The 119,866-nt window shown below is 46.9% G+C and overlaps 1 protein-coding gene across 3 annotated transcripts; it reads left to right on the forward strand.

Annotated features, from left to right (window-relative positions):
* Window positions 1–43,411: 43,411 nt before the first annotated feature.
* Window positions 43,412–109,087, forward strand: LOC143981591 (uncharacterized). 3 transcript variants are annotated; one of them, XM_077479570.1, is made up of 8 exons: window positions 43,431–43,579; window positions 65,156–65,244; window positions 67,141–67,473; window positions 72,502–72,738; window positions 77,640–77,741; window positions 93,165–93,311; window positions 99,697–99,857; window positions 107,898–109,087. In XM_077479570.1, exons 3-7 carry the CDS (start codon window positions 67,263–67,265, stop codon window positions 99,852–99,854), a joined length of 855 nt encoding a protein of 284 aa, XP_077335696.1. In that variant the 5' UTR covers window positions 43,431–43,579; window positions 65,156–65,244; window positions 67,141–67,262; the 3' UTR covers window positions 99,855–99,857; window positions 107,898–109,087. The 3 variants fall into 3 exon arrangements, with proteins under 3 accessions (XP_077335695.1, XP_077335694.1, XP_077335696.1); XM_077479568.1 differs by lacking the exon at window positions 65,156–65,244 and having other exon boundaries at window positions 43,414–43,579; XM_077479569.1 differs by lacking the exons at window positions 65,156–65,244; window positions 77,640–77,741 and having other exon boundaries at window positions 43,412–43,579.
* Window positions 109,088–119,866: the final 10,779 nt, after the last annotated feature.

Consider the following 119,866-nt stretch of genomic DNA (forward strand, 5'->3'; position numbering starts at 1 on the left):
GTGTTAACTACCTCACATTTCTAAAAATGAATGAGGCATGGATCTCGGAGGAATTCAACACATGTGATCAGTAGACCATGTATATGTCTATAAACAATTTTTGGAATCAAGCACACAGACCTTCTTAATTCATTTGGCTCACTTCCCTGACCCAAAAAAGCACACCGTACTATATGCCCCTACCCTCCTCTTTGAAGAGGTTGAGCGGTGTCATATTTCTACTGGGGCTGCTTATTATGAGGGGTTCCCACCATCCCTGTGCTGTGCTGACTTCCTCCTGGGTGTTCTTATTATGAGGGGCTCCCACCATCCCTGTGCTGTGCTGACTTCCTCCTGGGGGTTCTTATTATGAGGGGATCACACCATCCCTGTGCTGTGCTGACTTCCTCCTGGGGCTGCTTACGGTGCTGCTGTCAGCGCTGTATGTCACGGAGCTGCTGTCAGCGCTGTATGTCACGGAGCTGCTGTCAGCGCTGTATGTCACGGAGCTGCTGTCAGCGCTGTATGTCACGGAGCTGCTGTCAGCGCTGTATGTCACGGAGCTGCTGTCAGCGCTGTATGTCACGGAGCTGCTGTCAGCGCTGTATGTCACGGAGCTGCTGTCAGCGCTGTATGTCACGGAGCTGCTGTCAGCGCTGTATGTCACGGAGCTGCTGTCAGCGCTGTATGTCACGGAGCTGCTGTCAGCGCTGTATGTCACGGTGCTGCTGTCAGCGCTGTATGTCACGGAGCTGCTGTCAGCGCTGTATGTCACGGAGCTGCTGTCAGTGCTGTATGTCACGGAGCTGCTGTCAGCGCTGTATGTCACGGAGCTGCTGTCAGCGCTGTATGTCACGGAGCTGCTGTCAGCGCTGTATGTCACGGTGCTGCTGTCAGCGCTGTATGTCACGGAGCTGCTGTCAGCGCTGTATGTCACGGAGCTGCTGTCAGCGCTGTATGTCACGGAGCTGCTGTCAGCGCTGTATGTCACGGAGCTGCTGTCAGCGCTGTATGTCACGGAGCTGCTGTCAGCGCTGTATGTCACGGTGCTGATGTCAGTGCTCTGTATTACGGTGCTGCTGTCAGTGCTCTGTATCTCCTGCACCCTCTTGTTTGCCTACCCTGGTCCCTGACCTTCCCTCTCCTCCATTGCCTTCATTAGCTCCATAGTCCTGAATTGTCAGAACAATTTCCCAAATAAAAAAAAAATGCTTGTAGTTATCGATCCCAAATTCACCTCATACATGTATTATGCTATTGTCCAGGTGGTGGGACTACGTGCTACCCCCTAATAATTACCCCGTGGCCGCAAATTCGACCTAAAGGTTTGCGAAATTCGCCTCCCATTGAAGTCAATGGAGCCCGCGGCGAACGGTCGTTTTCGCGAACGTTTGTGTCCGTTCGCGTTTCGCGTTCGCGAAACGTCCCGTCGGAAGTTCGTCCATCACTACATAGGAGGGCTCCACAGTTACTAATTACGGTGATAGCAAATCACAGGCTAGCACAGAGATCATGTGATTGGGAGACGATCCTCCTGGTTCCCAAATGTCAGTTTGAGACCTGGACCTGTTGGTGACAGCTCAGTCTCTGTGATTGGGGGGGGGTGAACAATCGATTGCAGCTCCGACACAAACAGGTAAACTCTTATGGGGCCCCATGGAAGAAGGCCCTTCGCCATGAGACCACATATTATGGGAATAGTTTAACATTGAATATTAAGTAGGATTTTAGCGCACGTAAACCTAGCCTTCTAGCCTTGCTTCCAGCTGTCCTGGCTCCCTCAACTCACCCGAGCACCCCACTGTCCTCCCCATTCAGAGAGCGGTGGTTGGGGCTTAGCCACCTGCTGGTCAGATCAGATTCCATCTTGCCCTGGGAGGTTCCTCCCTTACCCTACTTCTAGGGGGTGGGCACTCCCCTGTAGATGCAGCAACATCCAATCACAGTCCTGGGTTGCATTGGCAGCCAATTAGAGTTTGCACCCCTCTCCCTGAGCTGTCCCTCCTCTGCGGGGAGCAATGAAACATTCTACAGCCATTCTGCACCCTGGTTTATAGCCCAGATACAACCCTAATGTGTCCTCCACACACATTTGTGTCTGATCAGCTATCCCCGGTCAGGACAAGCTGAGCAATATTCAATCGATGTGCAGTGAGAGAAAATGACAAAAATGGCTATTCTGTTTTTGTGTCACTTGTTAAGCAATGTGGTCTGAAGCTAAAGTTGATATTTCCTTTTACTAGAACGAGAACTACAGGTAATATTTATCAGAACACCACGAATGGAATATGTGGTCAGCACGGAGGGAGGAGTCCAGGGGTTAGGCAATAAGCGTCACTCATGTTGTCACTCATGTTGGAGCTGTGATAGCCGCAAAAGATGACTCTACAAAGTATTGACTTTAGGGGGGTGAATAGTTATGCACATTGACTTTGTTGTTTGCTTCACAATAAAAAATAAATAAAAAATCTTTAAAGTTACGGGCATGTTCTGTAAATTAAATGAAGCAAATCCTCAAACAATCCATGTTAATTCCAGGTTGTGAGGCAACAAAACACGAAAAATACCAAGGGGGGAGGGGGAATACTTTTGCAAAGCACTGTGTATCTGAATCCATCAATCCTGATGTACTGACGGTCTCTATCATTTCTGGAGGCCTTTATAATGTCAGGACAGTACAGATATACCCCCCCCCCACATGACCCTCTTTTGGAAAGTAGACAGTCCAAGGTATTTAGTAAGAGACATGGCAAGTTTTTTGAAGCTGTCATTTTTTATCATAAGTTTTTGTAAAATAAAGGAAAAGAGAAGCACTGAATATAGCCTGAAGGGGTTAATGGAGTGCTGGCATGACAGGGGTGGCTGAGGATCTATAAGGGTAAATAGGGGCGGAGCAGAGGATGGAGGAGGGGATATGGAGTTGACCGAGGAGGAAGGGGAGGAGCATTTTAAAGGGAGTGGGCGGAGCTGGGGAGGCATTCGGCGGAGGAAGTGAACAGAGGAGGCAGCTTTTCATCGCTGCTCCTCTCAAGATGGCCACCGTGGACGATATATTGGCACAGCTGCGGCGGACGGCCGCTATTAAAGGGACGGAATGGCTGCGGGAGCGTGTGAGGGGGGACCTGGCGGAGGATGAGGCGGCCGGCTCGAGAGCAGGTGAGGCGCCGCAGCGCGCGCGGAGGTCTCGGCGGGCACAGCATGACGGGCTGGTTCCCGGGCGCTCAGGACGCCGCTGACCGGCCTCGGTGGGCGGGGCCACGGGTCATCATGGCGCCGGATCCCCGACCCCCGGCCGGAGACACATGGAGGACACGAGGACGTCGCCTGTGGGCTGCGCAGCATCAGGAAAGGGGGCTGACTTGGGCAGACGGGGCAGGGGTGGGCCTGAGCAAGTGGATGGACGGGCTGTTGATCCGGCGGGGGGCTGGGCCAGTCCAGGGGACTTTCGGGGTACAGAGATGGAGGGAAGGCACGACGGCAAACAGCTAAGGTGCCCAGCAGGTCCGGTTTGCGACGCCAGTCTGTTGGGGGCGGTTTGGCTGCCGCAGGACTAACAGAATCGCAGCAGGATGCCGCCCTCTGGCATGATGGAGGACCGATCCGAAGGAGAGATATCGGAGGAGGAGTATCTACAGGCTCCAACGGGGGAGAGCAGCGAAGCGGCTGACGCAAGAACTCTGGGGCGGCCGGGTGAGTCACTTGATAGTTTGTCCTTATCTAATGCTTTGCGGGACTTGCTTGGGGGGGGTGCGGACGGGCACCGGGGGGGATGGGATGTTCAGGGGGGTACGGCGCAAGGGGCAGTGCCTGTGCAGTCTGTGATAGGGGTAGGGCCTGCCAGCACGGAGACCGGGGGCCGCTGAGGGACCTCCTGGAGGGCCTGCAGGCCCTGGTGGGTAAGTTTGAAAGGGGTCGGGGTCTGTCCCCACAGGTGGGGCCTTGGACAACCCCAGGGCCTCTGGCCGCAGGCGGGGGGACCGGGGGGGCCGATGCGGGCAGCCTCCAGGGTACCCCGGTCGCGGAAGGGTTGGCGGCGGCGGGGCCCGTGAGTGCGGCGGGTTAAGTAGCGGCTAAGGAAGCGGTGGTATGGTCCAACGTGGTCAGGATTGCAGACGCAGCACGGTGTGAAGTTTATGTGTGCTTCGAGGGCCCGCTAGGTGCGCACTTGAAACAAGAGGTACGGGACAAGATTGCTAAGGGTGAGTATGTGGAGATCTTTTCATTGCTCCCCTTGGAAAAATTTAATCTGGACAGGGTAAAACCAGACAGCACCAAGAAAGAGGATGAGGAAAAGCGGCGGTACCTGCTGATTCCACGCACTTTCCCTAACTGGCTACAGGCATTCGCCATACTGGCCAGTGTGATAGGAGAAAAGAACCCTGAGCATTGCTCTGCATTATTTTGCTATATGGATGCCATAGGGGAAGCGTATAGGGTTTATGGGGGGGGTGTCCAGGCTTCGTTACGACGAACAATTCCGGCAATGGAAAGCGGTCCGGCCGGAGTTGCGTTGGGACCACAAGGACATCAGCCTCTGGATGAGGCTTATGTCAGCGCCGTGGGCCCCGCCTCAGTTTTTTCAGGGGGGGGCCGGGAGTGCACTATCCTCAGGGCTGCCGGCCGGAAAAAAAGTGGGGAGTGTGCTGGCAGTTCAATGAGGGTGCTTTCAAGTTTGGGGGAGCGTGCCGGTTCAAGCACGAGTGCGCAGGGTGTGGTGGGGCCCACATGCTGGCCAGGTGCTTCAAGAGGGGAAAGCGCGCCTGCGACCCTGCTCACAAAAGGGACGACGCCGGTGAAGGTGGAAATGATGCTTCCTTTTCTAAGTAAGTATCCGGGCGGGGTGGCGGCACGGGTTTTACTTTTAGGTTTCCGGGACGGTTTCCGTATTCCTTGTGCACTGGCGGTGACACCGCCGGTGGCGAAGAACCTGCGTTCGTCATTGATGCACCTGGGGGTGGTGGATGAGAAGTTGGGAAAGGAGGTGGCGTTGGGGCGTATGGGGGGCCGTTCGAGACTAAGCCTTGGGAGAACTTGGTGGTGTCCCCGTTAGGGGTCGTTCCTAAGAAGGATCCCAGGAAATTTCACCTGATTCCTCACTTGTCCTTTCCGAAAGGAGGCTCGGTCAATGATTTCATTGACCCGGATGCATGCACGGTCTCTTACATGTCCTTTGACGCAGCGGTCAGATGGGTGAGGCGCTACGGGCAAGGATCGCTCATGGCGAAGGCGAATATTGAGTCGGCTTTTCGCCTGTTGCCGGTGCACCCGGACAGCTTTCAGCTGCTGGGGTGTCACTGGCGGGATAAGTTCTACGTGGACAAGTGTCTCCCGATGGGCTGTTCGATTTCGTGTGCGTATTTTGAAGACTTTAGCTCCTTTTTGGAGTGGGTGGTGCGGGACGTTTCGGGCCTGGAGTCGGTCATCCATTATTTGGATGACTTCCTGTGTGTGGGCCCACCTGCCTCCGCTGTGTGTGCAATTCTGCTATCTACGTTGCAGCACATCGCAGGCAGGTTCGGGGTCCCCTTGGCGGCGGACAAAACTGGAGTGCGGAACCCTGGCCGCAGTCGTGGAGGGAGGCGGGGTTCCTGGGGAATTTGGTGTTGCTTGAACTATTCCCGGTGGTGCTGGCGTTGGAGCTGTGGGATGAGGAATTTGGCAACCTGAAGTTGCGCATTAATTGCGACAACATGGGGGTCATGCAGGTGGTTAACCGCATGGCGGCTCCTTCTCCCCCGGTTATTCGACTCCTGCGGCAGATGGTGTTCCGGTGCTTACAGCTCAATGTTTTTGTGTATGCCGTTCACATTCCTGGGGTCGAGAACTCATTGGCTGATTCGCTCTCTTGTTTTCAGTGGGCCAAGTTCAGGGAACTGGGGCCTGGCGCAGAGGAATCGGGGGTTTGGTGCCCGGAATGGCTGTGGAAGCTGCCTTTGGACTCGCCGCGGGATGGACCCGGCGGTCCTTGAGTGAGGCTACGTGGTCGGCTTACACGAGGGTGTGGACGGAGTGGTTTGAGTTGGTTCGTGAGGTAGGGGTAAGTGATCGGGGCTTCGATCAGCGGTGGTTGGTGTTGTATATGGTGACCAGGGACATGGAACTAGGTTTGTCGGCCATGTCCATTGATTGTAAGTTGGCAGGGCTGGCCTTTTTATTCAGGTTATTAGGGGGAGTGGATTGGAACAAGGATTTTTGGGTCTGGCAAAAGTTGATGGGATATAGGAGACAGCAGATTCAAAAATATACCAGGAGGCCGGTCACGTTCGCTAACTTAATGGCGATTTGTGGCCGCCTTCGCTCAGTTTGTACATCACGTTACGAGGCGCTGCTGTTTACGGCTGCGTTTTTGTTAGCATTTTATGGGGCGTTTCGGGTTGGGGAGTTGGTGAGTCCGTCCAAGCGGCTGGGCGGGGGCCTGTTGGATCAGGACATACAGGTGAGCACCGGTAGGGTGAGTATCCATTTGAGGAGGTCAAAAACTGATCAGCAGGGCAGGGGGATGTTGCTGTCCCTATTTGCCTTGCCGTGTTCTCCGGTATGTCCGGTGATGGTGGTGCGGGAATTCCGTACAGTGAGAGGGGGTGGGGCGGGTCAGTTCTTGCTACACGAGGACGGTTTGTTTTTGTCCCAGATTCCAATTCGTGTCGGTGTTCAGACATTGTCTGAGGGACGTGGGTTTGGATTGCAAGGCATATACGTCCCTCTCCTTCTGCATTGGGGCGGCCACTGAAGCCGTCAGATGTGGGTTGGACGAGGCGACAGTACGTAAGATTGGGCGCTGGGGATCCAGGCGCTTCCGGTCGTATATTCGGTCACAGTTGGCCAGGGAATAGTTGAGTCGGAGGGGTGTGTCTGGGCAGATGTCGGGGTTGTGTTGGTTGTTGACGCACTATACATGCTGGTGGGGTTTTGTGTTTGTTAAACTTGTGATGTGTTATGGTTCTTTCGTTCCAGATGGAGGTTAGGCACGCCTCGTTTGGATCCTGGGGCACTCCTACATCTGTTGGGGGGCCAGAAGAGGTGATGCAAGGCCGGATGGAAGGCAATTGGGGATTTCCAGGAGGGTGGCTTGTTTAAAATGGCTGGGCTTCCCAGGGATGCAGTGGGAGAGAGTGTTGTGGGAGGTGGAAAGGTTTGCATGGAGGGAGAGGCCACCGGATGTGCTCGTGATCCATGCTGGGGGGGAATGATCTGGGGGTGCGGAAGGTGAAGGACATACTCGCAGATATGAAGGCTGACATTCTGCGTTTGCGGGCATGTTTCCCTGACACCATTCTGGTTTGGTCCGACATCGTGGCCAGAACAGTTTGGCAGTGGGCTCGGTCCATCGACAGTATTAACAAGACCAGGATCAGGGTTAATAAGGTGATGGGCAGGTTTATGGTGCAGAATGGCGGGATCGTTGTTCGGCACCGGGAACTGGAAGTCAATGTGGGGCTCTACTTGCGGAAAGATGGTGTTCATCTTTCGGATGCGGGCATAGACTTATGGTCGTTGGGTCTGCAGGAGGGTATTCAGATGGCTCTGCGGGTGTGGGGTTGCCCTCAAGGTTGAGGTAGTCCCCCTTTTGGGCTGAGGCGGTGTTTCCGGTGGTTTCTGACGGTAGACGGTTAATCAGAAAATGGTCTGAAGGTGTGGGGGGCTCATCGAAAGATCGGCCCCTCTGGTGTATTCCTGAACGGTGAATGGAATACTGTTATGTTCACTGCCGGAAGTTGTCCCCGACTGGTTACAGGTGGAGGCCTTGGTAAAAGTTATATAGGTGTACCACAGTGCATTGGTGTTTGGTATAAGTATGGGTCACCGTCAGAGATCACCAGACTGGGCATGTTATGTTATTTATATTTTTTTTTACAAATTATGTTTGCATAGTAGAGCAATGGATTTCATTGCTATAATAAAACATTTTGCTGAATGAAATCGATTTATTCAGTCTGTTTTGTAGACATGTGCAGAGTAAAATATTTCGTTTCGGAATTTCGTTTTCGTCCGAAAGCTTAATTTATTTAGTTACTCCCGAAATTCGTTTTTATTTATTTCGTTTTTCGTTCAAAAATTGCATTCGTCCGAAAATCCACATGAATTACGGTCGAATCTGTCTTGGAAGGCTTATGGTGTCTGTCGAATGTATAAAGAAGATTCGACGGAGCTAACTATATAGCATACTTTAGAACCCTATTAAAGTCTATGGGACTCCAACGTTCAAAATCTAAAGTGCTAATTTTAAAGGCTAATTTGCAAGTTAATGTCCTAAAAAGTGTTTGGGGACCCGGGTCCTGCCCCAGGGGACATGTATCAATGCAAAAAAAAGTTTTAAAAACGGCCATTTTTTCGGGAGCAGTGATTTTAATAATGATTAAAGTGAAACAATAAAAGTGTAATATTCCTTTAAATTTCGTAGGGGGGGGGTTGTCTCGCAGCTATTATGAATTGTCGGCTCCGTAATACAGAGAACACTCATTGAAAGTCATTGATAAAAAAAAAAATAAATAAATAAATAAAAAAGCGTGGGGGTCCCCCAAATTCAATTAACAGGCCCTTCAGGTCTGGTATGGATATTAAGGGGAATCCCACGTCAAATTAAAAAAAAAATTGACGTGGGGTTCCCCCTAAAAATCCATACCAGACCCTTTATCCGAGCACGCAACCTGGCAGGCCGCAGGAAAAGAGGGGGGGACGAGAGAGCGGCCCCCCCTCCCTCCTGAACCGTACCAGGCCACATGCCCTCAACATTGGGAGGATGCTTTGGGGGTCCGTGACCCCTCAAAGCACCTTGTCCCCATGTTGATGAGGACAAGGGCCTCATCCCCACAACCCTGGCCGGTGGTTGTGGAGGTCTGCGGGCGGGGGGCTTATCAGAATCTGGAAGCCCCCTTTAACAAGGGGACCCCCAGATCCCGGCCCCCCCCTGTTTGAAATGGTAAGGGGGTACAAAAGTACCCCTACCATTTCACAAAGAAAGTGTAAAAAATGGTTAAATAAAACAAACACACTTTTGAAAAATTCCTTTATTAAAAAAAAAAAAATAAAAAAAAAAAACCAGCGGCGGTAATCCACTCTTGCTATCCAGCGACGGACGATCATCTCTCCAGCGATGTCTCATGTCTTCCAGCGCAGCGATCCTCCGTCCTTCTTCTGTCTCCTCCACGGAGACACTGCAAGGATTCCGACGGCTGACGTTTCTTAAATACGGAGGGCGGGGCCACCCGTCACCTGACCCCGCCCCCCTCTGACGCAAGGGGAAACCCGGGGTTCCTCCTGACGTATGGGTGACCCCACCCCCCTCTGATGTAACGGAAACCTGCCTGTGTTACATCAGAGGGGTGCGGGTCACCCCTACGTCACAGGGAACCCCGGGTTTCCCCTTGCGTCAGAGGGGGGCGGGGTCAGGTGATGGGTGGCCCCGCCCTCCGTATTTAAGAAACGTCAGCCGCCGGAATCCTTGCAGTGTCTCCTCCACGGAGACAGAAGAAGGACGGAGGATTCGCTGCGCTGGATGAGATGAGACATCGCTGGAGAGATGACCGTCCGTCGCTGGATAGCAAGAGTGGATTACCGCCGCTGGAATCTTTTTTTTATCTCTTTATTTTTAATAAAGGAATTTTTCAAAAGTGTGTTTGTTTTATTTAACCATTTTTTACACTTTCTTTGTGAAATGGTAGGGGTACTTTTGTACCCCCTTACCATTTCAAACAGGGGGGGGCCGGGATCTGGGGGTCCCCTTGTTAAAGGGGGCTTCCAGATTCTGATAAGCCCCCCGCCCGCAGACCTCCACAACCACCGGCCAGGGTTGTGGGGATGAGGCCCTTGTCCTCATCAACATGGGGACAAGGTGCTTTGAGGGGTCACGGACCCCCAAAGCATCCTCCCAATGTTGAGGGCATGTGGCCTGGTACGGTTCAGGAGGGAGGGGGGGCCGCTCTCTCGTCCCCCCCTCTTTTCCTGCGGCCTGCCAGGTTGCGTGCTCGGATAAAGGGTCTGGTATGGATTTTTAGGGGGAACCCCACGTCAATTTTTTTTTTAATTTGATGCGGGGTTCCCCTTAATATCCATACCAGACCTGAAGGGTCTGGTTATGGATATTTAGGGGGAACCCCACGTCAATTTTTTTCTTAAATTTGAGGCAGGGTTCCCCTTAATATCCATACCAGACCTGAAGGGCCTGGTAATTGAATTTGGGGGACCCCCACGCTTTTTTTTTTATTTATTTGTTTATTTTTTTATCAATGACTTTCAATGAGTGTTCTCTGTATTACGGGAGCCGACAATTCATAATAGCTGCGAGTGATTTCAAAGGACTTTTTTTCCTGCATAAATGACACTTTGTGCAGGGACAATTCTTAGCACGGGAAACATGCGCCCCCTTCACAGGCATACTATAGACAACCCCCCCCGCCCTACAAAATTTAAAGGAATATTACACTTTTATTGTTTCACTTTAATCATTATTAAAATAACTGCTCCCGAAAAAACGGCCGTTTTTAAAACTTTTTTTTGCATTGATACATGTCCCCTGGGGCAGGACCCGGGTCCCCAAACACTTTTTAGGACAGTAACTTGCAGAATCTTTTCTCTCTGTCAAATCTTTTTTCTCTGTCGAATATTTTCTCGATATAATCTTCGACCACAGGTTCTATAGACAGATTGTTGTCAGAGTCATGTCGAATCTCCTATTCTATATCGAACTGTTGTAACAATGAAAACGAAAATAAAGCATTTATTTATGTCGGATCTTTCGTTTTTCGGATTTTGTGCTTTCGTTATCGTTTGTCAAAACGAAAACGAAAATAGCTGAAATTCGGACGAAAATGCATTCGGACGAAAACAAATGCACATGTCTACTGTTTTGTTGTCATTAGCTTTGATTGGCCAGAGCTAATCACATGGTACAGATGGACTGTGATTGGCCCAGGTCTGTACCATGTGATTACTCTGACCAATCACCGCTAGAAACACAATTGTACACAATGGATGGCTTGAAATGAAGCCTTCAATTGTGAATATCTGTCATGCAACCTGCTGTGATTAGTTACAGCAGTCACATGGTACCGGCAGCGAGCTGGTACAGTGACCAGTCATGACAGATCACGCCGTGGTGCGGCCAAGTGGCCACACACAGGGCGCTATCTGGGAGGACATCATACGATGACCACCCGAATCAACAACAAGGCATTTTCCACCAGCGTCATTCTGCTATAGGCCCCCCAGGAACCGTTTTACCAATTCCCGCCCGCTGTATGATGGCCGTGGCTCTATTATCCTGACTGGGCGTCATATGACATCCAGCAGGACAAGCCACTCGCACGTGCCCATGAAGGCCCACAACACGTTGCTTTGACACACCGCATCACCGATCCTGGTAAAGAGCCTATGTGTCCTCTATTCATGCTGACAAGGTGCGGGTAGAGGAGAGCCGATCAGCAGCTCTCCTGACGGGGGGGGGGATGTCTGTGCTGATAATCAGTGCATTCATTATCAGTGCAGACCCATCAAGGATGCCCACAAGTGCTCACCAGGGATGCCCAACCATGCCCACCAGGGATGCTAAACCTGTGTTTATCAAGGATGCCAATCAGTGACCATCAGTAATGCCCGTCAATGCCTCCTCATCAGTGCTGCCTATCAGTGCCCATCAGTGCCGCCTATAAGTGTCCATCAGTGCGGCCTATAAATGCAACCTATCACTGCCATCTATCATTGCTCATCAGTGCTGCATATCAGTGCCTCATCAACAGTGCCCATCAGTGCCACCTCATCAGTGTCCATCAGTGCCACCTATAAGTGTCCATCAGTACGGCCTATCAGTGCCATCTATCAGTGCTCATCAGTGCTGCATATTAGTGCCTCATTAACAGTGCCTATCAGTGCCACCTCATCAGTGCAGTAGAAAAAAAATTACTTATTTACAGATTTTTATAAACAAACATTTTCAAAATTTTCGGTTTTTTTTTGTTTAGCAAAAAAAAACCCCAGAGGTGATCAAATACCACCAAAAGAAATCTCTGTCTTTGGGGGTGGGGGAATGCTAAAAACTTAGTTTTGATACAGTGTTACATGACTGCGCAATTGTCATTCAAAGTGTGAGAGCTGAAAGCTGAAAATTGTCCTGGGCAGGAAGGGGGGAAAGTGCCGATATTGAAGGGGTTATGCTATGCTATGTGAAGGGGAACCTGTAACAAATATAAAGTACGCTTTATTGCAATTTGGCAGCAAAAATGGAAACCTTTGAGCTCCTGAAACGCGTTGGCTGTTCCGTGTTGTCTTGTTTGGAATTGATATTAAAAGTTTCTGGATTCTTGGACCAGTCATTTGGCTCTCTCATTATACTTTGTAGACTGTGAACCTGTCTGATCTCAGTGGTGTGAAATGCTCTGTGTGGTCATACAGGAAGCAGGAGGTCTCTGAACTCACACAAGGTCCTGCGTCTACCGTCATTCTCGGAAGTTTTGTTTTTTTTCTTCTATGAGAGTTTTCAGAGGATTCTATTTCACGGGAGTTTCGGTTTCGGTATGACTGACACACACAGGTCATGAAAAATGCAACCAACAAATAGAATTCTCCACATATACAGTATGAGGGGCGAGGTAAGGTTCTGTTATGTGTAAATGTCCTGTGTAGACATGTGCACAACAGAAAATTTTTAGTTTTGTTTCTGTTCGTTTCCATTGATTCGTAAAGATTTGTAATTTCGTAAGACGGGGGTTTTCGTATTCTGACTCGTTCGTATTTTCGTAAGATTTGAAATGATTCGTATTTCCGTGAGTCTAATTTCCATTGATTAGAAAATCGTACTTTCGTAGATTTAATTTGTGGGACTGCTTCAGCAGTCCCACTATTGTTATTCGTTTTTTTTATTTATTAATCATCTTTTTAATTATTTTTTTTTGGCTCTGCGTAACTTCTGCATACTTTCAGATATTAAAACCATTCAACTTTTAAAATGTTCAGCTCTTTCAGCTGACGATGGGACTTCTTTAACTTTTTTTTCTACTATTTATACTTTTTAAAATATTAAGCTTTTTAATACTTTTTTTTAACATTGAAGTCAATGAGATCATGCTTAAAATCCTTAAAATCTTCTTCCGCTACCAAAAGTTTCAGCTCCTTCATACTTTCACCTACAGACGCCAAACAAAACTTTAAAATGTTCACAAAATATTCAGCTATCTGGCTATATATTTTTCAGTTTATATCTTTTACAGTTTTTGTGAAAAAACTGTTTAAGTTTAGTGATCATTTCAGAAAATGTCATTAAATTTAGGGCATCCTGGCTTTTGTTGCCATGGTTACCAAAGCTTCTTATACACATTGATGGGCAGTGGGGGAGAGCACAGACACACTATGTACTGATTTATAATATGATGGGGCAGTTTTGATGGGGGCAACATGATGGGGCAGTTTTGATGGGGCAATTCTGATGGGGCAGTTTTGATGCTATTCAGCATTCCCACACATTTTCTCCAGGAAATGCATTTTCTAGTTACATTTGTACTTTCGTGAGATTGACTGCCTCATTTATTCGTACTTTCGTAACATTTTTTTCGTAGATTCCTAATCGGAGCATAATTCGTAATTTTTACGTAATGTGTATGCTATCATATGTTTAAGAAACCAAGAATTTCTCTTTCACAAGTCACAACTTAACTCACAAATCCACCAAAACCGTGCCACCGACCCAACCACACCCTATCTGGACTCTGGATGGAATGCACTGCGGTCTAACACAGAAAAACACACAAGGGAATAAGAAACAAGCTCATTGGGGGAAGGGACAACCTCTTCGGAGGAAAGGGACAAGCTCTTCGGGGGGGAAGGGACAAGCTCTTCGGGGGAAGGGACAACCTCTTCGGAGGAAAGGGACAACCTCTTCGGAGGAAAGGGACAAGCTCTTAGGGGGGGAAGGGACAAGCTCTTCGGGGGGAAGGGACAAGCTCTTCGGGGGGAAGGGACAAGCTTATTGGCCAATGTCTAGAAATATTTCAGAACTCACGAATTCGTTCTTTTGAATTCTCGATCAGCAGAATTTTCGTTATTTTGATTTCCGTTTTCCGAATATTCGTAACTTCCATTTTTCGTTCATTTTGATTTTCGTTATTTTGAATCTTTCTTCCGTATTTTCGTTCTTTCTATGTTTTCGTTTTTTTTTTCGGATTTTCATTCTTTCGTATTTTCGCTGTTTTTAATTTTAATTAATTTTGTATTTTCGTTGTTTTCCATATTCGTTCTTTTCGATAATTCGTTGTTCGAATTTTTTGTAAAACGTTCGTTCATTTGTATGTTTAAGATTTAACGAATATTACAAATTTTGACGAATGACGAATTTGAAACTAAACTAATTGCACATGCCGAGTTGTGCGCAGATCCCCTCTATTGACCCTCTGAAGACTACCAAAAATTACAAATCAGGATGACAATCAGGTCAAGCATTGTTAGACACACTTAAAAAAAAAATGGGATTCCGAACCACTTTGAAATCAATGGGAACTAAATTGTATAGACATGTGCAATTCGTTTAGTTCCAAATTCATTTAACGAATTTTGACAAATTAGTCAATTCTGAATTTTTCAATTTCAGAAATTTCAGAATTTCAAAATTTCTGAAATTCCGAAATTTCCAAATTTTTGAATTTTCGATTTTCCAAATTTCAAATTTTCGAATTTCAGATTTTCGGAAATTCGAAAAAAAAGAAAGAAAATCTGTTTAATTCTAAATAATAACTAACTAATAAATTATAGGTATTGGAATTCCCTTTCAAATTTGTCTGTTAGTGAACATAACGAGTACGAATGTATCTGAAGTAACGAATGCCACATCTAACCAAATGGAATGTAGTGATCTAATAATAATAATAAAACCTTTTTATTATTAATTATTAATTTGTTCTGTTCCATTTGTTAAGGTGCGGCATTTGTTATTTCAGATAATTTGTAACTTTGGATAAATTCGTACTCGTTAATTTAATAGTTATTAAACTGATTGATTGATTTTTTTTTTTAGATTTTCAAATTTTTGGACTTTCAAATCTTTGAATTGCCGAACTTCGAAAATTCGGAAATTTGGAGTTCTGAAAATCCGAAAAATTCGGAATTCCGAAAATCCGAAATTCGCAAATCCGAAATTCGGAAATCTACGATTTTCGGATTTCCAAATTTTTGGATTTCCAAATTTTTGGATTTTCGGATTTCCAAATTTTTGGATTTTCGGATTTCCAAATTTTTGGATTTTCGGAATTCGGGAATTTAAAGATTTAAAAAAAAAATCAGTTTAATAATTATTAAATTAACGAGTATGAATTTATCCGAAGTTACGAATTATCTGAAATAACAAATGCCGCATCTTAACAAATGGAACAGAACAAAGTAATAATAAATAATTAACAATAAAGAATAATAATAAAAAGGTTTTATTATTATTATTATTATTAGATCGCTACGTTCCATTTTGTTAGATGTGGCATTCGTTACTTCAGATAATTAACCACTTTCAGACCGGACCAATTTGCTGGTCAAAGACCAGACCACTTTTTGCGATTCGGCACTGCGTCGCTTTAACTGACAATTGCGCGGTCGTGCGACGTGGCTCCCAAACAAAATTGACGTCCTTTTTTTCCCACAAATAGAGCTTTCTTTTGGTGGTATTTTATCACCCCTGCGGTTTTTATTTTTTGCGCTATAAACAAAAATAGAGCGACAATTTTGAAAAAAACGCATTATTTTTTACTTTTTGTTATAATAAATATCCCCCAAAAATATATAAAAAAACATTTTTTTCCCTCAATTTAGGCCGATACGTATTCTTCTACATATTTTTGGTAAAAAAAATCGCAATAAGCGATTATTGATTGGTTTGCGCAAAAGTTATAGCGTTTACAAAATAGGGATAGTTTTATAGCATTTTTATTAATAATTTTTTATTAGTAATGGCGGCGATCAGCGATTTTTTTATTGTGACTGCGACATTGCGGTGGACACATCGGACATTTTTGACACATTTTTGGGACCATTGTCATTTATACAGTAATCACTGCTATATAAATGCAGTGATTCCTGTGTAAATGACACTGGCAGTGAAAGGGTTAACCAGTGGGTGGCAGTGTAGGGGTTAAGTGTTCCTAGGGGTGTGTTACTAACTGTGGGGGGGTCGGGCTTTCATTTAGTGTACACTGATCTCTGCTCCAATCACATGGAGCAGAGATCAGCGTCACTAGTTTCTAGGCAGAATGGAAAAATGTTGTTTATACAGCTTTTCCTCCATTCGGCCGCTCCGTGAGACGATCGCGGGGATGCCCGCGGCGATCGAGTCCGCGGGTCCCGCGACCGGAGTCACGGGGGTCCCGACCAGCGCGGGAGTATTCTTTATGTATTTTATTTATTTTTTTTATACCAAAAATATGTAATTTGTATATGTAATATGTAATCTGGTATAAAAAAAAAAAATAAATAAATAAATCACAATAAGCGTATATTGATTGGCTTGTGCAAAAGTAATAATTACGTCTACAAAATAGGGGATAGTTTTATGGCAATTTTTATCGTGACTGCGACATTGTGGCGGACACATCGGACACATTTGACACTATTTTGGGGTCGTTTATACAGCGATCGGTGCTATAAAGATGCACTGATTACTGTTTACTGATTACGCCCCCCCCCCCGCCGGCAGTGTTTGTGTGCGCCCACAATGTAGCTTCTTGAAGGGGGGATATACCTGTACGCCCATTTGTGCAGACACGCCATTGTGCCGACGTATATCGTTGTGCGCTGGTGGGCAACCGGTTAATTCAGGTTTTCAGACGAATGCATTTAATTAATGAAATAAAGTAAATAAAAACCAATTTCGGGAGTAACTAAATCAATTTAATTTTCGTCCCGAAACCGAAAATTTCCGAAAAACGAAAAATTTCAGTGTGCACGTGTCTAGAAATAAATACACTCAAAAGGTTTGACAAGTCCTTTTATTAGTAAGAGGAAAATCTCGAAAAAATGCCCCTTGTTGTTAATCCATCACCAACTATGATGCCTGCTGCCGACGCCGCCACCCTGGCGAAAATAAAATAAAAAAAAAAAATGTAAAAAAAACCTGACCATATGGTGCAACGGATACGCATAGCCAAAGCATAGCTGTCATCATATATATAAGGGCAGACGTGGGGAGAGTGGTGGAGGAACTTGGGAGTCCTGACTTCAACCCGATAGAACACCTTTGGGATGAATTAGAGCGGAGACTGCGAGCCAGGCCTTCTCATCCAACATCAGTGCCCTGACCTCGCCAATGCCCTTCTGGAGGAATGGTTAAACATCCCCGTAGACACCCTCCTAAACCTTGTGGACAGCCTTCCCAGAAGAGTTGAAGCTCTTATGGCTGCAAGGGGTGGGGCGGGGCGGGGCAGGGCGTAGGCACTGCGCTACTTTAACTGGTAATTACACAGTCATACAACACTGTACCCAAACTGCATTTATATTTTTTTTTTTTTTTTTTTTTTTTTTACACAAATAGAGCCTTTTTTTGGTGGTGTTTGATCACCGCTTCTTTTTTTTTTGTGATATAAAATGAAAGACTGGAATTAAAATTTAAAAAAAAATGAAAAAGATAGGACATATCCAATAAAATCAAATGTCTTAAAAAATTTATTCCGCTACATGTCTCTGGATAAAAAAAAAAAAAAATAATGAATAAAAAAAAATCCCAATAAGTGTATATTAACCACTTTCAGACCGGACCATTTTGCTGGTAAATGACCAGAGGTCTTTTTACAATTTGGCACTGCGCTGCTTTAACTGGTAATTGCGCGGTCATGCAATGTTGTACCCAAACGAAATTTGCGTCCTTTTCTTCCCACAAATAGAGCTTTCTTTTGATGGTATTTGATTGCCTCTGCAATTTTTATTTTTTGCGATATAAATGGAAAAAGACCGCAAATTTTGAAAAAAAAATGATATTTTCTACTTTTTGTTATTAGAAAAATCCAATAAATTCAATTTTAGTCATACATTTAGGCCAAAATGTATTCAGCCACATGTCTTTGGTAAAAAAAAAGTCAATAATTGTATATTTATTGGTTTGCGCAAAAGTTGTCACATCTACAAACTAAGGTACGTTTTCTGGAATTTACGCAGCTTTTAGTTTACGACTGCCTATCTCAGTTCTTGAGGTGCTAAAATGGCAGGGCAGTACAAAACCCCCCCAAATGACCCCATTTTGGAAAGTAGACCCCCTAAGGAAATTGATAAGTGGCATGTTGAGCCCATTGAATATTTTATTTTTTTTCCTCAAGCGATTGAATAATGACAAAAAAATAATTTTTTTTTTTTTTTTACACAAAGTTGTCACTAAATGATATATTGCTCACACATGCTATGGGCATATGTGAAATGACACCCCAAAATAAATTCTGCTGCTTCTCCTGAGTACGGGGATACCACATATGTGGGACTTTTTGGGAGCCTAGCCGCGTACAGGGCCCCAAAAACCAAGCACCGCCTTCAGGCTTTCTAAGGGCGTAAATTTTTGACTTCACTCCTCACTACCTATTACAGTTTTGAAGGCCATAAAATGCCAAGATGGCACAAAACCCCCACAAATGACCCCATTTTAGAAAGTAGACACCCCAAGCTATTTGCTGAGAGGCATGTTGAGTCCATGGAATATTTTATATTTTGCCACAAGTTGCGGGAAAATTACAAACTTTTTTTTTTTTTTTCACAAAGTTGTCACTAAATGATATATTGCTCACGCATGCCATGGGCATATGTGAAATGACACCCCAAAATAAATTCTGCTGCTTCTCCTGAGTACGGGGATACCACATATGTGGGACTTTTTGGGAGCCTAGCCGCGTACGGGGCCCCGAAAACCAAGAACCGCCTTCAGGTTTTCTAAGGGCGTAAATTTTTGACTTCACTCCTCACTACCTATTACAGTTTTGAAGGCCATAAAATGCCAAGATGGCACAAAACCCCCACAAATGACCCCATTTTAGAAAGTAGACACCCCAAGCTATTTGCTGAGAGGCATGTTGAGTCCATGGAATATTTTATATTTTGCCACAAGTTGCGGGAAAATTACAAACTTTTTTTTTTTTTTTTCACAAAGTTGTCACTAAATGATATATTGCTCACGCATGCCATGGGCATATGTGAAATGACACCCCAAAATACATTCTACTGCTTCTCCTGAGTACGGGGATACCACATATGTGGGACTTTTTGGGAGCCTAGCCGCGTACGGGGCCCCCGAAAACCAAGCACCGCCTTCAGGCTTTCTAAGGGCGTTACAGTTTTGAAGGCCATAAAATGCCAAGATGGCACAAACCCCCCCCAAATGACCCCATTTTGGAAAGTAGACACCCCTAAATTTAGGGGTACACTAGTGAGACTAGGTAATAAATGGCGGGTGCCCTGAAACTATAAAAAAAATAACTAACCAACCAGCGTCACCTGTAACAGTTATATGGTGATCACTGGTGAAAGGGTTAACTAGGGGGCAATCAGAGGGCTTTATGCGGTAGTATATGGGGGTCCCTGGCGCTATAAAAAGCTGCGGCAAACCTAAATACCTACCTGCCTAACTAGCGTCACCTGTGACACTAATACGGCGATCAGAAAAATGATCGCTTATTAGGCTGGGTTCACACTGGAGCGATGCGGGAACGCCACGAATCCGCGGCGGGTTCCCGCATCGCATGCCTCCCGGCGGCAGTTCACACTGCCCTATGCGGACTGCTGGGAGTGTCAGTGAAATGTTAATGACACCCCCAGATCAGTTCGCATATCGCAGTGCGATCTGCAAACTCGGATCGCATGGTGTGAACACCCATGCGATCCGATTCTGCTGCGGACCAAAAAAAGGGTCCCGTGCGAGTTTGCGGCGGGTGCGGCGGGTGCGACACGAATTCAGCCATACTATCTGTATGGCTGAACTCGAATCGCACAGAGATCGGATGTGATTTGCACTGCAGTGCGGTGCGAATCACATCCGTTCTCAAACCGCTGCAATGTGAACCCAGCCTTAGTGACACTGGCGACGGGGGGTGATCACGGGGTTAAACCTTTATTGGGGGGGTTAGGGGGGTACCTTAGAACTAAAGGGGGCTAACCCTAACTGCCCTAACAGTTATTACAGTCACAAATGACACCAATGCAAAAAAAAAAAAAAAAAAAGCAATTGGTGTCACTGTGACTGGGGGGGCAGGGGTAATTGGGGGGGTGATCGGGGGGTAAAGGGGGGGTGTGAGTGTGCCTGGCATGTTCTACTGTATGTGGGGTGTGTTGGTGCAACTCACCGATCCGCTCTCCTCCGTGTCGGAACGAAAAATACCGACACGGAGGAGAGAATACATCACTTCCTCTCCTGTGTTTACATTACAGGAGAGGAAGTGATGTCACGGAGGATTTTCATTCGTCGAGAGCAATCGCGAGGGGGTGGCCATGAATGAATGGCCGCCCCCTCATCCCGGATCGCTCTCGAAGGAATGCCGACCGCCGCAGGCACCGGGGGGGGCCCGATTGGGCCCCCCACCCGCAGGCAGGCAGGGACTTATATATACGCCCATATGCCTGCCCGTGCCATTCTGCCGACGTATATCGTCGTGCGGCGGTCGGCAAGTGGTTAACCACTTGCCGCCCGCCCTATTACAAATAGACAGCGGCAAAGTGGTTTGATAATCCTGATCGGCTGTCATATGACGTCCTCAGGATTATGAGCCGCTGCGCGCCCCCGGGGGCGCGCATCGCGGCGATCGTTGTTGCGGGGTGTCAGTCTGACACCCGGCAACTACGATCTCGGTAAAGAGTCTCCAACGGAGACTCTTTACCACGTGATCAGCCTTGTCCAATCACGGCTGATCACAGTGTAAATGGGAAGAGTCGGTGATCGGCTTTCCCTCACTCGCGTCTGTCAGATGCAAGTAGAGGAGAGCCGATCGGCTGCTCCTCTGACAGGGGGGGGGTCTGTGCTGATCGATTATCAGCACACCCCCCCCGAGGATGCCCACACTGGACCACCAGGGACGCCACCAATCCACCAGGGAAAAGGTAATCCTCCCTAGACCACCAGGGATGCCAGTCAGCACAATGGATGCCAATCAGTGCCCATAATGGATGCCAATCAGTGCCCACAGTGGGCATCACTGATTGGCATGCATTATTGTTTGGCACTGATTGGCATCCATTAGTACAGTATAACACCAATGCCGCCTATGAGTGCCCACCTGTGCCGCCTATGAGTGCCCACCTGTTGAGTGCCCACCTGTGCCGCCTATGAGCGCCCATCTGTGCCGCCTATGAGCGCCCACCTGTGCCGCCTATGAGTGCCCACCCGTGCCGCCTATGAGTGCCCACCCGTGCCCATCTGTGCCGCCTATCCATGCCCATCTGTGCCACCTATCCATGCCCATCTGTACCGCCTATCCATGCCCATCTCTGCCGCCCATCCATGCCAATCCGTGCCAGCTATCAGTGCCCATCCGTGTCGCCCATCCGTGTCGCCCATCCGTGTCGCCCATCAGTGTCCATCAATGCCACCTCATCAGTGCCACTTCATTGGTGCCCATCAGTGCTGCCTTATCAGTGCCCATCAGTGTAGCCCCATCAGTGCCCATCAGTGAAGGAGAAAACGTACTTATTTACAAAGTTTTGAAACTGAAACAAAAAAAAACATTTTTTTTTTCAAAATTTTCGGTATTTTTTTATTTGTAGGGAAAAAAATAAAAACCGCAGAGGTGATCAAATACCACCAAAAGAAAGCTCTATTTGTGGGAAAAAAATGATAAAAATTTCATTTGTGTACAGTGTAGCATGACCGCGCAATTGTCATTCAAAGTGCGACAGCGCTGAAAGACATGTACGTAGCTGTAGTGCAACGTAAGCGTAGGACATACATGACAGGGTGCAAGGCTTACGCAGGGGAATGGTACGAGGGGTTAAGAATGTTACAAGGCTTACCTGATTGGAGGATGGTGTAAGAGGGGGTGGAGTAGAGTTGATGTGAAGGCACGTGAGTCTAGGAGGGTCAGCAGTCTGGAGCAGCAGGTCAGGAGGAACGTTCAGGATCAGCTACCTGGAAAAGATGAGTGGGTTAGAGCAGCTTTGGGCCCAGCTTAGATCAGCCGCAGAACAGCATGGCGCAGACTGGTTACAAAGCCAAATTGCGGCCACCCTTCAAGGGGTAGGGCAGGGACATTCCGCAGATGGGGTACCCTCGACACGGGCAAGGAGGTCTCGGCCCCCTGTGCGCCTTAGCCCTGATATTGCCCCCCGTACTCAGCGCCGGCTTGGGAGCCCCAGTTGGGCCCCTTCAGGCCCCCCTGCTAAGCAGACACCCCGGTCGTCTAGTGGGGGGCCTGGGAGGAATCCCCGTCCCCGGCTGAGTCCCAGAGGGAGGGGGGTCGCTCACCGGATCCTGCCTCAGGCCACCTCCAGGACCGCGCGATCGTTGGTGGTTCCAGTGGTTCCCCCTGGCGATGCTCCGGTCGGGGGGGCCGCTCGACGGGGGAGAGTGGGGTCCTCGGGCGCCGGCCTTGTCCCGGAGGCGGCCGTCGGCCTGCCACGTGTGGGCGCCATCTTAGCTTTGGGGGGGGGCCCATTAGAGGATGCAGAGCGGCAGTCGGGTGGCCACGCCTCCGGGCATGTTTCTGTGCCTGGGAGGGAGGGCCAGCGGAGGAACAGCGCGCGCGCGCTCGGCGCGGCGCACGCTGATGACGTCGGCGGAAGTGAGGTCGGCGCGACCGGAAGTGATGTCCTAGTAAACAAAAAACATGGCGGCCGCCATGTACAACGACAGGAAACCGGTCGGGAGCGGCCTGGGCCGTCTGGCATGCCAGCGCAGAGGCCCCCGAGGGTCAGGACACTGACGGAGGACAGCAGCATGGAAGAGGGAGAGCTGCAGGAGGACGAGTGCGATCCGGCGGCGGCAGTAGGGGCAGCGGCTGGAGGGCCTTCCAGGCAACAGCAGCCCGGTAAGTCCTTGGGGTCTGTGGGGGGGTTTCTTGCGGGGGTGAGTGGGGGGGATGCAGGGGTGGGGGGGGTGCAGGGGGGGGGGGAGTTGTTGGTGGTGTTGAAAGAGCTGCTGCGCAGCCTGCAGGGCGACTCGGGGCCGGTGCACGCCCCGAGTACTCCATGGGTAGGGCCGCCCGCCGCGGCTCGGTTAGAGCTGGGGACGGCTGTCCCCTCCGGTTTGGGGTTGTCGGTGGGTGGGGTGGCAGCGGAGACGCAGACAGAGAGGGAGGTGCTGGCGCGGAAGGACGGCGAGGGACCAAGTGGGGCTACGGTGGACAAAGACAAGGATGCTGAAAAGATTCGCTTGGCAGATGCGGCGAGGAGCGAAGTTTATGTGTGCTTCGAGGGACCGTTAGGGGCGCATTTGAAGAAGGAGGTGAGGGAGAAGATTTGGAAGGACGAGTTTGTGGAGATCTTCTCGTTGTTGCCGTTGGAGAAATTTAATTTAGACAGGGTCAAGCCGGATGAGAGCAAGAAAGAAGAGGAGGAGAAGAGGAGATATAGGCTTATTCCGCGCACGTTTGCGAATTGGCTGCAAGCGTTTGCGATTTTAGCTAGCGTGATTGGGGAAAAGGCGCCGGAGAATTGTTCGGCATTGTTCTGTTACCTGGAGGCCATTAGTGAGGCGCACAGGGTTTATGGGGGCTTGGCCTGGTTACGTTATGACGAACAGTTTCGTCAACGCAAAGCGGTACGGACGTCCATTAGGTGGGACCACAAGGACATCAGCCTGTGGATGAAGTTGATGACTTCGGCCCGGGCCCCGGGACAGTTTTTTCCAGGGGGGGCCGGCGCCGCCGCCTCAGCGGGATCGCTGGCCCCAAAAAAGAAGGGGGTCTGCTGGCAATTTAACGACGGGACGTGCAAGTTTGGTACCGCCTGTCGTTACAAGCACGAGTGTTCGGGATGCAGTGGAGGGCACCCCTTCGCACGTTGTTTCAGACAGGGCAAAGGTCGTACTGGAGATTTCGCTGGAAAAAGGGATGACGCCGGTGAGGCTGGAAAGGATGCTTCCTTTCCTAAGTAGGTATCCTGATCGTGCGGCGGCGGGGTTGTTGGAGGCTGGTTTTCGGGATGGGTTTAGGATTCCGAGTGCGTTGAGGGAGGTTCCCCCGCTGGCCAAGAATTTAAGGTCGGCTTTGCTGCATGAACACGTGGTGTCGGCAAAATTGGCTAAGGAGGTGGCGTTGGGCCGGATGGCCGGCCCATTTCTTGCCCCTCCGATGGCGGATCTGGTGGTCTCGCCTTTGGGGGTTGTTCCGAAGAAGGAACCGGGGCAATTCAGGATGATTCACCACCTGTCTTACCCCAGGGGCGGATCGGTAAATGATGGTATTGACCCGCAAGCTTGTGCGGTTACTTATACATCATTTGATGCAGCGATAGCGTGGGTGAGAAAGTATGGCAGGGGGGCTCTTTTGGCTAAAACGGATGTAGAGGCGGCATTTCGTTTGTTGCCGGTTCATCCGGGGAGTATGCGCTTGTTGGGTTGTTGCTGGCAGGGGTCGTATTTTGTCGATCGCTGCTTGCCCATGGGATGTTCTATCTCGTGTGCACTTTTTGAGCTGTTCAGTTCGTTTTTTGAATGGGCTGTTCGGGAGACGGCGGGAGTCAACTCGGTCATACATTACCTGGATGACTTCCTGTGTGTAGGGCCGCCAGGATCCCGCGGCTGCGGGATACTGCTGGGGACGTTGCAACATTTGGCCGAACGGTTTGGGGTTCCCTTGGCGAGGGAGAAGACGGAGGGTCCCAGGTCGGAGATAGTGTTTTTGGGAATCACGATTGATTCCATGGCCATGGAATGTAGGTTGCCTGAGGAGAAGGTGGTGGCGCTGCGGCAGGAGGTGGTCGCAGCGCGGGGAAAACGAAAACTCAGGTTGAAGGAATTGCAATCGCTCCTGGGCAAATTGAATTTTGCTTGCAGGATTATGCCTATGGGGAGAATTTTTTGCAGGAGACTGGCGGCAGCCACAGCAGGGGTGAAGGTGCCCACTCATTTTGTGCGGTTGTCCAGAGACTTACGGGATGATCTGGGTGTATGGGGGGTGTTCCTGGTGGAGTTTAATGGGAGAGCGATTGTGCAGGAGGGACCGGTCAGCAACGCTGATTTAGTTTTGTTTACTGACGCAGCGGGTTCGGCAGGTTATGGCAATGGAGTGCCGAACCATGGCCGGACTCTTGGAGGGAGGCGGGGTTTTTAACTAACCTGGCGTTACTGGAGCTTTTTCCCATAGTTCTGGCGGTGGAATTGTGGGGGGACAAGCTCCGGGATAAAAAAGTGCGCTTCCATTGTGATAACATGGGAGTGGTGGTGGCCATAAATAATGTTTCGGCCTCCTCCCCCCCGGTGGTTAGGTTGTTAAGGAGGTTGGTACTCAGTTGTTTACGGATTAATGCGTTTGTTTATGCGGTGCATATCCCTGGGATTGAGAATAAGTTGGCGGATGCTCTGTCTCGTTTCCAGTGGGAGGACTTTCGCGGAACGGCTCCGGACGCGAACAGACGCGGGGACCCGTGCCCTCCAGAGATGTGGGGGATTGCGTTGGAATCATCGGAGGACTGATTCAGCAGTCGTTGAGTGCAGGTACTCGAGCGGCTTATAATGCAGTGTGGAGGGAATGGTCGAACTGGTTGGGTGAGGTTGGGGGGTCGGAGGGCCCGGCTGAGCTGCTGCGGTGGGTATTGGGTTTTATCTGTTACAATTATGTGTCTGGGGTGTCGGGCTCGGCAGTCAGCAAAAAAATGTCGGCTTTGGCCTTTTTGTTTCAATGTAAGGGGTTGGCGGATGTGACTAAGAATTTTTTAGTTAAAAAGGCGTTGAGGGGTTTTAGAAAAGGGGCGGCAAAACGGGATTTGCGGCGCCCGATTTCTTTTGAAGTTTTGGGTGTTTTGTTGAGCCACGTCCGGGAAGTGTGTTCTCTGGTTTTTGAACAACTACTTTTCCGAGCTGCTTTCCTGGTGGCATTTTTTGGGGCGTTTCGGATAGGAGAATTGGTGTCGCCATCTAAAACAGCTCCGGGGGTTTGGGGAGGGGTGACGTTTCATGGGCCCCTTCTTCGGTGGTGATTTTGGTCAGGAAGTCCAAAACGGACCAGTTGGGTAGAGGGGTGCGGGTAACATTGTTTCGGGGGACGGACCCTAGTTTTTGTCCGGTGGAGGCTTTAAGGGTTTATTTGGAGGTTCGCCCGGACCGGGACGGGGTGTTATTCATGCATGCGGATGGTTCGTGCCTTTCGCGGTTTCAATTTACGGCAGTGTTGAGGAAGTGTTTGCGGAGCGGGGGGTTTGTCTCCGGGAGAGTATGCTGCTCATTCCTTCCGGATAGGGGCGGCCACGGAGGCAGCTAGATGGGGATTGCCGGAAGAGGTTATTAAGCAAATTGGGAGGTGGGAGTCTCGGAGGTATCGGCTTTATGTGCGACCGCACCTCGTGTAAAAGGGGTGGGAGTATGGTCATTGGAGTGGTCGACTATATGTTTTTGGTTGTTTTGGGTTGGGTTGGTTAATTTTTGGTTATGTCATTTCAGAGCCGGGATGTCTCATTTGGATTTTGGGACATTCTTTTGTGTTCTGGGGGGCTAGACGGGCGGATGTAAGGCCGGACGGCAGGCAACTCAGACTGTCCAGGGATGAAGGCCGGGTTCGATGGATTGGCATCCCGGGACTGATGTGGCACAGGGTGGTGTCAGAGGTTCATCGCTATGCGGGCCTGGATCGGGCACCGGACGTACTGGTCCTACATGTGGGAGGTAATGACTTGGTTGTCAGGCCGATGCGCAACATCATTAAAGACATACGGTGGGACTTCCTCAGGCTTCGTACTGCCTTCCCGGACATGATTATTGTGTGGTCCGATATTGTGGCCCGCATGTCTTGGAGGGGGGCCCGGTCTTGTGAGAAGATTAATAGGGCCCGGATTAAGGTGAACAAAGAGGTGGGGAGGTTTGTTGCCCGGAATGGTGGTATTGTGGTGAGGCATTGGGAGTTGGAAGTGGAGACGTGGAGGTATTTACGGGGGGATGGTGTCCACCTTAACCCAATCGGGATTGACCTGTGGGCTTTGGGTTTGGAAGATGGCATTGGCAGGGCTCTGCAGGTGTGGCGGCAGGCACAAGGGTGAGGTGTCACTCTTGTGCTGCTGTGGCGGTAGGGTCCTTGACGGCTGGTATGCAATCTATCTGTTCCAAATTAGGTTTTGGTAAAGTTAGGACCCATCATGGGTATGGAGTCCTCCCGGGTGGTCTGGCGGCTGGCCAGACTGACGGGCTAATAAGTTGGGGGTCTGTGGTCAATTGGTAAGTCCCCGAGGCAAGTTGGCGGCTGGGGACGAATGCCATAAAAAGTTGGGATTACAGGCTCAAGTTGAAATGGGGTCGTCAGGGATCAACAACTGTTTATCTGATGAGCTGGTTTTGGTTACAAGAAAATATATGGTAAAATAAAATGGTTACAGAAGTTTTAAAGAAAAAGTTTTAGTTTGGTTTATTGTTTAAATAAAGGCCTGGAAAGGCCATTTACATCCAGCAGGTGTCTGTGTCATTTTTTATAAGAAAAGGTATGAAAGGGGTGTACATGTATGGATTGGCGTAGTAAGGTATCTGGCTACCTTGTCAAGCTCAAAATTGGTCTGGGCAGGAAGGTGTTTAACCACTTAAAGTGGTTGTAAACCCTTACAAACCACTTTGACCTACAGGTGAGCCTAGATTAAGGCTTATCTGTAGGTCCAAGCAATATCTCCTAAACCTGTATGGTTTAGGAGATATTTGCCCGAAAACGGGCACCGCTGTCTATGGCGCATGCGCCGTAGACAGCGGCGCGCAGGCGCACTGAACGCGGCAGTTCCAAAAATGGAGCTGCCGCATTTATCGACTCCCGTGCGCATGCGCGGGAGTGACGTCATCGCGCCTCCGCCGAATGACAGCGGCGGAGCTGCGAGACGCCACAAGCAAGATGGATGCGGCGGACTACAGGGGACAGCGCGACTTCGCTGGCTCCTGTGTCAGGTAAGTGACACATAATGGGCTACTATGCGATGCGATGCGATGCGATGCATAGTAGTCTATTATGCTTTACCTTTGCAGGGAAAAAAAGAGGAAGTAAACTCATCAGGGTTTACTTCCTCTTTAAGGACCGCCGTATTGCCATTGTACGTCATCAGAATGGCACAGGCAGGCACAAGCACGTAGATGTACGTGCCTGCCTTCCAGCGGGTGGGGGGTCCGATCGGAGCGATCCGTGATGAGGGGATGGCCGTTGGTTTCTGGCCACCCCCTCTCGATCGCTCCTGGCCAATGACGAACTTCCTCCCACTGTGTATTGTTTACACAGGAAGGAGGAAGTGATGTCATTCTCCTCGGGGCGGTCTTTTTGACCGGACTACAAGGAGAAGACTAACAGTAAGTGCACCAAAACACTACACTGACACATAGGTACACATAGGTACACAAACCCCCCCCCCCCCCGATCGCCCCCCGCCCCCCCTCCCCCCCCCAGTCACAGTGTCACTGATTGCATTGATCATTTCTTTACTGATCAACGCATTCAGTGTCAGTTGTAAAAGTAAAAACTGTCAGGGCAGTTAGTGTTAGGTCCAGGGTAGCCCCCTATCACCCCCCAATAAAGATTTAACCCCCTGATTGCCCCTAGAGTTAACCCTTTCACCCCCTTTTGCCAGTGTCACTAAGCGATAATTTTTCTGATCGCTGCACAGTGTCGCTAGTGTCGCTAGGTAGCTAGTTATTAGGTTCACCGCCAGGTTTTTATATCGCTAGGTACCCCCATATACTACCCAATAATGGTTTTAACATCCTGATTGCCCCTAGTTAACCCTTTCACCCCCTTTTGCCACTGTCACTAAGCGATAATTTTTCTGATCGCTGCATCAGTGTCGCTACTGTCGCTAGGTAGCTAGTTATTTTTTTAGGTTCACCGCCAGGTTTTTATATCGCTAGGTACCCCGATATACTACCCAATAATGGTTTTAACCCCCTGATTGCCCCTAGTTAACCCTTTCACCAGCGATCACAGTATAAGTGTCACTGGTGATGCTGGTTAGCCAGTTAGTTATTTAGGTTCCCCGTCAGGTTTTTATATAGCGCCAGGGACCCCCATATACTACCTAATAAAAATTTGAACCCCCTGATTGCCCCTAGTTAACCCTTTCACCACTGATCACTGTATAAGTGTTACGGGTGACTCTGGTTAGTTTGCTTTTTATAGCATCAGGGCACCCACCATTTATTACCCAATAAAGGTTTAACCCCCTGATCACCCGGCGGGTGATATCAATTAGGTTTTAGGGTCAGGGTCTGCGTCGCCCCAGGCAGCGCTAGGTTAGTGCCAGTACCGCTAACACCCACACGCAAAGCATAAACCTCCCGTAGTGGTATAGAATCTGAACAGATCAATATCTGATCTGATCAGATCTATACTAGCGTCCCCAGCAGTTCAGGGTTCCAAAAAAACGCATTGTTAGCGGGATCAGCCCAGATACCTGCTAGCACCTGCGTTTTGCCCCTCTGCCCAGCCCACCCAAGTGCAGTATCGATCGATCACTGTCACTTACAAAACACTAAACACATAACTGCAGCGATCGCAGAGTCAGGCCTGATCCCTGCCATCGCTAACAGTTTTTTTGGTAGCATTTTATATTTAAATCCGGAAGGCAGTGCTTGGTTTTCGGGGTCCCGTACGTGGCTAGGCTCCCAAAAAGTCCCCCACATGTGGTATCCCCGTACTCGGGAGAAGCAGCAGAATTTATTTTGGGGTGTAATTTGACTTATGCCCATAGCATGTGTGAGCAATATATCATTTAGTGACAACTTTGTGCAAAAAAAAAAAAAAGTTTGTAATATTCCCGCAACTTTTGGCAAAATATAAAATATTCCATGGACTCAACATGCCTCTCAGTAAATAGCTTGGGGTGTCTACTTTCCAAAATGGGGTCATTTGGGGGGATTTGTGCTATTTTGGCATTTTATGGCCTTCGAAACTGTGATAGGTAGTGAGGAGTTAAATCAAAAATTTGCACCCTTAGAAATCCTGAAGGTGGTGATTGGTTTTCGGGGGGCCGTGCGCGACTAGACTCCCAAAAAGTCCCACACATGTGGTATCCCCATACTCGGGAGAAGTAGCGGAATATATTTTGGGGTGCAATTCCACATATAACCATGGCATGTGTGAGCAATATATCATTTAGTGACAACTTTTTGTAAAAAGAAAAAATTTATTTTTTATTTTTTGTCATTATTCAATCCCTTGGGACAAAAAAAAAAAAAATATTCAATGGTCTCAACATGGCCCTCAGCAAATAGCTTGGGGTGTCTACTTTCCAAAATGGGGTCATTTGGGGGGGGTTTTGTGCCATCTTGGCATTTTATGGCCTTCAAAACTGTGATAGGTAGTGATAGGTAGTGAGGAGTAAAATAAAAAATGTATGCCCTTAGAAATCCTGAAGGCGATGCTTGGATTTCGGGGCCCCGTACGTGGCTAGGCTCCCAAAAAGTCCCCCACATGTGGTATCCCCGTACTCGGGAGAAGCAGTAGAATGTATTTTGGGGTGTCATTTCACTTATGCCCATAGCATGTGTGAGCAATATATCATTTAGTGACAACTTTGTGCAAAAAAAAAAAGTTTGTAATATTCCCGCAACTTGTGGCAAAATATAAAATATTCCATGGACTCAACATGCCTCTCAGTAAATAGCTTGGGGTGTCTTCTTTCCAAAATGGGGTCATTTTGGGGGGTTTTGTGCTATTTTGGCATTTTATGGCCTTCGAAACTGTGATAGGTAGTGAGGAGTTAAATCCAAAATTTGCACTCTTAGAAATCTTGAAGGTGGTGATTGGTTTTCGGGGTGCCGTGCGCGACTAGACTCCCAAAAAGTCCCACACATGTGGTATCCCCATACTCGGGAGAAGTAGCGGAATATATTTTGGGGTGCAATTCCACATATAACCATGGCAAGTGTGAGTAATATATCATTTAGTGACAACTTTTAGTAAAATTTTTTTTTTTTTTTTTGTCATTATTCAATCCCTTAGGACAAAAAAAAAAAATATTCAATGGGCTCAACATACCCATCAGCAGTTTCCTTGGGGTGTCTACTTTCCAAAATGGGGTCATTTGGGGGGGATTTGTACTGCCCTGCCATTTTAGCACCTCAAGAAATGAGATAGGCAGTCATAAATTAAAAGCTGTGTAAATTCCAGAAAATGTACTCTAGTTTGTAGATGCTATAACTTTTGCGCAAACCAAAAAATATACGCTTATTGACATTTTTTTTTACTAAAGACATGTGGCTGAATAAATTTTGCCCTCAATGTATGACTAAAATTTAGTTTATTCGATTTTTCTTATAACAAAAAGAAGAAAATATCTTTTTTTTTCAAAATTTTTGCTCTTTTTCCATTTATATCGCAAAAAAAAAAAATCGCAGAGGCAATCAAATACCATCAAAAGAAAGCTCTATTTGTGGGAAGAAAAGGACGCAAATTTCGTTTGGGTGCAATATTGCATGACCGCGCAATTACCAGTTAAAGCAGCGCAGTGCGAAATTGGAAAAAGACCTCTGGTCCTTAAGGTGTTTATTGGTCCGGGGCTGAAGTGGTTAAGTGCCCTGTATTGAAGTGGTTAATGGGTTTGATGATTGATTGATATATATATATATATATATATATATATATATCAATCAATCTATATATTTGAAAATTGATCAGTCATGATGTACCGATGGCTCATTTCTGGCCCTAAAATGCCAGGACAGTACAAATACCCCCTAAATGACACCTTTTTGGAAAGTAGACAGACCAGTCTGGGTATTTCTGGGATTTTCACACACAACCATCTTTTGGGATTACAGAGAATGGTGGGAAAAATGGAAAATATCCAGTGAGCGGCGGTTGTGTGGAGGAAAATGCCTCGTTGAGGTCAGAGGAGAATGGGCAGACTGGTTCCAGGTAATAGAAAGGCAACAGTAACTCCAATAACCTCTCGTTACACCCAAGGTATGCAGAATACTATCTACTGAACACACAACACATCCAACCTTGAAGCAGATGGGCTACAGCAGCAGAAGACCACACCAGGAGCCACCCCTGCCAGAGAACAGGAAACTGAGGCTACAATTGGCACAGGATCACCAAAATTGGACAATAGAAGATTGGAAAACCGTTGCCTGGTCTGATGAGTCTGGATTTCAGCTCCGACATTCAGATGGTGGGGTCAGCATGTGTAATGGTGTGGGGGGTGAGGTATCATCGGTTCAGGCTGGTGGTGGGGGTGTAATGGTGTGGGGGATGGGGTATCACCGGTTCAGGCTGGTGGTGGGGGTGTAATGGTGTGGGGGATGGATGATCACCGGTTCAGGCTGGTGGTGGGGGTGTAATGGTGTGGGGGATGGGGTATCACCGGTTCAGGCTGGTGGTGGGGGTGTAATGGTGTGGGGGATGGGATATCACCGGTTCAGGCTGGTGGTGGGGGTGTAATGGTGTGGGGGTTGGGGTATTACCGGTTCAGGCTGGTGGTGGGGGTGTAATGGTGTGGGGGTTGGGCTATCACTGGTTCAGGCTGGTGGTGGGGGTGTAATGGTGTGGGGGATGGGGTATCACCGGTTCAGGCTGGTGGTGGGGGTGTAATGGTGTATCACCGGTTCAGGCTGGTGGTGGGGGTGTAATGGTGTGGGGGATGGGGTATCACCGGTTCAGGCTGGTGGTGGGGGTGTAATGGTGTGGGGGATGGGATATCACCGGTTCAGGGTGGTGGTGGGGGTGTAATGTTGTGGGGGTTGGGGTATCACCGGTTCAGGCTGGTGGTGGGGGTGTAATGGTGTGGGGGATGGGATATCACCGGTTCAGGGTGGTGGTGGGGGTGTAATGGTGTGGGGGTTGGGGTATCGCCGGTTCAGGCTGGTGGTGGGGGTGTAATGGTGTGGGGGATGGGATATTACCGGTTCAGGCTGGTGGTGGGGGTGTAATGGTGCGGGGGATGGGGTATCACCGGTTCAGGCTGGTGGTGGGGGTGTAATGGTGCGGGGGATGGGGTATCACCGGTTCAGGCTGGTGGTGGGGGTGTAATGGTGTGGGGGTTGGGATATCACCGGTTCAGGGTGGTGGTGGGGGTGTAATGGTGTGGGGGATGAGCTATCACTGGTTCCGGCTGGTGGTGGGGGTGTAATGGTGTGGGGGATGGGGTGTCCCCATCTTCTGATGGCTCCTTCCAGCAGGATAATGCCCCATGTCACAAAGCTCCAATCATCTCACCACTGGACAATGAGGTCCCTGTCCTCCACACTCACCACATCTCATCCAATGGAGCACCTTTAGGATGTGGTGGAAAGGGAGATTCGGCATCATGGATGTGAAGCCAACAAATCTGCAGCAACTGCGTGATGCGATCATGTCACAATGGACCAAAAGCTCTAATAAAGGGGGTCCAACCTGCTACTAGCAAGGGGAACCTAATAAAGGGGGTCCAACCCGGGACTAGCAAGGGGGACCTAATAGAGGGGGTCCAACCTGGGACTAGCGAGGACCTAATAAAGGGGGTGGTGAGTGTGTGTACATATAACGTCCATCCCCCAACTCTTATATTTGATATCTCTTTATTTTTAGTATGCTCAGCTTTTATTTTTTGATATTTTCAGCGGTCATGTGACACTTCCTTTTTCCATCAGTCACTCAACAAAGCCAAGGCTGGCACTATTATATTATTACACTGTGAATACAAGCGACGTGGTGACGCCCCCTGCAGGGCTCAGGCTGATTGCTGCAGAGTGTCGTTTAGCTAGATGCTGACCGCCGGCCGTCAAATGACGGCCAGGCGGCGCACCTATTGTGGCGGGAGGCCGTCATATGATGGCCTCCCATTTAAACAGGGAATGCGCGCGATCGTGCGCGCGCATCCCTGTTTCTTCGGTGGCAGCGTGTCACGGAGACACCGCTCGCCACCGAAGGGGGTGAACAGCAATTGGTTATGGCTGTTTACCACGTGATCGGCCGTGATGAAGTCACGGCCGATCACAGATGGTCACACCCCGGCTATGCACGGCGCATGCGCACGATCGCGAGCTCGCTGCGCGTGCACGTCGGTGGCGGCGTGTTCCCCGGGAACACTGCTCGTCACCGACGTTGGTAAACAGCCAGTGGCCGGCTGTTTACCCACGTGATCGGCTGTGATCCTTTCACAGCCGATCACTAAAATGTAAACAAAACGCAGTAACGAGATGTTACCGGGTTGTTTTCCTCCTCACACACTGATCGTGTGTGAGGAGGAGATTGCGGTAACATCTCGTTACCGCCTAGTGAACACCAATCATATTGATTGCGCCCCCCCCCCAATAAAGAGGACCTGTCCCCACCCCTCATAGTACCTGTCAATAGTTGTGACCCTGTGGCACTGTTATGTCATAGTACCTGTCAATCACAGTCCATCAGAGTATTTGAGTACCTGTCACAGTCCATCAGAGTACAGTCCATCAGAGTACCTGTCCCGGCCCATCAGAGTACCCGAGTACCTGTCCCGGCCCATCAGAGTACCAGAGTACCTGTCCCGGCCCATCAGAGTACCCGAGTACCTGTTCCGGCCCATCAGAGTACCCGAGTACCTGTCCCGGCCCATCAGAGTACCCGAGTACCTGTCCCGGCCCATCAGAGTACCCGAGTACCTGTCAAGGCACATCAGAGTACCCGAGTACCTGTCACGGCCCACCAGAGTACCTGTCACAGCCCATCAGAGTACCCGAGTACCTGTCACGGCCCACCAGAGTACCTGTCACAGCCAGAGTACCTGAGTACCTGTCCCAGTCCATCAGAGTACCCGAGTACCTGTCCTGGCCCGGCCCATCAGAGTACCCGAGTACCTGTCCCGGCCCATCAGAGTACCCGAGTACCTGTCCCGGCCCATCAGAGTACCCGAGTACCTGTCCCGGCCCATCAGAGTACCCGAGTACCTGTCCCGGCCCATCAGAGTACCCGAGTACCTGTCCCGGCACATCAGGGTATCCGAGTACCTGTCACGGCCCATCAGAGTACCTGTCACGGCCCATCAGAGTACCTGTCACGGCCCATCAGAGTACCTGTCACGGCCCATCAGAGTACCTGTCACGGCCCATCAGAGTACCTGTCACGGCTCATCAGGGTACCCGAGTACCTGTCACGGCACATCAGGGTACCTGAGTACCTGTCACGGCACATCAGGGTACCCGAGTACCTGTCACAACCCATCAAAGTACCCGAGTACCTGTCACAGTCCATATGAGTACCTGTCACTGCCCTTCAGAGTACCCAAATACCAGTCACCAAGCCACCAGAGTACCTGTCACCAGCCCATCAGAGTACCCGAGTACCTATTTGCAGCCCATGCCTCATAGAATATACGTTGGGGTGTTTGCTTTCCAAAATGGGGTCATTTTGTGGGTAATTTCACTGTCCTGGTGCTCCAGGACCTTCAAAAGTGTGATGGGTAGGAATGAAATGAGATGTGTCATTTATGCTCCTAGAACGCCTGAAGGTACTACTTCAATGTTCGGCCTCTCTATGTGGCCAGGCTGTGTAAAAGTCTCACACATGTGGTATCGCCATACTCGGGAGGAGTAGCAGAATGTATTTTGGGGTGTAATTTTTGCTATATACATGCTATGTGTTAGAAATATCTTATAAATTGACAATTTTGTGTAAAAAAAAAAAAAATGAGTTTTAATTTTTTTTCCACATATTCCAAAAACTTCTGGAAAAAAAATAACCATTCAAAAGACTCATTATGCCTCACAGATTATACGTTGGGGTGTTTGGGGGGGTATTTGTACTTTCCTGACTTGTTAGTGTCTCAAGGAATGAGATACACCCGATGTACTGAAGGCCTGATCAGAAGTGATCAATCTTCAGCAATTGGCACCATAGTTTGTAGACTCTATAACTTTCACAAAAACCAAATAATATATACTAATGTGGGTTATTTTTACCAAAGATATGTAGCAGTATAAATTTTGGCCAAAATGTATGAAGAAAAATTACTAATTAGCAAAAATGTATGACAAAAACAAAGAAATAGGCATTTTTTTCACAAAATTTAAGTTTTATTTTATTTATAGCACAAAAAATAAAAAACTCACTAGTGATTAAATACCACTAAAAGAAAGCTCTATTTGTGTGGAAGAAAGGATGCAAGTTTCATATGGGTACAGTGTTGCATGACTGAGTAATTGTCATTCAAACTGTGAGAGCGCTGAAAGCTGAAAATTGGTCTGGTCAGGAAGGGGGTGTAAGTGCACTGTATTGAGGTGGTTAACTAAGAAGACTAAGGACATCTAGTGACGAGAAGCGGTACTGCAGGCCACAGTTTTGTTTTAAACCCGTGCTGGGGGGGGGGGGGGGGTGGAGGGGCTGTTTAAAATAAATTGCAGAGAGCTCGGCTTCAATATACAATGTATACATTTAAACGCATTGCAAAAGTCATTAACTGCAAGTGCTGGGGTAAGAATTGTAACAAATCTATTACTGAGGATTGTTCATTTTATTGTGCTCAATGCGATATGAAAAAATAAATAAATAAATAAAACACACAAAGGGATTATTCCTTTATTAGGACTGCGTAGAAAACAAAAAATACCTGGGCTGTCCCAGCACTGCAAGGGTTAAGGTACAACTTTTGAATCTTTTTTTTTTTTTTTCTGACGCCAACATGGCCGCACACCTGTGAGCTCTATCATGGCTTGGCATCAGGGATAGAAAATGACGGGACGTATTTGATACAGTTTTTTTTTTTTTTTTGCAATCTGTGTCCCCTAGGGCAGATTTCCCTTTATTTCCTGTCCCCACAGTCACAACAGGAAGTGAGAGGGGACATTCCTGCGAAGTGAGGGAATCCCTGGTGGAAGATTCGCCCTCTATTATATTACTGTTCTAGGGACTTTTCTTTAGGATTTTCTTTCATTTTCACATTTATTAATAACAGTAAACATGAAAAAAATAGGGCAAATTTCCGTAACGGGGACACAGACAGCAATAAAAAATAAAATAAAAAAACCCAACAGGGGTTCTAATCCTTCTCCACTCCATCCAACACTAAATAAAGTTTTGCCTTTATGTTGCGATCTTTATGTTGCGATCTTCTCTAAAATATTAGACTGTTACTTTGTATCTCTTTCATGTCGGTGAGGAAGCAGCACACGGCTCCCCCTGCTGGTCATTGCTGATCATTTCCACATTCATCCGTAGTAACCATTTTATCAATACGGGATTATCCGTTCTGTATTCAGTTTTATAAGAGTTGCTCCGTTTTAAAGTTACCCCGAGCCTTGTTGTCTCCCCCCCCCCCCCCCGAGGCATCAGATTTAACTCCTTCATGACCAGGGGGTCAAAACAAGCCCAAAGGTCCGAACCCAACTTTGACACATGTTAGTAAATCTGTACATATCACCCCAACCAATCAGTGTATCCGGGTGAATTATACCGCATTTTATTAGGACAGATTTTGCTTTTATTTGGTGGTTAATGGTAATGGATATCTACTGACTTTGTTTTATTATGAAAGGAAATGGTCCCAAAATAGTAAAAAAAAAATAAAAAAAAATGAATAATAATAATAATAATATTTATTTTAAATGTAGTTGTAGATTTTTATGCCTTTATCATGACCAAACCCCCCACCACCACCACCAAAACACCCACCACCAGGCCCGATGCTACCATGTGGATTACATGGGCAGGGGAAAGTGGGTGGAGACTGGGGTGGAGCCAATGGGGGGCAGCAAAATGAGGTTTCACCTAGGGCAGTGATGGCGAACCTCGGCACCCCAGATGTTTTGGAACTACATTTCCCATGATGCTCATGCACTCTGCAGTGTAGGTGAGCATCATGGGAAATGTAGTTCCAAAACATCTGGGGTGCCAAAGTTCACCTTCACTGACCTAGGGTGTCAAAAATCCTTGCACCAGCCCTTCCCGCCACATACATTCTCCTGCTAGTGGCAGTATTAGACCCCTATACACACTATTAGATTTTTGTCTTCACATTTACCAAAACCATGTAGTGCACACAATTGGAAATTCGGCCAGCAAAAGACCGATGAGAGCTTTTTGGTCGGAAAACGCGACCGTGTGCAGGCTCCATCGGACTTTTGCTGTCCGAATTCCCGCCAGCAAAAAGATTGAGAGCAGGTTCTCCTATTTTTCGGTCTGAAAAAGTTTTGATCGTAAATTTCCGATCGTCTGTACCAATTCCGACGCGCAAAATTCCTATGCATGCTCGGAAACAATTAGACGCATGATTGGAAGCATTGAACTTCATTTTCTCGGCTCGCCGTAGTGTTGTACGTCACCGCGTTCTTGACAGTCGAAAACTCTGAGAACTTTTGTGTAGCCGCGTGTATGCAAGCCGAGCGTGAGCGGAATTCGCCAAAAACGCAGTAAAATCGCCTAAAAATGCTACGCTCAGGTGTGAATGGGGCACACACAAGCGGATTTTACGTCGGAAAAATCTTGGATGGTTTTTCCGACGGAAAATCCACTTGTGTGTGCCCCATTCACACTTGAGCGTAGCATTTTTAGGGGATTTTACCGCATTTTTGGCCGCGGTTCTGTACAGGTCAAGAGGTCACCAATGTAAAAAGCAGAAAAGCGCCTGTAATCTGCCAAAAAAAAAAAAAAGGATCCAGAACTTTGAGCTTCAGGCGTTTTGGAGCGGCGATGTGAACCATCTCCATAGAGAATAGTTGACTTTCTTACCCTCCAGTGTTTTGTAGCTTCAGGCTTCAAGCTACAAAAAGCTCAGGTGTGAATGGGGCCTTAAGGTATGACCTCATATTCTATGGTTTTGGTAAATCTCAAGACAAAAATCTGCAGAAAATTGAATAGTGTGTATGGGGGTCTTAGTGTGAGTGTTCACTCCCACTAAGGCCTCGTTCACACCATGTGCAGAGACATTAGTTTTTTTTCTGCACGCGCTCTGTGCATGCATTTTTTTTTTTTTTGCTTAGAATAAAGATTACGATTCTCGCAGTGTAACATCATCTTTCACATTCTAGAAAAAAATTGGGCTATTTTTTTTTTCGTTTTTTTTTATTAATTAAAGTGTATTTTTTCCAAAAAAATGGCGTATGAAAGACCGCTGCGCAAATACTGTGTGACATAAAATATGGCAACAACCGTTATTTTATTCTCTAGAGTCTCTGCTGAAAAGATTATATGATTATATATATATATAAAATTTTCTAGCAAAAAATACTGATTTTAACTTGCAAGCAACAAGTGTCAGAAAAAGATTTAGTCTTCAATGCGAAGTTTCACCCAAAAGTGGAACTTCCGCTCATTTGTCTCCTCTCATCCTCAGCTTGGTGAGAGGTGACAACAGTTGGTGCGATTATTCGCAAATGGAAGAAACACAAAATAACGGTCGGTCTCCCTCGGTCTGGGGCTGCATGGAAGGTCTCACCTCGTGGAGGTTCAGTGATGAGGAGAACGGTGAGGAATCGGCCCAGAACTACACGGGAGAATCTTGTCAATGATCTCAGCTGGGACCATAGGCACCAAGAAAACAATCGGTACAATACTACACCGTGAAGTACTGAAATCCTGCAGCCCCCGCAAGGTCCCCCCTACTCAGGAAATCACATGTACAGGTCCATCTGAAGTTCGCTAATGAACATCTGAATGATTCCAAGGACAACTGGGGGAAAGTGTTGTGGTCGGATGAGACCAAAATCAAGCTCATTGGCATCAACTCTACTTGCCGTGTTTGGAGGAGGAGGAGGAGGAATGCTGCCTATGACCCCAAGAACACCGTTCCCCGCCTTCATACATGGAGGTGGAAACATTATTCTTTGGGGGTGTTTTTCTGTTAAGGGGACAGGACAACTTCACTGCATCAAAGGGACGATGGACGGGGCCATGTACCATCAAATCTTGGGTGAGAACCTCCTTCCCTCAGCCAGGGCATTGAAAATTGGTCGTAGATGAGTATTTCAGCATGACAATGACACAAAACACACCGCCAAGGCAACAAAGGAGTGGCTCAAGAAGAAGCACATTAAGGTCCAGGAGTGGTCCTAGCCAGTCTCCAGACCTTAATCCCATAGAAAATATGTGGAGGGAGCTGAAGGGTCGAGTTACCAAACGTCAGCCTGGAAACCTTAATGACTCGGAGAGGATCTGCAATGAGGACAAAATCCCTCCTGAGATGTGTGCAAACCTGGAGGCCAAACTACAAGAAACGTCTGACCTCTGTGATGGCCAACAAGGGTTTTGCCACCAAGTACTAAGTCATGTTTTGTGAAGGGGATCAAGTACTTATTTCACTCATTAACGTCTTAAAGCGGAGGTCCACCCTAAAATGGACCTTCCGCTCATCGGATTCCTCCCCCCCTCCGGCGCCACAATCGGCACCTTTCAGTGGGGAGGGGGGTGCAGTTACCTGGATGATCCAGGTAACTGCACCCACTTCCGGGCTAGCTCTCTGCGGAAAGGGGCGTACGTTACGCCCCTTTCCGCAAGCGCCCGCCCCCTTCAGCAAGTGCCCCGCTGCCTGCTGGGAAACACACAGCTCCCAGAGGCAGCGGGGACCGTCCTCATTGCGCAGCGCGGCTCGCGCATGCGCAGTAGGGAACCGGGAAATGAAGCCGAAAGGCTCCATTTCCTGATTCCCATAACCAAGATGGCGGCGGCAGGACCCGACAGACGACCTAGCGATCGGCTTAGGGTGCCGACATCGCGGGCGCGCTGGGCGGGTAAGTGTCACTATTTTAAAAGCCAGCAGCTGCAGTATTTGTAGCTGCTGGCTTTAAATAAAAAAAAAAAAACGCGGAGTCCCGGCGGACTCCCGCTTTAAGGACCGAGCCTCTTTTTTAGATTTGTTGTTTACACGTTAAAAACATTTTCTTTGCTAGAAAATTACTTAGAACCCCCAAACATTATACATTTTTTTTCCTAACACCCTAGAGAATAAAATGGCGGTCGTTGCAATACTTTCTGTTACATCGTATTTGCGCAGCGGTCTTACAAGCGCACTTTTTTTTTTTAAACTTTCTGAATTAAAAAATAAGACAACAGTAAAGTTAGCCCAATTTTTTTTTTTATATTGTGAAAGATAATGTTCCACCGAGTAAACTGATACCCAACACGTCATGCTTCAAAATTGCGCCCCGCTCGTGGAATGGTGACAAACTTTTACCCTTAAAAATCTCAATAGGCAACGTTTAAAAAAAATTCTACAGGTTGCATTTTTAGATTTACAGTGGAGATCTAGGGTTAGAACTATTGCTCTCGCTCTACCGATCGCGGCGATATCTCACATGTGTGGTTTGAACACCGTTTTCATATGCGGGGCGCTACTCACGTATGCTTTTGATTCTGCATGCCAGCTCGGCGGGACGGGGCGAGTTTAAAAAAAAAATTTTTTTTTTGTTTTCTTATTTATTTTACCTTTTTATTTTTACACTGTTAAAAAAAAAAAATGGTGTCACTTTTATTCCTATTACAAGGAATGTAAACATCCCTTGTAATAGAAAAAAAAAAGCATGAGAGGGCCTCTTAAATATGAGATCTAGGGGGGGTTCAAAAAGACCTCAGATCTCATATTTACACTAAAATGCAATAAAAAATAAAATAAATAAATAAAAATTGTCATTTAACCACTCCAATACCTGGGGGGGGGGGGGGCACTTAGACACCTTCCCGCCCAGGCCAATTTTCAGCAATTTTGACAATTGCGCGGTCATGCTACACTGTACCCAAACTAATGTTTTATCATTTTGTTCCCACAAATAGAGCTTTCTTTTGGTGGTATTTGATCACCACTGCGATTTTTTTTTTTTTTTTTTTTTTTTTGCGCAACAAATAAAAAAAAAAAGACCGATATTTTTTTTTTTTTTTTTTAAAAGACAAGTTTTTATTTTTTCTGTTAACATTTTTTGTACATAAGTAAGTTTTCTTCTTCAGTGATGGCCACTGATATGGCTGCACTGACAAGGCGGCACTGATAGGTACTTATGGGTGGCACTGATGGCATTGATTGGTGGCACTGATGACATTGATTGGTGGCACTGATGGGTGGCATTGCTTGGCATCATATGTTATATAATGGTGGCACTGAGTGCCCATTTGTGGGCACTGATTGGCACAGATTGGGCATAATTTGCACAAGTGGATGGCCATGGGGTTACATACCTATCCATCAACATGTTGCCCCTCTTCCTGGTGGTTCACCTGGTGCTCTGGGCATCTGAGGGGGGGGGGGGGTCTGCTCTGATAAATAATCAGCGCAGACCCCCCCCCCCCCTCCCGTCAGGAGAGACGCCGATCGGCTCTCCTCTACTCGTGTCTGTCAGGGGGTGTGTCAGACTGCTCCACGATTGCCGCGATGTGCGCCCCCACGGGTGTGCGGCGACTGTTATCCTGAAGGACGTCATATGACGCCCAGTCAGGATAACTGAACCACTTATTTTTTAACCACTTTTTTTCGCATAAAAAAAAATAAAAAAAAATAAAAAAAATAAAATTGCATCCCATGAGTGATATGGGGAAAACACAAGGGTTGCATTAAAAAAAAAAAAAAAAAAAAAAATGAATGCTGATAGCACTTCTGTGAGAAATTACAATGAAGTTGCACTAAATAGTTGAGCTGGAAATCGCATAAAAAATAAATAAACAAACACACAAGGGTTGCATGAATTAAAAAAAAAAAAAAAAAAAAAAATTAAAAATGAAAAAAAAAAAAAACGCATCAGAAATTCATTTGCTTTTAATATAACGCACTGTTGGTTTTAATAGTTTTTTTTGTTATTATTATTTTTCTGTATTCTGTAACCACGCCCCCCTACTGTATATACACGCCCATCACTGCGTAAAATCCAATAACTAATGTACACGCCCCTATCACTGCAATGTACACGCCCCTATCACTGTAATGTAATAATATAAACAGAGTGACGCTTCCAATGAGATTGCACACGCCCACCACTGAGTATATCCAATCACTATAATGTACACGTCCATCACTGAGGATTATATCCAATCACTATAATGTACACGCCCATCACTGAGGATTATATCCAATCACTATAATGTACACGTCCATCACTGAGGATTATATCCAATCACTATAATGTACACGCCCATCACTGAGGATTATATCCAATCACTATAATGTACACGCCCATCACTGAGGATTATATCCAATCACTATACACGCCCCCATAACCGTAATGTACACGCCCTTATCGCTAGGCAGACTCCAATACTATATAGACGTTTCGAAGGAGATTACACACGCCCATCACTGAGGATTATATCCAATCACCATAATGTACACGCCCCCATAACTGTAATATACACGCCCACAGCCTCCCAAGGCGTTGACAGCTGTTAGAAATAAACAAGATTAAGATGTTTTGATTGGCTGAGGTGGGCAGGAGGAGCTGCACTCTGTGACGGGAGTGGCCAGCTGTCACCGCGGGAACCAATCAGGGCAGAGTAATGGTTACCAGCGTTGGACTCGGGCCGTACGGGGCTCCGCTCTCACCGATCTGCGATGTTTTGGTGGAATAGGAACCGGACGTACCCGGCCGGAGTTCCCCTTACCCCCCTCCTCCTGCTGGGCGCCGTGTGCTGGGGTGAGTGGATCGCCCGCTGCTCTCTACACTGCCTGTTATATCCGCCTCCTGCGGCCCCGCCCCAAATACCCCCCCCCCCTGTAAGGTGCCCCGCCCCCTAGACCCCCTTGTCCGATCTCCAAGTGAGAGGCGCCCGGTGTTCTGCCGCATGCGCAGTACGGAGCAGACGAAGCTTCGGAAAATCTCCGAAGCTGAACGGCGCCTGCGCCGCCCCACCATCCAAGCGGACATAGGGTTGTGAATATTAGAGGGCCCCTCGCCACGCTTCGGGCTCGGCCTCGCTGCGCTCGGCTCTTTTATATTCCTACTCTATGTCCACTTGGATAGTGGGGATGGAACCTGGAGTCACGGCGCAGGCGCCGTTCATCCTCGGCAATTTTCGGAATCTGTGTTGCTGTGTACTGCGCATGCGCAGTACGCAGGTGGACACTATCGGATGGAGGACGTTATTTGACAAGACACCGGGATGTTCTATTAAAAAAGGTGCGTACGATGATCTGCGCTTGCGTATTACCGGTGATTTCTTTGATGCTGGCACTGCGCATGCGCAGATCATTGGAGGCGTTATCCGACGATCCGCCCTGTGTGCGGAGGTTGAATGTGATTGTCAGATTGTGCCTCGTTCTCCGAGCTGCAGACGCTGACACCAGTTTACCGAAATTAGTGCCTGTCTTCCACCCAGCTTGTGTCTATTAGCGACGGGTGGACTGAGCTGCTGATGGGGGGGGGGGCCCCTGAACCCGGGCCCTCGGGCAGTGCCCCCGAATGGTCAGTCTGCCCCTGATTAGCGCATATCTTGCACCCAGTTTGTGTCTATTAGTGGCAGGGGTGGACTGAGCCGCTCATAGGGGGGCCCCCCCTTGACCCCGGGGCCCTCGGGCAGTGCCCCCGAAGGGTCAGTCCACCCCTGATTAGTGCCTTTTTTGCATCCAGTTTGTGTCTATTAGCGGCAGGGGTGGACTGAGCCGCTCATGGGGGCTCCCCTTGACCTCGGGCAGTGCCCCCGAATGGTCAGTCCGCCCCTGATTATTGCCTTTTTTGCACCCAGTTTGTGTCTATTAGCGGCAGGGGTGGACTGAGCCACTCATGGGGGGCCCCCCCTTGACCCCGGGCCCTCGGGCAGTGCCCCCGAATGGTCAGTCTGTCCCTGCTTAGCGCATATCTTGCACCCAGTTTGTGTCTATTAGTGGCAGGGGTGGACTGAGCCGCTCATGGGGACCCTCGGGCAGTGTCCCGAATGGTCAGTCTGCCCCTAATTAGCGCCTATCTTGCACCCAGTTTGTGTCTATTAGCGGCAGGTGCAGACTGAGCTGCTCATAAGGGGGGCCCCCCTGACCCCGGGCCCTCGGGCAGTGCCCCCGAAGGGTCAGTCCACCCCTGATTAGTGCCTTTTTTTGCACCCAGTTTGTGTCTATTAGCAGCAGGGTGGACTAAGCCACTCATGGGGGGGCCCCCCCTTGACCCCGGGCCCTCGGGCAGTGCCACCGAATGGTCAGTCCGCCCCTGATTATTGCCTTTTTTGCACCCAGTTTGTGTCTATTAGCGGCAGGGGTGGACTGAGCCACTCATGGGGGGGCCCCCCTTGACCCCGGGCCCTCGGGCAATGCCCCTGAATGGTCAGTCTGTCCCTGATTAGCGCATATCTTGCACCCAGTTTGTGTCTATTAGTGGCAGGGGTGGACTGAGCCGCTCATGGGGACCCTCGGGCAGTGCCCCCGAATGGTCAGTCTGCCCCTGATTAGCGCCTATCTTGCACCCAGTTTGTCTATTAGCAGCAGGGGTGGACTGAGCTGCTCATGGGGGCTAGTAGACATCTGATCCCCACAGGCAGGAGTGCAGATGCAGCAGAAAGGATGGTGGCACTCTCAAGGCTGAAGAGAAGGCAAGTACAGGCAGGCCGGGTCATACACAACGGGCACGTCATGAACAGGGGCTGAAGCAGAATCAGATTACAGGCCGGGTCGTCAACAGGCTGGCAGCGGAGTAGCAGAAGGAGCAGGCAGGTGCGGAGTGGGGGACAAGCCGGGGTCGGATGCAGGCAGGAAACAGGATCGTCAGGAAGCAAGCCGGGTCACAACAGGAACAGAAGTCAGGTAGCTAATTGCAGGTTACACAGGGAACGCTGTAGAGCAGACAGCACTGAGCCTGGAAACTGGCTGAGTTTAAATAGCCTGTTTGGGCGGACAAAGCTGTCGCATGGTGCGTGCACACCAATGGCATCCTGACAGGGGCAGAGGTAATAGGTCATCTTCTTCTGCAGCCATCTTGGGTGCTGGCATGCCCTTCCTGACATGAAGAGGTAACAGGTCGTCTTCTTTGGCAGCCATCTTGGGTGCTGGCATGCCCTTCCTGACACTGCCCATCCCCAAAGGGCAGCCTCCGGATGACCAACTTGGCCCACTTGTCAGGATGGGAGTTCTTGAAAGCCTGAACCAAATATTGGGCATGGATATTACCTTCGGGTTCCCAGGAGTTGTCCTCTGGCCCATACCCTTTCCATTTTATCAGGAACTGGATCTGATTTCTTCTCTTCCTGCAGTCTAAGATTGTTTCTACCTCAAACTCTTCCTCCCCGTCAATAATTACAGGTTCAGGCGGGCCGGAACTTCGTCCTGGAAAGGGGTCAGGAATGGCAGGTTTCAACAAGGTTATGTGGAACACAGGGTGGATTCTAAATGACTCAGGCAACTCTAATTCATACGCAACCTCATTGATCCGTCTCTTCACCGGAAAGGGTCCTATAAATTTAGGGCCCAGTTTCTTCGAGGGACAGGCCAGTTTCAAATTAGTAGTTGCTAGCCACACTTGGTCACCAGGGTTCAAGATCAATTCTCCCCTTCTTTTCCTATCAAAAACTTCCTTATTGTATGCCTGTGTCTTGGCCATTGTTTCCTGTAGCAGTTTGTTATTGGCGTTGAAGAAATTTATAGTTTCGGAAAACAGCTGGTAGAGGGGAATCTGGAATTGTATTAGACAAAAAAAGAAGGGTGGAAACTGTAGTTTGCAAAAGATGGAGATTGCTTTGTAGCAGAGTGTACTGAATTGTTATAAGAAAACTCGGCCAGGGGAAGCAGAGAAGCCCAATCATCTTGAAAAAAATGAGGAGAAACATCGCATGTACTGTTCGAGGGTCTGATTAGTCCAGGGGTTGACAAATTTGCTTGGAATCTAGGAGCCAGCTTAAAAAGTTAGGAGCCAGGTCCGTGACGGCGATCCGGACCTGTCCCTGGCCTGACATGGAGACGAGTGAGGGGAAGATAGCAGCCCTGTCCTGCCCGTATATAAAATCGGTGTTCGAACCACACATAGGAGGTAGCGCCGTGATCGGTAGAGCGAGAGCAATAATTCTAGCCCCAGATCTCCTCTGTAACTCAAAACGTGCAACCTGTAGAATTTTTTTAAACGTCGCCTATGGAGATTTTAAAGGGTAAAAGTTTGTCGCCATTCCATGAGCGGGTGCAATTTTGAAGCGTGACATGTTGGGTATCAATTTACTCGGCGTAACATTATCTTTCACAATATAAAAAATAATTGGGCTAACTTTACTGTTGTCTTATTTTTTTATTAACTAAATTATTTTTCCCAACAAAAGTGCGCTTGTAAGTCCGCTGCACAAATACGGTGTGACAGACAGTATTGCAACAACCACCATTTTATTCTCTAGGGTGTTAGAATAAAAAATATATATAATGTTTAGGGGGTTCTAAATAAAGGGAAGAAGAGGCAGGTAATAATAAATAATAAAACAGGCAGAGGAAGCTTCATTAGCATTGCTGGTTTGTCATACCAACGGCGACCACAAGAGGGCGCCAGATTCCATAAGGAATCATAGGACCGCAGAAGGCCTCAAAGCCGCGGCCTAAATTTTTTCGGCCGCCGGCGGAACGGGCCGACGCGATCACGCAGGATACCCCCAGCTGTGCTGCCCCAGGCGCGAGGTCGCTATTTCTAGTCGCAAATGTGACCTGGCGCCCGGGTTTTGTCGAGCCCTGGATTAGTCCTCCCTGTTTGCCCATTCGTTTGTGGCTGATATGCAGAAGAAAATGAAAGTTCAATCCCGAGCGAATCACATAAGGCTCTCCAGAATCTGGACGTAAACTGCACCCCACGGTCGGACACAATATTGGCCGGAATCCTCTGAAGCCTTACGATCTCCTTGATAAAGGTTTGAGCTGTTTCTCGAGCAGATGGTGTGCCCTTCATGGGCAGGAAGTGTGCCGTCTTAGACAGCCTATCGACAACTACAAAAATGGTGTTGTGGCCCTCAGATGGGGGGAGTTCTACAATAAAATCTATTGAGATCATCTTCCAAGGTCTACTGGGAACTGGTAAGGGTTTTAGAAGACCCCATGCTCTTGATCTGCTGGTTTTATTGCAGATGCAAGTGGTACAAGATTTTACATATTTCCTACAATCTTTCTCCACCCCCGGCCACCAAAATGTCCGTTGTACTAATTCAGTTGTCTTGCCAATGCCAAAGTGACCTGCCAGCACATGATCATGGCATCGCCCCAGAATGGCCATTTGGAGTTCTTCAGCACAAAGACCTTGTCTTCGTGCCAAAGTAGCCCATCCTTTGCCAGTAGAGAGACCCCAGATGGCGAAGGGTTCCTTACTAGAGTTTGTTTAATTTGTTTTATTAACTCTCCTTGAAGCAACATGAAGTTCCCAGGGGATAGAATGGTATCGGGAGATGAGATTTCTTCAGGTTTGCTGAACATGCGTGATAGCGCATCGGGTTTTGCATTCTTCGATCCGGGCCTGAATGTTAAGTGGAAACTGAATCTAGAAAAGAATAGTGCTCACCTGGCTTGTCGGGGGTTTCAATCTTTTTGCTGTTCTTAAATACTCGAGGTTCTTATGATCTGTATAGATCAAGATTGGGTGTGCAGCCCCTTCTAGCAGGTACCTCCATTCCTCCAGAGCGGCTTTGATGGCCAAAAGTTCACGGTCCCCAACGTCGTAGTTCCTTTCAGCATTTGACAGCTTGCGGGGAAAAAAAAGCAACTGGATGCAGTAGAGCCTTAGCTCCCTGCCTCTGAGATAATATTGCTCCGACTGCTGTTTCTGAGGCATCTACTTCCAAGACATAGGGCAGGCCTGGATCAGGGTGTTTCAGGACAGATGCAGATGTGAAAAGTCTTTTTAGGGTGTCAAAAGCTTTCTGAGCTCCTGGAGACCAAGAGAATCTTGTACCTTGCTTGGTTAAACTTGTAATGGGGGATATGATTGCAGAAAAATTTCTGATGAATTTTCGATAAAAATTTGCAAACCCCACGAAACGTTGGACACCCTTCCTATCAATGGGAGCAGGCCAATCCAGGGTGGCTGTAACCTTCTGGGGATCCATCTGGATGCCTTCAGTGGAAATGATTAAACCCAGGAATTGGATGCTTTGGCGTTCAAATACGCATTTCTCTGGTTTTGCATAAAGTCCGTGTTGTAGAAGGCGACTCAATACATTTTTGACGTGACTACGGCGGTGATCTAGAGAGGGAGAGAAGATTAGTATATCATCAAGATAAACGACAACAAAAAGATCCAGGAAATCTCGGAAGACATCGTTGATGAAGCGCTGAAAAGTAGCCGGAGCATTGCAAAGTCCAAAGGGCATTACGAGGTATTCGAAATGCCCAAACCGTGTGCGGAACGCCGTCTTCCAGTCACCCCCCTCTCGTATGCGAACCAGGTTATAAGCACCCCGAAGATCCAATTTTGTGAAAATAGTGGCCGTACCGAGTCGCTGGAATAGTTCAAGCACAAGTGGAAGAGGGTAACGTTTTTTTACAGTAATCTTGTTAAGTTCACGGTAGTCCACACAGGGGCGTAATGAGTGGTCCTTTTTTTTCTACAAAGAAGATCCCCGCACCGGCAGGAGATGTGGAAGGGCGAATGAACCCCTTTTTAAGGTTCTCATCAATGTAGTCTTTCAAAGCAGCAAGTTCAGATTCAGATAGAGGAAAGATCCTGCCAAAAGGAACTTCAACCCCAGGGAGGAGCTCAATTGGACAGTCATAGGCCCTGTGAGGAGGAAGCGTTTCTGCCCCCTTTTTGCTGAAAACGTCCAAAAAGTTGTGGTATGCCACTGGAACAACTTGGCGAGCTTCGGACTCCACATCGATGCACAGCAGGTTCTGATGATTCTCTTGCCAGCAATGTTGAAGGCAATAGGGGGAAAGAAACTTGATTTCTCCCGTAATCCAGTTAATGTGAGGGTTATGAGCTTTTAACCAAGGTATACCCAGAATGATTGGGAACAGAGGGGAGGCAATGGCATCTAGGCGTAGAAGCTCTTGATGGTTCTTGGTGGTGGATAACGGGATGGTTTCATGAGTAACCAATCCATATTTAATGGTGGATCCGTCTGCCAGATTTACAGAAAGTCTCTGAGCCTTGGGTAGTAGAGGAATGTGATGTTTGGCAGCAAAAGCTAAATCTATGAAACAGCTGCAAGCTCCAGAGTCAATTATAGCGGGAGTCTGGATAACTCCTCCCGGGAGCTGCAACAAAATGGAAAGAGCAAGATGAGCAGAGTTATTGGGTAGAGATGGAGGAGAAGCGGATGTAACTGAGAGGCACTTATGGATTTTGACTGGGCAAGACCTCACATAATGTCCTGATCCTCCACAGTACAGGCAAAGATTTAGCTGGCGTCTGCGCTGGCGTTTTTCCATAGTCAAAGAAGGGCGGAGGAGACCAAGCTACATGGGTTCAGATGCATCTGAAGCGGATGCGGAAGGAGCAGGTGAAGCGGGACTGAAAGAACCAGGCACTCGAGGAAGCATCCATACTGGGCGTGACTGGTCGGTGTCTCATTCCGACCTACGTTCTCGACGGTCAATCTGGATTGACAAATTTATAAGTGTCTCCAAGGTGGAAGGGACACCTGTTCGTGCTAGCTCGTCCTTTAGCTGATCAGAAAGGCCCATGCGAAACCGGTAACGCAGGGCAGCATCGTTCCAGCTGGTATCGTAACTCCATCGCCTAAATTCAGAAACATAGTCCTCCACGGTCCTGCGACCCTGCCGAAGCATGTGAAGAGCAGCTTCCGCAGTATCGGCTTGCTGGGGGTCTTCATGTAACTGAGCCATGGCTCCAAAAAAAAAGAGGCTAAGTCCGTCAGAGATGTGGCCTTTTGTTCAAGGAGCCGGTGGGCCCAGGCCTGCGGTTCCCCCTGAAGCAAGGAAATGACAAACCCGACCTTGGTGGCTTCCAGGGAGAAGGTGCGTGGTTGTAGCGAAAAATAGAGTTCGCATGCGTTGCGAAAGGCTCTGAACTTGTTGCGTTCTCCTTGGAACTTTTCAGGAGTTGGGACTCTGGGTTCAGGTGGTAGCATAACAACTGCGGGGGTTGCTGGCATCCCAGAAGTGGAAGGTGCTTGAGCAGGAGCAGAGGCAGACAAGGTCTATATTTGGCCTTCCAGCTGGGTATAACCCTGTTGTAAGTCTTTTACAGCTTGGGTTAATCCGGCTAGGTGTTGGCAGAGTTCCTCCATAGGAGAGGGTCCTCGCACAGGCTCGGACATGGCTGTCTGCTACTGTCACGTACCTGGTGATGGAGCCTGATATGCAGAGGACGGTCTCTCTTACCACTCTGACTTGGAGCCCCTGATAGAGCTGACAGGAAGCACCGAGATGCAGAGTCGCATGAGTGCCTGGTGGGATCACTGAACCTGGAGCTGGATCGGAGCACTCGGCCGGGCTGTAGAGGTGTCTGTAGAAATCCCAGAGCAGTGATAGACAGGTAGCTGGAACAAGTAGACAACTGATCCCCACAGGCAGGAGTGCAGATGCAGCAGAAGGGATGGTGGTACCCTCAAGGCTGAAGAGAAGGCAAGTACAGACAGGCCGGGTCATACACAACGGGCACGTCAGGAACAGGGGCTGAAGCAGAAGCAGATTACAGACCGGGTCGTCAACAGGCTGGCAGCGGAGTAGCAGAAGGAGCAGGCAGGTGCGGAGTGGGGGACAAGCCGGGGTCGGATGCAGGCAGGAAACAGGAACGTCAGGAAGCAAGCCGGGTCACAACAGGAACAGAAGTCAGGTAGCTAATTGCAGGTTACACAGGGAACGCTGTAGAGCAGACAGCACTGAGCCTGGAAACTGGCTGAGTTTAAATAGCCTGTTTGGGCAGACAAAGCTGTCACATGGTGCGTGCACACCAATGGCATCCTGACAGGGGCAGAGGTAACAGGTCGTCTTCTTTGGCAGCCATCTTGGGTGCTGGCATGCCCTTCCTGAACCCGGTCCCTTGGACAGTGCCCCCGAATGGTCAGTCCGCCCCTGATTAGTGCCTATCTTGCACCCAATTTGTGTCTATTAGTGGCAGGGTCGAACTGAGCTGCGCACGGGGGCCCTCAGGCATGAATGGTCAGTCTTCCCCTGATTAGCGCCTATCTTGCACCCAGTTTGTGTCTATTAGCGGCAGGGGCGGACTGAGCCGCTCATAGGGGGGGGCCCCCCCTGACCCTGGGCCCTCGGGCAGCACCTCAGAATGGTCAGTCTTCCCCTGATTAGCGCCTATCTTGCGCCTGTTTTTTTTTTTTTTTCCTACTTAGTACCAGTGGCGACTGGTGGTATTTTTTTTGGGGGGGGGGGGGGACGGCAAACGATCCCTCCCCCCCTCTATAATAAAACAATAGGGATGGTGGCGCTGCTAGTAGTGGGTATAATTTAGATATACCCCAACCACGGTGGGAGTATACGGCAGTATAAATGAATAAATCTTGAACCACTGTAAAACTCTGATGGGTTTCGAAATAAAAGTGCAAATCCCTGAGTGGTATTGATAAAACCCAATGATGAATGGAAACGCTCTCTCACCACATCAATTGTGATGCATCATCATGGAGTAAGAAATGGCTAATAATAATAAATATTAATAAGTGAACACCTAATTGTAAGGTGAATAAAGTGACAAGTGTAAGTGATTAATAATGAAAATATGTAAACTATTAATAATTTAAAACCTGTGAAGTAAAATTAATAATAAATCGATTCAGACCCCCCCCCCTCCCTCGGTTGTTCACCAGCTCCACACTTACCCCATCTAGCGTACACTTCCTCCGGGAAACGAGCGGCGGCTCCTCCTCCTGGTGCCAGATCTAAGGACCCGCTTCCTGATTGGCCCGGGAGGAGAATGAGGAAGACAATAGCGAATATTAATCAATTGGCGAATGTCACACACCAGTGCTCTGTGCCCTTCCTTTTTTTTTTTTTTTTTTAAGCCAATTAGACCGCAGTTTTGTAATATAACGTGAAAGACGATGTTACGCTGAGTAAATAGATACCCGACATGTCACGCTTTAAAATTGCGCCACGGTCGTGGAATGGCGCCAAACTACGTCCCTTAAAAATCCTCATAGGCGCCGCTTTAACCACTTAAGGACCGGACCTATTTTTTTTCTTTGAAAATTACTTAGAACCCCCAAACAATAAATATAAATTATATATATATATATATATATATACAGTGGGGCAAAAAAGTATGTAGGTAGTAGACATGTGCAGAGTAAAATATTTCGTTTCGGAATTTCGTTTTCGTCCGAAAAAATTTATTTAGTTACTCCCGAAATTCGTTTTTATTTATTTCGTTATTCGTCCGAAAATCCACATGAATTACGGTCGAATCTGTCTTTAAGGCTTATGGTGTCTGTCGAATATATAAAGAAGATTCGACGGAGCTAGTATATAGCATACTTTGAACCCTATTAAAGTCTATGGGACTCGAACGTTCAAAATCTAAAGTGCTAATTTTAAAGGCTAATTTGCAAGTTACTGTACTAAAAAGTGTTTGGGGACCCGGGTCCTGCCCCAGGGGACATGGATCAATGCAAAAAAAAGTTTTAAAAACGGCCGTTTTTTCGGGAGCAGTGATTTTAATAATGATTAAAGTGAAACAATAAAAGTGTAATATTCCTTTAAATTTCGTAGGGGGGGGGGGTTGTCTATAGTATGCCTGTGAAGGGGCTCATGTTTCTGGTGCTTAGAACTGTCCCTGCACAAAGTGTCATTTATGCAGGAAAAAAAGTCCTTTAAAATCACTCGCAGCTATTATGAATTGTCGGCTCCGTAATACAGAGAACACTCATTGAAAGTCATTGATAAAAAAATAAATAAAAAAAAAAAAAAAGCGTGGGGGTCCCCCAAATTCAATTACCAGGCCCTTCAGGTCTGGTATGGATATTAAGGGGAACCCTGCCTCAAATTTAAGAAAAAATTGACGTGGGGTTCCCCCTAAAAATCCATACCAGACCCTTTATCCAAGCACGCAACCTGGCAGGCCACAGGAAAAGAGGGGGGACGAGAGAGCGGCCCCCCCTCCCTCCTGAACCGTACCAGGCCACATGCCCTCAACATTGGGAGGATGCTTTGGGGGTCTGTGACCCCTCAAAGCACCTTGTCCCCATGTTGATGAGGACAAGGGCCTCATCCCCACAACCCTGGCCGGTGGTTGTGGAGGTCTGCGGGCGGGGGGCTTATCAGAATCTGGAAGCCCCCTTTAACAAGGGGACCCCCAGATCCCGGCCCCCCCCTGTTTGAAATGGTAAGGGGGTACAAAAGTACCCCTACCATTTCACAAAGAAAGTGTAAAAAGTGGTTAAATAAAACAAACACACTTTTGAAAAATTCCTTTATTAAAAATAAAAAAATAAAAAAAAGATTCCAGCGGTGGTAATCCATTCTTGCTATCCAGCGACGGACGGTCATCTGTCCAGCGATGTCTCATCTCATCCAGCGCAGCGAATCCTCCATCCTTCTGTCTCCGTGGAGGAGACACTTCAGGCATTCCGGCGGCTGACGTTTCTTATATACGGAGGGCGGGGCCACCCGTCACTTCACCCCGCCCCCCTCTGATATAGATTCTGATATATATATAATTTTTTTTTTTCTAACACCCTAGAGAATAAAATGGCAGTCGTGGCAATACTTTACGTCACACCATATTTGCGCAGCGCACTTTTTTTTGGGGAAATAATACACTTTTTTGAATAAAAAAAAGACAGCAGTAAAGTTAGCCAATTTTTTTTTTATATTGTGAAAGATAATGTTATACCGAGTAAATTGATACCCAACATGTCGCGCTTCAAAATTGCGCCCCGCTCGTGGAATGGCAACCAACGTTAACCCTTAAAAATCTTCAAAGGCAACGTTTAAAAATGTCTCCATGTTTAGAGTTATAGCGGGGGGTCTAGTGCTAGAATTATTGCTCTCGCTCTAACGATCACGGCGATACCTCACATGTGTGGTTTGAACACCGTTTTTATATGCAGGCACTACTCACGTATGCGTTCACTTCTACACGCAAGCCCGACGGGATGGGCCGCTTTAAAAATTTTATTTTTTTTCTTATTTATTTAACTATTTATTTATTTTTTATTTTTAAATATAAGTAATGTAAACATCCCTTGTAATGGAAAAAAAAGCATGACAGGTCCTCTTTATTGTGAGATCTGGGCGGTCAAAAAGTCCTCACATCTCATATTAACACTAAAATGCAATAAAAAAAATAAAAGAAAGGAGGGAGGGAGTGGGCGGTCATTTATGCAGAGTGTATACGCCCACATGGAGGAGGAGGGAGGGAGTGGGCGGTCATTTATGCAGAGTGTATACGCCCACATGGAGAAGGAGGGAGGGAGTGGGCGGTCATTTATGCAGAGTGTATACGCCCACATGGAGGAGGAGGGAGGGAGTGGGTGGTCATTTATGCAGAGTGTATATGCCCACATGGAGGAGGAGGGAGGGAGTATGCGGTCATTTATGCAGAGTGTATACGCCCACATGGAGGAGGGAGAGAGTGGGCGGTCATTTATGCAGAGTGTATACACCCACATGGAGGAGGAGGGAGGGAGTGGGCGGTCATTTATGCAGAGTGTATACGCCCACATGGAGGAGGGAGAGAGTGGGCGGTCATTTATGCAGAGTGTATACACCCACATGGAGGAGGAAGAAGGGAATGAGCGGTCATTTATGCAGAGTGTATACGCCCACATGGAGGAGGAGAGAGGGAGTGGGCGGTCATTTATGCAGAGTGTATACGCCCACATGGAGGAGGAGGAGGGAGAGAGTGGGCGGTCATTTATGCAGAGTGTATACGCCCACATGGAGGAGGAGGGAGGGAGTGGGCGGTCATTTATGCAGAGTGTATACGCCCACATGGAGGAGAGGGGAGGGAGTGGGCGGTCATTTATGCAGAGTGTATACGCCCACATGGAGGAGAGGGGAGGGAGTGGGCGGTCATTTATGCAGAGTGTATACGCCCACATGGAGGAGGAGGGCGGGAGTATGCGGTCATTTATGCAGAGTGTATACGCCCACATGGAGGAGGAGGGAGGGAGTGGGCGGTCATTTATGCAGAGTGTATACACCCACATGGAGGAGGAAGAAGGGAATGAGCGGTCATTTATGCAGAGTGTATACGCCCATATGGATGAGGAGGGAGGGAGTGGGTGGTCATTTATGCAGAGTGTATACGCCCACATGGAGGAGGAGGGAGGGAGTATGCGGTCATTTATGCAGAGTGTATACGCCCACATGGAGGAGGGAGAGAGTGGGCGGTCATTTATGCAGAGTGTATACACCCACATGGAGGAGGAGGGAGGGAGTGGGCGGTCATTTATGCAGAGTGTATACGCCCACATGGAGGAGGGAGAGAGTGGGCGGTCATTTATGCAGAGTGTATACACCCACATGGAGGAGGAAGAAGGGAATGAGCGGTCATTTATGCAGAGTGTATACGCCCACATGGAGGAGGAGAGAGGGAGTGGGCGGTCATTTATGCAGAGTGTATACGCCCACATGGAGGAGGAGGAGGGAGAGAGTGGGCGGTCATTTATGCAGAGTGTATACGCCCACATGGAGGAGGAGGGAGGGAGTGGGCGGTCATTTATGCAGAGTGTATACGCCCACATGGAGGAGAGGGGAGGGAGTGGGCGGTCATTTATGCAGAGTGTATACGCCCACATGGAGGAGAGGGGAGGGAGTGGGCGGTCATTTATGCAGAGTGTATACGCCCACATGGAGGAGGAGGGCGGGAGTATGCGGTCATTTATGCAGAGTGTATACGCCCACATGGAGGAGGAGGGAGGGAGTGGGCGGTCATTTATGCAGAGTGTATACGCCCACATGGAGGAGGAGGGAGGGAGTATGTGGTCATTTATGCAGAGTGTATACGCCCACATGGAGGAGGAGGGAGGGAGTGGGCGGTCATTTATGCAGAGTGTATACGCCCACATGTGTGACTCTATAGTCACGTGGGCTGCATAAACAAGACAAAATAGGAAAATAAATATATAATCTCATACCGTGCTCTACAAACAATAAAATCGATAACACAAAAAAAAGATTCAATTAAATTGTCCGTGTGAAATTGACATCAAATAGGTGTATAATATCCATAAAAACCACCACCAGAAATCTTCAATTGGGTGAAAATGGTGGTGAATCCTTAGTTGCTAGGTGAGATAAGTGCCATCGTCCACCAGAATCAAGAAAACATCCCACTCACCAGACCATCCTGACACCCATTACAGGTAGTCAAACAGGCATATATCAATGAGTGTAATCCTCCGGTGAAAAAGGGGTCTCCAGCACGGTAGGCACCAATGATCAGCAACATGGATCACAACAAAAAAGGGAGGGGGGAGAAGAAGCTCCTCACGGTTTAGTAAAATTCGATTTATTCATGAAGTAGCATAAGACAGTTTTTTTTTTAGATATTTTGTGTACCGCCGGTACTCCTGATGAGTACGCGCTATGCCTGTAAATTTAGTATTTGCCCAAAACTATAGCTGAGTTTTGAGGTTAATTGTTCTAAATTATTCTTTGACATCAGTTCTGCTGGGCTGTATTATGGTTCTGCCTGGTCATAGGCGGGGTTCGCACCTGTGAGAGGCATTAGAATGCAGTCTGGTTGGACGCATTGGGTACCAATCTCTCTCTCTGAGCCAATCAGTGGGCGCGTTTGTCTCGCTGTGTATTCCAGGAGAGGGTACTTAAGGTGCCGAGGTCACGTGGTTCTGGGTTCCGGTCCCGAAGTTACTAATGACTCCGTGGTCCTGGTCCTCCTGACCAGCCCACAGCGTCCCTCGTGGCCTGGTGTGTGGATCCATCCATTTCCGAGCCTTGGAACTGGCTAGTCCGAGGCGCAGTAACTGGAAGGAGGACTCTAAGGTGTTCCGGTGCCATCTCAGGTTTGGAGGGGCCCAGCAACTCTACATGCAACCAGGGGAGGACTTTTCAGTAAGGGGGCCACGCACGAGGCTGGCTGCTTGGTAAGAGCCTGGAAGCTGAGCTGCCATGGACATTGAATCCACATTTTTTACGGTATCGCCGGACCGGCTGCAAGATTCTGGTACAGTAAGGAAAGTTCCTACCTCTATCCTTCCGGTTACAGCTACGTTTTTTTCAACCGAGTCTGTGTGAGAAACTTTGCAAGGCTAGAATTACTTGTTGGCTGCTAGATCCAAGGCAGAGCCGGGACGGAGGGGGCGGCTGCCCCTGGCGCAATGGTTTATTGCAGGGGGGCACCCTGACCCTAACCCTAAGGGAAAGGGGGGTGCAGTTTGGCGTCTTTGCCCTGGGCGCTGGATGACCTTGTCCCGGCACTGATCCAAGGTCAAGGATTTATCCAACAGTTAAAGAATCCAGTTGCAAGTGGCCATTCCCTGGATTATATACAGAGACAGACTTTTATTGAAGTCATCAGTTCCAAGCACCTGAGATAAACTTTACCCTGATACCCTCTATTCCCAACTTAGAGACTGAGTTTGTTCAACCGTTTTATGCAAAATAAAAATCCTAACAAGGAATTCAGGTGTTGGTCTCTACAATTACTGGGTTATCAACGCTGGGAACCCCTAGAGAAGTACAACTAGTACGAGCTGGTGGAGGTAATCGGTAGCTTTGCTACATTTGTGCCATTTAGTGGCCATGATTTTACGCATTCAGGCATTCAATTTGCAGGGAATGTCCAGTACGCCTGAGAACATTCGACTTTTCCCCATTTGCACAGAACGAATTTACACGCAGTCCTGATGGACAGACAGCTATGAATTTTTGTTTTGTTATTACACCTTTGTGTGTTCCACAAAAACTTGTATTTCATTTCTTTCTTTTTTTTTTTTTTTTTTTTTTTTTGACTCAGGAGTCATCCACAAGCCTGAACTAGTGACTTGGTGGTGGTCTCCTGAATCATCATGTGGACATTTTCTGGTAATTTAAAGGTTTTTTTGTGTGCACTATTGCGTGCGTAGACGTGCATTTTTTAGATGTTTTGCAAACTGTATATACATACATCATACTGGGTCATTACACCAGTGCTCGACAAAACCCGGTCGCCAGGTCGCATTGGCGACTAGAATCAGCGACCTTGCGCCTGGGGCAGCATAGCTGGGGGTATCCCGTCTCCGTGGACCCCCCCCCACGCGCGATCGCATCGGGCCGCGCCGCAGGCGGCCGGTAATTGAGCCCCCGGCTTTGAGGCCTTCTGTGATCCTATGGTTCCTTCTGGAATCTGGAGCCCTCTTGTGGTGGCCGTTGGAATTACAACCAACAATGCTAATGGAATTGCCTGCCAGTCTTTCTCCATCCCTTTACTTAGAACCCCTAAACAAAACAAAAAAAAAAATATATATATATTATTTATTTATTTTTTAAATTATTTATTCTAACACCCTAGAGAGTAAAATGGTGGTCATTGCAATACTGTCTGTCACACCGTATTTGCACAGCGGACTTACAAGCGCACTTTTTTTGGGGAAAAATTTTTTATTTAATAAAAAAAATAAGACAACAGTAAAGTTAGCCCAATTTTTTTTTTTCATATTGTGAAAGAGATAATGTTACGCTGAGTAAATCGATACCCAACATGTCACGCTTCAAAATTGCGCCCGCTCATGGAATGGCGACAAACTTTTACCCTTTAAAATCTCCATAGGCGACGTTTAAAAAATTCTATAGGTTGCACGTTTTGAGTTACAGAGGAGGTCTGGGGCTAGAATTATTGCTCTTACTCTACTGATCGCAGCGATACCTCACATGTGTGGTTTGAACACCGCTTTCATATATGCGTTCGCTTCTGCATGCAAGCTTGGCGAGACAGGGCGCATTTAAAACATTTTTTTTTCTTATTTTAACTTTTATTTTTATTTTTTTCACTGTTCTTTTAAAAAAAAAAAAAATGTGTGTCACTTTTATTCCTATTACAAGGAATGTAAAAATCCCTTGTAATAGAAAAAAAGCATGACAGGTCCTCTTTTATATATGAGATCTGGTGTCAGAGAGACCTCACATCTCATATTTACACTAAAATGCAATTTAAAAATGTCCCTCTAAGAGCTATGGGCAATGACTTGGAGACAGGTGGGGGGCTGGGGGCTCTCTTCCCCTCACTCGTCTCCATGTCAGGCCAGGGACAGGTCCAGATCGCCGTCACGGACCTGGCTCCTAACTTTTTTAGCTGGCTCCTAGATTCCAAGCAAATTTGTCAACCCCTGCATTACACTATGTCAGCGATGGTGAACCTTGGCACCCCAGATGTTTTGGAACTACATTTCCCATGATGCTCCACTACAATGCAGAGTGCATGTATTTCATGAGAAATGTAGTTCCAAAACATCTGGGGTGCCAAGGTTCGCCATCACTGCACTAGGTCCTAAAGACGTATAGAGGATACCGTGACTAGCTATGTGGCAGATAAGAACTTCCAGTCTGGGTACACCTGCTTCTCAATGTCCTTCTAAACTCTTGTACACACGGTCAAGATTCCGACGGAATGTGTCCTATCGGACCGTTTTGTCGGATATTCCGACTGTGTGTGGTCTGCATCGGACTGTTTCCGACGGACCAACTTTTCCAACTTGCCGGTAAAATTTTCTGCCAAAATGCTCCTATCGGACATACTCCAATCATGTGTAGCCTACTCCGATGGACAAAGTGCCACACATGCTCAGATCAAATTCCTAGACCAAAGCTATTGGCTACTAGCCTGAACGTAGTCCCGTCGTAACTAAATAACGTCATCACATTATGTACAATCGGATTTTTCGACAACTTAGTCCGACCGTGTGTATGCAACATCACTTCCGGAAATTAATCCCTCGGAATTACTCCAATGGATTTGGTTGTCGGAATCTCCAACCATGTGTACAAGGGCTAAGACCTCTGCCTGGTTGTCCTGGGTGGGAGAAGAAGAAGAGCAGATGCATGTCCAGATTAGCTACAGCTGTAGACAATGGTGATCCCATAGTGGAACCAAGTTCCTGCCTGTAGAAGTTATCCTTGTGTATATGAAGTAGGTGGAGTTGAGGAAAAGGTCCAACAAGGAAAATACTTGGTCTAGCTTGAGTTCTGTTTGGCTGTCAGGAGTCATTTCTACTTTCAGATATTTCCTTACATTCTCAATAGCCTCTGTAGTCAGTATACAGGTGAAATGTGATGTGACATCATAGAAAACCTTTGTTCTGGCTGTAAGGTTTTCCTCCCAACTTCCTCCATGTACAGGCAGGGCCGTCTTTAATATTGATTGGACCCTGGGCAAAAAATTTTCTTGGGGCCCCTTCCCCCCATGAAGTTTCGCTCTCCACCTGCTCTGAGACATACAATAAATAGCAGCTAGACTCAAATTCAGTTCACAAAATCAGATCAGGCAGCTATTGCAATTGGTTGCCAGTGGTTACAGTGTATCATTATCGCTCACTGACTGGTTGCCAGAGGTTACAGTGTATCATTATCGCTCACTGACTGGTTGCCAGTGGTTACAGTGTATCATTATCGCTCACTGACTGGTTGCCAGAGGTTACAGTGTATCATTACCGCTCACTGACTGGTCGCCAAAGGTACAGCACACATTACGGCTCACTGATTAGTTGCTAGAGGTTACAGCACATGATTTCTGCTTGTTGATTGGTTACTAGAGATTACTGTGGATATGACCTCAGGGGGGCATTATATACATATCAATGCTGCCGGCCGCCTCTACTTGCATATGAATGCTACCGCTATTTACATATGAATTCCGGTAATTTACATGTAAATCATCTGTACACCACAATAGGGCAGAGCTTTAGTAGCAGCAATTCACACTGGGATATCGGGACACAGCACGGGACTAAAACCTCAAGGGACAAGGGAATTTAAACTGGGATATTTGGCAAGTGTGAGGCAGCTTCTTTGGGTCCCACAACAATGACAGGGCCCAGGGCAGCTGCCCCTTTTGCCCTGACTTAAAAACGGCCCTGTGTACAGGTTAACTACAGTGGAGACAATGGTGGTCCCATAGCACAGCCATGTTCCTCTCTGTAGAAAATATCTTTGTACATTAAGTAGGTGGTGTTGAGGCAAAGGTCCAGGGAGGAACATACTTGGTCTGGTTTAAGTTATATTCATCTATCATGGGTCATCTCTGGTTTCAGATGTTATCTTACATTCTCAATAGCCTCTGCAATCGGTATACAGGTGAAAAGTGATGACATTATAGGACATCATTGTCTCTTCCGGTTGTAAGGCTTTCCTGTCCACTTCCTCCGTGTACAGGTTACCTACAGTAGTATACAATGGTGATCCCATAGCTCCCATGTTCCTCTCTGTAGAAGCTATCCTTGTACACGAAGCAGGTGGTGTTGAGTCAAAGGTCCAACAAGGAACATACTTGGCCTGGCTTGAGTTTTACCCAGCTATCAAGGGTCTTCTCTGGTTTTGTATGTTTCCTTGAATCCTTGATATCCTCTGCAGTTGGTATACAGGTGGGAGGTGATATGACATCGTAGGACACCATTGTCTCTTCTAACTGTAAGGTTTTCCTTTCCACTTCCCAATGTACATTTTAGCTGCAGTGGGAGACAATAGTGATCCCATAGTACTGCTATGATCCTGGTGCCTGATTGTAGAAATTATCCTTGTACACGAAGTAGGTGGTGTTGATGCAAAGGTCCAACAGGAAACATACTCGGCCTGTCTTGAGCTCTGTTCAGCTATCAGGGTCATATTTAGTTTCAGATATTTCCTTACATTTGAATAGCTTCTGCAGGGTGTATATGCTGAAAAGAGCCGTGACATCACAGGACACCATTGCCGGTAAGGCCTTCCTCTCTACTTCCCCCATGTGAAGACTAGCTATAGTGGGAGGCAATGGTGATCTCATATCACAGCCATGTACCTGTTTGTAAACCTTACCTTTTGTACATAAAGTAGGTAGTTTCAAGGTAGAGGTTCAACAAGGAATATACTTGGTCTAGTCGGCTGTCAGGGGTCATATCTAGTTATCTAGATATTTCCTTACACCCTTAATAGCCTCCACAGTCGGTATACAGGTGAAAAGTGATGTGACATCATAGGACCCCATTGTCTCTTCTGCCTGTAGGGCTTTCAAAGGTCTTATCTACAGTAGTTTCAGATGTTTCCCCCTCAATAGCCTCTGCAGGTGGTATACAAATGTGTAAAGTGATTTGACACCATAGAAGACAATTGTGCCTTCAGGGCTGTAGACCTTCTTCTCCACTTTCTCCATGTACAGGTTAGCTACGGGGGTGGCAATGGGTGACCCCTAAAACAGCCATGTTTCTGTTTTGTAGAAGGTATCCTTGTATGTGAAGTAGGTGGTGTTGAGGCAAAGGTCCAACAAAGAACATTCTTGGTCTGGCTTGAATTCTGTTCATCTGTCATGGGTCTTTTCTGGTTTCAGATGTCTCTTCTGTGTAGGCCTTCGTCTCCACTTCTTCCATGTACTGATTATCTATGGGTGGGTCTCTTAGCACAGACATGTCTGTAGATGATATCCTTATTAGGTTAGCTACAGTAGTAGAAAATGGTGATTCCCACAGCTTCCTTATTCCTCTCTGTAGAAGTTATCCTTGTACAGTGGTGTGAAAAAGTGTTTGCCCCCTTCCTCATTTCCTGTTCCTTTGCTTGTTTGTCACACTTAAGTGTTTCAGAACATCAAACCAATTTAAACAATAGTCAAGGACAACACAAGTAAACACAAAATGCAATTTCTAAATGAAGGTGTTTATTATTAAAGGTGAAAAAAAATCCAAACCATCATGGCCCTGTGTGAAAAAGTGATTGCCCCCCTTGTTAAAACATACTATAACTGTGGTTGTCCACACCTGAGTTCAATTTCTCTAGCCACACCCAGGCCTGATTATTGCCATATCTGTTCACAATCAAGGCATCACTTAAATAGGAGCTGCTTGACACAGTAAGGTCCACCAGAAGATCCATAAAAGCTACACATCATGCCGAGACAAAAAGAAATTCAGGAACAATTGAGAAAGAAAGTAATTGAGATCTATCAGTCTGGAAAGGGTTATAAAGCCATTTCCAAAGCTTTGGGAATCCAGCGAACCACAGTGAGAGCCATTATCCACAAATGGCGAAGACATGGAACAGTGGTGAACCTTCCCAGGAGTGGCCGGCCGCCCAAAATTACCCCAAGAGCGCAGCGACGACTCACCCAAGAGGTCACAAAAGACCCCACAACAACGTCCAAGGAACTGCAGGCCTCACTTGCCTCAGTTAAGGTCAGCGTTCATGCCTCCACCATCAGGAAAAGACTGGGCAAAAATGGCCTGCATGGCAGAGTTCCAAGGAGAAAACCACTGCTGAGCAAAAAGAACATCAAAGCTCGTGTCAATTTCTCCACAACACATCTTGATGATCCCCAAGACTTTTGGGACAACATTCTGTGGACCGATGAGACAAAAGTGGAACTCTTTGGAAGGTGTGTGTCCAAGTATATCTGGCGTAGAAGGAACACTGCATTTCATAAAAAGAACATTATACCAACAGTAAATTATGGTGGTGGTAGTGTGATGGTCTGGGGCTGTTTTGCTGCTTCAGGACCTGGAAGACTTGCCGTGATAAAAGGAACTATGAATTCTGCTGTCTACCAAGAGATCCTGAAGGAGAATGTCCGACCATCTGTTCGTGTACTCAAGCTGAAACGAACTTGGGTTCTGCAGCAGGACAATGATCCTAAACACACCAGCAAGTCCACCACCGAATGGCTGAAGAAAAACAAAATGGAGACTTTGGAGTGGCCTAGCCAAAGTCCTGACCTGAATCCTATTGAGATGTTGTGGTATGACCTTAAAAAGGCCGTTCATGCTCGAAAACCCTCTAATGTAACTGAATTAGGACAATTCTGCAAAGATGAGTGGGCCAAAATTCCTCCAGGACGCTGTAAAAGCCTCATTGCACGTTATCGCAAACGCTTGGTTGCAGTTGTTGCTGCTAAGGGTGGCCCAACCAGTTATTAGGTTTAGGGGGCAATCACTTTTTCACACAGGGCCATGATGGTTTGGATTTTTTTTCACCTTTAATAATAAACACCTTCATTTACAAATTGCATTTTGTGTTTACTTGTGTTGTCCTTGACTATTGTTTAAATTGGTTTGATGTTCCGAAACACTTAAGTGTGACAAACATGCAAAGGAACAGGAAATGAGGAAGGGGGGGGCAAACACTTTTTCACACCACTGTACATGAAGTAGGTGGTGTTGAGACAAATGTCCAACTAGGAACATACTTGGTCTGGCTTGAGTTCTATTCATCTGTCTTGCGTCTTCTCTGGTTTCAGATGTTTTCTTACCTCCTCGACAGCCTCTGCAGTCCACATACAGATGAAAAGTGATGTTATACCATAGAACACCATTGCCTCTTCTGGCTGTAAGTCTTTCCTGTCCATTTTCTTGCATGTGTCGGTTAGCTACAGTGGGAGAGAATGGTGATCCCTTAGCACAGCCATGTAGCTATTGTAGATGTTATTGTTGTACATGAAGTTGGTGTTGTTGAGACAAATGTCCAACAAGGAACATACTTGGTCTGGCTTGAGTTCTATTCATCTGTCCCGCGTCTTCTCTGGTTTCAGATGTTTTCTTACCTCCTCGACAGCCTCTGCAGTCCACATACAGGTGAAAAGCGATGTGTCCATTGACCATTGTGACCAAACACTATTTGTCTCTTTTGTCTGTAATGCCCCGTACACACGAGAGGGATTAAGTCTGACAGACCTCCAAAGGAGTTCCGCTGGAGTTCCGACGGAGTTCTGGCGGATTTTTCGACCTAACGGACTTGACCACACACCATCACACCAAACTCCGACGGAGTCGAACGTGATGATGTACGACTGGATTCGACGTAGGAAGTTCATAGACAGTAGCCAATAGCTGCCCTAGCGTCGGTATTAGTCCGTCGGAGTAGCACACACACGAGCGAATTTTTCGAAGGGGACCGGGTCCGGCGGAGTTCCGAAGGGAAAATTTAAAGCATGCTTCATTTCTAAAGTCCGTCAGACTTTGGCGAATCAAAAGTCCGTTGCAGCCCACACACGATCGGATAGTCTGACGGACTCGGTCCGTCGGAGTTTGGATGCCGAAAAGTCCGCTCGTGTGTACGGGGCATAAGGCTTTCCTCTCCATTTTTCTCTTTGTACACATTAGCTACAGAGGCCCAACAGAGGTCCAACAAGGAACATACTTGGTTTATCATCTGTCAGAGGTTTTTTTTTCTGGTTTCAGATTTTCTTGCATCCTCAATATCCTTCACAGTTGGTATACAGGTGATGTGACATCATAGAGCACCATTGTCCCTTAGCCCTTGTACACACGGTTGGACATTCCGATGGAGAATGTCCAATTGGACCTTGTTGTCAGATAATCCGACCGTGTGTGGACTCCATCGGACTGTTTCCATTGGAATATCCGACCGACAAAGTTTTAGAGCTGGGCTATAACATTTTCCGACAACATGGTCCAATGGGACTTTGTCCTATCGTTTGTAGAGAATTCCGATCGGACAAAGTGCCACGCATGCTCAGATCAAATTCCTACATCAAAGCTATTGGCTACTAGCGTGAACGTAGTCCCGTCGTAACGAAATTACGTCATCACGTTCTGAACGATCGGATTTTCTGACAACTTTGTCCGACCATGTGTATGCAACACAAGTTTCGGACAAAATCCGACGGATTTTGTTGTCGCAATGTCCGACCATGTGTACAAGGGCTTACACCTGTCAATCAAAGTCAGTTGGCCAATCAGGAGAGGGGGCGGGCCGAACCAAAGCTCAGTGTCTGAATGGACATATGGAACTGCAGCTCGCCTTGGGCGCCCACATAGCAAGCTGCTTGCTGTGGTGGCACTAGACAGGAGGGAGGGGCCAGGAGCAGCAAAGAAGGACCCGAGAAGAAGAGGATCAGGGCCAATCTGTGCAAAACTACTGCACAGGGCAGGTAAGTATAACATGTTTGTTATTTAACAAAAAAAAACAAGGCTTTACAATCACTTCAAGTTCTCAGTAGGCTCTGCAGTATACCGGAAAAAAGTAATTGAACATCATAGGACACCATTGTCTCTTCTAGCCGTAACAACGTGGTTCTCAAACCCTCACATATCCCATCATGTTCTTGGACTACTAACATCTAAGACACAACTTCCTCACAAGATTATAGAACAAATCCAGTAGTAGTACTAATTACTGAATGTCTACATACTGTAACTGACAACTAAAAGGGCCCACGATGCCAGGAACTCCACTGAGATTTTCTTCTTTATCTCTACACAGGTGAAGTCCGAGTGACCTCTATAGCCTATGACACTGCACGTCTTCCATGTTCATTTAGTTTTATACAAGGAGAGGAACACCTGCTAGTCATCTGGGAGAAGGTGGGAAAAGATGGAAGAAGCATGCAGGTCTACAAGTTTGTGAATGGAGAGGTCAATCTGGCCAATCAGGATTCTCAATTCAGAGGACGTACCGTTTTTTCAGGAGACATCTCACAGGGGACGCTGGACCTGACCCTGGTGGGAGTCACCCAGAACGATGACGCGGTCTATTACTGCCGAGCTGCCAATAAAATGAATCGTGGAGACAATGTGGTGGTATTATCTGTCATCGGTGAGTTCTTTCTCTGTAGGTTTTGTGATATCAGATTTGCCCAATAATATTGAGATCTTCCAGGCATGGCCATTGTGCTAGACAGGGCATAACACTCTGTTCTGGTTTCCCTCTAATTTCCTTTCCTTCTCTTTCTCTCCTCTTCTTCTCCTTTTCCTCTCCTTTTCCTCTACTCTTCCTCCCCTCTTCCTCTCCTCTCCTCTTCCTCTCCTCTTCCTCTCTTCTTCCTCTACTCTTCTTTTCCTCTCCTCTTCCTCTACTCTTCTTTTCCTCTCCTCTTCCTCTACTCTTCTTTTCCTCTCCTCTTCCTCTACTCTTCTTTTCCTCTCCTCTTCCTCTACTTTTCTTTTCCTCTCCTCTTCCTCTCCTCTTCCTCTACTCTTCTTTTCCTCTCCTCTTCCTCTACTCTTCTTTTCCTCTCCTCTTCCTCTACTCTTCTTTTCCTCTCCTCTTCCTCTACTCTTCTTTTCCTCTCCTCTTCCTCTACTCTCCTCTTCCTCTACTCTCCTCTTCCTCTACTCTTCTTTTCCTCTCCTCTTCCTCTACTCTTATTTTCCTCTACTCTTCCTCTCCTCTTCCTCTCTTCTTCCTCTACTCTTATTTTCCTCTACTCCTTTCTCTACTCTTCTTTTCCTCTCCTCTCCTCCTTCCTCTACTCTTCTTTTCCTCTCCTCTTCCTCTTCCTCTTCCTCTACTCTTCTTTTCCTCTCCTCTTCCTCTTCCTCTACTCTTCTTTTCCTCTCCTCTTCCTCTACTCTCCTCTTCCTCTACTCTCCTCTTCCTCTCCTTTTCCTCTTCCTCTCCTTTTCCTCTCCTTTTCATCTCCTCTTCCTCTCCTCTTCTTCTTCCTCTCCTCTTCCTCTCCTCTCCTTTTCCTCTCCTCTTCCTCTACTCTTCTTTTCCTCTCCTCTTCCTCTACTCGTCTCTTCCTCTCATCTTCTTCTTTTCCTCTTCTTTTCCTCTTCTTTTCCTCTCCTCTTCCTCTTCTTTTCCTCTCCTCTTCCTCTTCTTTTCCTCTCTTCTTCCTCTCCTCTTCCCCTTCCTCTCCTCTTCTTTTCCTCTCCTCTTCTTCTTTTCCTCTCCTCTTCTTCTTTTCCTCTCCTCTTCTTCTTTTCCTCTCCTCTTCTTCTTTTCCTCTCCTCTTCCTCTCCTCTTCCTCTACTCCGCTTCCTCTCCTCTTCCTCTACTCCGCTTCCTCTCCTCTTCCTCTTCCTCTACTCTTCTTTTCCTCTCCTCTTCCTCTACTCGTCTCTTCCTCTCATCTTTTTCTTTTCCTCTTCTTTTCCTCTTCTTTTCCTCTCCTCTTCCTCTTCTTTTCCTCTCTTCTTCCTCTCCTCTTCCCCTTCCTCTCCTCTTCTTTTCCTCTCCTCTTCTTCTTTTCCTCTCCTCTTCTTCTTTTCCTCTCCTCTTCTTCTTTTCCTCTCCTCTTCCTCTACTTTTCCTCTTCCTCTCCTCTTCCTCTTCCTCTCCTCTTCCTCTTCCTCTCCTCTTCCTCTTCCTCTCCTCTTCCTTTTCCTCTCCTATTTCTCTTCCTCTACTCTTCCTCTACTCTTCCTCTACTCTTCCTCTACTCTTCTTTTCCTCTCCTCTTCCTCTCCTCTTCTCTTCCTCTTTTCTCTTCTTTTCCTCTCCTCTTCCTCTTCTCTTCTTTTCCTCTCCTCTTCCTCTTCTCTTCTTTTCCTCTCCTCTTCCTCTACTCTTCCTCTACTCCTCTTCCTCTACTCTTCTTTTCCTCTCCTCTTCCTCTCCACTTCCTCTTCCTCTCCTCTTTTTTTCCTCTCCTCTTCATCTACTCGTCTTTTCGTCTCCTCTAGTCTTCTTTTCTTCTCTTCCTCTACTCTCCTCTACTCTCTTCTTCCTCTACTCTCCTCTACTCTTTCTCTACTCTTCTTTTCCTCTCCTCTTCCTCTACTCTCCTCTCCTCTTCCTCTACTCTTCTTTTCCTCTCCTCTACTCTTCTTCTTCTCATCCTCTTTTGTTCATGTTCTCTTCTTTTCCTTTTTTCTCTTTCTCTCCGCCACACACTATTATTATTATTATTATACATTTATATAGCTCTGACATATACTGCAGTACTGTACAGAGAACACTGAGCCAATCACAGCAGTCTCTGCACCAGAGAAGCTTACACTCTAATGTCCGTCCCCCCACAGTCACACACTATTATTATTATACACGTATATAGTTCTGACATATACTGCGGTGCTGTACACAGAACACTTGCTTACTGCTTCCATATTGAGGTTTCTCCCTCTGCTCTGTATACAGCTCTGCCACCACTCCTGGTCCAGAAAGCAGTTGACGATGATGTCACTCTGGTGCCAAAGTTTTCCGGGGTCCCAACAGAAATAAACTGGAAGCTGAACAACAACAAACTGGTGGATATGGAGTTGAAGCCACTAAACCGTCATTTTTATCGCCTGGCAGACAGAGCTGACTTACAGCTTAACGGATCCCTGACCATAAGGAATCTGACTAAGGAGGACTCGGGGGCCTACAAGTCAGAAGCCATAGTGAATAATTTTTTTATTATTAAATTATATATATATAAAATTATATATATTTTTTATATTTAAAAAAAAAAAATCCCTCCAATCACAAAACATTTGTTCTATGTGAATGGCGAAGGAAAAAAATAAATATTAGGTTATTTCCTAAGTTCCATAAAGACATGGATGAGCGAGTTTGGGGTGGAGGAACTTGACTGGCCAGAGTCCTGATCTCAGCCCCATAGAAAACACCTTTGGGGTGAATTGGAGCAGAGACTGCGAGCCACGTCTTCTCGTCCAACATCAGTGCCTGAACTCACAAATGCTCTTCTGGAAGAATGGTCAAACATTCCCATAGACACCCTCCTAAACCTTGTGGACAGCCTTCCCAGAAGAGTTGAAGCTGTTATAGGTGCAAAGGGTGGGGCAACTCAATATTGACTATGGGGTAACCTTAAAAGTTCCCTTTACTGGAACTTAGGGGCCAAGTCCGACCCCTGAAAAACAACCCCCCCCCACCCTAATCCCCCCTCCACCAAATGATTTGGACCAGTGCACAGATCAAGGTCCATAAAGATATGGATGAATGAGTTTGGGGTGGAGGAACTTGACTGGCCTGCAAAGAGTCGTGATCTCAACCCAATAGAACATCTTTGGGGTGAATTGGAGCGGAGGCTACAAGCCAGGCCTTCTCGTTCAAAATCAATGCCTGACCTCACAAACGCGCTTCTGGAAGAATGGTCAAACAGTCCCATAGACACACTCCTAATCGTCTTGGACAAATGTGATTATATGACTAAGATGGAAAAGATTTTGGGAGATCACCAGATTTGTGCCCCTTTGATCTGACCCTTGTCAATTATATAAAAAAGAATTGGACGAGATTCTGTCTCTGCTGGGAATGATCGCGGGCGGCCCGGCAGGGCCACTGATTGGCTCCCCCGGCACACACGCCCACGAAAGCTAATACACGAATCGCAATACTGGTACAGCGATTTGCGCAGCCGAGCCACCTTGCCGCAGTACATCTGAGACGGGTGGTTAGCAAATAGTTAAGCATATGGGGGTGACTAGTGGGGAAGATGCCGGAAGAGAGGGAGGGATTGAAGATGTGAGTTAGAGAGAGTGTGGAATTCCTATCACCAGAGGCTGGTCATAGCATTTGCGAGGGAATAGGGTCCAGGTGGTTTGGGCGATAGAAAAATCACTGGTTGTCACAGTGATCAGAAGATCAGGAACCCGTCTTTGGCTCCCATCAGTGCCGACTTCCATGGTGCCGCATATATGTGATGGCGATGTGAAGGTGTTAAAAATGGGTCAATGTTTTTATATTACTGTAGCGCTGGCATCCTTGCCTACTAAATTATGTTAGCATTTACAATGAAAGTATATGGACGTTTCTGTGGCGTAGTGTTTGGCACCATCTAGCAGATGGTACAGGAAGTGACTGTTATTTACACTGGAGAGTTGACCTTTTTATCCAGGATGCCAGGTGACCCACCCATGGACACTCTCTCTGACAGTGCATGCTGGGTAGGACATAAAAGGAGCCCGAGCGGCCATCTTAGGTCGCTTAGGAATGCATGGCCTGCTTGTGAGGACTTGTGAGGAGGCCTCCCGGAGGAAGCGGCCTGTTGACCTTGCGGAGCACAACCCTGCTTGTTGTGTGAGTGACCTGAAGTGCCAGAGACACAGAGATCGGATTGGGAAGATCCAGAGACACTCGTTTGAGCATCGGAAGACCAGGTCCACCTATCGGAATGGGACGGAGTGACGGAGTCAGATGACATAGAAGCGAGCTGCAAACACCGGACCAACGTTACCATACAGAGCTTTTGATCCAGTTGGTGAGCGGGCTGCGGCCCACAGTTTACTAAACTTTGCACCTAGTCAGACTTATATACAGGCCTCGCTGGGCTCTATAGTCCCATGGAGGAGGAGTATAGCAACTGACACTAGGCAGGCATAAGGCCTACCTACTATCGCATCTCAAGTATTATATTATAGTTACGGAAGCAACACTAAGATCATCCTTAACTCAACTTTAATTACTTTAACCCTTGGATTACAAATTATAAGGAATTATCATTGCTAGCGAAGACAAGAAGACCAAAAAGACTGAGTACTTTAAGTGAGATCTCACACATAGCTATAAAAGTAGGGGGAGCTCCCATGTAATTATATTGTTTATAATCGTTATATCAAAAGTCATTGTTCTGTCATTCTATGTTGGGATGACAGCACAATTATTGTAACCACCTGTTTGCCGATACTTATAGTAAAATATACTTTGGTTAAGTATCCCCTTGTGTGGAGTATTGTTTTCCCCCAGCAGATGGAGGCCATGGATCCTGAAGTGTCAATACAGGTATATTGTGTTATATTATATTCTACTGTATTGTATTGCACCACAGCTGTGTCAAGGGGACTGAGCCAAGTTAATGGGGTTTATTAGCAGAGTGCAGGCCCAAATCAAACCAGCAGCTCCTTTGGGGGTAAGTGCTACATTACTATCTGAGGTGATGTTCTTTTCTTGCAGATCGAGTTTCCAAACCCATCATCTTTGACATCAGCACCGATCAGACGATTATCCTGCATTGTGTGTCCTCCACAATCAATGTGACCTACAAATGGCTGGTCAATGGAAGAGAAACTGAGACTACTAAACAGACATATATGGCACCCCGACCAAAAGAGGATGTGGTTGTGAGATGCACTGTGAACAACACGGTGTCCAAGGATAGCCAATCTATAACAATCATCCCATACAAGACCGGTGAGACACAGAGCCAAAAAAAAAAAAAAAATTCATATCTATTCATCCCTCAGAACTGCATGTATGTTCATTTTGGGCAAACTAACCAGTTGTTCATTTGCAAAATTAGATGTTCTCCAGCTATCCTGACTTCTGGTTGATTGTTCTTCAAATATATTGGGCAGTAGTGAAGACAGGTTCATTCATGGCCACTTGATGGAGCTGAAGATCATAGGAAATAAATTCATCTTAGTAACAACAGATACAATGTAACAACTCCAGACAACACTGGAGGGAATTAGAAGATCTGTAGTAGCAATGGTTACATTTATCTGCTAGTTACCTCCTGTGTTCTCTAGAATTGTTACATTGTATTTTTTTGTTACTAGGATGTAACAATTCAGGAGAATGTTGGGGGATTCAAAAATAAACAGGGATCCCATTGTAGTAGTAGCGATGCTTAAATTTATTTGCTAATTTCCTCCCGTTCACTAAGACCCCTTTCACGTTGTGCCGCCACCGGCATCAGCGGTAAAGCGGCACTATTTTTAGAGCTGCTTTACTATCGTCTACGGCGCTATTCAGCCGCTAGTGGGGAGGTTTTAAGGGCTTAAATCCACCCTCAAAATGCCGCCGGAGCTGCATTTTTTTCCAGCGGTATCGCAGCACTACCCCATTGATTTCAATGGGGAGGAGCGGTGGAGGAGTAGTGAGTTCACCTCTCCAAAGAAGCTGCTGGACTTTTTCTGATGCCCTGCCAGCGCACCCCTCCAGTGTGAAAGCCCATGTAGATGAGGACAAGGGCCTCTTCTTGACAACCCTGGCCGTTATTTGTTGGGGTCTGTGGGCAGTGAGCTTATCGGAATCTGGAAGCCCCCCTTTAACAAGCAGGCCCCCAGATCCTGGCCCCCCTACCCTATGTGAATGAGTATCGGTAAACATTGTACCCCTACCCATTCACCAAAAAAAAAAGTATCAAAAATAAAACACAGTATACAAGTTTGGTTTTTAAAGTAATTTATTAAACAGGTCCGATGTTTCTTCTAATTTCTTCTCCCCTCTCCGGCTCTTCTGCTTCCTTCGATGATGTCTTCTGCCTCTGCCGGTTCTTCTCCCCTCTCCGGCTCTTCTGCCTCCTTCGCTGATGTCTTCTGCCTCTGCCAGTACTTCTCCCCTCTCTGGCTCTTCTGCCTCCTTCGCTGATGTCTTCTGCCTCTGCCGGTTCTTCTCCCCTCTCTGGCTCTTCTGCCTCCTTCGCTGATGTCTTCTGCCTCTGCCGGTTCTTCTCCCCTCTCTGTCTCTTCTGCCTCCTTCGCTGATGTCTTCTGCCTCTGCCGGTTCCTCTCCCCTCTCTGTCTCTTCTGCCTCCTTCGCTGATGTCTTCTGCCTCTGCCGGTTCTTCTCCCCTCTCTGGCTCTTCTGCCTCCTTCGCTGATGTCTTCTGCCTCTGCCGGTTCTTCTCCCTTCTCTGTCTCTTCTGCTTCCTTCGCTGATGTCTTCTGCCTCTGCTGGTTCTTCTCCCCTCTCTGTCTCTTCTGCCTCCTTCGCTGATGTCTTCTGCCTCTGCCGGTTCTTCTCCCCTCTCTGTCTCTTCTGCCTCCTTCGCTGATGTCTTCTGCCTCTGCTGGTTCTTCTCCCCTCTCTGTCTCTTCTGCCTCCTTCGCTGATGTCTTCTGCCTCTGCCGGTTCTTCTCCCCTCTCCGGCTCTTCTGCCTCCTTCGCTGATGTCTTCTGCCTCTGCCGGTTCTTTTCCCCTCTCTGGCTCTTCTGCCTCCTTCGCTGATGTCTTCTGCCTCTGCCGGTTCTTTTCCCCTCTCTGGCTCTTCTGCATCCTTCGCTGATGTCTTCTGCCTCTGCCGGTTCTTCTCCCCTCTCTGGGTCTTCTCCGCTGAGATCTTTTAGCCCTCTCTGGTTCCTCTCCCTCTGTCCACTGTCTTCTGCCTCTGCTGGGTCTTCCCTGCTATCTTCTCGCTCTTTTGCCGGGTCTTCTCCGCTGTCTTCTCCCTCTGTTCTTCTTCCAATGTTGACTCAATGCTCTCTAATGCTGGGTGAGCTGTGTGCCACTTGTTATATTGACATGGGGGAGGGGTCACAGGAGGCCCGCCCCTTATGACATCATCGCCCGAGGCATGATGGGCAGAAGACATCAGCGAAGAAGGCAGAAGAGCCGGAGAGGGGAGAAGAAGTTGGAAGAGTTGACGGAGCTTAATAAATTACTGTTTCATTTAAACCTGTTTTATTTTGGACACTTTTTAGGTGAATGGGTAGGGGTACAATGTACCCAATATTCATACAATAGGGTAGGGAGCTGGGATAAAGGGGGCTTCCAGATTCAGATAAGCTCCCCGCCCGCAGACCCCGACAACCAATGGCCAGGGTTATTGGGAAGAGGCCCTTGTCCTCATCAACATGGTGACAAGGGGCTTTGGGGGGGTGAAGGGCCTCCCCTGCCCCAAAGAACCCACCCCCCCATGTTGAGGGCATGCGGCCTAATATGGTTGGGGGGGGGGGCGCTCACTTGTCCCGTCCCCTTTCCTGACCTGCTGGGTTGTGTGCTCGGATAAGGGTCTGGTATGGATTTTGGGGGGAACCCCATGCCATTTTTATGGCATGTGGGTTTCTCTTAAATTCCATACTAGACCGAAGGGCCTGGTATGCTCTTGGAGGGGGAACCCATGCCATTTTTTTTTTTTTTTTTTTTTTTTTTTTTTTTTTACAATGTGCGTGGAGTTTCCACTAAAGATTCATATCGGCCTGGTATTGTTGGGGATCAAAGTCGGATCCCTGTTCATTGAAATCGGATGCATGTCGGACTTCAAGTCGCAGAGAAAATTTGGATCCACAGTCGTACAACTATCGTGTCGTACCAGTGTGAAAGGGGCCTTAGGGATTTTTTTTTTGCTTTTTATTGTTTTTACTGGTAATGGTGGCCATCTGCGATTTTTAGCGGAATTGCAGCAGACAAATCTCACTCCAAATGACACTTTTTGGGGACCAGTGACTTTATTAAATTGATCAGTGCTAAAAAAACAAAACAAACGCACTGATCAATGTATAAATGACACTGGCTGGGAAGGGGTTAACACTAGTGGGCGATTAAGGGGTTAAGTGTGTTCCCTCAGCGTGTTCTAACTGTATTGGGGGGGTGGGCTTACTGGAACATGACAGAGATTACTGGGAGCAGTAGATCCCTGTCATGTCACAAGGCAGAACAGGGAAATGCCTTGTTTACATAGGCAGTTCCCCGTTCTGCCTGTGTACAAGGCAATCGCGTGCCACCGGTAGACATCGAGTCCGTGGGTCCCGCAGGCACGGTCCTGCGGCGATTGGCGCGCACGCGCTATCCTCCTTGTGTGGACTGCAGGTACGTCAGTTCGCACAGGACAGCCGACCAACCGCAGTATATCTGCATGAGCTGGTCGGCAAGTGGTTAATGACATAGCAAAAAATAAAGCAGATCAGGAGTGTAGTCAAAAACAGAAGCCAGGGTTTGAAAGCCGGAGCGGTTAATTTGAAGAGCCGGGATCGGAAGCCAGAAGTCAGGGTTGTCAGGATCAGGAATCAGGGAAGTCAGCCAGGTCAAGTCACACACACATTGGAAACCACGAAAGGTCAAGGATGGACATCAGGTGAGTCATTGTGGAAACAACGAGTAGCTGGTAATTAGCCGACAGCTGAGCAGCTTCTGTGCATTGGAATACAAGAGCTGTTAGTAATAGCAGGAGCCTAGACCTGACAATGGGGAACTTTGCTTTGAATATAAAAAAAAATTGAATTAAATTGTGTTTCTGGTTTGTGGTGCTGAGATGCAACGCGGATCTACTTTAATGTGAAATTTAGATCTTATTCTGTCCTTGGAGGCGACCACAACCAAGTGGAGGACTTTCCCCCCCCCCCCCATACCTCATCTATAGTATAGTAGTTGAATGATGGCCACCTGTAGGGTTGCCACCTGTCCGGGATTCACCTGGACAGTTCGGGTTTGGAATCACGTGTCCGGGTTTCAGACTGCCTGAAACCCGGACACATGATTCAGACCGGACTATGGCTTCCCAGCAGGGTTGCTGGCTGCAGTTGTCTAAGCTGAGAGTGTCTGTTACACTCTATTTGCACACTGCACAAAGCCAGCAACAACCTAGCAACCCCCTCACAGACACAGACAGATGGGAGAGGAGAGAGGGTTTCGATCTGCACCTCTTCCTCCTGCCCCTACCCCTCTGTGTCTGCCCACACTCCAATCCACAGGGCTGTGCCTCAGAAAAGAAAACATGGGGGGCCAGAAATTTGAAGTCCAGCAGCCTCAGACAGATACATGTGGATGAGAGGTGCTGACTGCCAAGGGGTGAGTGAGCTCCTGCCTCTGAGTGAGTACACTAAGATAAAATCAGGGTTCTCAGAGCACCCCTTACATCAGAGTCCTCTCTGTACACCAGAGTTCTCAGTGTTCCCCATTAAATCTGGGTTTCCCAGAGCATCCCTTATGTTGGAGTCTCCAGAGTTCTTCCTTACATCAGAGTCCGCAGAGTCCCCCCTTACAGTGAAAGGGAACTCTACGAGTTCAGATGTAAAAGATGAACTCTGTGGACTCTGATGTAAAGGGGGACTTTTGTTATTAACTTCATATGATCAGAAATGTTATTCAATAGCAAAATATATGTATTGTTTATAATATATATATATATATATATATATATATATATATATATATATATATATATATATATATATATATATATATATATATATATATAAAAATTGCTGTGTGCCGCTAAAATGTTCGGGTTCGACTTGAAGAAAAGGTGGCAACCCTCGCCACCTGTGAGGTCCATGACCACCTTTTATGATCTTTTGTGGCTCTTCTTTCTGTTTTGTTTTTGTTTTTCTGCTCTATCACTAACGTCCTTTTCTGGTTTGTTTTACAGAGCCTGGAGAACATATTTTTCCTACTATTGTTGTTGTTGTTGTTCTTCCTATAGTTATTCTTATTATTTTTATGATCATCATCCAAGTGTTTCGGTATAAACGTAAGTACAGTGAACTTCACTCAGTATAGATAAATAAAAAGTACTTATATATATTATATTATATATATTATTATATAGTATGTATATATTAGACATGTGCAAAAGGAAAAAATTTGTTTAGTTTTGTTTCGTTTTAATTCGTTAATTCATTAATTTTGTTTAGTTATATTCGTTAACTTCCTTAAATTCGTTTTCGGATTTCGTTTAGTTTTCTACCGAATTCGAAAAATCGGCCACATTCGAAAATATTTCAACCAAATTCGAAAATATTTCTACCGGATTCGAAATGATTTCAACATGATTCGACATTATTTCAACCACATTCGAAAATATTTTGTGACCCGAATTTAGGGCCATGTATCTCGAGGTGACTTGGTGCTAGAAACTCCAAATTTGGATATGTTGTAGTGCTAGTACTATTGTGTTTGTATACCAAATTTGGGGTTTCCAGCTATAAGTGACCCCGAGATATGTGGCCCCAAATTCGGGTCGCAAAATGTCATTCTCTGCTCTAATAACTAATAACATTTTGCAACCCGATTTTGGGGCCACATATCTCGGGGTCAATTATAGCTAGAAACCCCAAATTTGGTATGCAAACACAATAGTACTAGCACTACAACATATCCAAATTTGACTCGTCTAGCACCAAGTGACCCCGAGATACATGGCCCTAAAGTCGGGTGACAAAATATTTTCGAATGCAGTTGAAATAATGTCAAATCATGTTGAAATCATTTCGAATGCATTTGAAATTATTTCAAATCATGTCGAATTCATTCGAAATCATTCGTTATATTTCTTTCGTATTCGTTGTAATTTGTTAACTTTTTTCGGCCGAATTTCGATTCGTTACGAAACGAATTGCACAAGCCTAGTATATATTATATTATATATATTTATTATTATATAGTACGTATATATATATATATATATATAAAATGTGTGTGTAATGCAGTAAAATGGTTTTATCTATCAACAATCTACAAAGTTCATAAACAGGAAAAAAAATAAATAATAATAATTCAATATTTGATGTGTCTTTGCCTTTAAAACAGCATCATTTCCCCCAGGTACATTTGCACACCGTTTTTTTTTTTTTTTTGTTTTTTTGTTTTTTTAACCAATTAAGTACTAGCCTGTAATACCCAGTCTTCAGTACTATGATAGTTTGAATGAAAATGACTCAGTCGTGTAACGCTGTACCCAAATGAATTTGATATATTTTTTTTTTTGGAGACATATACTTTCTTTTGGTGCTGTTTAAAAGGGAATTATGGCCAAAGCCATACTTCTGTTGTGGTTCACTTACTTTTGCTCTCCCGTGACCCAAAATGGGGCGGCTCCCAGGATGTGGAAGGATTGCGATTTATTGTCAGGATCCATCCAGATGCCTGACTGATGGCTGGCGCTTGGTCTTAGCACGTGGATGAGAGCCGAAGCCACCTGTGCCCACCCCCACATCAGCTTGGCTTTCCAGTGTGCACTGGAGGAACAGAGCGGAGAGCGGTGACTGACAGTCGCCGCTCTCCGCTCTCAGCAGACCAAGAACTGAGCGATCAGCGTCTATGTGATCATTCTTAAGCCCCATACACACTATCAGATTTTCTGCTGAATTTTGTCTTTGGATTTACCAAAACCATGTAGTGCGAGGGCCTGCCTGATTGCATACACAATGAAACTCCTAAGGTTTGACCTCATATTATATGGTTTTGGTAAATCTGAAGGACAAAATCTGCAGAAAATCTGATAGTGTGTATGGGGCTTTAAAGGCGTCAAAGCCACAAAGTCCGGGTTACAATATGCCTGACAACACCTTGACCCGCCTCACTGGGTTTTTTTTTTTGTGGCATTGGCGCAGTAAAGGCTTCTTTCTGGCAGCTCATTTGTGATCAAGTATCATCGTATGGTGCTCCTTAACCACTTCAGCCCTGGAAGATTTTACCCCCTTCCTGACCAGAGCACTTTTTTTTTTTTTGCGATTCGGCACTGCGTCGCTTTAACTGACAATTGCGCGGTCGTTCAATGTTGTACCCAAACAAAATTGATTTCCTTTTTTTCCCCATAAATAGAGCTTTCTTTTGGTGGTATTCGATCACCTCTGCTTTTATTTTTTTAGTTTTTTTTTTTTTTGCACTATAAACAAAAAAATAGCGACAATTTTGAAAAAAAAGCAATATTTTTTATTTTGCTATAATAAATATCCCACAAAAATATATAAAAAAATGAATTTCTTTCTCAGTTTAGGCTGATACGTATTCTTCTACATATTTTTGGTAAAAAAAAAAAAAACGCAATAAGCGTATATTGATTGGTTTGCGCAAAAGTTATAGCGTCTACAAAATAGGGAATAGATTTATGGCATTTTTATTATATATTTTTACTAATAATGGCGGCAATCTGCGATATTATAGCGGGACTGCGACATTGCGGCGTACAGATCGGACACTTTTGACACTTTTTTTGGGACCATTGAGATTTATACAGCGATCAGTGCTATAAAAAATGCACTGATTACTGTGTAAATGTCACTGGCAGGGAAGGGGTTAACACTAGGGGGCAATCAAGGGGTTAATTGTTCCCTGGGAGGCGTTTCTAACTGTGAGTGGAGGGGACTGACTGGAGGAGGAGAGAGATCACTGGGAACAGCAGATCTCTCTCTCCTCCCCCTGTCAGAACGGGGATCTGTCTGTTTACATTGACCGATCTCCATTCTGGCTCTCTTTCCCGCAATCGCGGGTGGCCCCAAGACATCGCCGCCGCCGGCCACGCAAAACGGGTCCCCCCGCCGTGCAGTGGGGGGCGTACCTCCGGCAGCGTGCGCGAGGCTGCTATGGCTCCTAAAGGAGCCGATGTACACCTACGGCGATTTGCGGGAACGAGCTGACCTGCTGCGTTATAATGACGGCTGGTCGGCAAGTGGTTAATGGTATCCCAGTCTTAGTCCATAGGGTTCAATGAATGAATGAATGAATGAATGAAATACTTATATAGCGCACAATGCGAACTGAATCGCCTCTAGGCGCTGTGGCGAGCTTTGATCATCTGCTAAAAGAGGAAGGTCTTGAGTTTTTTCCTAAAAGCCAGGTGATTTTCTTCCAGGCGGATGTTGATTGGTAGAGCATTCCATAGCCGAGGCCCTTGGACAGCGAATCTCCGATCCCCCTTGGATTTATACCGGGCTTTGGGCACGAGGAGGAGGTTTTTGTTGGCTGATCGAAGACTGCGGTTTGGTGTGTAATGATTTATTTTCTCCATTAGGTATTGCGGAGCTTCTCTATGCACGCATTTGTGGGTGAGGCAAAGGGTCTTGAACGTGATCCGATTTTTTTACGGTTGGCCAATGTAAGCTCCTCAGTGAAGGAGAAATGGATTCCCAGGGTTTTTTTCCTGTTATCAGCCTTGCCGCCGTGTTTTGGATCAGTTGTAATCGCGCAAGTTGATATTGTGGTAATCCTATGTAAAGCGAGTTTGCGTAGTCCAGTCGTGAATTAATGATTGTTCCAACTACCACTGCTTTGTCATTCTTTGGGATAAAAGGGATGAGTCTGCGAAGCATGCGCAGCAGATGGTGAGATCCACTGACTACAGATCCTATTTGCGCATCCATTGACATTTGTGCGTCTAAAATAACCCCGAGACTCTTTGCTTTGGTCTTTGGGGAGATAGTCTGCCCAAAGACGGTTGGTGGAGACCAGGAGGTTTTGGTTGCGGGCTTATGATTTGGGTGTAAGATAAGAAGCTCTGTCTTTGATTGGTTCAGCTGGAGGGAGTTGGTGGTCATCCAGTCCTCTATTGATTTGAGGCAGTTTTCAAGTTGTTGTTGGTGATCTTTTTTTCCATTGATCCGGAAATAAAGTTGCGTGTCGTCAGCGTAAGAGTGGAAGCAGAGATCTGAGCATCTGATGATTTGAAGGAGTGGGCGAATGTAAATGTTGAAGAGAACGGGTGACAACGGAGAGCCTTGAGGGACTCCGCAGGTGACTGCCCGAGTTTCGGAGAGGAATTTTCCTAGTTTCACTGTCTGTGACCGATTTCCTAGGAAGGACGCGAACCAATGGAGATCTATGTCTTGGACTCCGGCTACTTCTGTGAGGCGGACGAGTAGAGTATTGTGATCTACTGTATCAAACGCTGCACTTAGGTCTAGCAGTACGAGGAGACACGGCTCTCCGTCATCTGCCGCTTCGAGGGCGTCATCCCAATATTCAATTCAATATTGAGTTGGCCCACAAATGCTCTTCTGGAAGAATAGTCAAACATTCCCATAGACACCCTCCTAAACCTTGTGGACGGCCTTCCCAGAAGAGTTGAAGCTGTTATAGGTGCAAAGGGCGGGCCAACTCAATATTGAACCCTACGGACTAAGCCTGGGGGGGGACATTAAAGCTCATGTGAGTGTAAAGGCAGGTGTCCCAATACTTTTGGCAATATAGTGTAGATCAACCGTTTTTTTTTTTTTTTTTTTTTAACCGTCGAAGAATCCCTGAAATTATTTTCATATGGCGAAGAAACCCTACTAAAACCAATTCATTGGGGGTCATTTAGAAAAATGCCTTTTACTTTGATGGCTAGTGGGAAGAATGCCTTTCTAATGTCGCGTACACACGACCGGACTTTCCGGCAGACTAGGTCCGACAGAATCAGTCCATCGGACAATCCGATCGCGTGTGGGACAATCCAATCGTTTTTCGTTATAAAAATCCGACGGACCTAGAAATAGAACATGTTTCAAATCTGTCCGACGGACTCAATTCCTATCGGGAAAAGCGTTCGTCTGTATGCTGGTCCGACGGACCAAGTACGACCCAAGGGAAGCTATTGGCTTCTGCAGGGCTCTTCAAACTATGGCCCTCCAGTTGTTCAGGAACTACAATTCCCATCATGCCCGGTCATGTCTGTGATTGTCAGAGTTTTACAATGCCTCATGGGATGTGTAGTTTCGCAACAGCTGGAGGGCTGTAGTTTGAGGATCCCTGGGCTACTGAACTTTTTTTTTGTCCCGTCTTACATCATCACGTTCAAAACGAACGGACTTTCAAACGGACTTAGTCCGCTCGTGTGTGGCCAAGCCCGTTAGTTCGGAAAATCTATCGGAACTCTGCCGAAAGTCCTGCCGGGAAGACCGTCGGACCTGGTCTGCCAGAAAGTCCGGTCGTGTGTACGCGGCATTACAGACTGCCATGTTGTCCCTGGAACTAGGTCACCACTAGTGATGGACGAACTTCCGACGGGACGTTTCGCGAACGCGGCCGATAGTTCGCGAAACCGAAAGTTCGCGGCGGGCCCCATTGACTTCAATGGGAGGCGAACTTCGCAAACCTTTAGGTCAAATTTGCAGCCACAAAATAATTATTAGCTGGGCAAACATAGTCCCACCACATGGCCAATGACATAACACATGTATGAGGTGAATTTGGGATCGATAACTAGTGATGGCCGAACGGTTCGCCCGGCGGTCGTTTCGCGGCGAATTTCGGTCGTTCGCTCGCCTTTTCCCATCGTTCGCCTGGCGGACTTACGTGTTTAATGTGTAAAAGAACTTTGACCTATGATGACACGTCTATCATGGGGTACAGGACAGCCAATTGAGACATGACAGCACATGGACACTTGGACATTCCCCCTAACCTATAAATACACCCGATCCGGTGGCCATTTTACATTCTTTCTTCTGTCACTATAGGGAAAGGTTGCTGTGTGGAGTAGGGAGAGATAAAACGCTAGCTATTTGGTACACAAAAGTTCTTTTCAGGACTGGTATAGGTGTTAGGTGTATATAGGTTTGCTGTGCTACTGATTCTTGCAGCAGCCTGAGTGTCTTTTGTCAGTTTAGATAAAGGGAAAGGACGGTGTGTCTGCTGCTATTTTAGGGACAGCCAGATTAGTCATCATCATCATCATCATCATTAGCTGTTACTATCAGGTCCACAAAAGAGCTATTCCAGTAACCACTAATCGTTCCAGTGTACTCTTTTTTGCCACTTTGTATAGGGACAGGAAGGAAGCAGTGTGTCAGGCAGTGAGGGTCAGTTTAAAGACTTGCTGTTACTATTAGTTCCACAAAGGTTCTTTTCAGGACTGGTATCAGTGGTATGGTAATAGGCTTGTACACGTATAATATTCTTTCTTCCAAATATAGAAAGAATATTATACTTGACTGCTGCCCTTCTGCTGCAGTCTGCTAATCATTCACAACTCACTTGTTCCACAAAGCTCTTTATCCGGACTGGTAACTTGGTCTGTGTAGGGTGCTACAGTACATAGGGTTGAGTGCAGTACAGTCTGCTGTTCTGTAAGGACCGCTATCGGTCCACAATAGATAGGGTTGAGGTGCACCACTGCTGACCGCTGCCCTATACTGCAGCAATCCTTCATTGGTATAGGGACTGACGTACAGTCTGCTAATCACTAACACACAACCTGCTTGGTCCACAAAAGTTCTTATAAGGACTGGTAACTTGGTCTAGGGTGCTACAGTACATAGGGTTGAGTGCGGTACAGTCTGCTGTTCTGTAAGGACCGCTATCGGTCCACAATAGATAGGGTTGAGGTGCACTACTGCTGCCCTATACTGCAGCAGTCCTTCATTGGTATAGGGACTAAGAGTTTTGTCACAGGGTGATTTAAAAAATGACAGGCAGAGGAAGAGGCAGGCCCTTCCGCATGGGGTGGTAGGGGTAGGGCAGGAGCAAGAGCCTTGAGCCAAAGTGGGAAGTTGCAGAAGGTGCGTTCAATTACTTTAAAGGATGCACCAGACTTGGTTGAGTGGCTCACTCGGCCTTACTCTTCTGCACCCTCCTCATCCTCTCGATCTGCACCCTCTTCTTCACTCTCTGCTATGTGCACCCCCAAAGACACTACCACCAACAACACCACTACCACCACCACATACCTTCCGCTTGAGTCACAGGAATTATTTTCCGATCCATATCAAGAGGACATTTCTGATGCGCAGCCACTCTTGGTATTGGATCAGGAAGAGGAGGTAGCAACAACCGCTACTCAGCAGTCTGACGACAGTACCCAGATCAGCCCAAGGAGGAGGTTGGTCCCCCGTGTTGCTGCTTACTCCTAGATCTCTACTTATAGCGGTGATGAAGGTGACGTTGATGATGACATGTCTAGTGATGTCACATGGGTGCCCACAAGAGAGGAAGAGGAGGGGAGTTCAGAGGGAGATATGGACCAGCAGATAGGGAGGAGAAGCAGGAATAACTTACATTGCACAGGAGGGACAAAGCAGACTGCAAATGTATCAGGAGCGATATGGCCATGTTCAGCGGCAAGTGAATGTATCTCTGGCACACAGTGTCGGTGCCAAGATACATCTGGCCACAGACACGTGGTCTAGCAAACACGGGCAGGGAAGGTATATCACTTTTACTGCCCACTGGGTGAACCTTCTGACGGCCGTCAGGCATGTAACCCGTGGCACCCGTGTAGATTTGGTTTTACCGCCACGGATTGCATGCAGGCCTGGCTCTTCTTCTCCTCCTCCTCCTCCTACTCCATCCTCCTCCCTCTCTTCCTCAGCTGCCTCCTCCTTTTCCACTGCTAGCGTCTCTTCTGCTGCACCGCCCAAGCTCCCCAGAACCTATTCAACATGCCAGGTGAGACGTTGCCATGCCGTGCTGCGTCTGTTGTGCCTGGAAGCCAAGAGCCACACTGGCCCGGCACTCCTTTCAGCTTTGCGTTCACAGGCAGATCAGTGGCTAACACCGCTCAATTTGACAGTTGGTAAAGTGGTGTGTGACAACGGTGCCAATCTGCTTAGCGCATTGAAACAGGGCAAAATCACGCACGTGCCATGCATGGCACACGTCTTAAACTTGGTCGTGCAGCGATTCCTTGTCAAATACCCTGGGGTCCAGGACATCTTCCGGCAGGCAAGGAAAATCTCGGCCCATTTCAGAAGATCTTACACGGCCATGGCTCGCCTTGCTGACATTCAGCGGCGACACCATCTGCCGGTCAGACGTCTTATTTGCGATTGCCCGACGCGATGGAACTCAACCTTCTATATCCTTGATAGGCTGCTCCAGCAGAAATGTGCAGTTAACGTCTACCTGTATGAACTCTGCAAAAGAAACGGTTCTGGGGAGCTGGGTTTTTTTCACCGCGCCAGTGGCTGCTCATGCGCGACGCATGCAGACTTCTGCGGCCATTTGAGGAGATCACCAAACTGGTCAGTCGCAGCCATGGCGCCATCAGTGACATGGTACCTTATGCCTTCTTTATGGAGCGTGCATTGCGTCGTGTCATTGATCAGGCTGTGGAGGAGCAGGAGCGGGAAGATGAGGAAGTCGCAATGCTGGATGAATTCCCAGGGGGGGCTACTCTATCTGAGACAAGTCAACAACAGGAGTCTGAAGAGGAGTCAGAGGAGGATGGTGCCGGGGCGGATAAGGAGGAGCAAGAAGAGCGTGCTTTAAACCTTTCTGGGATCCCTGTTGTGCGTGGATGGGGAGAGGAGAATGAAGAGGACGACATTATCCTGGATGATGAGCAGGAGCCAGGCCACCACACCGCTTCCACTTTAGTGCAAATGGGGGGCCTTCATGCTCCAGTGTTTTAATAGGGACCCCCGTATAAAAAGCATAAGGGTCAAGGACCAGTACTGGGTGGCAACGTACTTAGACCCCCGGTACAAACACAAAATGGCGGAAATGTTACCGCCCTCGCAGAGGGCTGTCAGAATGCAGCACTTCCAGGCCTTGCTTCGAGAAATGCTGCATTCTGCTTTTGCGTGCGCTGGCAGAGGAGCAATTCCCACTCCCAGAGAAGGATTTGCGGGTACCAATCCAACAGCGCCTGCAAGAAGAGGCCGGTTTGAAGATGTGTTGGTGACTTCCGATATGAGGTCATTCTTTCAGCTGACCCATCGACAGGTGTCATCCGGATCCAGCATCAGGGAACGCCTAGACCGTCAGGTGTCCGACTACATCGGGTTAACAGCCGATGTGGACGCTCTGAGGAGTGATGAACCCCTGGACTACTGGGTGGGCAGGCTTGACCTCTGGCCAGAGCTTGCCCAATTTGCAATCGAACTGTTGGCTTGCCCCTCATCCAGTGTCCTGTCCGAAAGGACGTTCAGCGCAGCAGGGGGGATCGTGACCGATAAGCGTACTCGCCTAGCTCACAACAGTGTTAACTACCTCACATTTCTAAAAATGAACGAGGCATGGATCTCGGAGGAATTCAACACATGTGACCAGTAGACCATGTATATGTCTATAAACAATTTTTTTAATCAAGCACACAGACCTTCTTTCTTCATTTGGCTCACTTCCTTGTCCCAAAAAAGCACACCGTACTATATGCCCCTACCCTCCTCTTTGAAGAGGTTGAGCGGTGTCATATTTCTACTGGGGCTGCTTATGAGGGGATCACACCATCCCTGTGCTGTGCTGACTTCCTCCTGGGGGTTCTTATTATGAGGGGATCACACCATCCCTGGGCTGTGCTGACTTACTCCTGGGGGTTCTTATTATGACGGGATCACACCATCCCTGTGCTGTGCTGAGTTTCTCCTGGGCCTGCTTATTATGAGGGGATCACACCATCCCTGTGCTGTGCTGACTTACTCCTGGGGGTTCTTATTATGAGGGGATCACACCATCCCTGTCCTGTGCTGATTTACTCCTGGGGGTGCTTATTATGAGGGGATCACACCATCCCTGTGCTGTGCTGAGTTTCTCCTGGGCCTGCTTATTATGAGGGGATCACACCATCCCTGTGCTGTGCTGACTTACTCCTGGGCCTGCTTATTATGAGGGGATCACACCATCCCTGTGCTTTGCTGATTTTCTCCTGGGCCTGCTTATTATGAGGGGATCACACCATCCCTGTGCTGTGCTGACTTCCTCCTGGGGCTGCTTACGGTGCTGCTGTCAGTGCTGTATATCACGGTGCTGGTGTGAGTGCTTAATGTCACGCTTCTGATGTCAGTGCTCTCTATCACGCTGCTGCTGTCAGTGCTGTATATCACGGTGCTGATGTCAGTGCTTAATGTCACGCTTCTGATGTCAGTGCTCTCTATCACGCTGTTGTTGTCAATGCTGTATGTCACGGTGCTGGTGTTAATGCTTAATGCCACGCTTCTGATGTCAGTACTCTCTATCACGGTGCTGCTGTTAGTGCTGTATATCACTGTGCTGATGTCAGTGCTGTATGTCATGCTTCTGATGTCAGTGCCCTCTATCACGGTGCTGCTGTCAGTGCTGTATATCACGGTGCTGATGTCAGTGCTTAATGTCACGCTTCTGATGTCAGTACTCTCTACCACGGTGCTGCTGTCAGTGCTGTATATCACGCTGCTGATGTCAGTGCTCTCTATCACGGTGCTGCTGTCAGTGCTGTATATCACGGTGCTGATGTCAGTGCTTAATGTCACGCTTCTGATGTCAGTACTCTCTATCACGGTGTTGCTGTCAATGCTGTATGTCACGGTGCTGGTGTTAATGCTTTATGTCACGCTTCTGATGTCAGTACTCTCTATCACGGTGCTGCTATCAGTGCTGTATATCACTGTGCTGATGTCAGTGCTGTATGTCACGCTTCTGATGTCAGTGCTCTCTATCACGGTGCTGCTGTCAGTGCTGTATATCACGGTGCTGATGTCAGTGCTTAATGTCACGCTTCTGATGTCAGTGCTCTCTATCACGGTGTTGCTGTCAATGCTGTATGTCACGGTGCTGGTGTCAATGCTGTATGTCACGGTGCTGGTGTTAATGCTTTATGTCACGCTGCTGATGTCAGTGCTCTCTATCACGGTGCTGGTGTCAGATGACTCTATCACGGTGCATGTGTCATTGCTGTATGTGATGCTGCTGGTGATCATCTCCTGCACCCTCTTCTTTGCCTACCCTGGTCCCTGACCTTCCGTCTCCTCCATTGCCTTCATGCGCTCCACAGTCCTGAATTGTCAGAACAATTTCCCATATAAAAAAAGAATGCTTGTAGTTATCGATCCCAAATTCACCTCATACATGTATTATGTCATTGGCCAGGTGGTGGGACTATGTTTTCCCTGCTAATAATTACCTCGTGGCTGCAAATTCGACCTAAAGGTTTGAAACGTTCGCCTCCCATTGAAGTCAATGGGGCCTGCGGCGAACGTTCGGTTTCGCGAACGGTCGGCCTCGTTCGCGGTCCGCGTTCGCGAAACGTCCCGTCGGAGGTTCGGGCCATCACTATCGATAACTACAAGCATTCTTTTTTTATATGGGAAATTGTTCTGACAATTCTGGACTGTGCAGCGCATGAAGGCAATGGAGGAGAGGGAAGGTCAGGGACCAGGGTAGGCAAAGAAGAGGGTGCAAGAGATGATCACCAGCAGCGTGACATACAGCAATGACACCGTGATAGTCATCTGACAACAGCACCGTGATAGAGAGCACTGACATCAGAAGCGTAACATTAAGCACTGACATCAGCACCGTGATATACAGCACTGACAGCAGCACCGTGATAGAGAGCACTGACATCAGAAGCGTAACATTAAGCACTGACATCAGCACAGTGATATACAGCACTGACAGCAGCACCGTGATAGAGAGCACTGACATCAGAAGCGTGACATTAAGCACTGACATCAGCACCGTGATATACAGCACTGACAGCAGCAGCGTGACATTAAGCACTCACACCAGCACCGTGATATACAGCACTGACAGCAGCACCGTAAGCAGCCCCAGGAGTAAGTCAGCACAGCACAGGGATGGTGTGATCCCCTCATAATAAGAACCCCCAGGAGGAAGTCAGCACAGCACAGGGATGGTGTGATCCCCTCATAATATGAACCCCCAGGAGTAAGTCAGCACAGCACAGGGATGGTGTGATCCCCTCATAATAAGCAGGCCCAGGAGAAACTCAGCACAGCACAGGGATGGTGTGATCCCCTCATAATAAGCAGGCCCAGGAGGAAGTCAGCACAGCACAGGGATGGTGTGATCCCCTCATAATAAGCAGGCCCAGGAGAAACTCAGCACAGCACAGGGATGGTGTGATCCCCTCATAATAAGAACCCCCAGGAGGAAGTCAGCACAGCACAGGGATGGTGTGATCCCCTCATAATATGAACCCCCAGGAGTAAGTCAGCACAGCACAGGGATGGTGTGATCCCCTCATAATAAGCAGGCCCAGGAGAAACTCAGCACAGCACAGGGATGGTGTGATCCCCTCATAATAAGAACCCCCAGGAGGAAGTCAGCACAGCACAGGGATGGTGTGATCCCCTCATAATAAGCAGGCCCAGGAGAAACTCAGCACAGCACAGGGATGGTGTGATCCCCTCATAATAAGAACCCCCAGGAGGAAGTCAGCACAGCACAGGGATGGTGTGATCCCCTCATAATATGAACCCCCAGGAGTAAGTCAGCACAGCACAGGGATGGTGTGATCCCCTCATAATAAGCAGGCCCAGGAGAAACTCAGCACAGCACAGGGATGGTGTGATCCCCTCATAATAAGAACCCCCAGGAGGAAGTCAGCACAGCACAGGGATGGTGTGATCCCCTCATAATAAGCAGGCCCAGGAGAAACTCAGCACAGCACAGGGATGGTGTGATCCCCTCATAAGCAGCCCCAGTAGAAATATGACACCGCTCAACCTCTTCAAAGAGGAGGGTAGGGACATATAGTACGGTGTGCTTTTTTGGGACAAGGAAGTGAGCCAAATGAAGAAAGAAGGTCTGTGTGCTTGATTAAAAAAATAGTTTATAGACATATACATGGTCTACTGGTCACATGTGTTGAATTCCTCCGAGATCCATGCCTCATTCATTTTTATAAATGTGAGGTAGTTAACACTGTCGTGAGCTAGGCGAGTACGCTTATCGGTCACGATCCCCCCTGCTGCGCTGAACGTCCTAGATAGCGGTCCTTACAGATCAGCAGACTGTACCGCACTCAACCCTATGTACTGTAGCACCCTAGACCAAGTTACCAGTCCTTATAAGAACTTTTGTGGACCAAGCAGGTTGTGTGTTAGTGATTAGCAGACTGTACTTCAGTCCCTATACCAATGAAGGACTGCTGCAGTATAGGGCAGCGGTCAGCAGTGGTGCACCTCAACCCTATCTATTGTGGACCGATAGCGGTCCTTACAGAACAGCAGACTGTACCTCACTCAACCCTATGTACTGTAGCACCCTACACAGACCAAGTTACCAGTCCTGATAAAGAGCTTTGTGGAACAAGTGAGTTGTGAATGATTAGCAGACTGCAGCAGAAGGGCAGCAGTCAAGTATAATATTCTTTCTATATTTGGAAGAAAGAATATTATACGTGTACAAGCCTATTACCATACCACTGATACCAGTCCTGAAAAGAACCTTTGTGGAACTAATAGTAACAGCAACTCTTTAAACTGACCCTCACTGCCTAACACACAGCTTCCTTCCTGTCCCTATACAAAGTGGCAAAAAAGAGGAGACTGGAACGATTAGTGGTTACTCGAATAGCACTTTTGTGGACCTGATAGTAACAGCTAATGATGATGATGATGACTAATCTGGCTGTCCCTAAAATAGCAGCACACAGCGCTCTGTCCCTTTCTCTAAACTGACAAAAGACACTCAGGCTGCTGCAAGAATCAGTAGCACAGCAAACCTATATACACCTATACCAGTCCTGAAAAGAACTTTTGTGTACCAAATAGCTAGCGATTTATCTCTCCCTACTCCACACAGCAACCTTTCCCTATAGTGACAGAAGAAAGAATGTAAAATGGCCGCCGGATCGGGTGTATTTATAGGTTAGGGGGTATGTCCAAGTGACCTTGTGCTGTAATGTCTCAATTGGCTGTCCTGTACCCCATGATGGATGTGTCATCAGGTCAAAGTTCCTTTACACAGTAAAAACACGGAAGTCCGCCGGGCGAACGACGCCAATAATCCGCCGAATTGGCGGACCGCGAACAGCCGAAATTCGCCGCGAAACGACTGTTCGGCCATCACTAGTCACCACTACCTCTAAAGGAAACCCCCCCCCAACCTCTGGAGGAATCCTAGGGTTCCTGGCTGTTCTAGATCTACTTCACCTTCTCTCTGACAGAGTCAGTGAAACTTTTTGGCTGACTTAGCGTCTCATTAGGGGTGTTTTGAAACCTGTATCCATTTTTTTGCAATTTCTTCTAAACGCCAATGGCCATTACTTGAGCATGGCCACGTACAACCTTTTACACACGACCGGACTTTCCGCCAGACTAGGTCCGACGGTCTTCCCAACGGTCTTTCCGATGGACTTTTGACGGACTTTCCGAACTAACAGACTTGGCCACACACAATCACACCAAAGTCCGACAAATTCCAAAGTGATGATGTCATGGTTATGCAGTGATCTTCCTGTGTTTGCTTACCTCCCCTCATGTCTTCAGACTAAGAAGCCAGCCACTTCCACCTGGTGGTTTTTATAACCTCTCCTCTAAGTATGGCTCCACCCCCAGGCCCTATCAGGGAGCCCTATATTAACCTGTGCACTGCAGGCCATCAGGGCTGATCAACCATTGTGTATTCCTTTGTGTGTTAGCTTCCTGTTTCCTGCCGTGTGCTCTGCTGCTGTTTTCCGTTACCGACTTTGGCGTGTCTTGACTATCCTTGTTTGCCTGTGATCCTGACCTTTTGGCGTGTACCCGACTATTCTTGTCTGCTTGTGGCCCCGACCTTGGCTTTGTCCCTCACCATCCCTATCCTCCTGTTGCCTACTGTGGGTGGGAGCTGGGGGACCCTGGGGGTCGCGACCTGGAGCCAGTTGCAGCCAAGTCCATCCTCACCACTCAAGGCTCTGGTGAACACCTGCTGGCTCTTAGACTCCGCGCCCCAGGGAATCCTACGCTCTAACCCCGGTGGGACCTGTCTCCCGTCTGCAGCAGTCATCCGTAGGGTCCACAACCTTGCGGTGCGCTCCTGATCCTTCAGTGTGCACCTGTCACCTCACCTCAAGGTGACCTGACAGATAACGTACGACTGGACTAGAATAAGGAAGTTCATAGCCAGTAGCCAATAGCTGCCCTAGCGTCGGTTTTTCGCCCGTCGGACTAAAATACAGACGAACTGATTTTTTTCGACCGGACTCGAGTCCATCGGAAAGATTCGAAAACCTGTTCTAAATCTAAAGTCTGTCTGATTTTTTTTTTTTCGACAGCAAAGGTCCGATGAAGCCCACACACGGTTGAATTGTCCACCGGAATTCGTTCCGTCGGAATTCGTTCCGTCAGACCTTTGCAGTCAAAGTCCGGCCGTGTGTACGCGGCATAAGTTGTATTCAAGGCCACATGCGCATGCCAGAGATTTAATGCTATGACTGCATCCTATCTACTAATTATATTAGTTTCACCATGTAAAACAGATTTGAGGTTCTTCATTTAGAAACCTCCTACCACAAACAAACTCTCACATCTTAAACATCTTCCCTCTGCAGGATGCTGGAAATTTAAGAAGTACAAGAGAGATGCTGTTGAGGAAATGCCCCATATTTCTTATCACCCTAGTAATGGTAGAACATTGCCTGACATTTTAGAAAGTGACTGCATGTGTGATGAAAATAGGGATAAAATACCTATAGAAGGTGAGTATACCTGAATGACATCTGCACTTTGCCATCACCCTAAAGATATTGTTGTGTCATTTTTTTTATTTTTTTTGTGTTTTTTTTTTTTTTTTTTTTTACAAAATGTAGAAGCTGATTGTAAAAGAGCAGTTTTGGTGGAACTGTTAACATTGCCAGGGACTGGTGAGGATTTACCTTATATTAGCACTCCTCCTCTTGATCATCATCCATGTCTGATGAATGCTTTTTTGTTCTGTATGAAAAGCATAACAACCTCCTACCACCAAAGCACTGAAACCCACATTTAATTCAGTGTTCTACACCATTGCATTTCTCTTCATTAAGGATGAGCCGAACACCCCCCCCCCCCCCCCCCGGTTCGGTTCGCACCAGAACCTGCGAACGGACCGAAACTTCGTGTGAACTTTAGAACCCTATTAAAAAGTCTATGGAACTCGAACGTTCAAAATCTAAAGTGCTAATTTTAAAGGCTAATATGCAAGTTATTGTCCTAAAAAGTGTTTGGGGACCCGGGTCCTGCCCCAGGGGACATGGATTAATGCAAACATTTTTTTTTTTTTTAAACGCCCGTTTTTTTTCGCGAGCAGTGATTTTAATAATGCTTAAAGTGAAACAATAAAAGTGTAATATTCCTTGAAATTTCGTACCTGGGGGGTGTCTATAGTATGCCTGTGAAGGGGCGCATGTTTCCCGTGCTTAGAACTGTCCCTGCACAAAGTGTAGTTTCTGCAGGAAAAAAAGTCATTTAAAAGCACTTGCGGCTATAATGAATTGTCGGCTCCCCGTAATACAGAGAAGTCATTGAAAGTAATTGATAAAAAAAAAAAAAAAAAAAAAAAGCATGGGGGTCCCCCTAAAAATCCATACCAGACCCTTTATCCGAGCACACAACCTGTCAGGCCGCAGGAAAAGAGGGGGGGGATGAGAGATCACCCCCCCCCCCCCCAACTGTACCAGGCCACATACCCTCAACATTGGGAGGATGCTTTGGGGGCCTGTGACCCCTCAAAGCACCATATCCCCATGTTGATGGGGACAAAGGCCTCATCCCCACAACCCTGGCCGGTGATTGTGGGGGTCTGCGGGCGGGGGGCTATGGATATTTAGGGGGAACCCCACGTTATTTTTGTTTTTTTAATTTGATGCAGGGTTCCCCTTAATATCCATACCAAACCTGAAGGGCCTGGTAATTGAATTTGGGGGAACCCCACACTTTTTTTTTTTTTCAATGACTTCTCTGTATTATGGGGAGCCGACAATTCATTATAGCCGCGAGAGATTTTAAATGACTTTTTTTCCTGCATAAATGACACTTTGTGCAGGGACAGTTCTAAGCACCAGAAACATGCGCCCCTTCACAGGCATACTATAGACAACCCCCAGGTACAAAATTTAAAGGAATATTACACTTTTATTGTTTCACTTTAATCATTATTAAAATCACTGCTCCTGAAAAAACAGCCATTTTTAAAACTTTTTCTTTGCATTGATACATGTCCCCTGGGGCAGGACCCGGGTCCCCAAACACTTTTTAGGACAATAACTTGCATATTAGCCTTTAAAATTAGCACTTTAGATTTCTCCCATAGATTTGTACAGGGTGTTCCACGGCTTTTCGAATTTGCCGCGAACACCCCAAATTGTTCGCTGTTCGCCGAACAGGCAATGTTCGAGTCGAACATGAGTTTGACTCGAACTCGAAGCTCATCCCTACTCTCCTATCCAGGAGTTACGGCTTGCATCAGCTTTTCTGGGGGAGGCTTCGATTGACATCATCCGCTTAGTGTCTCGGGTTATGCTTTCAGCTGTCACCGCCAAACGGGCTCTTTGGCTCCGTCCCTGGCTGGCTGATCCAGCGTCAAAACAGGTGTGGTGCCGTATCCCTTTTGAGGGTTCTTCCCTTTTTGGGAATAAATTGGATAATGCCATAACCCGGGCCACTGGCGGGAAGTCAGGGTTTCTTCCTCAGGATAGACGTTTAAAAAGCCAGAGGAGATTTTTTCCAAAAAAGCAATATCAAGAGCAGGCCAGGGAGGCCCGTAGCTATAGACCTGGTCGGGAATATTCCAGGCCATGGAAGTCAAGGCAGTCTTCCTTTAAGAAATCCGCCAAGAGCAGTGCAACAGGAGAGAGGGAACCAGCTAAATCTTTTTGAGATTGGGCCCGCTCAGATAGACCAGGTGGGGGCTCGTCTTCTACGTTTTCGGCATGTCTGGGCGGCCTCAATCCAGGACTTCTGGACCGTCAGAATGGTCTCTTCAGGCCAATCTTGGACCTTCAGCAGGTCCCCAAGACTAAAGTATGTTCCCACCTCCCTTCCGGCCTCAGAAGAAAAAAGGCAGATCCTGCTGGCCTACGTGAAATCTTTATTGGCTCAAAGCGCTGCCGTTCCCGTGCCAGACGATCAACGAGGAAGAGGAATTTATTCTCCTCTTTTTATGGTCCAAAGGAAAAAACGGATCTTGGAGGCCAGTCATAGACCTTACACATCTGAATCATTTTATCAAAAAGGAAAGGTTCAAGATGGAAACCTTGACAACAATACAACAGTCAGTCCAGTCAGGCGATTGGATTATTTCAATAAATCTAAAGGACGCTTATTTTCATGTCCCTGTGGCAGAAGATTTTCAGCAGTTTCTGCAATTTTCAGTAGGAAAAACTACATCTTCAGTTCGTATGTCTCCCGTTTGGGCTTTCAACGTCCCCCCGAGTCTTTCAAAGGTGTTGTTAGCCGTAGTGGCTCTATTGAGAACCAAAGGAATTCGTCTTCACCACTATTTGGACGATCTTCTGCTGCTAGCCCAGGACAGAGACCGTCTGTTATTACACAAGGGTCAGGTTATCTCCACTCTTCAAGAATTCGGTTGGATCCTGAATCTAGAAAAGAGTCAGTTAATCCCTTCTTAGTCTCTTGTATTCCTAGGAGCACTCTTCAACACAGTGAAGGGTACCATCTCATTAACCGAAGAGAAGGTAGCGGTAATTCGGGACAGAATTCGTCTGGCCCTCTCAGCCTCCCATCTCCAGGCTCTTCAGTGTTTGAGAATTATCGGCACTATGGTGGCCACGATTCCAATGGTGAAGTGGGCCCAATGGAAGATGAGACCATTCCAAAAAGGGTTTCTTCACCAATGGCTAGGCGACAAAACTCAGCTTATCCGGATCACATCCTCAATGAGAATCTCTCTGCCCTGGTGGCTTCAGAAGGAGAATCTGTTCAATTGTCATTCCATTCTCCCCATCTCATGGATAACAATAACTTCCGATGCCAGCAACAGGGGCTGGGGCGCCCACTGTTTGACGGAAGTAGCACAAGGCACCTGGGACTTCCCTTCCAGGAGGATGGTGTCGAACATTCTAGAATTAAGGGCAGCCTTCCGGGCGCTCCTAGCTTTTCGTCATCTGATCTCAAGAACCTCGGTTCTACTCAGACTAGACAACACAATGGCAGTGGCATATATAAGGAGACAAGGAGGTACTCGGAGTCTGTCCCTTCTTCAGGAGGTAGAGCCAATCATGTCTTGGGCTCAGAAGAACCTGGTCAACATTACAGCAACTTATGTTCCAGGGACGCAGAAAGTTCAGGCGGACTTCCTGTCTCGAGTCAGTCTGGACAACAACGAATGGTCCCGAATGGTCACAAAACGAGGAAGTTTTCAGTTGGATTCTAACGTTGTGGTTCTCCCCAGAGGTTGACCTATTTGCCTCCCCTTGCAACAAGAAACTGGAAAGGTAATATTCCAGGTTTCGGGATCCTCAAGCTTACGGAGTGGATGCACTGACGGATCGATGGTGGTTCAACAAAGCTTACGCCTTTTCTCCGACTCCTATTATTCTACAGTTCCTGCAGAGACTCAAATCAGAAGCAGTAGAGGTGATAGCTGTAATACCTTATTGGCCCAACAGGCCATGGTTTCAACTACTAATGCTCCTCAGTGTCAGAGACCCGATTCCCTTACCTCTCAGACCCGATCTTCTAGCCCAGGGCTCGAAACTACATCCCTGTCCGGCCCATATATGTCTGAGGGTCTGCTTTTTGAGAGGGGAAGGTTAGAGGCTCTGCGTTGCCCCAAGGAGGCCTTTCCTACTCTCATGAGTGCAAGGAGGAAAAGGTGTATGAGAGGATTTGGTCTAGATTCACAAGTCACATGTCCTCCAGGTCTTGCTCTGATGGTAATCTGACGGTTCAGGATGTTTTGGGTTTCTTACAGTCCGGATTAGACATTTCCCTATCTGTCAGCGCTGTTCGTGTGCAAGTCTCGGCAATTTTGGCCTTTTCTGGAGTATTTTGGGCTAAACATCCCTTGGTTCAGCAATTCTTTAAAGGAGCAATTAGACTTAGACCACAGAGCAAACCTATATTCCCCAAGTGGGATTTACCGCTGGTTCTTGACTTCTTCTCACAACTGGACAGACATCTTTCAATCAAAGAATTGTCCCTAATGACATCTTTTTTGGTAGCCATATCTTTGGCAAAGAGAGTCTCTGAGATACAGTCTTTAGGGTCAAAGGATCCTTTCCTCACATTTTTCCCTGACAGAGTGGTCCTAGTGCCAATGCTGGGGTCGAATCCAAAGGTTACCTCAGTCTTCCACGAAAATCAGGATATTACTCTTCCTACCTTTAATTCTGCTGGGAGTCAGGATCTTCATCCTCTCGACATGGGAGTTATTCTGAAACAATACTTGGAGGCCACAGCTTCTTTCCGGCAATCGGATTATCTTTTTGTTCTTTTTCACGGTAAAAGCAAAGGCCTTAGGGCTTCGGTTAGATCCATCTCCACGTGGGTGGTTCAGGCGATCCAGTGGGCTTATAAAGAGAAGGGCTTGGCTCCTCCTGAGGCGGTTACGGCACATTTCACGAGAAGTCTCTCTACTTCTTGGGCTGCTTCACGTCATGTGGCTCCTGAGGTTATGTGCAAAGCTGCTTCTTGGTCATCCATTCATACATTTATGGCTCATTATTGTGTTGAACCTGCCAATTTATCTTCCGTTGATTTTGGTTTAAATGGTGCTGTCGGTTGACAGTGTTAAATAAATCTTTTGTTCAGAATTTTTGCCCACCCGAGTGTGTTTGCCACGCATTGCTGCCATGGAGTCTGTCAGGAAAACTGAAAATTCCTATCAAAATACTTACCGTAATTTTCCTTTCCTGATGGACTCCATGGCAGCAGGAGTTCCCTCCGAAAATGGCGGGAGTAGGCTAATTACCGAACACGGCCATGGGCAGGGAGCAAAGATTTATGGGAGTAGTGTCCTATAGGGCAGTGGAGGCGGGACTTAACCCACACGTTGCTGCCATGGAGTCCATCAGGAAAGGAAAATTACGGTAAGTATTTTGATAGGAATTTTCCGTTATCTAGCGATACGTTTTGGTCATAATAGAGTATGAATTACCTTTTTTTTTTTTTTTTCTATCATCAGTATATTTATTAAACTGAATTATGGATATGTCTCAATTAATATTTTTTTCTCTTTTTATTCACTATTCAAGAGGTATTTTTTTTTTAATAAGATATACGTGTAATAAAGTTGTAATCAGTTTTTTAACTCTAATTTTTGGTGTTCATTTTAGTTTTTAGTTTTTTTTCACACCTACATATCCCCTTTTTTGTTTTATTTTTCTTTTTTGTTAAATATCACATGGGATATGTCATATAAGATAACAAAGTATTTCTAATTTTCATGGTATGTTCCTGACACGGATTATAGCTGAGGAAAATACTTGGATGAACAGAGAAACATCTTCAACCTTATAGAACATTTCTAGCTGAATATGACTTATGCCTTGTACACGCGGTCGGAAATTCCAACGGAAAAGGTCCAGTCAGATTATATTGTCGGAAAATCCGATCGTGTGTGGGCTCTATCGGACTTTTCCGTCGGAAATTCAGACGGAAAAAAAATTTGAGAGCAGGATCTAAGATTTTCCGACAAAAAAATCCGATCAGACTTTTTCCCCCATCGTTTGTAGAGTATTCCGACGGACAAAGTGGCAACGCATGCTCAGATCAAATTACGAAACCAAAGCTATTAGCTATTAGTCTCTACGTAGTCCCGTCGTACGTAAAGAACGTCACCACGTTCTGAACGATCTGATTTTCCAACAACTTTGTCCGACCGTGTGTAGTGTATGCAACACCAGTTTCGGACAAAATCCGCCGGAAAAAATCCAACGGATTTTGTGGTCGGAATGTCCGACTGTGTGTACAGGGCATAAGTACTACCAGCTATGCCATGACCTGGAATCTTACATACAGCTGACCAACCATCCTAGATTTACAAATAGTTTTGAAGGGCTTTATCTGAATAAATTTTGTTTAAAAAAAAAGAAAGCTCTACCGGTAGCACACCCTCACACCTTCCATGTCTTCCCTCTGCAGGATTCCAGAAGACTGAGGAAGACCAGAGAGATGCCGCTGAACTAAAATATACCGGCGGGCTCCGACCTAAACATGATTTAATGCGGATTTCTAGATTGTCTTTAGATAGTGACTACTTCTCTGATCAAAGTAAAGAAGCTTCGGAATCTGTGTTTTAGAAGGTGGGTCTAGCAGAGATTCAGCTCTTAAAATGAATGTAAAGGCTTCCAAGCCAAAGCTTCCAAGTCCACCGGTTCCTCAGACACCATGTGTCCTTAGCAGTCTAAGCCTACCAAGCCTACAGATAAGTCCTTTTCCACATAAAGGTTTGCCCACATTTGTGCTTCTCCAGGGGGTTCGATGTTTTCCAAGCTTCAGGGACTTCTGGTTGACCCACCTCCCACCAGAGAGGTGGGTTGCAAGTTAGTGATGAACATATGCAAGTTTGAGGTCCTTTCCTCTCCACCAGAGGTCTTCTTCACCTCCCACCTTCATCATCGTCGGCATCTGGCAGATTTTGCTCGTCCGTACAGGGCCTTTAGATGCAGAAAACTCACCAGCCTGTGAGCACCTGGGTAGAGGTCCACCGATATATCGGCCGATATTTGGCGTTTTTTAATTAATCGGCATCGGCAGATTGTTCTGTTAAAAAAGGCCGATAATATATTCAGCGCGACTTGCAAATGACTTCAGTAAGAGCCGGTTCACACTGCGGGCGATGCGAGGCGACGCGACTTGCCTCGCCTCGATCTGACAAGTCGCCCCCGTTCTGTACAATGGAACCGTTCTGAGAGGAGCGACTCGAGTCGCTCCGACTCAGAAAAAAGGTTCCTGTACTACTTTTGGGCGACCTCGGGGCGACTTGCATTGACTTCTATACAGAAGTCATCTGCAAGTTGCCGCTGAGGTCGCGGCAGGTCGCGGCGAGGCAAGTCTGTGTCGCCTCGCATCTCCTGCAGTGTGAACCGGCCCTAATAGAAGTCAGTGCAAGTTGCCTGGAGACTTGAGTGAAGCGACTTGTCTCCTCCCTGGGCAGTCTGCCAAGAAAAGAGCAAAAAGATACAATGTTTACACTTCTGAATGAATGAACTCATCTCTGTGTGTAGAAGTTCTCAGTTTAACCATTTAAAGACTAAATCTTTTTTCACACTTGATGCTTACAAATAAAAATCCTGTATTTTCTGCTAGAAATTCACTTAGAACCCCCAAAACTTATATATATATTTTTTTAGCAGAGATCATAGGGAATAAAATAGCGGTTGTTGCAATATTTTATGTCACACGGTATTTGCGCAGCGGTCTTTCAAACTCAATTTTTTTGGGAAAAAATACACAGATTTAAAAAAAAAAAAAAAAAAAGCACAACAGTAAAGTTAGCCCATTTTTTTTCATCCAAAAGTTTTGATTACCTGTTTTTGTGTAATATATATATATATATATATATATATATATATATATAATTTCATTCTAAATTATACATACACGTGAACTGTTTGTTTTGTTTAATAAATGTAAGAAATTTTCTGTATCACTAAGACCCCTGGGCGGTAAAACGCCGCTATTTTTAGCTGCTTTTACCGCCGGATTTGCGGCGCATTTTTGGGCGCTAGTGGGGCGCTTTTACCCCCGCTAGCGGCTGCGAAAGGGTTAAACCCGCCAGCAATATGCCGCAATAGCGGCGTTTTGCCGGCAGTATTACAGCGCTGCCCCATTGATTTCAATGGGGAGCAGCGGTGGAGGAGCGGTAAACACACCGCTCCAAAGAAGCTGTTGGCAGGACTTTTTTCTGACGTCCTGCCAGCGCACCGCTGTAGTGTGAAAGCCCTCGGGGCTATCGCACTACACACAATGGTGCAGCTTCTTTAAGGCGTCTTGCAAGCACTATTTCTAAAGCTATAGCGCCCTGCAAAACGCCCTGGTGTGAAAGGGGTCTTAAGGCTGCTTTCACACTGGAGCGAGCAGGCATTGACGGTAAAACGCTGGCAGTTTTAGCGGCGCTTTACCGTCATTTTAGCGGGGTACTTATAATTCAGCTAGCGGCCCAGGAAGAGGTTAAATGTGCCCCTGAAGCGCCGCTGCCAAATCGTATTGCAGGTGCTTCGGCAGCGGTGCCCATTCGTTTCAATGGGCAGGAGTGGTGGAGGAGCGGTATACACCACTCCAAAGATGCTGCTTGCAGGACTTTTTTTTTTTTTTTTTAACGTCCTGCCAGCGCATCGCCTCCGTGTGACAGCACTCGGGACTTCCACACAGACTGCAGGGGAGCCGTTTTGCAGGCACTTTACAGGCGCTATTTTAAAGCGCCTGAAAAACGCCCCAGTGGGAAAGGTGTCTAACTGTTAGATTTTATGAGATGAAGGGGAAAAAATAAATAATCGGCCTAACATATCGGCCCAAAAAAAAAAAAAAATCAGCATCATATATCGGCCATCGGCCGTGGCGATTTCTAAATATCAAATGTGAAAAATGGACCCTCGCGCCACTAAGTGCTAAACGTGAAATAAATCTAAGTACATAAAAAATAGAAAATGTATCAATATATAATAAAACAACCAGTGGGGTGAAGAAAGTGCAAGTGCTGCTAAATAATACAAAAATGCAGCGGGACAAAAATAGTAAACACAAACTATCGCATCAAATGAATAAAATAAAGAGTCCTGCGTAAATCGTGCCACTGAAAAAATGGATGATAAATATAAATTATATGAAAAACAAGAGTCAATAAAAAATCATATAAGTAGACACACCGATGAGTGAAGGTATATGGTGAAAAACCAGAGAAAGAACGGGACCCAATGTTCCAAAATATATAAATCCAGGCTCTCAGAACTCTCACCTCCAAGATGGAATAATCAGGCAAAATGAAGATAATCCCAAAAAACTTCTCCTTTACTTCTCTGTGTACAATAACCAAGGAATTGTAGATAAAGCATGTAGTATACACTTCTGCCACTAGAGGGCCATTTCCACCTCTTGTATGTAATACTGCAGCTGTAGACTTGTATTTCCGTGGTATAAAACTTAAAAAGAACACAGAGGGGAGGAGAGAAGGGAGAGAGAGAGAGGGGACTCCAATCGTGTAGTGGTTTCAATAACTAAACAAGTTTATTAAGAGAAAGCAAATAGACTCTCACATTTAAAAAAGAAATTCAAACAGATAGAGATCTGGCGTGTACCGCCAGTCTTACACTACTTCCGGTTTGTCCTACGGCCACTCCCCGGTATATCGGTATCGGCCAGAGAAAAACCAATATCGGTCAACCTCTACACCTGGGCAGTGAGAGTGTGCACAGCTCCCTGTGTACAGTGTAGGTCGGTGATTCTCAACCAGGGTTCCGTGGAACCCTAGGGTTCCTCCAGAGGTTGTAGGGGTTCCCTCAGCATTGGGCAATTTCTACCTCTGAGATAAGTTCCCACCAACACCATTGATCTTTTTAACTATCTGTAAGGAGGTAATTCTTCCCAATGACCACAAGTGTAAGGACCATTCTTCCCACCGACCATCACACTAATGTATCAGGAGTTGTAGATCTCTAATTTTTAACAGGGGTTCCCCGAGACCGCAGAACTATTTCAAGGGTTCCTCTGTGTTGAAAAGGTTGAGAAAGGCTGGTGTAGGTGAATCGGGTTTTTCCCTTAACTCCAGGAGACATCATCCAGTGTTTTTCTCCAAATCTCAGCACTCTGATCTCTACCTAATATGGTTACACTCAGGGGACAAAAAATAAATAAAAAATATTTTTAATGTGGAATGAAGGTTCTATGTTCAAGTAGCACAATCATAATTACCGAAATTAGATACATTCACATTGTGAGCTTCACATGCATCATTGAAAAAGTGAACTTTGTTCCAAGCAGGGGCAGCCCCAGACAATTTTTTTTTGGGGGGGCGAGGGGGAGGGGGCTCTGTGTTGGTGCTGAGATTATAAGTGGGAAAGTTAATGTGGTGCGCGTAGCATACCACCCGCTGTGCTTTTTGTTGGCATGAGCAAAAAAGCAGGTGTGGCAAAAGGTGGGAGTGGTCAAAAAGTGAGTGTGGCAAAAGGTGGGAGTGGTCAAAAAGTGAGTGTGGCAAAAGGTGGGAGTGGTCAAAAAGTGTGTGTGGCAAAAGGTGGACGTGACCAAAAGTGGGTGTTTCTTCATGGTCTATCCCTTTTGTATAGACAAAATAGGGCCTTGAGCCTTGCACAATAATTTACCCCTTGGCATGGCATACAAATTAAATCCCAGCATGGCACAATAATAAACCCCCAGCACATCACAGTAAAAAAAAAAAAAAAAAATTTGTGTTGCATCGAGTGCTGCTGATCTCTTGCAGCTTCTCTGTAGCCACTTCCTGTCTCCGTGCACTCCAGCGATGACGGCTGCATGGCATTTCTCAGGGCGGGTTTCCTGATACTGACAACAGTATAGGTTCTGGTTATAAAAAAAAAAAAAAACATGACATAGCTATGTAATAGCAAATCTGCACGTTCATTTGTTTTGTGTGAATTGGGCAAAAACAAATCTTAGGCTATTTTCTCCTATGGATGAATATTCTTTTATCGTGGGCAGTGGTAAAATACAGCATTATGGCCACTAGATGGAGCACAGGAGCATAGGAAATACACAGTGTAACAATTCTAGAGAACTCTAGAGGGAATGTGCAACTATATGTAAACATTTGTAGCCATTGGTAAAATGTACTTGCTAATTCCCTCTAGTGTTCTCTAGAATTGTTACATTATATCTCTTCTAACTGACATATATAATTTCTATGTATATTTTGATCTACTGTGTATGTATTTATTTATTATTATTCTGACACGGTCTATATATGGACATTGTATATTAACCACTTAATAACCGCCCTATAGCTGAATGACGGCTTTAGGGCGGTTTCTTAACTGTGGGAGGCCGTCATATGACGTCCTCCCAGAATTCTGCTCTCGCGCACCCCCTGGGGCGCGCACTCGAGAGCGTCCGTGACCGCCGGGTCCACAGGACCCGGCGGATCGCGGTAAACGCCCGCTCGTCGCGGCCGTTTACCACGTGATCGCTCCGTCAAATGACGGAGTGATCACTTGTAAACAAACCGGCGTCATGTTATGACGCCGGTTCCTCCCTCCCCCTCTCTGTACCGATCGGAACAGCGGAGGGGGAGGAGATCGGTGTCAGCAGCGATGTGGGCTGCATCTGCAGTGCCCACATCGCTGCTCACCGAAAATTAACCCCTCAATTCCCTGCAAATACTCTGCAATACCCTGCCATTACTCTGCATTACTCTGCATTACTCTGCAATACCCTGCATTACTCTGCAATACCCTGCATTACTCTGCATTTCTCTGCAATACCCTGCATTACTCTGCATTACTCTGCAATACCCTGCATTACTCTGCATTACTCTGCAATACCCTGCATTACTCTGCATTACTCTGCAATAGTCTACATTACTCTGCAATAGTCTGCAATACCCTGCCATTACTCTGCAATACCCTGCAACACTCTGCAATGCTCTGCAACACCCACCAATACCCTGCAACACTCTGCAATGCTCTGCAACACCCTCCAATATCCTGCAATGCTCTGCAACGCTCTGCAACACCCGCCAATGCCCTGCAATGCTCTGCAACACCCACCAATACCCTGCAACACTCTGCAATGCTCTGCAACACCCGCCAATACCCTGCAACACTCTGCAACACCCGCCAATACCGTGCAACACTCTGCAATGCTCTGCAACACCCTCCAATATCCTGCAATGCTCTGCAACGCCATACTCTGAGATACCCAGCGATACTCTGATATACCCAGCCATACCCAGCCATAGTCGGTGATACCCTGCAATACCCAGCCATAGACACCCCCCCCCCCTCCCGCCGCCCTCCGGTGCTTCTACCGACTCGCCAATACTATCAAATCCAGAATCTTTTTTTTTTTTTTTTTTTTTTTTTCAGGCTTCCCAGCTTAGAGGTGAGATGCTGGGTCTTATTGACCCCATATCTCACTGTAAAGGGGACCTGTCATGCCATATTCCTATTACAAGGGATGTTTACATTCCTTGTAATAGGAATAAAAGTGATCAAATATTTATTTTTGGGGAAAAAAAATGTCAAACTAAAATAAATAAAGTAAAATGAACAATAAAATTATTATTTTTTTTTTTTAAAGCGCCCCTGTCCCCATGTGCTCGCATGCAGAAGCGAACGCATACGTAAGTCCCGCCCACATATGAAAACGGTGTTCAAACCACACACGTGAGGTATCGCCGAGAACGTTAGAGCGAGAGCAATAATTCTAGCCCTAGACCTCCTCTGTAACTCAAAACATATAACCAGTAAAAAAAAAATTAAATCATCGCCTATGGGGATTTTTAAGTAGCGACGTTTGGCGCCATTCCACGAGCACGTGCAATTTTGAAGAGTGACATGTTAGGTATCGATTTACTCGGAGTAACTTCATCTTTCACATTATGCAAAAATTGGGCTAACTTTACTGTGTTTTTTTTTCCAAAAAAAAGCATTCGAAAAATTGCTGCGCAAATACCGTGCGAGATGAAAAGTTGCAACGACCACCATTGTATTCTCCAGGGTGTTTGCTAAAAAAAACATATATAATGTTTTGGGATTCAATGTAATTTTCTAGCAAATAAATGATGATTTTTACATGTAGGAGAGAAATGTCAGAATTGTCCTGGGTGCTCCAGAATGCCTGAAGGTGCTCCTTGCATGTTGGGCCTCTGTATGTGGCCGCACTGTGTAAAAGTCTCACACATGTGGTATCGCCGTACTCGGGAGTAATAGCAGAATGTGTTTTGGGGTGTAATTTGTGGTATGCATATGCTGTGTGAGAAATAAACTGATAATATGACAATTTTGTGAAAAAAAAAAAAAAAAAGTAAAAAAAATCTTGATTTTGCAAAGAATTGTGGGAAAAAATGACAACTTCAAAAAACTCATCATGCCTCTTACTAAATACCTTGGAATGTCTTCTTTCCAAAAAGGGGTCATTTGGGGGGTATTTGTACTTTTCTGGCATGTTAGGGTCTCAAGAATTGAAATAGGCCGTCAGTACTTCAGGTGTGATCAATTTTCAGATATTGGCACCACAGCTTGAGGACTCTATAACTTTCACAAAGACCAAATAATATCCACCAATTTGTACTTATTTTTACCAAAGATATGCAGTAGTATAAATTTTGGCCAAAATTTATGAAGAAAAAATGACTAATCTGCTAAATTTTATAACAGAAATGAAGAAAAATTCTTTTTTTTTACAGAATTTTCTGTATTTTTTCTTTTATAGCACAAAAAATAAAAAACCCAGCGGTGATTAAATACCACCAAAAGAAAGCTCCATTTGTGTGAAAAAAAGGACAAAAATTTCATATAGGTCCAGTGTTGCATGACTGAGTAATTGTCATTCAAAATGTGAGAGCACCGAAAGCTGAAAATTGGTCTGGTTATTAAGGGTGTTTAAGTGCCCAGTGGTCAAGTGGTTAATCACTTGCCCTCCGAAAAATTTTACTCTCTTCCTGACCCGGGCATTTTTTGCTATACAGCACTGCGCTACTTTAACTGGTAATTGCGCGGTCATACAACACTGTACCCAAACTGCATTTATATCTTTTTTTTTTATTTTATTTTTTTACACAAATAGAGCCTTTTTTGGTGGTATTTGATCACTGCTTCTTTTTTTATTTTATTTTTTTTGTGATGATATAAAATGAAAGACTGGAATTAAAAAAAAAAAAAAAAAAAAATGAAAAAGATAGGACATATCCAATAAAATTAAATGTCTTAAAAAATGTATTCCGCTACATGTCTCTGGGTATAAAAAAATTAATTAAAAAAAAATCCCAATAAGTGTATATTAATGGGTTTGTGTGAAAAATAGTCTACAAACTATGATTGATATATATATATATATATATATATATATTTGAAAATTGATCAGTCATGATGTACCGATGGCTCATTTCTGGCCCTAAAATGCCAGGACAGTACAAATACCCCCCTAAATGACCCCTTTTTGGAAAGTAGACGGGGCCGGTCTGAGTATTTCTGGGATTTTCACACACAACTATCTCCCGGGGTTTACAGAGAATGGTGGGAAAAATAGAAAATATCCAGTGAGTGGCTGTTGTGTGGAGGAAAATGCCTTGTTGAGGTCAGAGGAGAATGGGCAGACTGGTTCCAGGTGATAGGCAACAGTAACTCCAATAACCTCTCGTTACATCCCAGGTATGCAGAATACTATCTACTGATCACACAACACATCCAACCTTGAAGCAGATGGGCTACAGTAGCAGAAGACCACACCGGGAGCCACTCCTGCCAGAGAACAGGAAACTGAGGCTACAATCGGCACAGGATCACCAAAATTGGACAATAGAAGATTGGAAAAGCGTTGCCTGGTCTGATGAGTCTGGATTTCAGCTCCGACATTCAGATGGTGGGGTCAGCATTTGGCGCACGGATCCATCCTGCCTTGTATCACCGGTTCAGGCTGGTGGTGGGGGTGTAATGGTGTGGGGGATGGGGTATCAACGGTGCAGGCTGGTGGTGGGGATGTAATGGTGTGGGGGGTGAGGTATCACCGGTTCAGGCTGGTGGTGGGGGTGTAATGGTGTGGGGGATGGGATATCACCGGTTCAGGCTGGTGGTGGGGGTGTAATGGTGTGGGGGATGGGGTATCACCGGTTCAGCCTGGTGGTCGGGGTGTAATGGTACCCAGGACTAGCAAGGGGGACCTAATAAAGGGGGTCCAACCCGGGACTAGCAAGGGGGACCTAATAAAGGGGGTCCAACCCGGGACTAGCAAGGGGGACCTAATAAAGGGGGTCCAACCCGGGACTAGCAAGGGGGACCTAATAGAGGGGGTCCAACCTGGGACTAGCGAGGACCTAATAAAGGGGGTGGTGAGTGTGTGTACATATAACGTCCATCCCCCAATCATACCCCCCCCCCTTATATTTGATATCTCTTTATTTTTAGTATGCTCAGCTTTTATTTTTTGATATTTTCAGCAGTCATGTGACACTTCCTTTTTCCATCAGTCACTCAACAAAACCAAGGCTGGCACTATTATATTATTACACTGTGAATACAAGCGACGTGGTGACGCCCCCTGCAGGGCTCAGGCTGATTGCTGCAGAGCGTCGTTTAACTAAGAAGACTAGGGACATCTAGTGACGAGAAGCGGTACTGCAGGCAACAGTTTTGTTTTGTTTTAAACCCGTGCTGGGGGGGAGGGGCTGTTTAAAAAAAATTGCAGAGAGCTCGGCTTCAATATACAATGTATACATTTAAACGCATTGCAAAAGTCATTAACTGCAAGTGCTGGGGTAAGAATTGTAACAAATATATTACTGAGGATTGTTCATTTTATTGTGCTCAATGCGATATGAAAATAAAATAAAAAATAAAACACACGAAGAGTTTATTCCTTTATTAGGACTGCGTAGAAAACAAAAATCCCGGGGCTGTCCCAGCACCGCAAGGGTTAAGGTACAACTAACTTTTCTGACGCCAACATGGCCGCACACCTGTGAGCTCTATCATGGTTTGGCATCAGGTATAGAAAATGACGGTCACGGTACGTATTTGATACAATTTTTTTTTTTGCAATCTGTGTCCCCTAGGGGAGATTTCCCTTCACTTCCTGTCCCTGTAGTCACAACAGGAAGTGAGAGGGGACATTCCTGCGAAGTGAGGGAATCCCTGGTGGAAGATTCGCCCTCTATTATATTACTGTTCTTGGGACTTTTCTTTAGGATTTTCTTTCACTTTCACATTTATTAATAACAGTAAACATGAAAAAATAGGGCGAATTTCCGTAACGGGGACATAGACAGCAATAAAAAATAAAAAAGAAACCCCAACAGGGGTTCTAATCCTTCTCCACTCCATCCAACACTAAATAAAGTTTTGCCTTTATGTTGCGATCTTCTCTAAAATATTAGACTGTTACTTTGTATCTCTTTCATGTCAGTGAGGAAGCAGCACACAGCTCCCCCTGCTGGTCATTGCTGATCATTTCCACATTCATCCGGTAGTAACCATTTTAATACGGAATTATCCGTTCTGTATTCAGTTTTATAAGAGTTGCTCCGTTTTAAAGTTACCCCGAGCCTTGTTGTCTCCCCCCCCCCCCCCCCCGAGGCATCAGATTTAACCCCTTCATGACCAGGGGGTCAAAACAAGCCCAAAGGCCCGAACCCAACTTTGACACGTGTTAGTAAATCTGTACATATCACCCCAACCAATCAGTGTATCCGGGTGAATTATACCGCATTTTATTAGGACAGATTTTGCTTTTATTTGGTGGTTAATGGTAATGGATATCTACTGACTTTGTTTTATTATGAAAGGAAATGGTCCCAAAAAAGTAAAAAAATAAATAAATAAATAAATAAATAAATAATAATAATAATATTTATTTTAAATGTAGTTGTAGATTTTTATGCCTTTATCATGACCAAACCCCCCACCACCACCACGTCTGATGCTACCACTAGGCAAACTAGGCACTCGCCTAGGGCGCTCAGCCACTGGTGTTCTTACTCTTTAGCAAGCAACTACGTCTCAGCATCAGCAGGCAGCCGTCGCTCTATCCGCACATAGTGTTGGAGACGCAGCGGCAGCAGAGGACTGTGTCTGTGTCCCGACTCCCAAATTAATGGAAGCAAGCAAACATTCATTGATGGGCACTGGTAGGCTGCATTTTTGGGCGCTGGTGAGGCTGCATTTTAAGGGGGCGGGTGAGGCCCCCTTATTTTTAAGGGGGTGGGTGAGGCCCCCCTTTTAAGGGCTCTGGTGAGGCCCCCTTTGAAGGGCTCGGGTGAGGCCCCCCTTTGAAGGGCTCGGGTGAGGCCCCCCTTTGAAGGGCTCGGGTGAGGCCCCCCTTTGAAGGGCTCGGGTGAGGCTGCATTTGAAGGGCTCGGGTGAGGCTGCTTTTGAAGGGCTCAGGTGAGGCTGCATTTGAAGGGCTCGGGTGAGGCTGCTTTTGAAGGGCTCGGGTGAGGCTGCATTTGAAGGACGCTTCATTAAAAAGTTGGGGTTTACATGGGCAGGGAAAGTGGGTGGAGACAGGGGTGGAGCCAATGGGGGGCAGCAAAACGAGGTTTCGCCTAGGGTGTCAAAAATCCTTGCACCAGCCCTACCCACCACATACATTCTCCTGCTAGTGGCAGTATTAGACCCTTATACGCACTATTAGATTTTTGTCTTCTGATTTACCAAAACCATGTAGTGCACACGATCGGAATATCGGCCAGGAAAAGACCGATGAGAGCTTTTTGGTCGGAAAACACGACCGTGTGCAGGCTCCATCGGACTTTTGCTGGCCGAATTCCCGCCAGAAAAAGATTGAGAGCAGGTTCTCTATTTTTCGGTCGGAAAAAGTTTTAATCGTAAATTTCCGATCGTCTGTACCAATTCCGACGCGCAAAATTCCTACGAAAACAATTAGACGCATGCTTGGAAGGATTGAACTTCATTTTCTCGGCTCGCCGTAGTGTTGTACGTCACCGCGTTCTTGACGGTCGAAAATTCCGAGAACTTTTGTGTAGCCGCGTGTATGCAAGCCGAGCTTGAGCGGAATTCGCCAAAAACGCGGTAAAATCGCCTAAAAATGCTCAGGTGTGAATGGGGCACACACAAGCGGAAAAATCATGGATGGTTTTTCCGACGGAAAATCCGCTTGTGTGTGCCCCATTCACACCTGAGCGTAGCATTTTTTATGCGATTTTACCGCGTTTTTGGCCGCGGTTTTGTACAGGTCAAGAGGTCACCAATGTAAAAAGCAGAAAAGCGCCTGTAATCTGCCTAAAAAAAAAAAAAAAAAAAAAAGATCCAGAACTTTGAGCTTCATCTCCATAGAGAATAGTTGATTTTCTTACCCTCCAGTGTTTTGTAGCTTCAGGCTTCAAGCCACAAAAAGCTCAGGTGTGAATGGGGCCTTAAAGGGGTTGTAAAGGTAAAAACATCTGACAGTGCCGGCGCCCCCAGTCCCCCCGTTTTACTTACCTCACCCCTCGAAAGTCCTGCGCTCGTCCCCTGAAGTCCTTTCTACCGTTCAGCCTGGCCGCTGATTGGCTGGAGTGGATGGATGAAAAGCAGGGCAGCCATTGGCTCGCGCTGCTGTCAATCAAATCCACTGACGCGGAGCGCCGGGGGGCGGGGCCGTGTGATACAGCGAGCTGCTATAGCCGCCGGCTGTATCACGGGAGCGCACCCGCAGATGCTTCTCACCATGTGAGGGAGCTCGCATGAACGTGAGAAGTACCTGCGGGAGGAAGCCGAGACAGCCGCCAAGGGACCCCAGAAAAGCAGGTTCGGGGCCACTCTGTGCAAAACGAGCTGCACAGTGGAGGTAAGTATAACATGTTTGTTATTTTAAGAAAAAAAAAATTTACTTTACAATCCTTTTAAGGTATGACCTCATAATTTATGGTTTTGGTAAATTTTAAGACAAAAATCTGCAGAAAATTGAATAGTGTGTGCCTGGTCTGATGAGTCTGGATTTCAGCTCAGACATTCAGATGGTGGGGTCAGCATTTGGCACACGGATCCATCCTGCCTTTTATCACCGGTTCAGGCTGGTGGTGGGGGGTGTAATGGTGTGGGGGATGGGGTATCACCGGTTCAGGCTGGTGGTGGGGGTGTAATGGTGTGGGGGATGGGATATCACCGGTTCAGGCTGGTGGTGGGGGTGTAATGGTGGGGGGGGGGATGGGGTATCACCGGTTCAGGCTGGTGGTGGGGGTGTAATGGTGTGGGGGATGGGGTATTACCGGTTCAGGCTGGTGGTGGGGGTGTAATGGTGTGGGGGATGGGGTACCTGAGTATTGTTGCTGACCATGTCCCTCCCTTTATGACTACAGTGTCCCCATCTTCTGATGGTTCCTTCCAGCAGGATAATGCCCCATGTCACAAAGAGCCAATCATCTCACCACTGGACAATGAGGTCCCCTTTCCTCCAATGGCCTCCACACTCACCACATCTCATCCAATAGAGCACCTTTGGGATGTGGTGGAACGGGAGATTCGGCATCATGGATGTGCAGCCAACAAATCTGCAGCAAATGTGTGATGTTATCATGTCACTATGGAGGGAAATCTCTGAGGAACGTTTCCAACACCTTGTTGTATCTATGCCACCAAGAATGAAGGCCATTCTTAGCAAGGCGGACCTAATAAAGGGGGTCCAACCTGCTACTAGCAAGGGGGACCTAATAAAGGGGGTCCAACCCGCTACTAGCGAGGGGGACCTAATAAAGGGGATCCAACCCGCTACTAGCAAGGGGGACCTAATAAAGGGGGTCCAACCCGCTACTAGCGAGGGGGACCTAATAAAGGGGGTCCAACCCGCTACTAGCAAGGGGTACCAAATAAAGGGGGTCCAACCCGCTACTAGCAAGGGGGACCTAATAAAGGGGGTCCAACCCGCTACTAGCGAGGGGGACCTAATAAAGGGGGTCCAACCCGCTACTAGCAAGGGGGACCAAATAAAGGGGGTCCAACCCGCTACTAGCAAGGGGGACCTAATAAAGGGGGTCAAACCCGCTACTAGCGAGGGGGACCTAATAAAGGGGGTCCAACCCGCTACTAGCGAGGGGGACCTAATAAAGGGGGTCCAACCCGCTACTAGCGAGGGGGACCTAATAAAGGGGGTCCAACCCGCTACTAGCGAGGGGGACCTAATAAAGGGGGTCCAACCCGCTACTAGCAAGGGGGACCTAATAAAGGGGTCCAACCCGCTACTAGCAAGGGGGACCTAATAAAGGGGTCCAACCCGCTACTAGCAAGGGGGACCAAATAAAGGGGGTCCAACCCGCTACTAGCAAGGGGGACCTAATAAAGGGGGTCCAACCCGGGACTAGCAAGGGGGACCTAATAAAGGGGGTCCAAGCTGCTACTAGCAAGGGGGACCTAATAAAGGGGGCCCAACCCGGGACTAGCAAGGGGGACCTAATAAAGGGGGTCCAAGCTTCTACTAGTGAGGGGGACCTAATAAAGGGGGGGGTCGAACCCTCTACTAGTGAGGGGGACCTAATAAAGGGGGTCCAACCCGCTACTAGCAAGGGGGACCTAATAAAGGGGGTCCAACCCGGGACTAGCAAGGGGGACCTAATAAAGGGGGTCCAACCCGGGACTAGCAAGGGGGACCTAATAAAGGGGGCCCAACCTGGGACTAGCAAGGGGGACCTAATAAAGGGGGCCCAACCTGGGACTAGCAAGGGGGACCTAATAAAGGGGGTCCAACCCGCTACTAGCAAGGGGGACCTAATAAAGGGGGTGGTGAGTGTGTGTATATATATATATATATATATATATATATATAACGTCCATCCCCCAATCATACCCCCCCCCCCCTCTTATATTTGATCTCTTTATTTTTAGTATGCTCAGCTTTTATTTTTTGATATTTTCAGCGGTCATGTGACACTTCCTTTTTCCATCAGTCACTCAACAAAGCCAAGGCTGGCACTATTATATTATTACACTGTGAATACAAGCGACGTGGTGACGCCCCCTGCAGGGCTCAGGCTGATTGCTGCAGAGCCTCGTTTAACTAAGAAGACTGAGGACATCTAGTGACGAGAAGCGGTACTGCAGGCCACAGTTACGGAAGCAGTAGTGCGGGTTTTTTGTTTTGTTTTAAACCCGTGCTGGGGGGGGGGAGGGGCTGTTTAAAAAAATTGCAGAGCTCGGCTTCAATATACAATGTATACATTTAAAACGCATTGCAAAAGTTATTGACTGCAAGTGCTGGGGTAAGAATTGTAACAAATCTATTACTGAGGATTGTTCATTTTATTGTGCTCAATGCGATATGGAAAAAAATAAATAAATAAAACACACACACACACACACACACACACACACAAAGGGTTTATTCCTTTTTTAGGGCTCCGGAGAAAACATAAATACCGGGGCTGTCCCAGCACCGCAAGGGTTAAGGTACAACTGACTTTTGGATCCTTTTTTTTTTTCCTGATGCCAACATGGCCGCACACACCTGTGAGCTCTATCATGGTTTGGCATCAGGGATAGAAAATGACGGGACGTATTTGATACAATTTTTTTTTTTTTTGCAATCTGTGTCCCCTAGGGGAGATTTCCCTTCACTTCCTGTCTCCGTAGTCACAACAGGAAGGGGGAGGGGACATTCCTGCGAAGTGAGGGAATCCCTGGTGGAAGATTCGGCCTCTATTATATTACTGTTCTAGGGACTTTTCTTTAGGATTTTCTTTCACTTTCTAATTTATTAATAACAGTAAACATGAAAAAATAGGGCGAATTTCCGTAACGGGGACACAGACAGCAATAAAAAAAAAAAAAAAACAACGGGGGTTCTAATCCTTCTCCACTCCATCCAACACTAAATAAAGTTTTGCCTTTATGTTGCGATCTTTATGTTGCGATCTTCTCTAAAATGTTGGACTGTTACTTTGTATCTCTTTCATGTCGGTGAGGAAGCAGCACACAGCTCCCCCTGCTGGTCATTGCTGATCATTTCCACATTCATCCGGTAGTAACCATTTTATCAAGACGGGATTATCCGTTCTGTATTCAGTTTTGTAAGAATTGCTCTGTTTTAAAGTTACACTGAGCCTTGTTGTCCCCCCCAAGGCATCAGATTTAACCCCTTCATGACCAGGGGGGTCAAAACAAGCCCAAACCCAACTTTGACACGTTAGTAAAACTGTACATATCACCCCAACCAATCAGTGTATCCGGGTGAATTATACCACATTTTATTAGGACAGATTTTGCTTTTATTTGGTGGTTAATGGTAATGGATATCTACTGACTTTGTTTTATTATGAAAGGAAATGGTCCCAAAATAGTAAAAAAAATAAAATAAAAATAAAAAATTAATAATAATATTTATTTTAAATGTAGTTGTAGATTTTTATGCCTTTATCATGACCATACCCCCCACCCCCACCACACCCATTGCTACCACTAGGCAAACTAGGCACTCGCCTAGGGCGCCCAGCCACTGGTGTTCTCACTCTTTAGCAAGCAACTACGTCTCAGCATCAGCAGGCAGCCGTCGCTCCATCCGCACATAGTGTTGGAGATGCAGCGGGGGCAGAGGACTGTGTCTGTGTCCCGACTCCCGAATTAATGGAAGCAAGCAAAAATTCATTGATGGGCACTGGTAGGCTGCATTTTTGGGCGCTGGTGAGGCTGCATTTTAAGGGGGCGGGTGAGGCCCCCCTTTTAAAGGCTCTGGTGAGGCCCCCCTTTTAAGGGCTCTGGTGAGGCTGCATTTGAAGGGCTCTGGTGAGGCTGCATTTGAAGGGCTCTGGTGAGGCTGCATTTGAAGGGCTCGGGTGAGGCTGCATTTGAAGGGCTCGGGTGAGGCTGCATTTGAAGGGCTCGGGTGAGGCCCCCCATTTGAAGGGCTCTGGTGAGGCCCCCATTTGAAGGGCTCTGGTGAGGCCCCCATTTGAAGGGCTCTGGTGAGGCCCCCATTTGAAGGGCTCTGGTGAGGCCCCCATTTGAAGGGCTCTGGTGAGGCCCCCATTTGAAGGGCTCTGGTGAGGCCCCCATTTGAAGGGCTCTGGTGAGGCCCCCCTTTGAAGGGCTCTGGTGAGGCTGCATTTGAAGGGCTCTGGTGAGGCTGCATTTGAAGGACGCTTCATTAAAAAGTTGGGGTTTACATGGGCAGGGAAAGTGGGTGGAGACAGGGGTGGAGCCAATGGGGGGCAGCAAAATGAGGTTTCGCCTAGGGTGTCAAAAATCCTTGCACCAGCCCTGCCCACCACATACATTCTCCTGCTAGTGGCAGTATTAGACCCTTATACGCACTATTAAATTTTTGTCTTCCGATTTACCAAAACCATGTAGTGCACACGATCGGAATATCGGCCAGGAAAAGACCGATGAGAGCTTTTTGGTCGGAAAACGCGACCGTGTGCAGGCTCCATCGGACTTTTGCTTGCCGAATTCCCGCCAGAAAAAGATTGAGAGCAGGTTCTCTATTTTTCAGTCGGAAAAAGTTTTGATCGTAAATTTCCGATCGTCTGTACCAATTCCGACACGCAAAATTCCTACGCATGCTCGGAAACAATTAGACGCATGCTCGGAAGCATTGAACTTCATTTTCTCGGCTCGCCGTAGTGTTGTACGTCACCGTGTTCTTGACAGTCGAAAACTCAGAGAACTTTTGTGTGGCTGTGTGTATGCAAGCCGAGCTTGAGCGGAATTAGCCAAAAACGCGGTAAAATCGTCTAAAAATGCTACGCTCAGGTGTGAATGGGGCACACACAAGCGGATTTTCCGTCGGAAAATCCGCTTGTGTGTGCCCCATTCACACCTGAGCGTAGCATTTTTAGGCGATTTTACCGTGTTTTTGGCCGCGGTTTTGTACAGGTCAAGAGGTCACCAATAGGGCTGAAACGATTAATCGACATCATCGATAATAATCGATAATGAAAATCGTTGTCAACGATTTTCATTATCGATTAGTCGCCCCGCACCATGCGATCCACGGAGCGGTCCGTGGCTGCAGCCTTAGGAAAGGCCGCGGCTTCGGCCTAGCTCCGGAGCTGGCGACCATCTTGGCACACCCAGCGGCGGTGTTGTATTGTAACCCCGTCACTTCCGGTGGGGCTCCGTTGTAGTGTCATATTTTGCTGCCTATCGCAGAATGCTACGGAAGTGACGTTGCCGCCAGAAATTGCGTACTGCGCATGCGCATAGCGTTCCAAACACTCGCGCTGTGCGTTCCAACATAGTTTCGGCAATACTGTTCAGCGAAACCATCACATAATGTTACGGAAGTGACGTTACAGACAACACAAACACTGGGCCGTGCGTTACAACACTAGCCAGCCATGCTGAGCTACGTGCCGTGTTAGGTTCTGCATTGCTGGGAATTGTAGTGCCTATCCTGAGCTACATGCTTCAATGTTCAGTGTCCTCATCCTTATCCCTGTGCTTCAATGTTCGTTGGCGGTCGTTGCAATACTTTCTGTTACATCGTATTTGCGCAGCGGTCTTACAAGCGCACTTTTTTTTTTTTAAATAAACTTTCTGAATTAAAAAAATAAGACAACAGTAAAGTTAGCCCAATTTTTTTTATATTGTGAAAGATAATGTTACACCGAGTAAACTGATACCCAACACGTCACGCTTCAAAATTGCGCCCGCTCGTGGAATGGTGACAAACTTTTACCCTTAAAAATCTCAATAGGCAACGTTTAAAAAAAATTCTACAGGTTGTATGTTTAGAGGTACAGTGGAGATCTAGGATTGGAATTATTGCTCTTGCTCTACCGATCGCGGCGATATCTCATGTGTGGTTTGAACACCGTTTTCATATGCGGGGCGCTACTCACGTATGCTTTCGATTCTGCATGCCAGCTCGGCGGGACGGGGCGATTTTAAAAAAATATGTTTTTTTTGGTTTTCTTATTTATTTTACCTTTTATTTTTACACTGTTTAAAAAAAATAAAAAATAATGGTGTCACTTTTATTCCTATTACAAGGAATGTAAACATCCCTTGTAATAGAAAAAAAAAGCATGAGAGTGTAATAGAAAAAAAAAAAAGCATGAGAGAGCCTCTTAAATGTGAGATCTGGGGGTTCCAAAAGACCTCACATCTCATATTTACACTAAAATGCAATAAAAAAATGCAATAAAAAAATAAAAATTGTCATTTAACCACTCCAATACAGGGGGGGGTTGGGGCACTTAGACACCTTCCCGCCCAGACCAATTTTCAGCTTTCAGCGCTGTTGCAATTTGAATGACAATTGCGCGGTCATGCTACACTGTACCCAAACTAATGTTTTTATCATTTTGTTCCCACAAATAGAGCTTTCTTTTGGTGGTATTTGATCACCTCTGCGATTTTTTTTTATTTTTTTGCGCAACAAATAAAAAAAAGACCGAAAATTAAAAAAAAAAGAAAAAGACAAGTTTTTCTTTTTTCTGTTAACATTTTTTGTAAATAAGTACGTTTTCTTCTTCAGTGATGGGCACTGATATGGCTGCACTGACGGGCACTGATAATTGGCACTGATAGGTGGCACTGATAGGCACTCATAGGCGGCACTGATAGGCACTTATGGGTGGCACTGATAGGTGGGCACTGATGACATTGATTGGTGGCACTGATGACATTGCTGGGCATCATGTTATATAATGGTGGCACTGAGTGCCCATTTGTGGGCACTGATTGGCACAGATTGGGCATAATTTGGCCATCCCCTGGTGGTCTGGGCATCTGAGGGGGGGGGGGGGTCTGCGCTGATAAATAATCAGCGCAGACCCCCCCCCCCCCCCCCTCCGTCAGGAGAGCCGCTGATCGGCTCTCCTCTACTCACATCGGTCAGACATGAGTGAGGAAAAGCCGATCAACAGCTTTTTCTGTTGACATCGTGATCAGCCGTGATTGGACACGGCTGATGAAGTGGTAAAGAGCCTCCTTTACCAAGATCGGTGGAGCGGTGTGTCAGACTGCTCCACCGAACGCCGCAATGTGCGGCAGCTGTTATGCTGAAGGACGTCATATGACGCCCCCAGTCAGGATAACTGAACCACTTATTTTTTTTACTTTTTTTCGCATAAAAAAATAAATAAATAAATTGCATCCCATGAGTGATATGGGGAGAACACAAGCATTGCATAAAAAAAAAAAAAAAAAAAAAGAATGCTGAAAGCACTTCTGTGAGAAATCACAATCAAGTTGCACTAAATAGTTGAGCTGGAAATCGCATAAAAAATAAAAATAAATAAAATAAATAAAATTGCATCCCATGAGTGATATGGGGAAAACACAAGGGTTGCATGAAATAAAAAAATAAAAATAAAAAAACGCATCAGAAATTTGCTTTCAATATAACGTACTGCTGGTTTTAATATATTTTTTTAATTATTATTATTATTTATTTTTTTCCGCAAGGAAAGCGAAAGAAAAACTCAAAATTTGAACTGTAACCACGCCCCCTACTGTATATACACGCCCATCACTGCGTATAATCCAATCACTGTAATGTACACGCCCCTATCACTGTAATGTAATAATATAAACAGAGTGACGCTTCCAATGAGATTACACACGCCCACCACTGAGTATATCCAATCACTATAATGTACACGCCCATCGCTGAGTAGCTCCAATCACTATAATGTACACGCCCATCACTGAGCAGATCCAAGCACTATAATGTAAACGCCCCCATAACC

The sequence above is a fragment of the Lithobates pipiens genome, unplaced genomic scaffold (genome assembly GCF_037356315.1).
Source record: "Lithobates pipiens isolate NorthernLeopardFrog02 unplaced genomic scaffold, aLitPip1_a1.2 Scaffold_16, whole genome shotgun sequence".
Lineage (NCBI taxonomy): Eukaryota > Metazoa > Chordata > Amphibia > Anura > Ranidae > Lithobates > Lithobates pipiens.

Coding starts and splice junctions, on each gene's coding strand:
- LOC143981591 (XM_077479568.1), top strand. CDS start 43,498: ATGTTTTGGTGGAATAGGAACCGGACGTACCCGGCCGGAGTTCCCCTT. Junction 72,739..77,639: donor AATCATCCCATACAAGACCG/GTGAGACACAGA, acceptor TTTGTTTTACAG/AGCCTGGAGAACATATTTTT. Junction 93,312..99,696: donor GGATAAAATACCTATAGAAG/GTGAGTATACCT, acceptor TTCCCTCTGCAG/GATTCCAGAAGACTGAGGAA.